The sequence below is a fragment of the Oratosquilla oratoria genome, chromosome 3 (genome assembly GCF_046742065.1).
Source record: "Oratosquilla oratoria isolate Oo_2021 chromosome 3, ASM4674206v1, whole genome shotgun sequence".
Taxonomy (NCBI): Eukaryota; Metazoa; Arthropoda; class Malacostraca; order Stomatopoda; family Squillidae; genus Oratosquilla; species Oratosquilla oratoria.
Window position 1 is genome coordinate 31,478,693 of NC_134779.1, and position 135,000 is coordinate 31,613,692.

The 135,000-nt window shown below is 40.6% G+C and overlaps 7 protein-coding genes across 18 annotated transcripts in view; 2 read left to right on the top strand and 5 right to left on the bottom strand.

Moving 5' to 3' along the window:
• LOC143021185 (glutamate receptor ionotropic, kainate 2-like) overlaps positions 1–3,028 on the top strand; it is a 97,518-nt gene extending 94,490 nt beyond the window's left edge. For 2 of the 7 annotated variants that reach the window (XM_076178497.1, XM_076178488.1), the window contains exons 17-18: positions 884–1,078; positions 2,893–3,028. In XM_076178497.1, the coding sequence (XP_076034612.1) occupies positions 884–1,069 (186 nt within the window). In that variant the 3' untranslated portion in view covers positions 1,070–1,078; positions 2,893–3,028. Of the gene's footprint in view, positions 1–883; positions 1,079–2,892 lie in introns of those variants that run through there. The other 5 variants (XM_076178517.1, XM_076178508.1, XM_076178527.1 and 2 more) reach the window with 4 other exon arrangements.
• A 22,786-nt stretch (positions 3,029–25,814) lies between these two features.
• Dbp80 (putative ATP-dependent RNA helicase Dbp80) lies at positions 25,815–49,582 on the top strand. 3 transcript variants are annotated; one of them, XR_012965975.1, is made up of 11 exons: positions 25,815–26,057; positions 29,484–30,046; positions 31,835–31,937; positions 33,398–33,512; positions 35,224–35,375; positions 36,516–36,680; positions 38,838–39,000; positions 39,278–39,387; positions 42,058–42,154; positions 43,743–43,914; positions 46,027–49,582. XR_012965975.1 is itself a non-coding variant. In XM_076178564.1 (11 exons), the coding sequence occupies exons 1-10, from the start codon at positions 25,998–26,000 to the stop codon at positions 46,089–46,091; spliced, it is 1,668 nt and encodes a 555-aa protein (XP_076034679.1). In that variant the 5' UTR covers positions 25,815–25,997; the 3' UTR covers positions 46,092–46,131; positions 47,432–49,582. The 3 variants fall into 3 exon arrangements, 2 of the variants coding, with proteins under 2 accessions (XP_076034679.1, XP_076034670.1); XM_076178564.1 differs by lacking the exon at positions 42,058–42,154 and having other exon boundaries at positions 46,027–46,131; positions 47,432–49,582; XM_076178555.1 differs by lacking the exon at positions 42,058–42,154.
• A 4,502-nt stretch (positions 49,583–54,084) lies between these two features.
• Prp38 (pre-mRNA processing factor 38) lies at positions 54,085–72,874 on the bottom strand. Its single transcript, XM_076178578.1, has 8 exons — positions 72,671–72,874; positions 71,712–71,871; positions 69,836–70,048; positions 69,435–69,575; positions 67,497–67,598; positions 66,026–66,111; positions 58,424–58,465; positions 54,085–57,454 (listed from the first exon to the last, which is right to left on the bottom strand). Exons 1-8 carry the CDS (start codon positions 72,798–72,800, stop codon positions 57,000–57,002), a joined length of 1,329 nt encoding a protein of 442 aa, XP_076034693.1. The 5' UTR covers positions 72,801–72,874; the 3' UTR covers positions 54,085–56,999.
• A 6,791-nt stretch (positions 72,875–79,665) lies between these two features.
• On the bottom strand, positions 79,666–86,314 carry LOC143017579 (uncharacterized). The gene is made up of 3 exons (XM_076172369.1): positions 86,283–86,314; positions 81,546–81,599; positions 79,666–80,070 (listed from the first exon to the last, which is right to left on the bottom strand). Exons 1-3 carry the CDS (start codon positions 86,312–86,314, stop codon positions 79,674–79,676), a joined length of 483 nt encoding a protein of 160 aa, XP_076028484.1. The 3' UTR covers positions 79,666–79,673.
• Positions 86,315–87,163: 849 nt separating this feature from the next.
• Positions 87,164–94,943, bottom strand: LOC143021230 (meprin A subunit beta-like). Its single transcript, XM_076178602.1, has 5 exons — positions 94,724–94,943; positions 92,574–92,688; positions 91,320–91,513; positions 89,065–89,198; positions 87,164–87,991 (listed from the first exon to the last, which is right to left on the bottom strand). Exons 1-5 carry the CDS (start codon positions 94,938–94,940, stop codon positions 87,902–87,904), a joined length of 750 nt encoding a protein of 249 aa, XP_076034717.1. The 5' UTR covers positions 94,941–94,943; the 3' UTR covers positions 87,164–87,901.
• A 13,820-nt stretch (positions 94,944–108,763) lies between these two features.
• Positions 108,764–110,934, bottom strand: LOC143021223 (uncharacterized). Its single transcript, XM_076178590.1, has 2 exons — positions 109,708–110,934; positions 108,764–109,677 (listed from the first exon to the last, which is right to left on the bottom strand). The coding sequence occupies exon 1, from the start codon at positions 110,857–110,859 to the stop codon at positions 110,368–110,370; it is 492 nt and encodes a 163-aa protein (XP_076034705.1). The 5' UTR covers positions 110,860–110,934; the 3' UTR covers positions 108,764–109,677; positions 109,708–110,367.
• Positions 110,935–119,609: 8,675 nt separating this feature from the next.
• The window catches only part of LOC143021236 (uncharacterized), a 110,253-nt gene continuing 94,862 nt past the window's right edge, over positions 119,610–135,000 (bottom strand). For 3 of the 4 annotated variants that reach the window (XM_076178636.1, XM_076178616.1, XM_076178644.1), the window contains exons 5-11: positions 134,263–134,408; positions 132,885–132,986; positions 131,866–132,062; positions 129,140–129,337; positions 127,774–127,941; positions 126,130–126,303; positions 119,610–122,287 (exon numbers count right to left, since the gene is read on the bottom strand). In XM_076178636.1, the coding sequence (XP_076034751.1) occupies positions 121,552–122,287; positions 126,130–126,303; positions 127,774–127,941; positions 129,140–129,337; positions 131,866–132,062; positions 132,885–132,986; positions 134,263–134,408 (1,721 nt within the window). In that variant the 3' untranslated portion in view covers positions 119,610–121,551. The remainder of the gene's footprint in view (positions 122,288–126,129; positions 126,304–127,773; positions 127,942–129,139; positions 129,338–131,865; positions 132,063–132,884; positions 132,987–134,262; positions 134,409–135,000) is intronic. The other variant, XM_076178626.1, reaches the window with a different exon arrangement.

Consider the following 135,000-nt stretch of genomic DNA (forward strand, 5'->3'; position numbering starts at 1 on the left):
TACCCACTCCTCCCTCCCTTTAATTTCTCTTCCTGTTCCCCTTTCCTTTTCTGTTCCTTTTCAACGTCCATTTTTTTCTCTTCTTTACCGCTCCTGCCCGTTCCAACCCTTCTCCTTACAATTGTATTCTCCCTTCCCATTTTCTCTCCTTTTCCATCCCGTTCCTGTTCCAACCCTTCTCCTTACAATCGTATTTTCCCTTCCCATTTTCTCTCCTTTTCCATCCCGTTCCCGTTCCAACCCTTCTCCTTACAATTGTATTCTCCCTTCCTATTTTCTCTCCTTTTCCATCCCGTTCCTGTTCCAACCCTTCTCCTTACAATTGTATTCTCCCTTCCCATTTTCTCTCCTTTTCCATCCCGTTCCCGTTCCAACCCTTCTCCTTACAATTGTATTCTCCTTTCCCATTTTCTCTCCTTTTCCATCCCGTTCCTGTTCCAACCCTTCTCCTTACAATCGTATTCTCCCTTCCCATTTTCTCTCCTTTTCCATCCCGTTCCCGTTCCAACCCTTCTCCTTACAATTGTATTCTCCCTTCCCATTTTCTCTCCTTTTCCATCCCGTTCCTGTTCCAACCCTTCTCCTTACAATTGTATTCTCCCTTCCCATTTTCTCTCCTTTTCCATCCCGTTCCTGTTCCAACCCTTCTCCTTACAATTGTATTCTCCCTTCCCATTTTCTCTCCTTTTCCATCCCGTTCCCGTTCCAACCCTTCTCCTTACAATTGTATTCTCCCTTCTCATTTTCTCTCCTTTCCCATCCCATTCCTGTTCCAACCCTTCTTACAATTCTATTTTCCTTTCCCATTTTCTCTGCTCCTTTTCCATTCCGCTCCCCTTTCCCCCACGCCCCTTGGACCACCCTTCCCTCAAAACTCCCTTAGGCTTCCGTTTGGGCTGAGATGGGCAAGGAGATCCGCTTCGCTCTTGCATGCAGCGACTCGAACAAGCCGGTGCGCAAGAAATCCCTGGACCATGAGAACGGACCCAGCTACCTCTCCATGAACACTTACGGCTCCACCTTCACCGCCTCCCAGTACTCGTTCGCCTCCAAGGATCCCCTCTCATGACAACTACAGGTGAAGAAGGTTCCACCCGTGCCGGAGGCGTCCAGACCCCTTTTCGAGGCCACAACGGGAGCTCGCCGCGGAGAGCGATCCCGCTAATCCGAGGCGATTTCGCCCGGATTAAGGACTCGTTGCTGACCTGGCCAAGGGGGCTGGATGTCCTCTGTTAGGATTATCTCAGTTAACCCCTTTGGTTATGATGTGAAAGAGAGACAGAAAGACAGAGACAGAGAGAGACAGAAAGGCTGAGAAAAACAGAGACAGACAGAGACAGAGAGATAGAGACAGACACAGGTAAAAATGGATAAAAGAATGTCAAAATTCCTTTTTCAACAGCATCAACACGCTGCCAAGGCTTCCTGCAGAAGAAGTGCAGATTTTCAGACCCAGTCTACTTCCAGTTCCAGCTTGCAAGAGGGTTATATGGAATTACTTGAACAGCAACAGACCTAATGGTCCTTACATGGCTGTTTCGGTACCTAACCTATCTTTCCTTCCCCTCCCTAATCTATTTAGAAGTAATTCTAGTCGGGGATTTGTAACTAAGTAAATGTCGAGACATTTTTTGAATATCTCTACAGCGGAACAATCGATGACGTTGGATGGTAGACCATTCCATATACTGACAACGCGATTGAAGAAAGTATTTTGCCATGTTTGTATGAAATCGTTTTCCTACAATTTTGCATCCATTACTCCTAGTTGTGTTGCAGGTGTCAATAAAAAAAAAATCCATATTTCCAATTCCTTTGACAATTTTGAAGACCTCAATTAGATCTCCTCTCATTCTCCGTTTCGAAAGACTAAACAATTTTAGTTCACTTAAGCGCTCTTCATACGGCTTGTTCCGCAACCAAGGAATGACCTTTGTTACTCTACGTTGCACTCTTTCTAATTTCTCTATATCCTTTTTGTAATATGGAAACCAGCACTATACACAATATTCTAGGTTAGGCCTAACTACGGAATTATAAAAATTAAGAATAATTTCTTCAGTTCTAAAATCAAAAGCTCTACCTATAATTCATTTATAGTTCTAACGACCTCCGAGCACTGTCTGCTTGGTTTGAAACCATTAGAGAACACAAAATAAAAGTCTTCCTCTTGTTCTACACTTACTAACTGTACGCCATTCGTCTTGTAGTTGGTTTGGACATTAATATTACCAATATGATGTATATTCGCATGAAGTGGGGATATCATCTCATATTTGCAACTTTGGTATTATTTGCAAATTTGATCATTTACATTTCATATTTTCATCCTCATCACTAATATACTCGTATATCAGAAAAAATACAGGACCTAGGATTGAGCCCTGAGGCACTCCACTTGATATACAACCCCATTCTGAAGATTTTCTATTCAGAACAACACGTTGCTTACGATCGGACAGTCATTCAGAAATTCACCGGTGAATATGTCCTACTATACCATGGGCTTCTAGTTTGCTAAGTAACCTACTATAAGGGACTTTATAGAACACTTTTTGAAAGTCATGAAATATAACGTCAACTGCCCTCCCTTCTTTATGCATTCCATAGATATCATGCAAAAAGTCAAGAAGGTTTGTCAGACAGGAGCGCATATTACGGAAACCATGTTATGAATCTTAAATAATATTGTTTTCTGATGTTGGGTGATACCTTTGTCTTGTAGTGGGCCAATATCAGCAGGAGTTTTGATATTTTCCCCTCTCCTCAGACAGTATCTGTTCCCGAGCGAAGGCAGGCACCTCGAACTCGAGGGTTCTTCGATCATTCGGTAAGATTTCCTTTCTACACTATAATGACTTGTTTCTCCTCTTCCCGCGCCTCCTGCCCCAGCGCCCTTACACCCACGAAGGCTCCTCCGGCAAAGGCAGCGGAGGCTTCGACACGGACGAAATCCCAACGCCGCCCATCGCCGCCCTCCGAAGCGCCCCTTCGGCTGAAGTCGTCCTTCCCCGCCCGCACCCGACCCCCGGGGTCATGGCCGCCTCCCTGGAGTGCCTCCCTCCACCTGCACATCCTTCCGAGTCCACCCAAGTGGGAGTAGCACCAGCAGCAGTGGCGGTCGCAGGAGTCGGAGGAGAAACAACTATGGTTCCTCCCCCCTGTGCAGGTGCCACCGCCCCACCCGGAGCCGGTGTCGTTGTAGGCGCAGGTGTTGGTGTGGGTGTTGGTGTCGGAGTTGGTGTTACTGTTGGTGGTGATGGTGGAGTTCAGTCCTCCTCCGACCTGCCGTACCAACTGATCTCCACCGTATGACACTAGGAGAGCCTCGGACGCCTTCGGACCTGCACGCCCTCCCCCTACCTCAGCAGGAGAAGCGCGACAGATGCGCCCTCCTCTTCCTCCCCCTCCGCCGCCGGGACCCCCGGCAGGAGCCGCAGCTATACCACCCTCGTTCACCTGGGACGGAGTCAGCTCTGAGGCGTCTTGCGGCTGCCCCCCTATCGCATGTGCTCGTGTTATAGGACGCAGATCAGTGGACAGTAGGTCACCCGCACTGTGTTCGTGTTATATGGCGCAGGTCAGGGGACACTTGGTCACCTGCACTGTGTTCGTAATATAAGACGCAAGTCAATGGACAGTAGGTCACCTGCACTGTGTTCGTGTTATAAGGCGCAGGTCAGGGGACATTTGGTCACCTGCACTGTGCTCGTGTTATAAGACAGCAGGTCACCTGCACTGTGTTTGTGTTATAAGACGCAGGTCAATGGACAGTAGGTCACCCGCACTGTGTTCGTGTTATAAGACGCAGGTCAGGGGACATTTGGTCACCTGCACTGTGCTTGTGTTATAAGGCAGTAGGTCACCTGAATTGTGTTCGTGTCATGAGGTGCAGAGCAGGGGACTTAGGGTCACCTTCACTGTGCTTGTGTTATAAGATAGCAGGCCACCTGCACTGTGTTTGTGTTATAAGACACAGGTTGGTGGACATAAGGTCACCCGCACTGGGGAGACTGAACTATAGGGTGTTCCCGTATTATAAGACGCCAAACGTGAGCACCCAGGACGTTCCTTCGTTCGTTAGGTGTGTTAAGGTCACCCTGAGGCGTTTCTGAACTCAAAGACAAATGTTGTAGTGCGCCATATCCTATAACGTTATTTCCGCCTTCGAGGAAAAAAGAGAAAAAAAATCTCCGGGAGAAAAACGTTAAAGAAACGTTATAGAATGTTCTAGTTTTATAATCATCGGAGTCCTCAAATGCCTCAGGACGATCTTATCAGACCGAATTAGCGTCCCTAAGCCTATGGTCTGTTTGGACCCAGACCATGATGTGATGATCATTCATCTCTCCCGATGACAGGTATAAAAGTAAGACAATGAGAACAGACCCTGTGGTCTATAGAAAAAAACTCAGATTGCTTATGAACATACAGACTCTATACGTGTTCAAGTAAGAACACAATTTCGGCGTATGTTGCACATACATGAACAACAACCATAACGATATAGTGCAATCCGTATACAATCCTTCGAGTGTAACGCAAATGCAGTAAACATAATCCCAGGAAACATTATGGTGATTACTTCTGTTTTGTTGTAGTGACCACCAACTGATTTTATCATGACGACCATACGTGGTCTAGTCCCTAGACTAAGTTGTGGTGAACAAGCAGCTTCTTTACTATAGTGTGGTGAAAAATTTAGCCCAAAACTGTGATGTGGTGAAAGCCTAAAATTTGTGTTCTGGAAAAGAAAAACACAACCTCCAAGTTGTGCTGTGGTAAATCTACGACCTTCAGGTTGTGGTTTGGTTAATTTACGACCTTCGGGTTGTGTTCAAGTAAACATACCTCCTTCTGGTTGTGTTCTGACGCAAATGAAACCTTTAGATTTCTATTGACAAATCCTCTGTTTCTCCAAGGTTAACACACCACGACAGCAACGGCCCGGCGACATTTTTCTTCATTTGTACAAAAATTGTCTACTAATTACAACTGTGTACCCATCTCACCCCGTGATTTGTTCCTGCCAGCCCCCTTTGTATTGTCTTTCTATTCATGGCAGAGTCGAAGTCGAAGCCGGAGCTGAGGAGTGGCAAAGCAAACGAACTCGCGCTCATTCTTTGCTGAATTTTGGTCTTCAAGTCATTAAAGAAGAGACACGTGTCCGATTACTTGGCCAATGCCTATGGTTTCGACCTCTTTACAAGATAGAAATAATAAATTGCGACTAAGTCCTTTCCTTTTGTTCTCATCGACATTCACTTGTTTTGCTTCCCATTTTCTTCATCTATTCATATGTATTTATACTTCATTACTTCCAAAATGTTTATATAATCTCTATTGATGCACAGCTTTTCTCAAAAGCCCTGTCCTCGGCTTTGAATTCATGCAAGCAAAATTTCCCTTGACTAAACACACAATACATTTTCCTACGAATTAGTTCTCTTACAACGAAAAGTATATTCAATCACGAAACTCCATCACTGCGACAAAATTTGGAGGTTAAGTTCAGGATCGGTGACAGGAGTCTGAGGACAAGTGCACGGCTGGACTCAAATGTCCATCGACACTGGTCGCAGTTTCAGGTGCTGAAGTCCCGTCCACTCGAACATCCTGTAGTGTCTGCTGACACGAAGGAGAATATTGTTCTTGGTGACGAATGACTCTCCGCCTTGGTCTACAGAAAACAAACCAGTAAAATATTGTTCTTGTCTCTCCTTCTATCTGCTTGTCTGGAGGTGAGTCCATCACCAGACAATATTCTCGTTTGTCTACAAACACTATGATGCTCGTGCGGACACAGTTCAATGGACGATTCCAGAGGATGTTGTTATGATTTGGGCAACATTTCAACTATTTTCTTTATGTTTGCAACATAGTAAAGTGATGGCGAATAATGCACCATCTACCAGCTGACAGGAATAACACAAATTTGTTGTCAAGCTTTGGATTCTGGCTGTGCTTCAAGTTCTGCCACTTCCGCGCCACAAAATTCTGCTCCCATCACCTCCACACCCACAAGTACCTAAGTTCAAAGTTCATCGGCGTTTATACAGAACTGATACACTCCCAGCTGCACCACGAAAGGCTGTATCACCATATGCAGCTGCACCACAACCATCTGAACAGCGTTCAGTGCAACACAGCTGTGTCCGGAGAGACCTTCGCGTCTCTTCGAGCGACGGCGTTAAAATGGACAATCATTGGGCAAGTAATCATCCCACCAACTCCTCAACACTCCTACTCTTACTCCTCAATATCCTCATTAACTCATCAATACTCCTACCCCATCTCCTTAATCCCCTACTCTCACTCACCAACCCCCCTTTCACTCCTCAATCCCCTAATCTCACTCCTCAATTACTCATTCCCATTCCTCAACCCCCTACTCTCACTCTTGAACTGACTATTCATTCCTCAATCCCCTGCTTTCACCCCTCAACCCCCGTACTCTCACTCAGCTTCCTTACTCTAACACTACAAACTCCCCACTTGCACTCCTAAACCTCCCTACTCTTACTTCTCAACCCAATTCTGTCACTCCTCAACTTCCCTACTCTCACTTCTTAACCTCCTTGCTACCGCTCCTCGACCTCCCTACTCTCCCTCTCTCACCCCAGCTACTTTAATTCCTCCTCTCCTCTCCTCCCCTCATCCCACGTTATCCTCGTTTCCCACCAGCCTTCCTTCTTCATTTCCTCACTTTCCTTTCCTTCCATTCCCGATTCAGTTCCCTACCTTCTAATCTGTCTTTCCTTTCCCGTCTCGGTCTGTCCTTTCCTCTCTTCCCTTCCGCCTTTACATTCTCGCCCCTTTTCCTTTCCCTTTCTTAATACGCAAAGTGCAGGTAAGCGGTAAGAGCCACCAAACGAAATAAAGCAAATCTTTACGTTGATATGAATATATAACCTGCCCTTTAGTTAAGGGAATTTTGTAAACTAACCTATTTTGTTTTAGTAGCAACGCGAATTCTTTGAAACGACTTCATGCGTGTAACGTAAATTTGGTCAATTTTTCGCGCATCGCCGAAATGTCAAAAAAGATATTATATATATATATATATGTGTGTGTGTGTGTGTGTGTGTGTGTGTGTGTGTGTGTGTGTGTGTGTGTGTGTGTGTGTGTATTATATATAATATATGTATTATATATATATATATATATATATATATACATAGATTTCATACATATATTGATGCATATATGATATATAAATATAAATATAAATATAGATACAGATAGAGATATAAGATACTGATATACATGTATATCAACATACAGATGTAGATATAGATGTAGACAGAGATAGGGACATAGACATAAATATAGACACATAAACATATAGATATAGAATGAGATACAGGTATAGATACAGATGCAGCTATATACATATAGATACAAATATAGATATATATATAGGTACAGTATATACATAGATTTGTAGATATATAGATACATAAATTTAGATATACAGACATATAGATATGCAGATGTGTATATGTATATATATATATATATATGTGTGTGTGTGTGTGTGTGTGTGTGTGTGTGTGTGTGTGTGTGTGTGTGTGTGTGTGTGTGTGTGTGTGTGCATTTGTATGTGCGTATTTATATATATATATATATATATATATATATATGTGTGTGTGTGTGTGTGTGTGTGTAGATAGCATTATTTTGGCTAACGCTAGGCGATTTTATTCATTACTAATTTTGTTTATTTATCTATTTATCTATTTATTTATTTACTTATATATTTGTTTTGGGGCATTTTTGTAGTAGAGGTTTAACTGGAATGTCGGTCAAGCTTTTGCATAAATTCGTCTGTTTACATTCATTTGTTTCCGTGTTTAGATCAATCTAGAAACAGTTCGCGAATATCATTTTCAATTAGAAAATTCTAGAATTAAAAAATTCTCCAAAATAAGAATCATTTTTTTTTATTCCAAATAATGAAAAAAATTTATTCTCATAAGAATTCTATAAAAGAGAGAAAGAGGGGACTCGGTGATAACTGCTTATAGAGATCGAGCGCGAGGGTTCGAACACTGATCACGGCGGCGCAGAGATTAGGATCCAGGGCATCATCCTCTCTGAGCAATGGTCCTTTCCTAAGGCGCCGTTCTCGTGACCTTGAACAAGAAAGTTCACGATGTTGAACCGAATCGATCCATTAAAGAGATCTGTATACTAACCCGGTCTGAAGGTCATATACGCCTTAGCCCTCTTACAAGATTCCACTTAACATCCATCACAACTGAATAAACGTTCTTATACAAACGTGGCTCTAAGGACTCTACCAGCACGAACCGCAGATAAGTCAAATGAATATCTGAATAAAGACATTTTGCGTATTCGTAGATCTCCCTCTCCCTCTCCTCTTCTGTCCTCCGCCCTCTTTCCTTCCCCGTTTCCGAGCAGCAGATCCCGCGCAACAACACAAACAAGAAGAACGAGACGATCCGTTATCGCAAGAATGCTCCAACACGCCACTGCGATCTGCCCTTGTGTGAAGGAATGCCCCCATCTTGTGTAGAACGAAAGTGAAAGCGTGTATGTGTGTCTGTCGTTTGACCCTCTTGACGGGGTCACACCGCCTCGGGCGAGTCCACCCAAGGTGCCAGCAGGTGACAGTTTGAGCCAAGGGTGCACCGGGAGCGTCGTCCCCCCTCCCTACACAGGCACAGAACTCGGGTCATATCCCAGCACATCCATCCCCGGGGCCTTTGGCCACAACATGTCACCTCCCGGCCGCTTTGTGGCCGCGGACTCGGAGTGCGGGGGGGATGCAACACAAAAGATTCCGCATCCTCGTCTCAAGAGACTAGTTTTTCATTCATTCACATTAGTTACTATAACTTAAGTGTCTTTCATATAGATGTAGTAATCATAGGAGAAGGTGTGATCTGGATCATTCATCAGTGTACTACTTAAGGTGATTTTTTTACACAAAAAGACCGTCTTGTATACCATTGTTATATATCTTGAATCAGATGAGGTTAGATGTGTACGCTAGAATGTATTCAATAGATTAGATGAACATTGTTATGGAGTGTGCACACGCTGTTTTGAGTGGCGCTTGATGTCGATAAAGATTGTAAGACGTACATTATACACCGAGGGAAGATCTCTCAAGCCATACTCGAGAGTGCTTGTTCGTTCTTGCTACTGATTTGTATATTAGAAAGAAAAAAAAAACAATCAAACTTGTTGGAAAACCTAACCAAAGCGACTCGATGGTTCTCCACGGTAACTGAGTCAACAACATGATTAAAAATCAAAGATCAAAACAAAACCCACCATCAACTTCACCATATCGTCAACCTACAATTTGCCATTCACACTGCCAGACGTACAATGTCACTCAATTGGTCGTATTCGTGGAACTCCCACGGCAGAGTTTGGTTAGTTGATTACTGGAAGAAATGTCCATGCCTGGTGTGAGAGACAGCTGTTATACTGCCAGCTGCCTAGTATAGGTGGCATCCAAAATCACACCCTATTCACGATTGTCAATCATTAGGCATGTGTAGAGAGTCACTGCAGTACTTAGGATGACGTCAAACCAATTTCACGATGTTGCACAAGTAAGCCTAAAGATAAATCAAAAAACACATCCGAAAAGACTAAGAAGGACACAACTGCCACAAACTTAGTCATTAGTACAGATTTCAATCCACAGACACTTTGAAACATCTGTTATCTTGCACGAACAAGGGAAATGACATTTCAAAAGCACAACGACAAAAATCACTATTTTCTAAAATGACAGGTATCGTAAGATTGACAACCAGTCTATATCGAATGCTACATCAGCACCCCAGCCCCTGACTTAATGTTCGTTAATGACAGGGATTCTTCGTGTCCCGTGCTTTATTCAAAAAAGAAAAAATATAAAAAGAATTCCATGAAACCTGAGATATCTAACCTCAAATTTAAATGGAAGGAATATATTAAAAAACAAGGATAATTGGTTGTTAACACTAGAAATCTGTTAAGAGGAGCAGACTTTCACTGTTTTGACACTGTTTACCGAGAGATCTTAAGTTCATCAGTCTTGTTTAAACGAATAGAAATCCCACTTTTTATTTTATTCGTGACATACGAGCACATTAGTATAAAGGTCAGTAGTTCTTGAAACTTAGCCCCAATCTGCTATCATACTATTTCATAACATTTTTACATTTGATCTACTCAATGACATAACTCCCACCGTCACAGTGAAATGGAGAAGAATCTCACAGAGCCTGTGGTGGGGTTCCTATACATTACAATAAATCTTCAAAAAACCCAAACCCGCACCGGGTATGGACTGTTTCCTTCCCTGACACAAACTGAAATAATAATAATAATAATTATTCCTTTACAAGGAATGAATGGTTTGTGTTTATTGTAGTTCTGTGTGTGAAGTGTGGATTCAACTTAAAACTGACACTGTACGTCCAAGTGAAAATTTCACAAATGTATGCAATTCATACAATACCAACCAAACTGGCATTGATAGGTCTAACTCAGACATGAGCACAAAATCATGTGTGTTCGCCGACAAAAACGTTGGAGTGACCATTGAGTAGCAAGAGAATATGTACCGTTGCTTTGCAACTCAAAGCCCGTAACAGTGTAAAGATGGCGATGTAGAAGTCATTAAAGATGACGAAAAACCTACTTATGATTAGTTCATGTTTTCGAAAACGAATGTGATGACTGGACTTCACCGTCTTGCCAAAGTCCCTGCCGCTCTGTCAGGCCAAGGGACGATGCAGAAGCTGTTGAACGTACCAGTGTTGTACAACCTATGTACTGTGTTTTGTTTTCTGTTATCAAATAAAATCAGATGTTACGTTTATGTTGTCAGCTAAAAAAGAAATACAAAACGACAGGTGGCTAGAGATGAATGTTTCACATAAAAACATTATCTCAACGAGCCACCTGTTCGAAATGTAGAGTTCATTGTTTAAGAAACCGTATCTGTATTACGAGGAAGATTTCTGTTCGGAGAGCGAGTCTTTGAATTCGCCTTTTTTCTTGTGTAGCTAGTCCGACGACGTTGGGAGACAGCGAATTCCATCCCATTGAAGGTGGTCTGTTATGAGATCAAGTTCGCACTAGAATAAATAACATCACCTGTTTACTAACACGCTCTTTCAATTCATCCATTTCCATCGAGGCATCTCAAGGAGCTTCCCTGCCTGATCCTGTCGTGTACAGCAACAACTACAGTTCATCTATGCTAAACAACTAATCTTATAAAAAAAAAATATATGGCAATGCCATTTCCATCGAGGCATCTCAAGGAGCTTCCCTGCCTGATCCTGTCGTGTACAGCAACAACTACAGTTCATCTATGCTAAACAACTAATCTTATAAAAAAAAAATATATGGCAATGCTGAGGTCTTATTTTTGGTTTAACTTTTGTTTTTCCTATCTGGCCAAATCATAGACCAAATACTCTACTACCGGAACGAGTTCCCATTGTAGTTTACTGGACTTCACAAAGGCGTTTGACTACATACGGTACGAGCAGCGACCAAAAGGTAAGAGACTTTTCCCCCGACGACCTGACGATCACCGGAATGCATTTTTCTTTACCCATTTACTAAAGAATAAGCTTACAGGAACGGGCTAGCCTCATACTATCCACCATTTTCCCATTCAACCCAAACTCAAGCCATATTTACTTTATTGGTCACAATATCATATCGAAGAATAAATATCCAAACAGGGCAGCAGAACGGATGGTTAATTGGAGTTCAAAGTGATCAGCTATCTTTCTTTTCTTTTTTCTTTTTTAGGGAGGGAGAGGGAGAATAGTTTTTATTAATAAAAGAATGGTGAGTTAAAGTCCCTAAAATGTTGACTGTTAAAACGTGCATTCAATACCCTTTACGTACATACGCATAGGAGTATGTACACTGTGCATAAATATAGTGTGATGCATAGTATATAGGTTATAGCAGGCACATATATATTATATTATATATATATATATATATATATATATATATATATATATTTAGAAGCTCCGCCATGGGATACGAACCCTGACCCGTGCGTCGAAAATCACGAGGGCAAGACGTTAGCGACCATGCTACCTGTGATGGTTCAAAAGGACTGTACTAGTCCCCGACCACGCTTCACGTAACATTGGAAGATCTAATCTCAATTTCATCTAATCCCGTATATATGTATATATGTATATATATATAAAGGAGCACGCCTGATTGTATATAAGCACTCAATACCAGACACAGAAGCCAAAATGGATTCCAAGCCAAATTGTCATCAGACACCTTCGACTGATTCTACTTGTTCACAGTGGTGGATCCAAGATGAAAATTTGTGGGGAGGGGCTAGCCTGAATTATGTACATGTGGATGACGCTTTGTATGGATGACGTTTTTAAACAGATGTACTCTGTAGCAAGAATACGAGGATTTTTATTATAAATTGAAGTACATGTACTCACTTTGATTTAGTTTCTTACAAAATACTGGGCAAAAGTAATACTTAATCTTACACTTTTTTTTTAAGATTTACCCCCAATAATGTGTTAAATATCCATCCAATTATTCTCACTCAAGTGTTTTATCAAATGCTGAGGAAAAGTTCTGCCACATTATCACTGCTTTCTGCCACGTACCGGTGTACTCGAGGTAGGTTTCTCGACCTCTGCAATGATTTAATGAATGAAACAAATTTGGAAGGTCTTCAGCCCCCTCAGACCCCCCCCCCTCCTGGATCCGCCACTGTTTGTTCAAAATTCTTGCGCCCTAACTTCAAACCTAACAACAGCTGACCAAATACATTAGCAGACATACAATTACCTCTAGTTGTCCTTAACTGTATTCATACACGTGAGGGAATAAGAATTATCTTCTTACAGGATCCGGACCTCATATTGTTATGTATTTCAAAAAGCCTCAGGTAATCCAACATGTTTGTCATAACGTTCTCTGAATATCAAAATACTCCCATACATGACAACCCAAAACGATGTCACTTGTCTGCTTAGAATTCCCACGAGAGACTTGGTTACCACGTGCTTATAGAAACACGATACTAAAATCAAAACGAATAACAATCTCAAGCGATGTCATATACCCATAAACACAAATTAGAGAAGAAAAAACCGCTTTATCCCTCTCATTAATATGGTCACAGTCTCATCATCTCTCCCCGGTCACTCCAGGGTCACAAGTTATGATGTCGTTCACCATGATTATGTGTGTGGATTGAGTAAATAAGAGTCGAGGTTGGAAGAGGCAACTCTGTATGCCCGGGCACAGACACCAAGGCTAATCTAGGGTCAGTACGAAGGAGAAGTTGCTTGCGTTGGTTGAATGTAACTTAATAATACCAAATACGATGTAACTTCGACTTTCATTTACTTTATCCACACGCGTAATCATGGTGAACGAAATCGCAGCAACATCAATAATTAAACTTCTAAATCAAATGTATTAATCGGAAATCACGACCATTTTTCTATCGTTACCATTATACTGTATATGTAAAAAATTTCACACAAAAAATACAAACTGCTTATTGTATATAAGTCTAATGCACATATAACTTAAGCAACTTACAAAAATCGGTGTGATTGTGATGTACGAAGAGTACATATATGTTATCAATTACTGCACTACTCATAATTTAGTACATTAGTATAATTTTCATTTCATCGTTGCTTACGTTAATTGTTAACTATTATTGATTCATAGATTCGAGGTTTCCTTTAAGTAATGGTGCTTGATACCCCACAACATGCAAGCACTCTATTTTGTGCCTCCCCCACCCCCAACACGAAATGGACTCGACCAACGCCACTGGATGCAAGGCGAGCGAGTGTATCCTATATATAAAATCCTGCATATACCAAATGAGCCGCTAAACTTATATAAAGAAAAAAATATAAGTCAAAGTATTTTCTAATTCAATAGTTCTCTATAGGTTGTCAATATACAAGGTTTTTTTCAAGAGGAACACAAATAATTTACGAGGGCAACCGCTGAAACAACGCTCAAAGGAAATTAGTTTGCCGTCCGGATTATTGACAATTGGGATGAGAGCGCCGACAATCGCCACATTCAAGGACCGTTGCGATAGACTTGCCAATATTTTAAGACCTTAATGTACTGGCTGACAAGTCTTTAGAGTTGAGGATCAATAAAAAGTTCCTTCTTCTTTCCCTACCACTTGTTCAAAGGTGAGCAGTTCATACTACATCGCCTATGTCATGCCATTTTGCTATGAGAAAACTATTCACCTATGTCATAAGTGACAAGTTTTCTCATAGCAAAATGACATGATCCGAATCCTAAGTATTTGCAAGATAAGCCGACAGCATTTGAGCTATGAATAAATATTCTAAAGGCATGGACCACGTGAATTTCTAATATTCCAACCACGTTCATTAAAAAAATATAAGGTTTGAACGACAAGTCGTCGAAAACGAACAATAAATGGCGCTATCAAACTTTAAAAGTTAATCGAAATGATTAATTTACTTTTGAACCTCACTCGCGCATGCATTACTTGAAAATTTTGTCCCCCAAAAATTACATACAGCATTTACTTATAAAATTAAATACAAAATTTTCATTGTATAGCATGCTTACATTTGATTAAAAGTATGAAAATGGAACATTCTAAAAGATTAAAGACCGCTTAATTCTGACAGGTGCTGTGAACTACGTCAAAGACAGGAATGCTGTCAGAAATTGTAATGAATAAACAATTAAAGGCTTACCAGAAAAAAGATAAATACACTGAGTGAAAAATACACTTTGTTAAAATTATTAGAATTAATCAACGCTATCTTATGCCATGACCCATGTCACAAAATGTTAAATTATATATTATATGGGACTGTATATACTTTACCAATGCACATTGAATATAGGTTATACATTATTTCAAATTATATAATCATATATAGAATATTATTTTTGTTGACTACTGCTACTATTTTCTTCCTATACAACATAAAATAAATTTGTCTACTAACCACTTGTTGATTCTTCGGTACCCAGTAGCTTCAACTCACATAATTTGTTCTTTAAACACTAATATTTCTAAGCTATACAGTTTTTCACTTCTTTTCAAGTCAAATATTTCACACACACGTCATATTTCAATCTACAATTTTCAGAACCGGTACGTTAACACTTATTCTCACTTTTGATTTCACAAGAAAATTAACAACACTACTGCTCGACATTTCACTCAAGAATAAGGTGGTCATGCCTTGACGAAGGCATTACGTCATTGATACTTACATTTTCTTTGATGTTCACAGTTATTGAAAATGTTCCACAGCAGAGGAAAAACTATTCCATAAATATAATTTATATGACCCTTATATAAGTAATAAGATATTTTCTGTTTTATTATTTCAAGTACAATTTCATTCTCATGAATCCCATTTTGCTCATATTATACAATTATTTATATTTATAACTACGAATTCTGCTAAATATTCCATGACCATTTCATCACGTACTACATGGACTTTGTTCGAAGTAGGTAGAAATAAAAGGAATTTTCAATTGGTATGAATAATTAGGTAAGAATAACGAGATATAAGTATTTTTTTTTTGACGTAGAACTGTACACTAGCGCCATCACACCACTGAACTATCAAACTTATTTATTTTTATTTTGGGATTTCTGATTACGGTGCTAATCTTTATATACTAAATGTTATCAAATATCTATATATTTATAATAACATTAGAAACACTTGTATTTCAATAAAACAACTAACCTGTCGTCATCCACTATAAATTTTATGTACATTCACTCGACGAGTTCTCTCTCAATCATCGACAGTGGTTCTCAATCTTTTCCACTCCTCCCCTCTCTTCCCTTTCATCTTCAGGAATTCTTACAATTCGTATGACTTCCCTTCATTTCTCTCCCAAATCCCACCCTGTCAATAAACGAATAAACAAATAAAATAAAAGATACATCAAAATTTGATGAAGAGAAACCCTATGCTTTATTATAAAGCTGACAATCATGCTTATCTTACATTTCCAGGATAGCATCTTGTAGCTAGGTTGAAATTTCCTCCTGGATCGTCTTCTGCCACTGGTAGCAACTACTTATGGACTTTCTTTCGCAGGTCCTACCAAACCTGAGTTTGGTGCTGTGCCCTCCGATACCACATCCTTCTTTTTGTGATGAGTTTGGTGATTTGCCCCCCTGGACTTTCCAGAAGCAGATCACTATATAGCGCTTTCTGCGGTGAAAGCTTGAGGATTTTCAACCTCTCCCAGTAACTCAAGGATCGAGTCCCCGGCCAACCTCGTAGCGAATACCTTCAACTGGACCTGTTCTACCTCTTGTAACTCCTTGACTTTGTCTGGAGGCCATGGCGACTACAGTATAAATACTCCAGTTTTGACATTACCAGGGTCTTCCACAGAGATAGCAAGTGCTTGGGCTTCCTAGTCTAAAGGTTCGGAGAATCCATCCACTCATTTTACGAGCAACACTAGTGTTGTGGGTCATGTGTGCTTTGAAACCACAGTCATCACACATCCACACCCGTAGGTCCCTCAGCGTTTCCTCTCTCTCTCTCTCTCTCTCTGCACCCGCTGTGTTCAGGTATTTTTAGATTTTTGTTTGTTTCTTAATAATTCAAATGTCTTGTTGTCGAACGCCATCTTGTTTCACTTGACCACCTTGCATCCAGATCTTTTCGTAATCTTTCGGAATCCTCTCTGGTTGCGATGTCTCAAGAGATCCTCAGCGGACGAGGACACTTTGGAGGACCTAATCTCCCTGGTCTATGTCACTTTTCATGACCAAGAGCAGCAGTGGGCCGATTACTGAGCCCTGTGGCTCTCCACTAATAAATTGTTACCACTGAGCTTTTCGACTGGTCTCCATCCATTATTACTCTCTGAATAAAGCCCCACAATCTAGCCTAAAGTTTCATTGCCACCTCACCTCTGTATATGTGTGTATGTGTATATATATATATATATATATATATATATATATATATATGTGTGTGTGTGTGTGTGTGTGTGTGTCAAAACAAAAGGAAAAGTGATACCTGGAAAGGAAGGTTGACGACAATGATGAAAGTCAACTCCAATTACTCCACACACACACACACACACACACACACACACACACACACACACATATATATATATATATATATATATATATATATATATATATATATATATATATATATATATATATAAAAATATAATATATATATCTGTGTGTGTGTGCGCGCGTGTGTCCGCATAATAAACATATAAGATCAGTCATTTAAAGGAAAGAACTAATTTGAAAAGCACATACTTCTGGGATAGGGAGAGTTGGAAGCCCACGCATACGTAAAGATATGTCTTAGCTTGACCAAAAATGGTTATCACACAGACGTTACCCCAACCCACAAGTATTCTTGAAATAGGGATTGAAAAGTTATTCCCCAAAGGAATATATAGAACACATTACTCGAAATATTATGACAGATAAACAAACACATCCCGACATGGCAGCTGCGACGTCTTGCTGACTCAGAGAGCGGGAGGTCACGTGACTAACCGTGGGGAGACTGCCGACAGTCACAATGGCTGGAACGTATAAACCATGACAAAGGATACAGTTGATTAGAAAATTAATTATGTTAACTGTGAATCCGTCAATAAAGAATATATATATGTAAACATATAAATACCCTTGTTCGACAACCGGCCACCATTTGATTTGGTACAAAGATAATATAAAACAGAATGAACGGAAATAGCAAAATATAATAAGAACACAGGTAAGTAACTTAATGTTTTAATTATCTTTTATTAACATCAACAATGTTGTAATTGTTTTATTACATTTTTTTATTTTAAGGCGATTAATCAAAGTAGGCATATAATGTCGACAAAATATAACATTTTTATAAATATACAATTATTCTTATTTTTCTTATCTCCTATGTTTCGTGAAAGTCTAACGACTAAAACTGGCAATACTTCGAAGTTTTCAAGGCGTCGTAATGACCTGTTCAGTTTATATTCACACAAATTTGTGTTTTGGAAAATTATATAATTTAAAAAATATATATATATGATGTTTTTTGGGCAAGCAGATTTGAATTAACGGAATTGGATTAGTCCGATATTGTGCTTAATCTGAAAAGATACATCGATCAAGGAAAAATCAGTTTCGATCAACCATCAACGGAAAGTTTAGAGCCTATGTAGGGGATTTTGGCCCGGTGATTTCGGCCCAGCGAAAATAACCTTTAAAGCTTGAAGGCTTGGTGCCCTGGCTTGGTGCACTGTATAATTTCAATTTAGATAATTTGTTTCATAAATTTCATTTCGTTTTCACACAGTACGTGCAAAAAAAATATTGTTACTTGAAATGATATATAAGTAATTTTCTAAAATTATTTTAATAATATATTTTCTTTCCATAATAAGTAAATAATAATAGCAACATTTGGACGACTGGCCGAAACGTCCTACCCTGCAGAGTTCTGGCCGAAACGTCCTACATTCGATGCGCTCTCCTCCTGCATGCTCACTTATGATGTTGAACTTCTGGGCTAGGTTGTTCAAAACAAACTTTTGCACTATCTTGGCGTTAAATCTATCTTGACATTAAACATTATGGTAACACAGAGCGTTACCATGACATTTAACATCAAGATAAACTAATGCCAGAATTAGTTTTTTGAACAACCCAACCCTAGACTCCTTGTTAATATGTTATCAATGTTAGGCAACTTTTTGTGCTACAATAACACCATTTACCTTAATACACACATGAAAGTTGTATAATTTCAATTTAGATAATTGTTTCATAAATTTAATTTCATTTTCACACATACATACATATACCAAGGCTTTTTCCTCCTTACAAGGGAGGTAGCCAAAAAGAAAAAGGCATAAAATCATTCCCACCCATTTCATCCCTAGATTTACTCCACTCCCCTCCACCCTCCCTCTCATCTTAGCACCTCCTGGATGACGGGTCATCCCTGCACCTTGTCCACTGCCCTAGGTCAGAGGCAGTGTCGCAAGGCACAGCACATCCACAGCAAGACCGCTTCATTAAACCGACGACCCCCCCCCCTCTCCGTCCCCCCATGCATAAAAGGAGAAGACGGGGAGAAATCCCTTCGGGCTGCGTCAAATTTTGCTCACACACACTACCTCACCCCCCATTCCCCCACCCATTCCACCTCGTGCATCATAACATCATCCATATACAACCATTCTCCATTCACCCCTGTCTTCTGTCCTCTACCGTCCTTCTTTAACAGACATTCCCCTCTTTCCCAAAGCCCCCTTCACCCCATCCATCCACCTCATCCTAGGACGTCCCCTCATGTTCACTCACTCCACATCTGCCTTCCATACCTCCTTTACTAGTCTTTCTTCACTCATTCTTTCCATGTGTCCAAACCATCCTAATACTCTTTCATCAACCCTATCTCCCAACTCCCTTTCCACCCCTGTTCTCCTCTTCACCTCATTTCTCACTCTATCTAGCCTAGTAACCCCCATCATACTTCTCAGACACCTCATCTCGAACACATTCAAACTCCTTCTCTCTTATGTTCCATGTTTCTTCCCCATACAGTGCTGTTGGCACAATAACTCCTTCATACAGTCTTCTCTTAGCATCCATTCCCAAATGTCTATTCCTCATTACATTTTTTAATCCACCGAGGCAATTACTCGCTTCTCTCAATCTACATTCTACCTCCTCCTCCACTCCACCTTTTCCTGCCACATTTGCACCCAAGTATCTAAAACTATCCACCTCCTTCAGTCGCCCTACCTTAATGCTCACTTCCAGTCTACTGCCACTTTCACCCCTTGTACATCTCATCACTTTATATTTACCCACATTTATCTTCAGCTTTCTTCTTTCACACACTCTCCCAAAACTCTGTCACCAACTCCCTCTCTTAATTCCTTTCCAAAACATATTTTCATTACTTTCAAAATTTTCTGCCATACTCTTACCCCATTTCACATCTGCTCTCCTTTTTGCCTCCTTTACCTTGTGCTTTACTTCTCTTTTCTTTGTACCTCTCATATGACTCCATCGTCCTATCTTCACACAGTATGTGCAAAAGATATTGTTACTTGAAATGATATATAAGTATATTTTTTAAATTCTTTTAATAACATATTTTCTTTCAATAATAAGTAAATAATGATAGCAACATTTGGAGGACTGGCCGAAACGTCCTACCCTGCAGAGTTCTGGTGATTTCGGCCCGGTGATTTCGGCCCAGAAAAACCCTGGACCGAAATCACCCGAAACCCCCATGTAGTGCACACATGTACCCCAACAGGTATGCTTGTAGATGCAAATTTATGCACACGAGTTGTGTGGTAGTTTGACCTGATTCGACGTTCGAAGGATGGGTCAACCCAATTAGGTCGTGATTGTACCTAGCCCTTGACAGACCAATTCTGTGCCAGTCCCCGGGCCTAAGCCAGCTGACATGTCCCACTAACAACTACTACCATCAGAGGACACAGAATGCCGCTGTCGAGTTCATCACGGGTTCGCGATGGAGCGATTCCAGAACCTCTGAGTTACTACACCGAGTTTCCAACATCCGTCCACTCAACCAACACAAACACAAACTTCACACGAACCTAGAAAAAACTGCACGACAGACACAAACACCTAATACAACACATTACACCTAGACCACACCGTACAGACTATCTGTCAGCTGCGCCCCTCCCACGTGCGGTGTACACGATAAGTCATGTATAGCCGCGCTTACCAATAATTCATCCCTTCACCAGCTTTGACTGGTGATAAGAACAATAATAATTATAGTAATGATGATAATCTAATAATAATAATAATGATAATAATAGTAATAATAATAATAATAATAATAATAATAATAATAATAATAATAATAGTAGTAGTAGTAGTAGTAGTAGTAGTAGTAGTAATAATGATAATAATAATAATAATAATAATAATAATAATAATAATAATAATAATAATAATAATAATAATAATAATAATAATAATAATAATTAAAATAGAAATAATAATAAAAATTAAAATAGAAATAATAATAATAATGTATATAGCCCATTAATTGTCAGGCAATAAGCATATACGTTGGAGGCATCAACCCTGTATGTGTAGAATACACACACAACCGATATGCAGACAAAACTAGCACAACTACATACAAACAACTACGCAAACTTTTTCTTCTACTGAAATTATTTTAACTTCTAACTTTCTCTCCTACTACATCTTCTCATTTTAGTTTACCTACCACTAGAATTATTTCCAATTTCTCTATCTTTCCCTAAGACTAAGCCTCCTACTTGTTTTCTAACTTTGTTGGATGAGGATAAGAAGAATAGATATTCCTACGTAACCTAACGGTTACACTAATCCCAATCTCCAACCCCAAGTCTCCTGCCCATACCTCCAAAGCCACGACACCACGAAATGAATATCCTTAATCGCCCGGTAGCAAAAGCCCTCTTTTATACACTACTATCTTTTTCATTTTCTCACAGACATTCTTCCCCTCCCACAAAAACCGATTCCGCGCGTCTGGTCAAGGCGAGATCGGCCCTGCATGGGTATATACCAGCGTTTCTCAACCTTTTTACCTTTGCGTAACCTTTAAAATAAATTGCATGTCTCAAGGAACCCTTGCGCAAAAAATAAAGACATATACCAGATCTTTCTCATTTTATTTTCATCGTAATAATAGGTTAGATAGGATGATGTCTGTATTACGTCATTACAATAACCAACAATATGTCGTGCGTGTTTAATTATATTACGTATATGAAATTAGATAACAAAAAAATCAAAATTGCATTAGCTTATCTCACTTGTTCTCGCGGAAACTTTAGGGACCTTTAGCGGAACCTTAGGGTTCCGGGGAGCCCTGGTTGAGAAACGCTGGTATATACCATATACCAAGGTCCATACAGATACTATATGGACCTTGCCGTATACCACCTGCACCGAGCGGGCAGGCTAGTCATCCAGATTCCCACACTGTATCATAGGCGGATGTAACATTACGTGAATGTTACTTGCGCTTAGGTGCCGAGGGAGTGAAGGAGACTCTGGTGAGTTTGGTTGCTTTATTCTGGTTAGCACAAGTGTCGACCTAGGCTGGGTCGACGCGGGCAGGGCACGGAGCCCTGCCCTAAACCACAAAAGTGACCGCGAGCCTCGGTCGGGCAGTGCTGGTGACAAGTACAGAAAGGAACTGAACGGGGACACCAAAACCTGGCATCCTTATATAGGCCTCATGCGTACGTTAAAGTAGCACACGACCCATCCTGACCGAAACATGGCTCGGCAGGGCTTAGGTTGTGCTTTCAAGAGGATACAAATGCATGTAGTACAGGCGTACTATGGACTTAACCTACACATAAGTAATATAAGGCCGAAGGCCAGCTACTTCTACACAAACTGTCCATTCCTGGTCCATCCCATTTCTGCGGCGGCGATGCTATAAGCCAAAATACCGCGTCGAAGCACATGTGGGGGGGCTTGTCCACCACACGGACAGTTGGGGCATACATACACTCTGTACGCGCATTGCTAGACCTTCGCGGTCGGTCCCCCGCGGAGGGGAACGCCATTTCAGTCCTTATGCCGACGCACGAGTATCCATCAGAATAAAGAGCATAAGCCAAACCGGGTGTCACTTTCTCCCCACGTCACCTAGTCCAGTAACACACACCCGTATGTTACACCCATTTTTGCAGTTCCCAGCCGAAAAATATTAGTGAACGTTTTCCCAGTTTTTCTTTCACTCCGAAGAAGATTCTTAAGGAACAACTTGCAATTAAGTTTAGCAAGAGGATTACATTTTTGTTATCGAAATATGTAAATAGTTTCTAGGGAAGTGCATATGCTTCAAAAGTGTTTGTTCAACTATATATGAATTTTATTTTCATTCATATAAATGTTTTACAAACCGTAAAACCTTTTTGTTTTTGTTTCAATTTTTGTTTATTCGACAATTGAAGAAATATAGCCTACTTCAAGTAATGTTTCATGAAGCAATTTACACAGACGTATATGTTACACGGTTAAAAGGGTGATTAGATGCCAGGGCCCACAATACTATATAAGAAGCTTTTGAATTTCCACATTGGCCCTGAATTTCCTATGGCATGTACTTCATGATGAATTGGTCACGGTTAAAATATACACTTGATTTCCTTCCTTACCCAATTACACAATTTTATGATTGATTGACAATAATACTCCACTCATAGACATCTAATCCAGCTCAAGAAACCCTAGTCACAGCATGCAGAGCATGTAGAGGGGGTTTTGATTACAATCCTGCCCAGAGTACCGTGTAATTTTTTGCAACCTAAGTGGAATAGCAGCTCGGTGAAGTGATAATAATAGACTTTTTTTTTATCAGGATCAAAACAGCATGGTATGCCTCCCATGTTCAGATGTTCGTGAATGATCATCATCTGAGTTTATTTTCTGAGACCCCACCCCCTCGTCAACATGTTGAGTCCCTCCTCAGACCCCAACAAAAAATCCTAGCAGAGCTCCCGTCAGGGCGGTGCCCCTGGACCCCACCAAGGACCAGGGTTGCCAGGTGGTTCAAACATTTTGTGGCATTAATTTGTGTGAATTTTTGCATTTTTTGGCAACACTAATGCCCAATTTGGCAAGCATTGTGGCGAAAAAAAATATATATATATATATATATAAAGAGAGAGAGAGAGAGTGGAGTAGTTACTTGAAAATGGAAGAATATTCTTCTACTTCATCTCTATGAAAACCAAGAATTTTTATCAATGTAGAATCAATAAATTGGAAATAAGTAACTACATACCAGTAATTAAAAATAAGGGATAAAGTCTAGACATGTGTCCAGACACATTTTTTGAAAATTATTAAGTCATAGGGAGGAGGAAATACAGAAACAGGTACAAAACTAAACAAGTTTTTTTGTATTCCAGGAATTAGGCAATTTCTCCATCAATATGAAACCTCTTACCATCTTCATCCACATCAAAACTAGGTTAATCATACATATACTAACATAAAAAATCTGTATAAATAAAGTTTGATTCCTTCCATTATCCAGCAAAATTTAAATTTATCAAAGACATATTATCTCAAAAGACAATGGAACAAAAATTGACCCATACTATTTGGTATTTTAACTAAAATATATTTATAATAGAAAATGAAAGTTTGATTCCTTCTATTATCCAGCAAAATTTATCAAGACATTTCATAAGACACTTACTAAAATTGACTCATGTATTGTATCTAGGTATATTATAGAAAATAAAGCTTGATTCCTTCCATTATCCAGCAAAATTTATAAGAATTTTTTTTTTTTGCATAAGACACTGGAACAAAAATTGACTCATACTATTTGGTATTTTACAAAAATATATTATATAAAATAAATAAAGTTTGATTCCTTCCATTATGTAGCAAAGTTTATCAAAACATTTCATAAGACACTGAACTAAAATGTATTATAGAAATAGCCTCTTTGTCTGCTTTACATACTCAGTCACCTTTAGAGCATAAAATTATCATCATCCATATCAAGATGGTCAAGTATTCCTTCTACCTGTTCTTCTTGTGTTTGATCTTGTGGCTTATTATACATACTTACATTGAAGTTTTGTAGCATGTCGTCTGTCACTGTGAAAATTCTCAAAATCTGGCATGTTTATGGCAAAACTACAAAAGTGTCATAAGAATTTGGCAGTTTTTTTAAGAGATAGCCATTTTATGGCACATTTTGCCAAATTTGGCACCACCTGGCAACTCTGCCAAGGACCCTAGGCCGGCCCCTTTGACCCCATGGCGGATGTTGGACTACGCGGAAATTATAGTACTATAAGCCACCCCAAAAATTTGCTCAGCCCCCCCTTAGCCTCCCCAACTAAAAATTCCTGGCGCCGCCTCTGCTGCAAACGCCCATGGATTCATTAACAATACATAATGAACATCTCATGAACGACCCCTAGATTGGGAACTCCTGTTTTTTCGGCCAATCGTTTGTGTCGACACATTATGAAACAATTGTATGATCTTATTCTTCGCTCATCTGAGCTTGTTCAAATATGAATGTATACTTTAGTTAATGCAGTGAGTTTGGATATGCAATTGTCGTCATCAAGACAAATTATAAATTACACTTCACCAGAATTTGAGAGATCATATCCCAGGTGTTTACTCCCTTCCATGTAAAGATTGCAACCTTTCATACATAGGCCAGACGGACAAGACTGAATGAACACAATAGATCGATTAAGTATGACCAAGAAAATTCAGCCGTGTTTCAACACGTAAGTAAATTTAATCACCGGTTGGACTGGGAGAAATCAGACCTTATTTTTAAATCAGGCTGTGGATTCAGAAGGAAAATGGTGGAATCCACATTAATTGAATATCTACCCACGATGAATATTTCCAAGAGTCAATGGACCCCAGACGTTATATCAGGACTATCCATCACCAAATATATTGTCAACAAGCTTCCTCCCCCTCCCCCTGACCTGACCTCATGTCATCCTCAGGTTACATAGTGTTGGGTAGTGACGGTTATTATTTTCCATGTTCCCTTTCTTTTGTAAGAGGTTGCTATTTAAGAGAGCATCCTCCTTCCACTTTGTACTACTGAAGAGGATTGCAGTTACGCAACTCTGTCTTTCGTCCGACTGTGGTTTTATTTGTGATTTACTAATGTGTTACTACATTTTTCACTAGCGATTCACTCTATAAATGAAGGGGAGGTATTTCCGTGTCCTTTAAAGTAACCGCCATAATTGGACAAATCGGAAGAGAATTTCTTCCTTCGTATAAACACTTCAGCCAATCGATATTTACAGCATCTCTGTACAGTACGTGCTTTGGTATCTCGTAGAGGAAGCCCTGTTGGTGCAGCGCATATAAATACGATATTAATTAGATACACAAGTGACAATTGAAATTTTAAAATATGTCGGACGACTGGGCTAAAGCCTCAGAAGCTCAAGAAGCGAATGAGTTGGCAAAAAAGGTAAGGCTGTAAATGATATTATGATGTTGAATTTGTACCTCCAAAGAACTGCTGCGTATGTCATATTTCTTGCAGCGACAGTGGAATTGACGACTTATTTTGTAGTGACAACAGCTTTGTGTAGTACAACATTATGAAAACTTTTCTCAAATTAATATATTAATCCACTGTGTGCTCTGGCATCCTTATATTTACGAGTAGAATAGTGGTATTCCACGAATGTACTGGGATCTGATATCACCAAAAATCACATGCAATTTTACAAAAGAATGTCATGATCATATGATGTCTTGGTTCATTGACCTAGAAGTGTCAAACTTATATATTATAGTAATGAATTCTGATAAAGAAAATCTTGCTGTACCGCAAACTTCTGCATTTAATTTCCCTAATTCCAAGTAAGAGCATTTTAATTACCCAAGTTAAATTAAAGTCAGGAAAAATTAATTTTCTCACATTTTTGCAAGAATTGATTGTAATTGCATAGTACATTTGACCAGCATTTGTGAGAGCAAAATAAAAGTTGTTTATGTAACATAAATGTTCAGTTTACATTTCACTTCATTTCTAGTGTAGTGAATTGTTCTTGTGCACAAAGGGAAGTGATGAGACAAATTGAAGAATGAAGGATCAGCTCATATTTTAGAATATATATTTAAAGGAGTGGTTATTGTGTAGTATTATGTGTCCTGATGTAAAATTATACTTTGGTTTAAATGCCAGAAGGTAAAAATGTGCCATAACAGTGTGAACTAGTATTTATATCATGAGAAGATCTACAGGTCATATAGGTAACTTTATTTCATGATTACATGCCATTTCTAGACAAGGAAATCGTTAATCTGCTCATAGACAAACAAAAGTGACCCACCACTAAAGAAAATGGCATTTTGTTGTCGAATTTGGTCAGTTTTAAAAATGTTCCTTTGAATAGAGGATTTTTATGACCATTCTGATTCTCTGTGAAAATTTGGTGTCCTTACAATAATTTCTATCCCTTGTACTATAATTAATTTTGAATTTCAAGTCTGACATTCCTCAATAGAAATCCGCTTTCAATTCAGGGTTCATGATTCACTGTTTCTCCAATGATATTTTCATTTGTTTTATGCAAAATATATCATCATACAGTTGGCAGCACACAGGAAGTGTGTATGGATGATCTACTCTGCTTCTAGTGTGATTGAATTGTTTATTGGACAAGGCTATCTATTGCATTCACTTGTACTAATCTCCCCCATTGTTGTTTGTTTTCTTTTGCATTGTCATTTCTTAGCCAACATAATCTACCATGAGGTTATTACAGAGAAGTAGTTTCTCCAAAAAATTTGAATCGGGGTACAGTGATACTTGAGTCCCTTTCATACCCTCCCCTGAATTTTTTAAATTATTAAACTTTGTGGTTTTGTGATTTTGAGCGGCAATAGGACAACTTACTAAAAAACTGAAAGTGCCAAATACAGTTCTGGGTTTCATGAGTACCTTGTCCATCCACCTCAGTCGTGAACTTCCCCTGAAGTTCGCTCTATCCTCCTCTGCCTCTCATACTTGTTGCCAGTGTTTCCTTCCTGTGCTCGTACTATCGCAATATTCTTTGTTCAACCAAGTTACCTAGTTCTTCCACCTCAGCTGTCTGCCTTACCTTCACATTACTCATTATTCATCCTTGTAGTCTCTACCAAACACTCACTCGCATATTGAGTCATTCCCCTTCTCCTATAAGTTCTAAGTCTTTGCTCCTATAGCATCATGTACATAATCACCCATGTAGCTTTCTCTTTGCATTCATCCCCAGATTCCCCCCCCCCCCCACACACACATTTACTCATTTTCAATACTTGGTGATCTACCTCCACCCCAACTCCATTCCATGCTACATGTGACCCAAAATACATGAAGCTCACCACTTCCTCTAGCTTTTCTCCATTTAAACTTGCTGCTAATTCACTGCCATCCTCTCCCCTGGGACATCTCTTACCAACTCCAAACTTCTGCCCATCATCCTCTCATTTAATTCCAGCACTACCCCATCCATGTCAAAATTGAATCACTATGAGTGTATCCTTTTAATTGTGGAAGTGGTGGGTCCTCTCAATGAATATCATAAAAGGTAATATAAAACTTGGTCAATATCTAGTAAAGTTAAGGTTATAAGTTGAAGAATTGGGAAAGCACCATTGAAAAAACCTTATCTTCCTTACCGGAATGAATTAAATTGAGGATCTGGTGATATTTCAAATTCAAAGTTTAGAGAATTGATTCTTATATGGCAATATATGTAACAAATAAATATGTATACTATCTTAACTGCAAAAAGATAAGGTGTGTAATCGTGTTAAATTTCAACACCTTTGCCTACCAGCCAATAACAGCTATTATGGGAAGGACAATGAGCATATTAAAGCATTTTGTATTTCAAACTGCACTTGTCTTTGGAGACTATATTGTCATAGAGGAGATGGAGGGTAGTTGTCAGCAGTAATGTAAAGTTGTGAGCAAAAGTTTTGACCCAGGTTATAGTTTTCACAATGTCAGTATCATTTTTTGGATTAGCTGTAGAAATTCCACTCTACACTCAATTGTAGAATCCCCCCCCCCAACTAGAAAATAATAAAAATTACACACACTGACCCACTGTAGGATCTCCACCCTAGCGACACTCAGTTGTAGTCTAAACCTAACCTAACCCAAAACAAGAGGGGTACCGCTAATTATTCAGAAATGTCAATATTATCTTCATTTCATAACCAGATGAAACTGGTTTCAACCAGTTTTAACTTCCTAATTACATGTAAAAAGTTCTCACAGAAAACAGGAACAATCTATTTGAAAAGTATCACAAGTCATGATCCAGTGTAGAATGCCCACCCCAGGAACACTCAGCCATACAATTTCCCCACACTTTTTTTTCTTTCTAACATATAGTTAAGTAATTTTCTTGAATAGACAGACAAAAAAAAAGTATATATCGGACTAAGATTTTGAATTTTGTATCCTGAGAAATCCTTGGTGCATCAAAACTTGCTTGTGATTGCACAATATCTATTACAGTACTTTCTTAAAGAGAGCTGACAGCAGATAGCTGCCCCTCAACTCCTCCAGTTACCTAGTAACATAGAAACATCCCCACACTTGGATGACACAGATAAAATGCCGTCTTTCATCGAAATCTTTAAGAGTACCTTATTTTTTTTATTTATTTTTTTATTTATTTATTTATTTTTTTTTTGAGAGAGAGATTGAGAGAGAGAGAGAGAGAGAGACATTAGTTGGTTGATATAATGGCCTCAAGTTGTGTACAGTGATTGTATTAGTTGATCATGTTTTTCGTTTTCTTTGTAGTACAATTTATTTAATGTTTACTGCTTCAGATTGTTATTACCATCATACAGCTCCAATATTCTTAATATTTTCTTCAAATTTCAGGTAGAGTCTGTGACCATCAAGGAGGAGCCTACAACAAATGGAGCGGCTGAGCCCTCAACCTCCACACCAACCTCAACCCCTACCTCAACTCCAACGACCACCCCTACTGCTACTACTGCAGCAGCAGACCCCACATCGGCTACAACTACAACTCCAGATGGAGTTGCGACCACAGTATCTGAGCCAGCTGCAACCCCTTCCACAGATTCTGCAACAGCACAAGCCCCTGAGGAAGCCACAGCAAATGCGACCCCTGATGCTACCACAGCACCAGCTGTGGCAGGGGCTGAAGCAAACGGAAAAGAACAACCGACGCCAGAAGAAGAAAAGGCCTTGAGTGCTGCAGATCTGTCACTTATGCGCAAGGCTGTCAGGAAGGGCATTGTTGAGTCAAAGAACAATGTGGAGGTCATGCGTAAAGACCCCAACTCGCCCTTGTATTCAGTCAAAACCTTTGAAGAGTTGAAGTTACGCAAAGAACTTCTGCAAGGCATTTATGATATGGGATTTACATTGCCCTCCAAGATCCAGGAAACTGCTCTCCCTACTTTGCTTGCTGATCCGTAAGTTTGTAGGCTTTGATTGTTACGTACCCAGTACCCCACAATATTTCTTTAGAAAAACATACACTCAGATCACAGACCATCATAAATGTACCAAAAGGCCTTCTCCCCCTTGTAAAGGAAATGGCTGTGTCAAAGCATACATGTACCATATACACCCAAGCCAAATGCATCCCAAAACCCATTCCTTGTCTCCAGTTTCTTCATTATAAAGAAATTCCATATAAGAGTTGTGACAACTGTATATAGATTTTATACAGTCAGAATTGAAGGAACTGTAGGAACACCCATAAGGATTGGACACATTATTCTTATATGATCTCCATTCATGGAAGAAAGCTTCTCACTTTTGATTCTGCTGTCATTCATTTCTGCTACTTTTCTTAAATATTTATTTTCCCATGGGTTATTACTGACATAACAGTGAGGTTTATAATTATAATAGAAAAATTTATGCACCCCCACCTCTCCAGATGTTAACCCTGGATGGTGTTGAGGCATTGGTGTTTTTATCAAGGGCTTGGATTAAGACCATATGTACTAGCATCTGTTACGCTTTTTGCTTTCAGGTGCCAGTGCTCTAGTTCTCTTAATCGTGCTTTCCAAATGCATACATATAAACATACCAAAGATCTTTTTTTTTTTTTTGGAAGAATGAGTGAAGAAAGACTAGTAAAAGAGGTATGGAAGGCAGATGTGGAGGGAGTGAACATGAGGGGACGTCCTAGGATGAGGTGGATGGATGGTGTGAAGGGGGCTTTGGGGAAGAGGGGAATGTCTGTTGAGGAAGGAAGGGAGAGGACGGAAGACAGAGGTGAGTGGAGAATGGTTGTATATGGATGATGTTGTGACTGCATGAGGAGGAATGGGCGGGGGGGTGGGGGGTGGGGTAGTATGTGTGAGTAAATTTTGACGCAGCCCGAAGGGATTTCTCCCCGTCCTCTCCTTATATGCAAAGGGGGACGGAGAGGGGGGGTCGCCGATTAAATGAAGCGGCCTTGCTGTGGATGTACTGTGTCTTGCGACACTGCTTCTGACCCAGGGCGGTGGGCGGTGGGCAGGGTGCAGGGATGACCCGTCATCCAGGAGGTGCTCAGATGAGAGGAAGGGTGGGAGGGGTGTGGAGTGTATTTAGGGATGAAATGGGTGGGAGTGTTTTTATGCCTTTCCCTTTTTGGCTACCTCCCTTGGAAGGGGGAAAAAGCCTTGGTATATGTATGTATGTAAAGATCTTTTTTCTCCGTATAAGTAGGATAGTCAAGTTATGGTGTGCATGTACCCAACACCCCTGTACCAATTCATTGCCCCCACCCATTTTAGCACCTTGTGGATAAAGGATCATCCTTTTCCTCTGCTATACTACTTTGGTTAGAGGCAGTGCAGCGAGACACAATTTTTTTTATTTCTCTTCTTTCTTCCCCTCTTTTCCTACTTCCTTTGCCATCTTTGCATCCTTCCTTTCCTTTATTACTCCCTCCCACTTATCCTTCCTTCTTTCCTTTTTTTTTTTTTTTTTTTTTTCTCTTTCCTCTCTTCCCTTGTGCCTCATGCCCTATGTCCATACCTCCTATCTCTGCTATTAACTGTTCTCTCCCTTCCCCATCTCTCCCTTTGCTCCATCTTCCTTCCCTCCTACTCTCTTTCTCCCTCGAGTATTGGATACATCAGATCACTTTCCTTTACAGTTAAAGATAAATGTAATCATAATGTAATACTAATGTAATTAGAGTTGATATGGCTATTCTTAGGCAAAGATGATTGTTCCTTATGCAGATGATGTTTCTCTAGCCCACAGAACATGATTGCACAGTCACAGTCAGGCACAGGAAAGACAGCTGCATTCTCCCTTGCCATGCTCAGCCGCATCGACCCAAACAAGCATTGCACGCAGGTTGGTACTCAAAGAACCTCTTTGACCACAAGTTTCCTGCCAGTTTAAATCACGTGAGGGTTGTCAAAGTAGAATTTTAAAGAAACATAAGCTCCATTCCAGTATTGCTCAAATAGCTTTTTCACTTATTATTTTTGCATTTGAAAAGTTTTTTTTTTTTTCCACTGAATGGTTATGTTAGATTAAGTTATGTTAGGTTAGGCCATTGAATAACATTTGTGTTGATTCTGGAATTTTACTGAAACATTGATCCAGTTGAAAGATATGTCTCAAAATTTAAAGAATTGGTGGCAGAAGGGAAAATATTGTCAGTGTTATATTGAAAATTTGAATATTGACCCTATTAATTATTGTGTAGGTTTTTCTCTCATGTGTAAAGCAATAGCTTTGTACAATTGATGTGGAGGGATTCAAATTAATGTCTTTCAAAGACAGGTAGGACTGATGAAAGAATATTTGGATGGTTTGGGCACATGGGAAGAATGCACGAGGAAAGATTAACAAAGAGTATGGAAGGCAAGAGGTGAAGAGAATGCACGAGGAAAGATTAACAAAGAGTATGGAAGGCAAGAGGTGAAGAGAATGCACGAGGAAAGATTAACAAAGAGTATGGAAGGCAGAAGTGGATGGAGTGAACTTAAGGGAGAATCATTCACAGTTGGCCTGACCACTTCATCTACATAGCGACCCTCCCTCCATTTGTATCCTCACATGAAAATAAGAGTAGATGAAGAGAAATCACTTCAAGCCACATCAATTTATAGTCCATTCACATTCTACCCCTTGACAAAAGGTGAATGCCTGTTGAGAGGGGAAGGGAGAAGGCAGGAGATTGGTGTGAGTGGAGAATATGAATGGACTATGAATTGATGTTGCTTGAAGTGATTTTTCTTCATCTACTCTTGTTTTCATGTGAGGATACGAATGGAGGGAGGGTCACTATGTAGATAAAGTGGCTGAGCCAATTGTGAATGTGCTGTTGGTGGTGGTGGATGCATACCTTAGCTGACCTCCCTTATGAAGGGGAAGAAGACTTAACCACTTCCATATGGTGCCGCCTACGTAGGCGGCATGGGGAGCAAGTAGGTACTCGCTGATGCCGAAGTCGCCATGTTGATTATATTTATTGTAGTTGTACCTACGTAATTTTCATTCTCTCTAAACTGGCTTCATCAGTTTTCTATGGTTATCAAAATACACGGGTGAAAGAGAACGGACAATTTAGCACTGACTTTATTATTTATAATGCGATTATTATGATGAGACATCGCACATCGGGCAGCTAATGCTGCCAGACGTGCGATGTGCCCCGGAGGGAAGAGGTTAAGTATATAGATAGATTAGTTGTGGCAAAAAGTATGATATGATTTAGCCATCCTCTCTATATGGGGAAGGATGTATGTGGTGTTGTTTCTTTCCGTTTCCATCTCGAAATTATTTTCTATAAATTTATTTTTCAGGCCCTGTGTTTGTCACCAACCTTTGAGTTAGCTTTGCAAACATTGGAAACTGTAAAGAATCTTGGGAAGAAATGTACTGACATCACAATCCGTTGTGCTGTCAAAGGAGAAACAAGTAAGTAGCAGGTCCAACTCTTCTATTCCTTGTTCTTTCTTCCTTCTTATAATTCCCTGATAATTGTATTTGATTGAGGATCATCAGTGGGAACCAGTGCATTTGTGTTCCTGTGAGATGGATATCAAGAGAATTGCCTCCTCGCTGTTCATCCTCAGATTCCATCAATAGGAACCAGTGATGGGTACCTGTCGGTGGTGGTCCTACCATATACCATTTACCAAAGCCTTTTTCTCCCTTACAAGGGAGGTAGCCAAAAAGAAAAAGGCATAAAAACCATTTCCACCCATTCCATCCCTAAATACACTCCACTTCCCTCCACCCTCTACCCTCCCTCTTATCTTGGCACCTCCTGGATGACGGGTCATCCCTTCATCTTGTACACTGCCCTGGGTCAGAGGCAGTGTCGCAAGATACAGCACATCCACAGCAAGGCCGCTTCATTAAATTGGTGACCCCAACTCTCCGTCCCCTCATGCAGAAAAGGAGAAGACAGGGAGAAATCCCTTCGGGCTGCGTCAATATAAAAACAAAGAGATTATCATCTTCATGTTGCCCATTTTTGAAATTCTTTAACCCTTCTCATCTCATTCTGGAAGTGCATCCCAGAGAGAGGGGATGGCATTCTGTCTGTGGCCCACGATCTCAATCAAATTCACCTGTATTTCTTCACCTCTCACAAATGATGAGTTGACAACTAGCAACTCTTCCCTTCTTACTATTTTCTGCTAGTGACACATTTTTACATTAATACAGGATGCACAACAGCCCTAAGTATCTTCTCAAGGTACATACATTTACCAAAGGGTTTTTCCAATGGGTGGGAGTGGTTTTTATGCCTTTGTTTTTTGGCTACCTCCCTTATAAAAGGGGGGAAAAAGCCTTTGGTATTTGTATGTTTGTATAAGGGAGGTAGCCAAAAATAAACAAAGGCATAGAAACCACACCCACCCATTCCATTCTTCTCAAGGTGATTGTGGGAAAATGATAGATATGCTGTCCCATGGATGATAGATTTGCAGGACCCAAAGGGATTTCCCCTTCTTTTCTCTGTTTACTTGTGAGTGGACAGAGAGGGAGGGTCACCATGTAAATGAAGCTGTGGAGGTAACCAGTTTCTGCTATTGGTTCCTGCTAAGGAGGTGATGTATTGCTTCTAAGGGTCAGGGAGCAAGTATGGCCCTTCACCTTCATTGTGAGGTCCTACATGTGAGGAATGAGGTTTATATGTTTGTCATGTTGGACCTATTTTATGGTTTTGTTCCAGTAAAATGTGACCAACGGATGCATTTTTTTATATTTGTGGTAGTTAAGGTTTGCAACTAGGAATTTTTGAGGGAATGTTCATAATCTCTTAAATTATAATTGTAGTTCTTTGGGAATTTTTGGCTGCTAACTTAGTTGTGGTGGTGAACCATTGTTATTAAATCATTTGCATAATGAAGTGTGATCAAAGGTATTTTTATTTTCCCTGTCTTTTGGCTTACCCTTTTTGTTATGGCATCCTTCCTTCTACCTCATTTTCTCATACTTCTTACTGTCTCTTCATTCTCTCCCTCCCTCTTTCCCTCTCTCCTTCTCTCTCCTTCCCTCTCTCCCTCTCTACTTCTCTCTCCTTCCTTCTGGCTTCCTTCCTTCTCTCTTTCTCATATATGTAATTTTGTGTTATTGGTTTTCAGTATGATGATACAAATACATCTTGCTCTTTCAGTATCACGGGGTAACCAGATCACAGACCACATAGTCATTGGAACCCCAGGCAAGGTAGTTGACTGGTGCAAGTTTCGCATTCTTGACCTAAGACAGTGCAAAGTCTTCGTTTTGGATGAGGCAGATGTCATGATTGCCACGCAGGGACATCAGGTAAATATTCAAAAGAAAGGGTTTTGTTGTGTATATGTATATGCTACAGTCAAGGGAGGAATACCCAATTATTAGTACTTAAAGTATTTAAAGTATTTAAAATTATTAGTATTTAAAGAGGGGAAGCTAGAGACATGTATACACTTTATCAATATGACATCCTTTCATAAATTGTCATTACGTTGAACCTTCTGTAGTATGATATTCTTTACAAATATGACTTGTATACGTGTTGATATAGTGTGTCCTCCTGGATCTAATATTTTCATAAAAAGCTGAACATGCTTGGAGCAGTTACTGACACAGGGTAACTTACATGCGTAACAAATAGCCTCTTCCCACTCATAAGAGGAGTGGGCAAGTCAAAGCATATGTCCAGCCTCACACTCCTACTACACCCAATCCCCACCACACTTCTTGGGTCAGAGGTAATGCTGCGAGACACAAACACTACAGCCTAGCAGCCAGAACTGGTTACCCCCCCCCCCCCCCACTTCATAGTATGTTGACATTCCCCCTCCCACCTCCTTGTCGTCCATTAACAATTAATCAGTTTTACACCTGATCTTGCTTGCAGAAGATCCACTTAAAATTTTTACCAAACAGAGAAGGACCTTTGGGCTATGTCTGTATGTCTGTTTCTGCCTATTTCTCTCAGAAAGGAAGCAGTGAAGGTTAACTAATGTCTTAATACATTTCCTCTAACCTAAGCAGTGTGGGAGGGTACAAGAATTACATTTTATCCGCAAAGAGCTAAGGTGAAAGGGACAGCAGGGAAGCTACCCATCTTGAAAGACCATTCACACCATCACCTCCATCAGGAAATGCAGCCCTGAGACCTCACACTTGGTCTATAGACAGGAACTATGATCTCCCCCTGTCAACTTCAATTGTATTTCTTATACATTTCAAACCCCTTTAAGCCAGTGACATAGAAACATTTATACACTAATTCAACACTGGTTCAAAGTCTTCCTAAAGAGGTCTGTAGGAGGGTTAGGTTAGTTGTCTGCTTATACATCTATATATCATTAAAACACTAGTTTGAGCAAGGGTGTAGTGGAAGAACACTGGCCTACTTTTCCAGGGATAAATCGTTTAAAGTGTGTTTATTGATTTAAATTTTCTTCACCCATCCAGGACCAATCTGTCCGAATCCACAAACAGCTACCCAAGACTTGCCAGATGATGTTGTTCTCTGCTACGTACGAAGATGATGTCATGAACTTTGCAGAAGCCATCATTCCTAATCCAGTCATCATTCGATTGCGGAGAGAAGAAGAAACCCTGGACAACATCAGACAGGTAAATGATAATACATACATATACCAAAGGCTTCATGGGGGGTTAGCCAAAAAGAAAAAGGCATAGAAACCACTCCCATCCATTCCATTTCCTATATATTCTACTCCCTTCCACCCTCCTCCCTCCCTCTTATCTTGGCACCTTCTGGATGACTGGTCATCCCTGCTTCCTGTCCACTGCCCTGGGTCAGAAGCAGTGTTGCAAGACACAGCACATCCACAGCAAGGCCGCTTCTTAAATTCAGTGACCCTCCTCTCCATCCCCTCATGCAGAAAAGGAGAAGACTGGGAGAAATCCCTTCGGGCTGCATCAACTTTTTTTCTCATACATACTTCCTCACCCCCCCATCTCCCACCCACTTCCCCTCATGTCTTGCTACATAGCTTCTGACCCAGGGCAGTGGGTGAGATGTAGGGATGACCCATCATCCAGGAGGAGCCAAGAAAAGAGGGAAGGAGGGGTGGTGAATAGGAGTGGAGTGTGTGGGGATGAAATGGGTGGGAGTAGATTTATGCCATTGACTTTGGCTACCCCTCTTGTAAGGGGGGAAATGCTGTTGGTATATGTACATGCTTGGTTATGTAGTTTTTATTAAGGGTTGCCAAGCTATGTGTGAAGATGATGTCACGAGAAAGAGAGAGAGACAGCCAAATTAAAAGTGATTACCATCAATACATACAAGTTCTCTGGTTATGTTGGTTCTATTTACATGTTTTCAGTTCAGTACATTCCAATTTTTATGACAGTCTATTCCAAATATGCAAGTACTCACATTCAGCTTTCAAGCAGCCTGCCCTGCTACCTCTCATGACATTTTATTACAAGTTACCTTTAATATCATGTCAAAATTCAATGTAGTATTGTAACTATAAATCTTAAAAGTAGAATTTTGTTTGGCAGAGGCATTAGCAAATGCCAGTGAGAGCCTGTCCCAACTGATTCTTTTTGCTGTGACTTGGGAATTTTTACAGCAGCAACTGGCAGTTGTCCTTGGGCTTCTCATAGAACTGTTTAGGAAGAAAATATACTGGTATCTGCATTGTATTAGTGTGGAACCTTATTGTCATTGGTACAAAGTAGCTTACAGTAGTAGGAGGTAGTTGATGTTTATCAACTATTCTTTTGTGAAAAGGTGGTGGCAGTATAGTCCGAGTGCTTTTATATTACCATGGCTTACAACAGGAAAAATTTAACTTCTGCATCCACTTTAGTAGGTCCCTGTATCATTAGAATGCACTGAGGCACGGTCATAATTAAATGTAGCATTTTTACTCTAGTCTATGGCACTTGGCAGTAGAAGCAAAATGCTTCATTCCTTCTCCCAAGTAATCAGATGCCCTCAGACACCCCTGGTTTTAGGGAGAGTCTATGTGGTCACTTTTGAGTTGTGGGAGTAGTAGTGGTTACACAGTTTGAGCCACAGGCAGGCTCCATCCCAAAGACATTATCATTTTGATTTGAGTAGGAGTTAGGAATTGAGACTTGCGAGTCTTACCAAGTTTCTGTGGGGAAGTTTGTCATCTCTGCCCCAGGAATTGTGCAGTAGTTGTAATAAACTTGTACAGTCATGTAGGTGGAGTTGTGTTGATTTTATTTATTTGTATATTTACATCCAGAAGGAGCTAAGATGCAGGGTGGTGGGTAGGAGTGGGTGCATGCCTTTCAATAAGCTACCTACCTTATGAGGGGGAAGCCCTCAGTATATAAGTAAATAGCTTTACATATTTTGAAGCCTATGGTATACAGGTGGTATATAATTCTCTCTGTCTCTCTCAGTCTCTCTCCCTCCCTCCCTCCCTCTCTCCATTGGAGAATAAGGGATCTTCATCCTTAGAGAGGATATGCTAAGAACTCCCATATGGTTGGGGAAATAGATAAGCAGAGGAGAGTGTGGATGGGGTTTGTGGTGGTGGGATATGGTGTTTATGGGATACCTTGATCAGTGCATTTGTGGAGGCTCCTTTGGCCATGCTATAGGACCACTGCTTTTAGTCATACTACATTAGTCGCTGAGTGATCCAGAGGCTGACGTGGTGGCTGTGGCCAGATTTTGTAGAGCTGTGGGTCTTCAGCAAGTGAGATCCAAGGCAACAAATTGATCACTTGACTGAAAAGAGAAAATCTTCAAATAAATAACTTGATTCCTACAACTTTCAGATGTTTGTCGAGTGCCGCAACCAAGAAGAAAAGTACATGGCCATTTCCAACATCTACTCTATTCCCATTGGACAGTCCATGTTCTTCTGTCGCACGAAAGCCACTGCTAACTGGCTGGCCCAGCGCATGCAGAAGGATGGTCACCATGTTGCCCTATTAACCGGTCAGTAGTCAGATATGGTGGTGTATGTTTCATCAGGGTAATGGGGAAAACATTTTGTTGAATGGGGTGGTTTTACAAAGGATTTCAAAGGCGGAGCATGTTGACCTGAGACCTTGTGGTCCATAACTAGGATGCAAAATATATATAATAATGTAAATAATAAATAAGATAAATAAATGCATAGGTATAGTTAAGTAACAAACAAGGAGGTAGGTGTTCTTCTTTTTGTATCACCTACATCAACTGCTGCTTTATTTATCTGCATTTTATTTATCAGGTGACCTGGCAGCAGCTGATCGCCTCAGCATCTTGAATCGATACCGGGAAGGCAAAGAACGAGTTCTCATCTGCACAAATGTGTTAGCTCGTGGTATTGATGTGGAGCAGGTAAGAAGAAAAAATTAGGGCTGCTTTATTTTTGAAGATTAAACAAAACCAGGCTCATCAAATTTAATCTATTTGCATGCATGATTGTGTATAATGCAGTCTTCCATTATGTGTTGTATGGTATGGGGTGAAGTGTTACATCCTGGGCAGCTGTTCACAAACAACACAACATACACTATAAAGGATTTGTGGGGAAACCCAGTTTTGGCTGTGGCATTCCTTGGGGAGACGGGACTGCTCGGACAGACAGTCTAGGGAATGACAACAACAACAACTTTGATCTATTTGGACAGTTTATTCTGCATACGTAACAAAAGACCTTTTCCTCTCTGATAAGGGTGTGACCAAGTCACTACACATATATACATACACACACAAAAGTCCTTAATAGGGAAGACTTATTAATTGAGATATGAGAAATACAAGACATGGAAAGAAACTCAAAAAGGACAGTTATAGAAGGGACCTGAAAAAGAACAATTTCCCCCACAGAGTGGTGGATGTATGGAACAAATTGGACAAAATGATAGTGTGTGCAAAAACCATACATGAATTTAAGAACAATTTAGATACTGCGAGATACAAAGACAGGACACCATGAGCATAGCTCCCTTTAAGAACAATTTAGATACTGTGAGATACAAAGACAGGACACCACGAGCACTCCCTTTCCCGTAAGATACAACTAGGTAAATACACAAACCAAGAACTTCTCCCTCGTAAAGGAGATAACCACGTCAAAGACATGCACCCACTCCCACCCATTCCACTCCTACCTGGCACCCTTACCCTCTTAGCTCCTCATGGATGTAGGGTCATCCCTGTCCCCTGACCCCAGTCCAGGTCGAAAGCAATGCAGCAAGACACAGCACACCCTCAGTAAGGCTGCTTCACTTACACCATGACACCCCCTTACCCATCCACTCATACAGATAATAGAAAAATTGGAGAGAAATTCCTTCTGGCTTCAACAAAACATTCATACACAACCATCCTCCACTTGCCCCTGTCGCCTTTTCCCTTCCTTTCGTGCTCTCATTCTTCCTGTGGATGTATATTGACTGCATGTTTTGTGCAGTTAATTGCATAGTAACATGCAGTCAGTGCCTGAAGGACTGGTTTGGGGCACCGCTACAGACTAGATCCACACATCATTTTATCTAAGTTAGAGAAAAATCTATTCTCCAGAAGGAATGATGCTACTACATACATACATATACCAAAGGCTTTTTCCCCCATACAAGGGAGGTAGCCAAAAAACAGTCATAAAAAAACACTCCCACCCTTTCATCCCCTACATACTCTACTCCCCTCTACCCTCTTCCCTCCCTCTTATCTTGGCACCTACTGGATAACAGGTCATCCCTGCATCTTGTCCACTGCTCTGGGTCAGAAGCAGTGTCGCAAGACACAGCACATCCACAGCAAGACCATTTCTTTAATCGGCAACCCCCCCCCCTCTTGTACTACAATTTTTATCTATGTTAGAGAAAAATCTACCTTTGTACCACAACTGTCCCTCCGTTACTATGTTCCCTCTTAAATCAGCCAAGTGCTTCATCTTTGGGTATCCTTTTTCTTTTTGCCTGACCCCTGTGGTGATATGATGATGATGATATGGTTTAATGTCACACACTCCCCCCTATCGGGAGGCTAGGATGGTGCCCCTCGCAGAGGGCTTTGTAGCGTGGAATTTAATGAACCATGCCCTTGGTTTAACTTTGTCGGTGTCAGGATTCGAACCATCCTCACCTCGACCTTCGCCGCAAGTAACAACGCACTAACCCGCTCAGCCAGCGAGCTTCCATTGCCCCCTGTGGTAGAAGGAGGAAAGGATTTTGCCACTATGTTTCCCATGGGTGGAATAAGTGGGAATGGATACATTCCTTTTGACTTGGCTACCTCCCTAAGGGGGGGAAAAAACCTTGTAGAAGCTCACTCACTGAGCGGGTTATGACATCGTTACCTGGCAAAGGTCAAGGCAGTTCGAATCTTGCCACCGGCAAAGTTGAACCAAGGGCATGGTTCATTAAATTCCACACTACAAAGTCCTGTGTGAGGGGCACCATCCTAGCCTTCTGATGGGGGGAGTTTGTGACGTTAAACCATATGACATATAGATAGATACGTGTATTTTGGCAGGTAAGACTACACTTTAATAATCATTAAAAAAAGGGGGGGGTGGTTCATCCTATATGCCAAATACAAAAAATGTGACCGTAAAATTCTAGTCAGAATACCACCCTATAACCTACTACCACTACATATGACATTTACCTTATTTTATGCCTGACTGATAACACATAATTAAAACAATTTACAGGTAATACTGTACTTTGTAATTGGTAATACTTTCAAGGCATTTGAATAATTAATTTCACACCAGAAAGCCTCCCAGTAATGGGGCACCATGCTAGCCATTAGGTAGGGGGAGTTTCATGATGTTAAACTAAATCATCAATTGAACTGTATCATTTGGTTTGTTGCACAGTGGTATGGTGCTCATCTGCCTAAACTTCACCACTGGTGGTTTGGGAATTCAGTGAAAACCATGAAAGTCAGACTGAAATTTAGGGATCATCTTATCAGAAAATCTCCTTATCTGCTGAAATATACAATATATATGTATAATTCTCCCAGACCCTCTTATGCCTTTACTTTTTCGTTTAGGAATGTTCCCCTGTGGGGCTACAAGGAGAAGGATGCCTAGTCCCAATCCCCGTCCCTTTCTTCTCGCCTCTTACGATCCAAGTGAAAATACTTGGTGGCAAGTATTCTTTTCCCCCACCACAGGGAATTCCCCCACCACAGAAAATGAATACTCAGAGAAATGGTACAGGACAGCAGCAAGGGGTTGGGGGACAGCATAACGGAGGGACTGTCATAGTATAAAAGTGGACAAGGTGCAGGGATGACCCGTCATCCAGGAGGTGCTGAGATAAGAGGGAGGGTGGAGGGGTGTGGAGTGTATTCAGGGATGGAATGGGTGGGAATGATTTTATGCCTTTTCCTTTTTGGCTACCTCCCTTGTAAGGGGGAAAAAGCCTTGGTATATGTATGTATGTATAATTCTCTGTCAAACTCCTACCCTACCTCTTGTCCACTCTCCTTTTGGCCTTCCTTTTCTAATAATGGTACGTACATATAGCAAGGGCTTTTTTCCCCTGACAAGGGAAATAGCCAAAGGGATAAATCCACTCCCACTCATTTCCTCCCCACATACACCACTCCCATTTACCACCCTCCCTCTTTTCTTGGCTCCTCCTGGATGACAAGGGAAATAGCCAAAGGGATAAATCCACTCCCACTCATTTCTTCCCCACATACACCACTCCCATTTACCACCCTCCCTCTTTTCTTGGCTCCTCCTGGATGACAGGTCATCCCTACATCTCACCCACTGCCCTGGGTCAGAAGCAATGCAGCAAGACACAGCACATCCAAAGCAAGGCCGCTTCATTTAATCACCCCCCAGCGTGCACACATCCATCCCCTCATGCAGAAAAAGAGAAGATGGGGAGAAATCCCTTTGGGCTGTGTCTAAATATCATTCACACATACCCATCACCCACTCCTTTTCATGCAACACGATGAAAATAATACTTGTAACTGTAAGTTACATACATATACCAAAGGCTTTTTCCCCCTACACGGGGGGTAGCCTAAAAGAAAAAGGCATAGAAGATCGTAAGTTACACTGATTGGAAACCTGTAGTCCCCACATTGGGTGGCAAGCCCTAAAGCCCTCCCATAGTCTCAGTGAAGAATTTTTATTATTGTTGTCTGTGTTGCATTAGTGAAAGACAGTTTCTGTATCACTGGTTATCAGCACTTTACGTAAAATTGTAGAGGAAATACAGTAAAAAATCTTAGGCTCTGTCTGGAAACCAAGTCTCCACTTGGAGCTGCACCTCCAGATATAAGTAAGAGTTGATGGATTTTGAAGTGGGCAGCAGGGAGATGTCTCTCTGATGGCCATCATGCAGGACCACAGCATCAGCAATTGAAACATGAAATTGAGAGATGGTACTCACCCAGGTGACCAAGGTCTCCTGGGGATAGGTGCCACCTGGGTAGTGCCAGTGGCCAGGGTTGTTTGCCACTGTTTGGCCACCAACTCTTCGGGTTGGGGGGTGGTCCCACAATGAAGATGCTACGGCACCATGTAACATACACTATAAAGGATTTGTGGGAAAACCACGTTTCAGCCGTGGCATTCCTTGGTAATACTGCTCAGACAGACAGTCTAGGGAACAACAACATGAACTTGATAAATTCGTAGATGGGTGCATGACTTTTAACATATGATGAACCACATATTTTTAAATAGTCAAGGTCTAACCTCTTTGTTTCAGGTCACTTTAGTTGTGAATTATGACCTTCCCTCACTACATGGACGAGCTGATTGTGAGACATACCTTCACCGAATTGGCCGAACAGGACGCTTTGGCAAAACTGGGAATGCAATCAACATTGTCGATGGGCCTGAAAGTGTGCGTCTCATGAAAGACATTGAGAGGCATTTTAGTAAGTTGAGTTGGATGTTTGAATATACATAATTACACACATGGTAATCTTTTCCTACCTGAAGTGCCATTATCTGAACTATGTCAACATCTAAACAAAAATTTTCCACATGTATTCATGCCCCTCAGGTCTTTACCTTGTGTCCCAATTAATTCAGACATAGGAGGCTTTAATGTACTTGCTGGTCGGGTTCTTTGCGTGGTTATTGTTATTATTCATTATGACATGATTTATGTGTATTTCGGGTCATCCGTGCAAGATGCAGAGATGACCTGTCATCCTGGAGGAGCAAAGAAAGAGAGGGAGGGGTGGTGAATGGGAGTGGAGTGGGTGGGGATAAAATGGTTGGGAGTGGAATTATGCCTTCTGACCTTGGCTACCCCCCTTATAAGGGGGAAAAGGCCCTTGGTGTATGTTTGTATATATTTTGTATTGCTTGTTCCTTCAGAATTTGGAATTCAGCCCTGGAGTAGCAGAGTGGAGGATGGGGGGTAAGGGGATAGTTTTACCTCTTGTATCATGGTTCCACTTACATACAAGGGAAAAGGGGACAAGTGTGAGTGTAGTAGTTTCAGAGGGATCAGTTTGTTGAGTGTAGTTGGGTAGGTTTATGGGAGGGTTTTGAGAGGATTAGGAGAGGAACAGAGGGAGTAATTGGTGAGGAACAGAGTGGGTTTGGGACAGGTAGGGGTTCCGTGGATCAGATTTTTGTGGTAAGGCAGATACGTGAGAAAGCTTTCAGAAAAGGTAACAATGTTGTTGTTGGGTTTTTTTTGGGGGGGGAGCTTTATGGATTTGGAAAAGGCTTATGACAGGGTAGACAGGAAGGCACTGTGGGAGGTGTTGCAGATATATGGGACAGGAGGAAAGCTGTTAAGAGCAGTCAAGAGTTTTTATGAGAGTAGTAGAGCATGTGTTAGAATTAGAAATGGAGAGAGTGGTTTGAGGTAAAGGTGGGTCTTCTCTGTGTTATGTTGCCTTGATTGTTCGGTTTATACATGGATGGGGTGGTATGAGATGTAAACACAAGGGTAATGGGCCAGGGATTGGAGATGGTTAAAGAAACTGGAGAAAAATGGGAGATAAGCCAGTTGTTGTTTGCTGACAACAATGTGCTTGTAGCAGGATCAGAGGAGGGGATAAGGAAGTTAGTGACAGTTTGGGAAGGTGTGTGAAAGAAGGAAGCTGAAGATAAATGGGTAAAAGTAAGGTGATGGGATGTACAAGGGGAGAGGATGGCAGCAAATTGGAAGTGAGTAGTAAGGGAGAGACTGGAGGAAGTGGATGTTGCAGGAAAGGGAGGAATGGAGTTGGAGGTAGAATGTAGATTGAGAGAAGCAAGTAAGCCTTGGGGGATTAAAAAGTGCAATGAGAAACAGACACGTGAATGGGTGCTAAGAGAAGATTGTATGAAGGAGTGATTGTGCCAACAGCTCTGTATGGGGCAGAAACATGAAACGGAAGAAAGGAAGTGTGTGAGACGAAATACCTGAGATGTATGGCAGGGGTTTCTAGATAGAGTGATAAATGGAGGAGAGCGGGGATGGAAAGGGAGTTGAGAGATAGGGTTGATGAAAGAGTATTGGGATGGTTTGGACACCTGGAAAGAATGAGTGAAGAAAGATTAATAAAAGAGGTGTGAAAGGCAGAGGTAGAAGGAATGAACATGAGGGTCTGACCAAGGATGAGATGGATGGATGGGGTCATGAGGTTAGGATGATGCCCCTTACAGAGAACTTGTAGCATGGAATTTAATGAACTGTGCCCTTGGTTCAACTCAATGGTGGCAATATATACATACACACCTACTATGAGAGGGGGAGTTCTTTATGTTAAATGTAATCAAATTATAGATGTGTCCTAGCCTCCAGGTAGGGGAAGTTCATGACATTAATTCAAATCATCATAATCATCATTGCAATTTACATTGTGACTCGTGCATGGTAATGGGAGGTGGGGACAATAAGTTGGGTTTTGGATGGATGTGAGATGTATCTTGGGTGGATGGATGATTTGACTTCATAGGAAAGGGCCCATGATAATATGGAGTGCAGAAGTGTATGTTTGTGGCTTCACAGGACTGAGTAATTTACACACTTCCTTTCTTTACAGATATCAAGATAGAGAAGCTGGACTACACCAACTTTGATGAAATTGATAAGCTAGCAGATGATTAAGATTTATACTGCAACACTGAAGTGAGGAAAAGAGACGAAGGTGCATATGCTCTATACTGTACTCATTTCATGCCGTATATACACAAAACGGACACATGACAAGTGAAAAAGTACTACATGCCTATCGTCATGATGCATGTCTCGCTCCTCCTTCATCACTTCTTCCAGTCATTATCATAGGAAAGACATGATATTAATATGTTATGAAGATAATATAAATTTGTTTACTTCTCAGATATGAAGCTTGACGTATAATTTTTTTTAATAAAATTAGAAATATTATTGTGCAGGACTTTGAAAGAAGAAAAAAAACCTTAGGGTAATTGGCAATATATTGCTAACCTTATAAAATTACTATTATCCTTGTCGGAAGTTTTAAACCAAGTGTTAAGGGCTCTTCATTCTTAGAAATGAAAGACAAGAATTTTGTTCAGCAGATTTTTAACTGCAAACAAGAGGATTATCATCCTGGAATTGGCAAACAGTGATACATGAATGAATTGTAAGGTGAGGTTTCATCAAACCTTGCACACAAAAAATGTGACAGGCTTCGTGATTTTCCATAGGATTTTCTGGAAAAATAATGATCGTAAACAGTCACACTTGGCAGAATAAGTCAAGACCACTAGCTTTGCCTCAGCACCAAAGAGAATAACTATAACTTTTATAGGCGAGCGTATTAGCCTTTTTTTTTTTCCTCTCTTATTATATGGAAAGACCAAGATTCTTTCTGTGCCGTTTCCTATAAAGTATCTTAATGTTAGGTGTACCAAGATGTTTTCGATATGTTCGTAATTGGGAACCAATAAGTAATAAACTTAGGTAACATCCACTGATTATGGAATCAATAGTATTAAAGGATGACTGTGGTAACTTTTCTGTATACATACAAGTCTTCAAGGTATGACATTTCACCTTAACTTGTACTGTTTTATGGAATCATCAAGTCACAAGTCATATATACACAGATATCATAAATAAGGAATCCCTCCATCAATGTTGAGCACCTCATAGAGGCTGCATGTAAATCACTACCTCTGTGAAGCAATTATATACTACTATTAGGTTAATGGATTGTATGGCGTGCAAAAGATCAGTCATTATATATTTAGTATGGACTTTGCATGGTCAAACTGAAGGAAGTATGTGTGTTCATAAGAAAAGAACATTTTTAAACGTATGTACTGATTGAAGTTTGAAATGGTTATAATAAACAGTTTATTTTGAATAATGCTTGGGAGTAAAGTAATTAAATAATGGAAGTAGAAGTCCACAAAGATTTAAGAAACCGAATTTTTTGCATGTACAAAGAATAATCAAGATGTTTCTTTATGTCACAGCAACACTGAAGAATACGTGAATTGGAAAGATTATAGTGGCTCCAGGTGGAACTGTGCTTGGGTTGTGAAGGCAGAAAACAGATGCAGGTGCGGATTTGAGGTGTTTGCATAGATGCATGAAAGAAGTGACTTCTTTTCAATGAACCTAATGCTCCTAGGACTCTATGATCAAGTTATATGCACCTATAATTAAAAAACACTGATAAAAGACTTGATGGTAGTGATATTTTGGTGAATGCTCCTAGGACCTTTACTGATGAAGTATATGCACCTATAATCTCTAAAAAAGACTAATTCAAGACTTAATGATAGTGATATTGGTGAACTTCATATGTGCATCATTGAATTTTTGAAGAAGGATGAAATACTCCACAATGTTTCATATGTAAGGAAAGTGCTCAAGTGCCCTTGAAATAGCCCTTTTAATAAGATGGAAATATATGGTTAGCAGAACAACTTTAATGAAAAAAAAAATGCCATGTATTTTTATTTTTTTTTATTTATTTATTTTTTTATTGTCACTTCTCCCCAAGAAAAGACTTCAGACCAATAGCGTTCAAGTGTTATGTACCATGTACTTATGTTTTAAAAATTGCCTTGAATTTGATCAATCATCCAACCAACCCTGTCCCTCCCCCTTTTTTTTTTCCATTTTTTATTTTTATCTATTTTTTTTCTGTTTAACAGGTTATTGTAGGAATTAGTGAAATAGAAATAAATGTTGACGCTGAAGTGAGATATTGTGTAATGTACGTACAATATAAATAGTAAGATGTTGAGTAAGTAAATTGCCATGTACAATAAAGAAACAAACTGTGATAAACTTACTGTCAAAGCGACATATTTGTTTACAGAAAAGCATTAGGTGCAGAAAAGTTCTAAAAAATGTTAGATGAATAAACAAATGGACATTTTGTGGGAGCTATATTAGGAAACACAAACGAAAACCCTCCAGAACATGAGAAATCATGAAGTTTTGTAGGTTCTTGTGTTTAAAGATTTTTTTTATATTTCTTTTTGAGTTTTTTCCTTTATATTTTCTATATTACAAAAAGTTGCTAAGGTGGGATATAGACATTAAGGACAATGATGCTTGGGTATTGTAGTCAGGAAAGCTGTATTAATAGTAGAATTCAGAAGATTGTCACAAGTGACAGTGCATATTCATAGTAATTTATTCCAATTCATCTTAAAAAAATTGTAAATTCCTCCTACCTTATTATGCCATTCTGGTATGTATTTGCCTTGTAATATCATTGTAAAATATACAATATTTTAGTGTACCATGCTCTTGTTATGTAGGTTTGCAGTCATTTTTATATTTTATATTTTGTAAATCGGTGGCAACAAAATGTTCCCAAATATTCCCCTACCATTGTTCTCTGGCTTTCTTTTTAAGGAGGTGTAGGGTGGCACAGCCATAATATTTGCCTTATGATAATTACAAACGAGAAGTACGGATAGGACGTTGGAATCATGATTGAGGGTTTGTTAACAATAATACGTACTTAGGAGAAAACTTTAATCAAAGTTATTACGGTTAATATAGGTACAGTGTGAAGATGCATATTAATGCAAGATATACTCTGACAACATGCATGCCCAAAGATGGATGCATACACAAGTTATTAATATATGAAAATGTGGATGTTATGAAACCATACACTTGGCAAAGAATATATATTATCTTGAGAGGTATACTGGTCATCATGCAAAATAAACAGTGTTATACCAGGAACATTTGTGCAAATATTCTAGAAGACTGCCTGATGTATGCTTTAATGCCATTTTAATATAGCAATGCTATCTCAGAAGCTTCAATAAGCAATAGTGATTTCCAGGCAGAAGTATGGATTCTGATGTAACCATTTTTAAAGCAAATCAAAGTTGGGGCATTTTCATTGTGATTGTACAGTGATTAGTGTATATTGAAAAATTCATTATAATTGCTTGAATGCCAAAAGGCAATTATAACTTAAAGATTTTCTTTGTCTGATATGGAAAATTATATTGGAGAAAAAATGAACTGCCAAAATTTCATTGGTGTATTAATGCAGCTAATTAAGAATGGGGATGTGAAAGATGTAATTCTTGCTGTAGTATCATTCTTACCTGTCTTTAACGGATTTGACAAATAAATACTATGAAGTACTCCTATTTTATTTCTTACTGCATTGACTGCAGTGGGGTGGGGTTGGGGGGGGGGGGATGACCCATCATCCATGATGTGCTGTGATGGAAGGAACAAATGAGTTTTCGCGTGTATGAAGTGGGCATGAGTACCTGAAAAGCTATACAATATAACTCTCCCCACCCAAGCAAAATGAGGTACAGTATTCCTCATTTCTGGCATCTCTTCCCCAACACTTGTATGCCACACCAGAACCAGTGACAGGAATCAGCATATTGTTTTCCTACAAGATGGACGGGAGAGCTGCCCATTTTCAAAACCAAACAGCCCCTTCACCTCCGTAAGTAGGAGCAGCCCTGAGAAGCTGATGCTCTTGGGTCCATACTGGGCCCAACATCTATTAATTTCAACTACATTCCTTACCCCCATCTGGGGTATTGGCTGTATGTTATTCTGAGGTAAAAATCTGCTCAGTAGCATGCAGCTTTATACTTTTGGGTCTATATGGGTGCCCCTATGGACTAGTGCTTCACATCATTTTGTATGTGATAGAGGAAATATCTTCATAGAGAAATGATGCTACTTTATTGTACTACAACTCTGTTATGCGGTCTCCCCCCCCCTCACTTGTAATACTGTCCAGTATCACTTCTCTGAGTACAGTACTACCTCTCATTAACGGATGTTAATTAGCTGTGCTATCGGTGTTTTTGGTGCTGTTGTTTAGTGCTGTGCAATCACTATGCCACCCAAAAACCACTCCAAATCAACGGATTATTCACATGAACGGACACCGTTAACCCCCTTTTAGTCTGTTAATGAGAGGTAGTACTGTACAGACGCTCCTCTACTTACGTTCATTCTTGAGTTTAGCACGCTCTCCGTAGTACAAGATGTTCAAACGATACGCATGATGCTGCGTCCATTGTTTACATGGCACAAACGACAGACTGAATGTGCCTTGCCTCCTCCTCCTCCCCCTCCTCCACCATCTCACTTTATGTTGCTTGAATTTAATTTATTTGAAATTAATATTATTATTTTACAATGTCATGTTTATAATAAATGATTTAGGGATGTTTTATAAGATATAGTAATAGAATTTATGGATGTATAGTACAGTGTGAACGGTCTTACATTACTGGAACGTAGAGTAACAACTTACGTTCATTTTCACGTTACGTTCAGCCGTTCGGAACATAACTAAAACGTAAGTTGAGGAGCGTCTGTATACATTTCCATTTTCACCAAACCCTGTGGTAAGGGAGATAGAATACTGCCACGAGTGTTCCCATTAGGGTTTTAAATGGTGACTAAAACTTGATAGGGATTAGGATTAGGCATCCTACTCTGTAGCCCTAAAAGGAAATCCTTAAAAGAAGTCAAGGCTTAAGAGGGTCTGGGAAGAGTTTTCCAACCAGAACTCTAAAGTTTGGGTCTTTTAATGTGTGTGGGTATGGTACAGATAAGAGCAAAAAGGAAAAGATAGGCAGTATGTTTGTGAGAAGAAAGATGTATCGGCACAGAGTGAAAGTTGAAAGGGAGGGGTAAGTTTGAGTTTGGAGTGAGGAGAGAACAAGGGAGTGAAGAAGTGGCTATACTAGTAAGTGAGGAGTGTGGTGGAGTGGAAGGAGGTCTCTTCAAGGTTAACCCCTTCAATAAGAGTCAAATTCTCACAGGCTGCCTGATGTATGATGATGCACTACAGTACTTGCATTATGAAATATAAAGTTACACCTACTTTACTCATTTTCCTTCACTCTGAATATTAATACATATACCAATGGTTTCCCCCCTTACAATAGAGGTAGCTAAAAAATGTAAATCCACTCCCACCCTTTCCATCATATACTCCATTCCCACCCAACTCCCACTTATCTTGGCTCCTGGATGATGGGGCATCCCTGCATCTTGCCCACAGCCCTGGGTCAGAAGTAGTGTTGCAAGACACAGCACATCCACAACAAGGCCACTTCATGCAAAAATGGAGAAATCTCTTCAGGCTGCATCAATTTATTTTTCACACATACTCCCTCACCCCCTATCCCCCACCCACTCCCTTTCAAGCATCACAGCGTCATCCATACACAACCATTCTCCATTCACTATATCTTCTGTCTTCTCCCATCCTTCCTTAACAGACATTCCCCTCTTTCCCAATGCCCCATTTACCCCATCCATCCACCTCATCCTTGGTCGGCCCCTCATGTTTACTCCTACCTCTGCCTTCCACACCTCTTTTACTAATCTTCACTCGTTCTTTCCATGTGTCCAAACCCTCCCAATACTCTTTCATCAACCCTATCACCCAACTTCCTTTTCACCCCCGTCCTCATTTCTCACACTATCCAGCCTAGTAACCCCTATCATACTTCTCAGGCACCTCTTCCCAAACACATTCAAACTACTCCTCTCTTATGTTCCATGTTTGTGCCCCATACAGTGCTGTTGGCACAATCACTCCTTCATACAATCTCCCCTAAGCATACATTCACAAATGTCTATTTCTCATTACACTTTTTAATCCCCCCAAGGCATTTACTCACTTCTCTCAATCTACATTCTACCTCCACTCCTCCCTTTCCTGCCACATTCGCACCCAAGTATTTAAAACTATCCACTTCCTCCAGCCTCTCTCCCTTAGTACTCCCAGTCTGCTGTCACTTTCTCCCCTTTTACATCTCATCACCTTTTACAGAAAATATGATCAAGCCAGTTCACAGAATATGGGAGTCATTCAGCTAAAACTACAAAATAAATCTAATCAAGATGCCAATGCTGGCATCTTCATATATCCACTTGCACCTCATGACAACTACATAGGCGTCATTGTATGGAAGGGGTTAATGTGGATGATGAAACTGGGAAGGGAGATGTGGGTCTTTGTAAGTGCACACGGATCTGGTAGTGAAAAGAGTGTAGAGGAAAGGGAGGCTTTTTGCACAGATTTAAATGAGTCCATAGAGGGTTTAGGGAGAAATGTCAGTGCAGTATTATTAGACCTCAATGCTAGAGTAGGAGATGAACCAACAGACGGAGTGGTAGGGAAGTGTGGAGTACCAGGAAAAAATAATAGTGGAGAGTTGATGATAGCTAACACAGTGTTTAGGAAGAAAGTCATGCTTAAGTACACATGGGAGAGGGTGGTAGATAGGGCTTTAATAGCCTATATAGTGGTGCCCAGGAGAAGATTAGGAAGAGTTTTGGATGTAAGTATTCTTAGGGGAGTTTTTGGTGAAAGGTGAGCTGAGAGTGGAGGATAGATGGAGAAAGAGGAAAAGAACAGAAGGTAGGAGAGTAAACTGCTTAAATGAGAAGTAGTACAATAAGGAAGTTCAGGGAAGAGTGGAGGGGAATGAAGGATAAAGTAGAACTAGGAGTGGGGGAGGAATGGGGATGTTTCAAGGATGTGCAAAAATGGTGTGTGGAAAAAGGAAGCTGGGAGGACATAGGAGGAAGGGTAATGAGTGGTGAGATGATGAAGCAAAGAAGGTTGGTGGGAAAATTAGAGCAAGTGACCAATTTGGCTCAAACTTAGCCCAGAGGGAGAGAGTTGGCCATAGTGGACAGCGAGATAGACGCTAGGAGCCTGAGCCCAAGGGCGTGACGATGGTGCCCTTCTACATTTGGGGGGAGGGGGGCTTTTCTCCCGTTTTTTGCTTTTGGGCCTCTGGTACCCATACTGTTGGCCTGAGCAGATTTTTGGGAGTAACTTTGGTCACCTGCTCCAATTTACCCATAGGTCGAGGGAGTCCAGAGTTCCTGTGGGGTCCACTTGGGCACCGCTCAGGACAACAGTACAAGCGCCAGACCCAAAAGCTTAAAACGGGAGAAACCTCCCAACTTTGGATGGTGCCACCGCCACGTCCTCGGGCCCAGGCTCCTTGTGTCTTCCTCGTCATCCACCGTGGCAGACTCTCTCCCTCTTGGCTAAGTTTGAGCCAAATCGGTCACCTGTCGATTTTGGCCAAAATCCACAGATTTTGGGGGAGTCATTTTGGTCACCTGCTCCGATTTACCCATCATCTCACTCACAGGTCGAGGGGGGCCAGAGCTCCTGTGGGGTCCACTTGGGCACCACTCAGGCCAACAGTACAGGTGCCAGAGGCCCAAAAGTGAAAAAACTGGAGAAAATCCCCCCTCCCCCCAAGTTTGGAGGGGCGCAACCACGACACCCTTAGGCCCAGGCTCTTCGCGTCTCCCTCGCCATCCACTGTGGCTGACTCTTTCCCTCTGGGCTAAATTTGGGCCAAATCGGTCACTTGCCGATTTTGGCCAAAATCCATAGGGGTCATTTTGGTCACCTACTCTGATTTACCCACCATCTCACCTACAGGCCGAGGGGGGTCAGGGCTCCTGTGGGGTCCACTTGGACACTGCTCAGGCCAACAGTACGGGTGCCAGAGGCCCAAAAGCTAAAAACGGGAGAAAAGCCCCCCTTCCCCCAAATTTGGAGGGGCGCCACTGCCACGCCCTTGGGCCAAGGCTCCTTGGGTCTACCTCACTGTCCGCTGTGGCTGACTCTCTCCCTCAGGTCTAAATTTGACCAAATTGGTTACCTGCCAATTTTGGGGATCATTTTGGTCACCTGCTCCGATTTACCCACAGGTCGAGGGGGTCCAGGACTCTTGTGGGATCCACTTAGACACAGCTCAGCTCAACAGTACAGTCGCCAGAGGCCCAAAAGCTAAAAACGGGAGAAAAGCCCCCTTCCCCCAACTTTGGAGGGGCGTCACCGCCACGTCCTTGGGCCCAGGCTCCTCGCGCCTTCCTCGTCGTCCACTGTGGCCGACTCTCTCCCTCTGGGCTAAGTTTGAGCCATATCGGTTACCTGCCGATTTTGGCCAAAATCCATGGGTTCCCCTTATTTGGGGGGTCATTTTGGTCACCTGCTCCGATTTAACCATCATCTCACCCACAGGCTGAGGGAGTCCAGGGCTCCTATAGGGTCCCCTTGGACACTGCTCAGGTCAACAGTATTGGTGCCAGAGGCCCAAAAAGCTAAAAATGGGAGAAAGGCCCCCCCTTCCCCCCAAATTCGGAGGAGTGCCACTGCCATGTCCTTAGGCCCAGCCTCCTTGCATCTTCCTCGTCATCCACTGTGACCTACTCCCTCCCTCTGGGCTGAGTTTGAGCCAAATCGGTCACCTGCCGATTTTGGCCAAAATCCATGCAGATATTTGGGGGTCATTTTGGTCACTTGCTCCAATTTAACCATTATCTCACCCACAGGTCGAGGGGGTCCAGGGCTCCTATAGGGTCCCCTTGGACACTGCTCAGGCCAACAGTACAGGTATCAGAGACCCAAAAGCGAAAAACAGGAGAATAGCCCCCACCAAATTTGGAGGGGCGCCACCGCCATGCCCTTGGGCCCAGGCTCATTACTGTCCACTGTAGCTGACTCATTCCCTCTGAACTAAGTTTGGGCCAAATCAGTGACCTGCAGATATTTGGAGGTCATTTTTGCTACCTGCTACAATGTACACACCATCTCACCCACAGGTTGCGGGGGTTCATTTGGTCACTGCTCAGGCCAACAGCACAGGCACCAGAGGCCCAAAAGCAAAAAAACGGGAGAAAAGTGCACCCCGCCTCTCTAAATTTGGAGGGGTGCCACCACCACACCCTTGGGCTCAGACTCCTTGTGTTTATCTTGCCGTCCACTGTGGCCAACTCTCTCTGGGATAAGTTTGGGCCAAATCAGTCATCTGCATATTTTTGGGGGTCATTTTGGTCACCTGCTCCAATTTACCCCCATCTCACCCAGGCAACCAAGCCTTGTGAGGATTACATTCAGACACCACTCGACAAAATTACTTGCACCAGAGGCATTAAAGTGAAAAATTGGAAAAAAGGCTCAACTTTGGCTGCCACCAGCATGCCCTTGGGTTCAGGTTCCTCACCTCTACCATCCCATGGAGTTGTTGTTGTTGTTGTTGTCGTTCCCTAGACTGTCTGTCCGAGCAGTCCTGTCTCCCCAAGGAATGCCACAGCCGAAACTGGGTTGCGTGCATGATTGTGTATAATGCAGTCTTCCATTATGTATTGTATGGTATGGGGTGAAGTGTTACATCCTGGGCACCTGTTCACAATGTGGTCATCTAGCCTCTTCTGGTAGCTTAGAAGTGCTGGGTGGTGGCCGCACCGCAGTCTGGCCAGGTGGACTCTGTCCCCCAAGAGTTGGGGGCCAAACGGCGGCAACCAGCCCTGGCCACCGGCTCTACGCAGGTGGCACCGATCCCCAAAAGGAGCTACGACTGCCTTGGGGAGTACCACAATCCCATGGAGTTCCTTCTGTTCCCACGCAACTTTCACACCATCATGGCCCCCCTTTAACATCCTTCTTCTACTTCATTACACTCCATACCTCTATAATGTTTACCTAGTATTCATTGCACTTCCCTTCTCAAATTGATTTTTCAACAATTCTCTGCCTCCCTCCCCTTTTTTTTCCCCCCTAAAATCCACTCTCAGTTTCACTTCCACCAGAAAATGATAAATTGGTCAATTGCTCTATTCCCTAAATATATTCATATCCAGAAACTATTCTCATCATCCTCATGGATACCATTGTATAGTTCAATGATGCCCTTTCAACTACCCTTCCCCCAACCACCATACATACATACATATACTAAGGGTTTTTCCCCCTTACAAGGGAGGTAGCCAAAAAGGAAAAGGCATAAAATTATTCCCACCCATTCCATCCCTGAATACACTCCACACCCCTCCACCCTCCCTCTTATCTTAGCACCTCCCAACCACCATGATCTATGTATACTTATAGGTAGAAAGACTAAATAAAATATCAGCACAAATTTTTGTCTTTAATAATTGCAACTTCCACAACTACTTTACAAATCCTTGTACAATCACACTTTCTTTATGTTTATCTAAATGTACGAAAACCATATAAACCTTTTACTGGGCATTGGCACTTAATCATTTTATTCTAAATCTTCCAGAAAAAAATAATTCAGCAGTGGCAGCGTCCATGGCCCGAAAAGGTAAAATATATTTCAACATATTCCCTTAATAGGCTGTGGCACTTCACCGAGTTGTTCATGTTGCCATAATATTACATCCATATTTGTGTATGTGTGAAGGGTACTTTCAGTCCATTAAAGGGATAAATAATAAGCTGGGGCACTGGCTCTATGCCACCTCTCAGCTACAGCATTTTTATTCACAACTGGGGTTCCCTCTACCATTTGTCACTGCTACATAACTCCTAAACCAAAAGAAAGAGAAGAATTGGGCTTTTTTTTTTTTTTTACCCTTTGTATATAAATTGACTCCATTCTTCCTCTCTTTTTGGTTTGACAGTTAACTAATCTGTCAGTGATCAAGGGCTGGAAAACCCTATTATTCATGAAAAAAAAAAAAAAAAAAAAAATAATAATAATAATAATAATATAATAATAATAATCTGGTAGCCTATGGTTTCAGAGGAGGAAGACCAAGCTGAGCACGGAGACTGTTGGCCTCTGCAATTTCCAAATCCTCCTTGCTCATACCATTGGCTTCTCTTCTATCCTTCTTCTCACTGCGATGCTTTTCTTTCCTGCTCTCCTTTTCACTCTTCCTTTCTCTGTGTTCTCGGTTTCCTTCTCTCTCCCTCTCCCTCTCCCTTCCCCTTTCCCGTCCATAGTGGTCTCTCTCTCTCATTGCTCGCTCAGGTCGTTCTAGTCGTTCTAGCCGTTCCATTCGTTCTGGTCGTTCCATTCGTTCTGGTCGTTCCCGTTCTCTTACCCTGCCTCGCTCAACTTCACCTCTATTACGATGAGAGTCTCTCTGAGGTCGTTCTTCTCTGTGGTCCCTGCGATACAGTGGGTTGCGCATGGGTTCTCTTTCTCGTTCAGACTCTCGGTGGTGGTGGTTGTAAGCATGCCCTGATAAAGAACATTATGTTAAACTACGCTCAAGAAAACAAAAGTCCCTAAATTGGAATTGCATGAGCAAAGAATGTACCAATGACCTTTCGTTAAGAACTAAGTATAAAACCTATAAAATATGAATGTGTTATGCAAATAACAACTAGATGAAATCCCTGAGAATTTTAAATAATTCCTAATCTGCAAGAAGTTACACATTGAATGAAAAGTCCTCAATGTAAATTTGTTTCTGATCCTTAATACCCAAGCCTGACAATTTTAGTACAAGAACCCAAACAATGATGCCATTATGCTGACAACTCACCCCAACCCCATAAGAATATGGTAAATATATAAATGAAAAATTCAGAACCAACTTATGGCAATAATTTCAAGTATTATGAATAGTTTCAGGTGCCAATGGTGAAATAAAAAAATTGCTACATTAATGATATTACAGCTATACACAATTCATAAGCCTACACAGGGGGACTAAGGAAAACAACAACTAATGATAAAATTAATAAATTAATGAATAACGAAAAATCTGGTTGGTAAAGACATTTACATTCAACAGTGGTAACATTATTTCTGCACTGAGGTAACTACTTTCCAAGAAATTTGTTAACATGCCTACGCTGTTTATATACCTGCTTTTGGGCATCATGCCACTATCCTACAAATCAGAAAAATAAATAAATAAAATAAAAATTAAATAAATTAACATAAACAATATACATATACGAAACAAAATACATATTAAATTCTATTACAAAGACTGAAAGGGATTGGTTTTACTGTCATTGAATACACACTCTAGTAATATCTTAATGCATGGATTTTCTTATGAGACAAACCATTGGTTCACCAATAATTGTTCACTAGAGCACCTTAAGAAACATTATCTATTGAATAACATAAATAATAACATCAGAGTATTACAAAATAACAGTATTCCCAAAACTGTATAAAAATAAAAATGCTTGCCTCTTGGGAAAGAACCATGCATCTCTATCTTCTTTATGGCCACTGAAAAATAAGGCATTTTTAATATAAAGGAATTTTATCCTTAGTGTCCATCCAACAAAGATAAAAATTTCAGGTGTAACTTGAATATAAGTTCACATTTTTCCTTAAGGTTAAATCTAAAAAATGTGCACACAACTTTCAGTATTCATGATTCCCCCATTTAACTCAAGAAGAAATTAAAATATTTATATCTGACATGATTCCCCTATTTATAGTAATTCATTAAACAATACATGTAATGAACAATATATGCAATATATTGCACTAAACATTATAAGTACGCTATATATGAATTTTTTGATAGGTGTAGAGCTCAAAAAAAAAAAAAAAAAAAAAAAAGAAAACAAAAAAAAAAAAAAAAAAAAAAAAAAAAAAAACGGAGGGAGGAGGGTGGAGGGGAGTGGAATATATAGGAAATGGAATGGGTGGGAGTGGTTTTTATGCCTTTTTCTTTTTGGCTACCCCCCTGTGTAAGGGGGAAAGCCTATGGTATATGTATGTTTGTATGTATGAATGGGGTGGTGTTATAGGGGTATGGAGTTAGTAAGAGTGAAGGAAAGTGTAAGGCAAGCCAGTTGTTGTTTGTGGACAACACTGTATCAGAGCTAAATTAGAGGACAGACCGAGGCAGTTAGTGGCAGTTTCGGAAGGAAGGTGAGAGTAGAAAGCTGAAAGTAAATGTAAGGACAACCAAGGTGATGAGATGTACAAGGAGTGAGGGTTACAGTGGGTAGAAGGTAAGTTTAAAAGGTGAGAAGTTGGAGGAGGTGAAGAAGTATTTGGCATCCTATGTAACAAGGAATGAGTGAGGGTAAAGGCGAATTACAGAGTAAGGGGAGAGATGTACAAGGAGTGAGGGTTACAGTGGGTAGAAGGTAAGTTTAAAAGGTGAGAGGTTGGAGGAGGTGAAGAAGTATTTGGCATCCTATGTAACAAGGAATGAGTGAGGGTATAGGCAAATTACAGAGTAAGGGGAGCAAGTAAATGTCTGCATGAATGAAAAGTGTTATGAGAAATAAATATCTGGGGATGAACACAAAGAAAAGACTGTATGAGAGAGTGACCATCCATAGCATTGTATGGAGCACACTTGGAATTTGAAGGAAGCAGAAATGAAGAGCCTAAAAATGTTTGATATGTATGAAGTGTGGTGGGGGGTTATAAGGATGATAGAATGAGAAATGTGGACATGAAAAGAAAGCAGGTAGATAACTTTGATCAAAGAAAGTTGAGACATTTTGAGCATATAGAAAGAATAGATGCAGAGATTAAAAAAATATATATATATATATATATGTATATGGAAAACAGAAGTGGATGGAAGGAACCGGTGGGGGGGGGGGGGAGAGAGAGAGAGAGAGAGAGAGAGAGAGAGAGAGAGAGAGAGAGAGAGAGAGAGAGAGAGAGAGAGAGAGAGAGAGAGAGAGAGAGAGAGAGGATCACCATATAATGAAGTGGTGGATGTATATCTGAACCAGTTGTTGGGCCCAGCTGTTAAGATGCTGTTTTACTGCATTGCCTTTGACACAAGCAGTGTGACATCAGAACTGAGAGGAACCAATTAATGGGTTTTGGGTTTTTGGATGGGTGTAGGGTGGATGTTGATTTACCATGGTCACCTCTCTTATATGGGAAAAAGTTTGCTTTGTATATGTAAGTGCCCTCACCAAAACAGCAATGCAACATCATGAATAAATACTTCTCCAAATCAAGGTTCAAAACCACAACTCCAGTTTCTGAACCTAGAGATACAAAAAATTAAATTTGACACCGAGGTCACTCCAATTTTCTCCAAAGAAGAACTTGGAAAACTCCGATGCTGAAGGCCCAGATAAGATTTCAACCATCCACTTAACCACTTCCATACGGTGACGCCTACGTAGGCGGCATGAGGGGCAAGGGGGTACTCGATGATGCCGACGTTGCCATCTTGATTATATTTATTGTAGTCGTACCTACGTAATTTTGATTCTCTCTAAACTGGCTTCATCAATTTTCTATGGTTATCAAAATACACGGGTGAAAGAGAACGAACGATTGAGCACTGATTTTATTTTTTACAATGCGATTATTATGACGCAACATTGTAAGTCGGGCAGCTAATGCTGCCAGACGTGCGATGTGCCCCGGAGTGAAGAGGTTAAACCACCTTGGTTCAAACACAATAAAGGCCTTGACTGATATTTTCAACCACTCATGGCTGTACAACAAATTCCCATCAATCTGGGAAAGAGCCTATGAAATACATATATCAAAACTAAACAAACCTCTATAAAACTTATCATCTCACAGACCAATCTTTTGAATACCCACCATATCCAAATTAATGAAAAGAGCAATACAGTACTACCTCTCATTAACAGACTATAAGGGGGGTAACAGTGTCCGTTGATGTGAATAATCCGTTGATTTGGAGTGGTTTTTGGGTGGCATTGTGATTGCACAGCACTAAACAACAGCACCAAAAACACAGCGAAAACACCACAAACACAGCTGATTAACGTCCGTTAATGAGAGATAGTACTGTGATAGAAATCTATCTTATATGGGAGATACCTAGTCAAGGTATGCACCCACTCCCACCCATTCCACTCCCATCCACCACCCTTGTTTCCCTCTCATCTTAGCTCCTCATGGATGAGGGGTCATCCCTGTCTCCTGCCCACTACCTAAGTCAGAACCAATGCAGCAAAAAAAAGTACATCCGCACCAGGGGTACATCACTTATACAGTAGCCCTCTCTACCTCATCCCCTCATGTAGAAAATAGAAAAGACTGGGAGAAATCCCTTCATACACAACCATTCTCCACTTTTCCCTATCCCCTGCCTTCACCCTTCCCTCCTCAACTGACATTCCCCTCTTGCTTTGAGCTCCTTTAACCTCTTCACTCCGGGGCACATCGCACATCTGGCAGCATTAGCTGCCCGACGTGCAATGTTGCGTCATAATAATCGCATTATAAAAAATAAAGTCAGTGCTCAATCGTTTGTTCTCTTTCACCTGTATATTTTGATAACCATAGAAAATATGATGAAGCCAGTTTAGAGAGAATGGAGGTTACATAGGTACAACTACAATAAATATAATCAAGATGCCGACGTCGGCATCATCAAGTACCCACTTGCTCCTCATGCCGCCTACGTAGGCATCACCGTATGGAAGTGGTTAACCCCATCCATTTATCTCATCCTTGGTTGTTCCCTCAAGTTCACCCCATTCACCTCTGCTTTCCACACTCCTTGCTATTCTTTTTCACTCATTCTTTCCATGTGCCCAAACCATTCCAATAATCTTCAGCTCTATTTGCCATCTCTTTTTCCACTCCCACTCTCCTCTTCACCTCCTTATTTCTCACTCTATCTAACCTTGTAACCCCTACCACTTCTCAGACATTTCACCTCAAACACACTTAAACTTCTCCTTTCTGCATCTCTTACATTTCAAATTTCTAACCCTATGTTGTAGGCACAATCACCCCTTCATATGATTCTCTTTGCATCCATTCCCAGATACCTGTTTCTTATGACACTTTTCAATCCACCAAGACATTTACTTACTTCTCTCAATCTACAATTTACCTCCACCCCCACTCCTCCCTTTCCTGCCACATGTGACCCCAAATACTTAAAACTATCCATTTCCTCCAGCCTCTATCCTTTAACCACTTCCATACGGTGACGCCTACGTAGGTGTCATGAGGAGCAAGTGGGTACTCGATGATGCCGACATTGGCATCTTGATTATATTTATTGTAGTCGTACCTACGTAACTTCCATTCTCTCTAAACTGGCTTCATCATATTTCCTACGGTTATCAAAATACACAGGTGAAAGAGAATGAACGATTGAGCACTGACTTTATTTTTTATAATGTGATTGGAGAATGGTTGTATATGGATGATATTGTGATTGCGTGAGGCGGAATGGGCAGGGGGGTGGGGTAGTATGTGTGAGTAAATTTTGACGCAGCCCGAAGGGATTTCTCCCCGTCCTCTCCTTACATGCAAGGGGGGACGGAGAGGGGGGGTCGCCGATTAAATGAAGCGGCCTTGCTGTGGATGTGCTGTGTCTTGCGACACTGCTTCTGACCCAGGGCGGTGGGCAGGGTGCAGGGATGACCCGTCATCCAGGAGGTGCTCAGATGAGAGGGAGGGTGGGAGGGGTGTGGAGTGTATTTAGGGATGAAATGGGTGGGAGTGTTTTTATGCCTTTCCCTTTTTGGCTACCTCCCTTGGAAGGGGGAAAAAAGCCTTGGTATATGTATGTATGTGATTATTATGACGCAACATCGCACGTCGGGCAGCTAATGCTGCCAGACGTGCGATGTGCCCCGGAGTGAAGAGGTTAAGACTTACTTTCAACTCACTGCTACCTTCTCCCTTTGTACATCTCATAGCCTTACCTCTCCTACAGTTAACTTTAACTTTCTCCTATCACATACTTTCCCAAACTGTCACTGCCTTAACATATACGAGTCAAGTATTTGTGTGCATATCAAGTTGTCTGATGTACGATGATACATCAATACATGCATTACAAAATATTAAGCTACTGCTGTTATATTTGTTTTCTTTAACCCTGAATAAATATAACATCACAGAAAACGTGATCAAGCCTGTTCACAGAATATGTCCGTCACTCAACTACTACAAAATAAATATAATTAGGAAGATGACGCCAGCATCCTCGTACACCCCACTCATGGCTCATAACGCATACATGGGCATCATTGTATTCAAGAGGTTAATCCGGGGGTCGGCAACCCGCGGCTCTTTAGCGCTGCCCTAGTGGCTCCCTGGAGCTTTTTCAAAAATGTTTGAAAATGGAAAAAGATGGGGGAGGGAAATATATTTTTTGTTTTAATATGGTTTTAATATGACACAAACATTCTTAACGTTTTCCAATGCTGTAAAAATGTGTAGAATAAATATTAAATTTCAACATTTCTGTCAACGAAGATTTGCGTCATAGCCTTATATAAGGCTTTTAATTTTTTGCGGCTCCAGACAAATTTGTTTTTTGTTTTTTTGGTCCAATGTGGCTCTTTCAACATTTTGGGTTGCCGATCCCTGGGTTAATCCCTTCTCTGACCCCACCACAAATGCAGCATTGTCCACAAACAACAACTGGCTCACCCCCCACTTTCCTCCATATCTCTAACCATCTCTAAACCCATGCCCATCACCCTCGTATTTACCTCTTGTTTCACCCCATCTTTGTACACACTGAACAGCCATGGCGACATGACACATCCCTGACACAGCCCCACCTTTATCTCAAACTACTCACTCTCTCCACTTCTAATTCTAAAACAGGCTTTATTACCCCTGTAAAAACTCATCTGCCCTTAACCCCTTCACTCTGGACCAAAATCTCGCGGGCAGCATTAGCTGCCAGACATGCGATGTTGCGTCATAATACTCGCATTATAAAAACTAAAGTCACCGTTGTATTGCTCGTTCTCTCTTTCACCCGTGAATTTTGATAACCATAGAAAATATGAAGCCAGTTTACAGAGTACGAGGGTCACGCAGGTACAACTACAAAAAATATAATCAAGACGCCGACATCGGCATCCTCGCGTATCCACTTGCTCCTCATGATGCCTACGTAGGCGTCATCGTAATGAAGGGGTTAACAGCTTTCCCCCCAATCCCATATATCTACAAAACCTCCCACAGTGGCTTCCTGTTTAGCCTGTCATAAGAATTTTCTAAATCCATAAAAGGCCCAAAAAAGCATCATTACCTTTTGCTAAAGGTTTCTCATATATATGTGATCCATCATCGTACATCAGGCAGCCTAATGTGCACACGAGTATTCGCCTCGCACTGAAGAGGTTAACCCCTTCCATACGGTGCCGCACACGTAGGCGTCATGGGGAGCGAGTGTATTCGCGAGGCTGCCATATCGGCGTCTTGATTATATTTATTGTAGTCGCCCCTCCATAATGACATTCTTTCTAACTCTTTTGTAATCGCATTTTCTATGGTTATCAAAATTCACGGGTGAAGAGAGAACGATCGATATAAGCGGTGACTATATTTTATGATGCGAGTATTATTACGACACGTCGTACGGCTGGCATTGGCTGCTGCCACCGAGATCTAAGTCCATGACGCCTACGTGTGCGGCACCGTATGGAAGGGGTTAAGATACCCTACCCTAGCCATACTCAAACAACAAAATATTCCTTTCAGTGATTTATGGGCTAACCTGGTGTCCTGGGAGCTATGGGTCTCCTACATGAGACTTGGGGCAATGAACTGATTGAGTGTATATGTTACATAATAATCGCTACTACCGAAAGCACAGAACTATTGGCTACCAAAACATTATTTGTACTACAAGATAATTTTTTTTTCTTCTCTTTCTTCATCAAATACTAGTACGTTTCCATTCTGCACTCAGGACATCATCTGTCATTAAGACAGTATCAACACAGAATAGGCCTGGCCACAGATTCTAATTGCCCCAGATGCAACAATCACACAAAAGATTCTGAACACTTTATACTACTAAGCCCTACACTTACAATCCCCAGACAACAAAACTATTTTGTCTCCAAGTAACTTATAGTCCCAACTGTAGTGTTGCTGCCAGTTTCCTGGAGGTCTACTAAGAAGGAAATAGGCAAGAATTGCTCTACCAACAGAATGGTTAATGAATGGAATAAACTTAGTAACCATGTAGTAAGCACTGAAACTATTATTCTGAGAGAAATCTTTATGGATGAGGATGATAAATGGTAATAGACATGAAACTGCCTAGTGCAGGCCTTATGGTCTCTTGCAGTCTTCTTCATTCTTATGTTCTCATGTTCTACAAGAGTGACTAGGAGCAACAGATTGACCGACTGATCTTTTCATCCAATCACATATTACCTGTAAAACAAGATGGCTAGACATAAGAAAGGAACATATTCACCCCTTTCACTCCTATCATACACATCCTTTTCACCCTTTCTTGCTCAAGATCAATGTTTGGTTTTTGTAAATAGTTGCCCTGAAGACAGACATCAGGGAGAATCATCTTTCAGCATCCTCTCTTCAAAAAGCTGTCAATATCCTCACCCAGGCAGTGGGCAGGAGACAGGGACAACCCTTCATCCATGAAGAGCCAAGATAAAAGTGAAACAGGTAGGTGACAAATGGAACAGATGGATGAGTACAGATGGATGTCTTAGTTGACAACCTTTTTTTCTTAGGAGGAGGAAGCCTTTGGTATACACATGGACTCATCATGTGCACACCCTCACTTCTGCAGCTGTTCTGGTTACTGCCATATAACTATTAGTTGAACACTCTCTCTCACTCAATGGGTTAATCCCAGCCATTTCTTTGTCCTTGCCCAGTCTATTAATTTTTTCTTAACACCAAGCACTCAAACAGGCCTCATTTTCACTCGTATACCAAATTCCTATACTTCAATGTATATACTTATGCTATAAACACCTTGAATTTTTTGGATGCAGACATTACTTTTTTTCCTTTAACGCTTCTCCCTGCCTATGGGGTCGTTAATCCAACCTCACCAAAATCAAATTATCAAGAACTCACCTGGCGATCTATGTCTTCTTTCTCTAGATCTGCTACGATGTCTCTTAGTCCTCTCTCTCTCTCTTGAGCGACTCCTACTTCGATGCCTTCAAAATTAATGAGAGAAATCATATACATATAAAATGCTAAATGTATAAAGTGTAGTTCTATGGCCCCGTTCCATGGTCAAATCTGACAAAATTCTTTTCCTTTCCTTTTCACAATAACATTTTAATCAACTTTTACCACAGGAGTCCCCTCACAAGAAAGTTTCTTCAACCCCCTGAGATGGAGGAAGAAAAGAACCAATGACCTACTCTATACTGGTATCTATCTTCTGAGTCAAAAGCTGGCTTCTAAAATCTCAGTGACTGACATTCTGGTTAGAAATTCTTCCAGAGCTCAAGCAAAAATCATAACTAATTAATCAAATCTAAAGTATTTCCTGGGCAGGCATGAATCCACACTGATCTCATTTCAAATTCTGAAGGAAATTCTCTACTACCATACTAATGGCAGCACAATATAATGTCACCCTCGTAAAGAAATTGCCTAAGTCATTTTTCATTAATTTCTGGATTTTATTATTATTTTTTAAAATTAATTTTTCATTGCTCCTTGTGGTACAATTCCCAATGTTTTATTTAGTGTCTGAGTAGGTTAAAACTACATTAGGAGGAACATTACGTACATTTATAAAATAGATTTTTTTTTTTTTTTTTAATTTACTGATAAGGGAGGGACTGAACATGAGGGGATGTCCTAGGATGAGATGGATGGATGGGGTGAAGGGGGCTTTGGTGAAGAGGGGAATGTCTGTTGAGGAAGGACAGGAGAGGACAGAAGACGGGTGAGTGGAGAATGGTTGCATATGGATGATGTTGTGATGCATGAGGTGGAATGGGTGGGGATGGGGGGTGAGGTAGTATGTGTGAGCAAGATTTGACGCAGCCCGAAGGGATTTCTCCCCGTCTTCTCCTTTTATGCATAGGGGGATGGAGAGGGGGGGTCGCCGATTTAAGGAAGTGGCCTTGCTGTGGATGTGCTGTGACTTGCGACAATGCCTCTGACCCAGGGCAGTGGATAAGGTGCAGGGATGACCCATCATCCAGAAGGTGTTAAGATGGGAGGGAAGGTGGAGGGGCGTGGAGTGTATTTAGGGATGGAATGGGTGGGAATGATTTTATGCCTTTTTCTTTTTAGCTACCTCCCTTGTAAGGGGGAAAAAGCCTTGGTCTATGTATGTATGTATGTACTGATAAGTTGGACAAATGACTTAGGCACTTTCTTTATGAGGCTGACGATAACTAGGAGCAGAAAATTTGGTACACCAAGATATAATAAATTACCTTGAGCTTATCTCAATTAATGTTCTTTTTACCTGATGAACATTAATTCAGACATTTTAGGTTAAAATTTTTCCCTAAACCTAAGTATCTTTTATTTTCTAATGTGCTCAATTGGATGAAATTTATGAATGGAAGTCAATTACCTTTTCTCACGTTCTCTCTCACGATCCCTTTCGTTGCGCATGATTTCTCTGCCCGGAGACCTTCTGGAAGGTGAATGTGCTCCTCGACTATGTTTCTCTTCCCTGATAAAATAATTAATTTCTTTTCAATGAAAATACTCTGCATGGGGTACTGACAGTAAAGTTTTCTGTAAATATCTGAAGAAACTAAAATGACATCCCTATAGACCAGTCTAACAGCATTCTAAAAATATTTTTTGATTGTACTATACAGTAAAGTTTTCTGTAAATATCTGAAAAGACTAAAATGGCATCCCTATAGACCAGTCTAACAGCATTCTAAAAATACTTTTTGATTGTACTATTCAGTAAAGTTTTTTGTAAATATCTGAAGACTAAAATGACATCCCTATAGACCAGTCTAACAGCATTCTAAAAATATTTTTTGATTGTACTATACAGTAAATCTCCTATATACTAAAGGGATACATATTTTCAAACACTTTCACATGTTGATAATTCATATACTGAAGTAAGACTATTGCTGCAGTTGCATGTTATGTTGTAAACTTGGTCCTGCCTGAATACTATACAACAGATTGAAGGTATATTCAGAGGGTGTAATAGATTATCAGTGTGGATTTTTAAGTAGAAAGTTGATTGATTGACCATATTTTCACTAGCCGGTTTACAACAGTATATATATATATATATAATATATATATATATATATTATATATATATATATATATATATATACACACATAGTACATGGATCATACTAAAGAAATCTGGAATACCTAACAAGATAATATGTTTAATAGAAATCTGTCTTATTAACACAAAATCAATAGTAAAGGTTGATGGAAGATATTTGGAATGTTTCACAATCAAGAATGGTTTGAGGCAAGGCTGTTTCATCTTGTATGCTGCATAACTTGGTTTTGGAAGACAAGAGGATAGAAGAGGTAGTTTCAGATACCTGGGTACAACAGTAACAAATAGAAATGAGATGAGGACAAAAATAAATATATGAATTGCTTCAGCAAACAGATGTTATTTTTGCCTTATACCAATATTAAAGAAGGGAAGCATAGAAATACTAAATTAAGAGTCTACAATTCTACTACCTACAGTTTTATATGCCAGTGAGTCAGAGCTTAACAAAACAAATGGAACAAAGACTATTGGTTATTGAGAATACAATATAGAGATGAATTATTGGACCAGTTTTTGGTGAAAATGAGAATAGGCAGAGAAGACGGCACAATTATGAGCTGAAAGAAATAACTAAACAAGAGAAAATAACAGATGTTATAAAAAGAACAAAGCTGAGATGAGTTGGATATGTGGCGCACATGGAAGATCATAGAATTCCAAAACAAGTTATGATGGGTAGAATGCCTGGAAGAAGACCCAGAGGGAGACCTTGAATGAGATGGATGGACAATGAGGATGTGGAGTTTGACAAAAAAAGAATAGATAAAACAACCTGGATGGAAGCAGCACAGGATGGATGGTTATGGGGAGGATTACTATTAAAGGATCAGAATCTTCCGGAGGTTCAAGATCTAACAGAGTAGTAGTAATAGAGGAGTAGAGTGTATGTATGTATGTATGTATGTGTGTGTGTGTATGTATATATATATATATATTGTATTCATCCTTTTATTTCCTTATCAAAAATATTGAATTTGCATTAAAGTTTGTTTAATGCCTGTGAGCAATCAATATCACAAAATTATTACCAAAGAGATTACTGTACACACCATTATTACCAAACAAATTACTGTACTGGTTTCATTTGCAAAGTTAACATAATCATTATTAATAATAAATATATATATACTCATCTGTTAAAAGTTCCATTTGTTTATAATATCTTAGTTCCTGTGGCTTAACACCACATCCACACGAACTTTAGGGCCCAAATATGCATGATACACAAGTAAAAGTTACCTTGGTGCAGGTCGAACTGGCTCAGGCTTTGGTGGTGGTGGAGGGATTTCCTCATCTTCACTCTCACTCTCCAAATCTTCCAAGTCATCATCTAGCAGTGAAACCCTTCCTTCCAACTCATTGCATTCTTCATGAACCCATCTAAAATAGTAAACCAGAGCAGAATAAAATAGATATTATCTGTTGTGCTGCAACTGTTGACTGACAAAAAAGCATAAAGACATGGAAAAATAATATCTCAAAAATAAAACATCCTAAACAATAAATATACTAGTGTAACATAGATGAAAGATGGGTTGTGAATGAGCTTAATTCTAAAAACTAAAATTCATTAAATCTCTATTCTCAATACTTTCTGATAATGGATGAGAATAACATTTACACTGAAACAAAATCTTTACCTTTTTTGAATTCGTGGAAGAATGACATCACAGTATCTCTCCTCCCGAAGAAGATCGTCAATGAACTCGTCCATTGATGTGAGGCTGTACTGACCACCACGATCAAGAGACCGTAATTTCCGGTAGTCATTGAGAAGAGGTTCCAGGTACTTGTAGCAATCCAAAGAACTGTACACTAAGCGAAGATAAAATGCTCCCAGGGCACGAACATATCTAAGGAAGAAATTTAATCGCCATGATCCAATATGTAGTAATAGTTCTAAGATTAGTGACAAGTTTCAGATACAGAGATATACATGTAGGTATATGACAACACTATATTCATTCAAAATGTACATACACACATAAACAAAGGCATTAATCTCCCTTATAAAGTGGATGGGAAGTCAAAGCATACTTTTTTTGCTCTGATTGTGTGAGAAAGAAACACAAGAAGAGGCGATCCCTAGTCCCCTTATTCTGTCCTATCTAGTCACCTTTTTACAATGTGCTAAGACATATAGTAGTAATATTCTTATTCCTCACCACAGGGTGCTTATCAAAAATGAAGAGGTGGAGTCATATGGATGGAAGAGAGGTTTAAAGAGGACATCAGAAATGAGGGATAATATAGGTAGCTAACTGTGAGTGAAAGGAAATTTGTCTCCAACCATAAAGGAATGCTGCATGACTAGTATGTAGGAACTTCACAAAAACACCTAAAATAATGATCACATTAAACTTATGTAGCCAATACCCCATATGCCATATGGGGACACTTAAAAAGTACATAAAGTAATATATTCATCTTTCTATTTAAGACAAAAAATGGGAACATCAGTCTGATAATTATAACAAACACATTCACTATGATTTAATATCAGACTTACCATGGAATGTGAAGATGGGTTCTTGATATACTATAATCAGAAATTTATCTGCACTGGATTTTGATTGTTGCCTCCAAATGTCATTAACCACTTCGGTATGATAACACCTACATAGGCATCATGTGGCATGAGGATGCCGATCTTGCCATCGGCATCTTGATTATATATATATTTTTGTAGTTGTACATGAGTTACCCCTGGATTCTGTGAACTGGTTTGATCATGTTTTCTGTGTTTATTATTATTCACAGTAAAAGATAACAAATAATGCAGCAGTGACTTTATATCTTATAATGTAAGTAGTGTGATGCAGTGTACATATGGCAACTGATACTGTGGGCAAGAATTTGACTTGTACTGAAGTGGTTAAATATCTGCTAATTGAGGCCTGAGTGTCAAAGGCCCTCTCCTCTTATGAGAAATGGGGAATCCCTAATTCTCTTAGTCCAAACCATTTAGTCGCTTTTTAGGACATGTAAAAGAACAATAGCAAAATTCTTGTCTCCTGCTACAGGGTGTTAGGACAAAATTAAGAGGTGAATTCATAGAGATGATATAAGAGATCTAAGAATGATAACAGACAGGAGAAAGAACAGAAGTTGAAAATTACAGCATTCCTTTGTGAGAGGATATTAGTTTCCAATTATCCAAGAATGATAGATGACTTTAGTCTGTAGGGGTAAGATGAAAAAGTGAGAGGACACCAGGTGCAGAGCTGCAGGCAAAGCTGTCACCTTTGCCTTATGCACTTGGACTACTGTAGCAGGTAATTGTCATTGCTGGGAACTGAGAAGGACTAAAACCCATGACTAAGATGCATGACCCAAACATTTCCGATTTCACCACCAGTCAATACCCTATACAGGATAACCATACTTTTGGCTATCATATTCTGACTGACACGAGGCTATTCCACTCGGTTGTAAGAATGTAGGCAACCCTTTGTATGCAAGTATTTAAGAACCTTTGTCATTCATTATAAATTACTAACAAGTTGGAGTACTTACTTGAATTCATCTTGCTTGATGAACTCAATTATAATGTCCTTCTCTGGTTGAATCTGTAGCATCTTCAGTATAAGACAGATAAACGGCGTTGGTTTGATGTTTCCGCCAAATACTCCCCCTACAGCACGTAACTCCATGGCTTTGTCCACCAGAAGTTCCGCTAAAATATAATGGCAAAATATAGTTTATTTCCATATCTTTCATCATAACCAATGCATGTCTATATTTTCCTGTTTCAAATGAAACTAAACTGTATCTGTTTCTCTGTAATCAATTAGTTGGAAGACAGCAGTTGCCATGGAGCATTAGTTTAACAGCAGCTTGACTAAAAGTATATGGGCCTGTGGTAAACCTCCATTCATGTGGATCGTGTCTTCGGTTATCTAGAAGCCTGCCAGCCAGCTCGGCCCATCGCCAACTCAACCTATCGGATGCTAAAAACGCCATTTTTGTTTTCATAGATGAAGAGGTTGAAGAAATTAAATTATGATAAGTTCGTCTACTCTAACCTGTGGTGGGCCTACTTGGTCAAGAATGACTTAGGTAGATGGGCCAAGTTGGTGATGGGCCGAGTTGACCCTACATTGTGATTGTCCAACAATCCAGAAAACCCCTTGTTCTTCCCCTAGTTGATATCTCAATGGTCACTTTGTTCATTCAAACTATGCAACCATTTTGTCACTTTTTGAACAATCTTACAAAGGCCACCTTATTTGTCACTACGTGACAGCGAATTCCATGAAATCAGACCTCTGCATTTCAAATCATTCAACCCTTTCCTAGATGAAGTGGCCCGAATAATGAAGTTTCTTTAGGTTTGAATTCTATCCCCGATATCAATTCCTCAAAATAAGTACATACAATTACTCTTGTGCAAATCAGTGGCATTGATGAAAATAGTACCTGAATCAGTAAGAACTAGTTATGAACCTAAATAAAGTTTATGATGTATCCCTTACCTGTAAGTGCAAAACATTCTTCCTTCCAATATTTTGAGTCATATATTCTTGTACGTATGATTTTCTCCACAAGGTACTGTGGATTTGTACCGTGAATCGAAGTTGCATCTTTCACCGTGCGATTTGCCATCTTTACCACCCGAGAAACGTAAGTTTGTAAACAAACACTACAGCAAACACGGCGTTAAGTAACGCATGGAACAAAGATTTTCTGAAATACTATTCTTACTTCTCTTCAACTTGTTACCCAAAACCAGTAACCGTTTACATTTGTAGGTGACACGGATATAAATAACATAACATAACAAAAACCAGAACAACTGGCTGAGTAACCCCCGACGACACAGTAAGGAAGGTATTAATTGAGTTGGTTTGATTTATTTAACATTCTGCCAACATTTTTTTTATGATTCTACAATGAGGTAATCTATATTCATAATTTTTTTTTGGCCGAGGTAATAAAATTATCCGTTTAAATATATCATATTTCTATGCGCAATTCTGTGGCAAGCACATTTTTCTGCTCATGTACGCTTGTATTGTTTTTGGGTGAGTGTAACTTTTTCATTAGGCATGTAGATAGATTTATCATTTTATGTATTGTTTATAAAGTTCATACTTCCATAATTTTCGACAGCAGTGTATAGGGAACTACGATGTGTCCTATATGTCATACCACGCTGTAGATATTCTCTTACATCAGTGGTTCTCATTTTTTCTGATTTTTACCCAATTTAACGTACATGCCACATTAATTTTGTTACCCCTTTCAAAAAATGTTGTCAACATTGATATATATGTTTAGATTAAATCACTGGAGATATTTTCGTTTATTTATCGTATTTCAACATTGTGCATCTCTAATGACTATTGCCAAAGATGACAAGAATATCAGTGGGATGGATGGAGTGCCCTGATGTTGGCGGTTTGCGACTTACGACCTGCGGGGGATCGGTTTTTGTGGGAGGGGAAAAATGTCTGTAAGAAAATAAAAAGATAGTAGTGTATGAAAGAGGGCTTTTGCCAACGGGCGATTGCATGAGCGAGCGATTAGGGGCGGTTGGTGGTCGTGGCTCAGGAGGAATGGGCTGGGAACTCGGACGGCGGCGCCGACGGCCGGGATTAGAATCACCAAAAGTTGAGAAAATGGTAGGAAGCGTAGTAGTAGAGAAAGGTGGATAAACGGAAAATCTTTAGTGGGAGGTAAACTGAAATGAGAAAATGGCGGTTTGTCTGGTATTGTGCTCAGTCACTTGCCAAGTCTTCTTTTGAAGCTTTTCCAATCCAGTCCATCATTGGAAAATAAATTGTCGATGATAGTGAATTTTTCATGGCATTCTAGGTAGAACTAGAAGAGCTTATTTAGTATAGGAATAATGTAACAGTGAGTAAATACTAACTATACTGCACAGTGCAATACACATACAAACCAGCTTATGTCTACCTCGGGTGATACTCACAGAGAAACTGGTAGTGTGAAATATATGCAGGCTCAGGCAGTGAGTGACGTGTACTGGACTCGTCGTCATACCCTCAGTAATAACCGACGCCGTCGGTATAATCTCAACTCCAGACATCTAGGAAGACTCCACACCAGACACGAACACCTATGTGTTGGCATGGTGTGTAGTATAACATATCATACATTGTACTGGTGTGTTGCTTATTTGGGGAATTATATGTTTCCCCCTCTTTATAAAATTGTCATGTGTTGTGTTGTTGTTTTATTATTTATTGTAATTATGTGTACACTATGTATAATTGTAATATTACTAGATATCGCAAATGCGATGTACGTCTTTCCCGCGCAAACTGGAGCTTGGCGTCAGTAAAAAGCCAGCATTTGTTGTGCACACACTCATACGTTGTCAGTGGCACAAGAGAATATATTGTAATTATCCTATAAGAATTGTTTTTATTAGCCAACCAAAACACCTAATTCGGCACATAACATGCAATGGTGGCATAGAATATTCCTTGTGTGTTGTGCATACGTACTTGTAATATTGTTTATTTATTATTGTATATTTAATGCAGTATTGTGAGAACCAAGTGTTCATACTGTATAGCGTGTATGTTTTCCCGCCAAGTCTGAGCTTCGTGGCGTGGCTTGGCGTCAGAGTCAGTTTCCATTACGCTTCGAGAGCGTATGCACGCTTGTTTCTGTAGTGCTAAATCAAACACACACACACACACACACACACACACACACACACACACACACACACACACACACACACACACACACACACACACACACACACATTTACTATCATATGAAGAGAGACTAGCAAAACTTGAACTACAGACATTAGAGCAAAGAAGAGAGAGAGGAGATTTGATAGCTATTTACAGAATCATGAAAGGCATAGAAGTTATTGATAGAGAGCATCTGATAAAATGGGATGATGGAAACACAAGAGGACACGGAAGGAAAATCAAGAAGGACAGCTATAGAAGAGATCTGAAAAAGAACAGCTTTCCTCACAGAGTAATAGACAGTTGGAACAAGTTGGATGAAAAAATAGTGTGTGCAAGAACAATACATGAATTTAAAAATAGTTTAGATAAAATGAGATATGGAGACGGGACCCCACGAGCGTAGCTCTCCTTCCCGTGAAATACAACTAGGTAAATACAACTAGGTCAATACACACACACACACACACACACACACACACACGTCCGTAGGATGGACGGTGGAGATTGACGTCCTGAAGAAAAAGTGAAATTCTCGTGGATCTCAACGCAAAGGAAGTACCTATTGTATTTACAGGGGGGGGGATTGCTCGTGGTGTAGTGGGAAAGTGAGGAAAAAGGAGAAGGGGAGGGATAACAGGGAAATGAGGAAGGAGAGGACTTGGTCCAGGCAGACAGACGCCATGTAAACAAAAGAGGGCCGGACCAATTTAGTGATGACGAAAGGTCTAACAAAAATGTAAAGATTAGAAACATAGATATGAGTAGCACAATAGAAGGTGAGGATAATAATTTCCATGGATTCAATGAGGGGGGGGGGCGGATACCAACCTCCCCCAACTGGCAAGACTCGAAGAAAAACTTGAACAAATGACCAAACATTGGGAGAGTAGGTTCGGTAGAATGTCAAAAATGGCGGAAAGGGTTGAAAGATTGGAAGCACTAGAGAAGGTAAACGAAAACTTAACTAAGGAAATAGAAGAACTAAAAAGACAGCTAAGAGAAGTAAAAGAGGAGAATGAAGAATTAAAGAGGAATAGTAAAGACAACAAAGAGGGTTGGAAAAAAAATCCAAGAAAACAGTCAAGTTGCATTTACTGACATAATCAAACAACAAATGTAAGAACAAACTGAAGACTCAGTTATTAAAGTGATGAGACAGAAGGAGAATATAGTAAGAGACAGCAGATAAAAAGAAATGTATAATTATATTAGGAATGGAAGAGAAACATAACCCAGATAGAACCACAAGAATCAAAGAGGAAAATGAAAAAGTAAGCAGTTTACTAGAATTAGTTCAGGAAGATGAACCAGAAATAATTAAACAAATCGAAGAGAAGTTTAGGCTAGGAAAGTTTAGTACAGATAAGACCAGACCAATTAAGATTAAATTCAGGTCACAAACGACGGCAGAGAATATCTTATCCAAAACAGGGAACTAGCAACAAGTGAACAATATAAAAAGGTATGGATAAAAAGGGAAATGAATAAAGAGGAAAGAGAGGAGGAAAAAAGAAAAGACTTGAAGCTAAGGAAAAAAACGAGATCAGAACAGAGTCAGAAAAAGAGAGATTCTATTGGAGAGTAGTGAATATGAAAGTAAGGAAATTCGACACACTAGAGAAACACAAAAGGGAAACAGAGAACACAATGGAAGTGGCAGAAAACTAAGAGTATCTAAAGGCCTGTCTACACGAGCGGGCCTGATCGGCGGGCTTGCCCGTTAACGGGCATATTTGACGGGCAAACGATCAAATTGCCCGAAAGGCCGCCGAGCGAAATCACTGAGCTGGTGCCCGGTAGCTGGAGTTTCTACCCTGCCAGACGCAAGATAATATCGTGAACCATATCCTTTTCTTCTTTTTCTTCTTGAGACACACAGCTATTATCATAGAGTACAAAATATTTTTCTTGACAATGCTAGGCACCATGGTTCTCGTACAGCACTCCACCCGCTACTGGCAACATCGTCGGGCAGGCCCAGCTGTTCATCACTTCGGTCGTGTGGACAACATTCACGGGCAGGCCCGCGAGAATTTGCCCGTTAACGGGCAAACCCGCCGATCAGGCCCGCTCGTGTAGACAGGCCTTTACACAAATATAGATGGATTAATAACAGGATTGAATGATTATCTGAAGGAAAAAGAACCAGACATAATGGGAATTGTAGAAACAAAATACTTCTTTGTCGCGGCTAGTGCCGCTTAAATTGTTTTTATCGGCTTAAGAAACCTGCACAGCGAAGCTATAGCGGTAATCCCCTACCACACTCCTGGCCAAATGGCCACTTCCGGAAGGGAGTGTGTGGTTGGACATTCCGCATAAATCATCGGAAATTTAAAATTCCCGGCTCTGTGCAGGTGGCGCAAGCGTCTACAACCCCACCTCCCCCTCCCTATCCCCTCCCTTCTTACTCGGCTGCACGGATTGAGCCGTCACTTCAATGAGAAATGAAGGCTTCGCCTGTGGGAGGAGGGAGGGACCCTAAATCTGTGCAGGTTTCTTAAGCCGATAAAAACAATTTAAGCGGCACTAGCCGCGACAAAGAAGTATTATCGGCTGAGAAGAAACCTGCACAGCGAAGCTATGCATGAGACGAGGATAGGTGGGAGGAGGTGAAGCCCAAATTGTAGTCGAGGACAGGGCTCAAGCCGTTATTACGCGTGTCTCGTATGGGAGACTATTCATCTTATTCAGTAGAGGGGAGACAAAAAGCATCAAGTACTTATATCGATATCAATATCAATATCAATATCTATATATATATATATATTCATTTATTTATTTATTTTTTATAAAAATAATATTGTACAATTTACATAGTGCATAAATTCTATGTAGAATATTGTATCTTGCTCAGCGGTTCCTGGGCCTTCCCCAACCCCTCGGTCGCCCTTTGCCCCCCTTTTACGAAGAGAGGGGTGGAGCCGTTCCCATGGCGACACATGGGACAGGGGTGATCGAGTGGTAGAGATACCGTGTCCTGAAGGAAGTTGCTGATGCCCAGCCCCCGAGGTCCTGCACCCGTTCCACAGAGTGGGTGCGGAGAAACGCCAGCGATGCCGCGAGGCCTCTGATGTTGTGGGCGTGGGGGGGCATGGCCCGGGTCGGCCTTCTCTATAACGCGGCAAAGTAGACGCGCCAGGGACCTCGGGGTTAGGGGGTTCCGAGATTTCGAATTGTAGAAGAGATGATCCTCGGACACCCCTTCCGTGCGTTCCACGTAGTCTTTAAACGCACGGGCCGGGCACAGCGGGTGTGGGTTTCCTTCCTCCAGGAAGGATGGTATTCTGAGCTGGCCAGTAGGGTAGATTTGTCCCAGTTTACTTTGAAGCCCATCTTCGTCAAGATTCTTAGAGCCACCGAGACATTGGTTGATGCACCCTCCTCGGTGGGCGAATGTATCAACCAGTCGTCCAGGTACACGAGTGTGGAGACGCCTGCCTCCGCCAAGCGTGCGCCTACCACTCTTGCTAGCTTTGTGAAGACCCTCGGGGCAAGCGAGAGTCCGAAAGGGAGTCTGGTAAATTGATACGTCTCCCTCCCGACCTGGAACGCCAGGAACCGGCGAAATCGGGGGTGGATGGGGACATGCCAATATGCGTCCTGAAGGTCCAGGGACGCTAACCAGTCTCCCTCCCGGAGCACTGACCTAACCTGAGCCACCGACACCATCTTGAATCGCAGGGGTTTCAAAAATTTGTTCAGTGCGCTCAGGTCCATAACCAGTCTCGTTTTCCCTGGGTCTTTCTTTGGTACGGTAAAAAGACGGGACAGAAAGACCCGACCTGTCGCTGGTTCCACTATTCCTTTTTCCTTCATGTCTCTCACGTGGGGCAGCACTGAAGAGGACACCTTGGATGACGCGGGAGTGTGGCGTAGTGGCTGTGGGAGGAAAGAATAAGGAATCAGCCTATCGGTAGTAATGTGTATACCCCCCCCCCCCAAGCCTGAAGGGCTGGGACAAGTTACTATCCATACTATGTAAGAGTATCACCACAGTTCCCTCAGAGGATATAGGTAAGGAGACCCACCGGGAGAGAGACCCAAGGCCAGGTGAGTCCCTGGCGGATGACCCTGGAGGCCCATCCGTACGCAGGCCACGCGTGGTGCCAGCCCAGGAGACACCCCACTTGGGGACCTTCAGAAGTGCTTGAACTTTTGCTGTTGTTGCTGCTGATGTTTTCGTTGGTTGGTGGTCCTCTGGGGTTGGGAGGAGGTGATGTTCATGCTGAAGCAGAGTGGATCAGCGAGGGCTGCGTAGTGAGCCGAGATCGTCGCTGTAAGCAGGTAAGGGCCGAGGTCTCGGTTGGGAGGGTTGTTGGATCTGGATGACGGTCGGGACCGTAGCGAAGACGCGGTCTGTCGCTTCCTGGTCGAACAGACCACGGGAAAGGGGAGCTGCTCTCACCACGCCCCGGCGAGCTATCTCCGGGGCCGACCGCGCTGCAGACTGACGAGCTGCCAGACGAGCCGCGGTGAAGGCCCTCGCTGCTGGGGGTAGGGCTGATGACGCCATGTTGGCTGTACCCTCTGCCACGGTAGAGAGTGCCGCCAGGGTGTCTCTGCATACAAAAAACACGCGAATCAAATTAGTAGGGCGAGAAGGATCCCGATCCCCGGAGGGTGTAATAAAGTCACATCGCTCAATTATAGAACGTATAACATATGCGAGGCCGAGGTCGTTTCCGAACGACCTCGTCCTCGGGCGCTAGTCAAGAGGCTCCGTCCTGGGTGAAGACGCTACCTGAGCGTCTCTCGCCAGGACAGGTCTGGACCCTCTGTATAGATTGAAATATCCCACTCACCTCAATTCTTCCCGCGGGAAGTCCTCAAAGCTCGTGGCGAGCGTCGTCAGCCAGTTCCTCATCATCGCGATTGCCGTGACGGTCGAGATGGTAGAGGCAAGGTCTTGTCTGGTCGAGGCCTCCGTCGTCAGCAACTTAGCCTCCGGTTCACTAAGTTGATGGGGGAGGGCGGGGTCCCTGCCCGAGTGCCATAAGCAATCGCGCAGGCCCTCCGGCGCGAAGGGTGGTGGCAGGACGACGGGGAATGATGAAGGGATATGCCGTCGAGGAGGAACCGTCTTGGGTTGGTCTTGGGCCCGCTCGAAGAGAGCAGGGATGTCTAAGGCCTTCTCCCCTTTCTCCTGCGGGAACCAGGCGTTTGGGGAGAGTGCTACCGCCGGTGAGTCCCCCGACCTGTCGACAAACATATGCCCATCAGGGTTTAAATGAGGGTTCTCCAGGAGAGCACCTAATGCGTCCATAGTGTTAGAGGTGGAAATCCTGGAGGGCGTGAAGGCCGGGGCGGAGAGGGGTCGAATCTTACATAGAACCTTAGCCCCCTCCGCGTCGTCGGCCCACTTTAGGATAACGTCATCTCTCCACCTCCAGCTCTCCGGTAGCGAGTAGTCGGGAGACCAGGCCACTAGCTTGTGATCTTCTCCAAACGAGTACTCCCAGGACCGGGGAAGGTCACACCATGAGAAGGGGCGGAACTCAAAAGAGTCCGTCATGGTAGGAGGATAAGGTAAAGAAGAACTGTAGTGGTCCTCCACCCCGTCCAACCCGACGGACGTCTGATTGGGGGGTTCCTCCTGAGAGGGGCCTTCTAGTCCTATACCTGTCGCCGGCACGGAGGGGCGGAGGGAAGGACCCGGAGGGAGAGTGGGAGGGGGGGCTAGAGCCGTAGGTTCAATAGGAGGTTGCTCTGGAGAGGGGTGCGTTATGCTTTGCGCGGCCTGAAAGGCCGGATAATGTGATAGGGCCGATTCAAGGACGGGGCCTATCAGGGACGGAAGGAGGGCAGCCACTTGGGCAGCCAGAGTTTCCCTCTCCCCTCGTTTCGTCCTCCGGCTCCCTGCCCTTGTGGGATTTACGGCGAGGAAAAGGAGAGCGAGGAAGGGAGGGTGAGTTGGGGGGAGAGGCTGTGGAGAGTGGGGACAAGCTGAGCGTCCTGGACCTCGGTGAGGCAGACCTCTTTTTCGAGCGAGATTTCCTGCCGGGTTCACGTGAGTGAACTAGGGAGGAAGACGAGTTCGTGTGGGTGCTTGACAAAGCAAGCCGTAAGGGTTTTAAGGACCCTTGTTGGTCGGATGTATGGGGCTGCCGAGAGGCCTGAGGACGCTCGGGGACACCATACTCCGCAACATCAGACTCGTCCCCTTGTACTCCGAGAGGCCCAGGTTGTCCACCAACGGAAGTCTCGGAGACATAGGGAGACGGATGGCGAGGGCAAACGAGGCCCAATTCCACGCCTAACACCGGATCCGCCCACACCTGGGGGGGGGGGGTTGTCAGCGGATTTCAATTTCCGAGCTCTGCGCCATGCCTCCCGAAGGAGTTCGAGGGCGGCTAGCTTGGAACGGGTTTTGGGAGGAGCAGCACGAATCTCCTCAACCCGCGCTTTGCACACAACGCAGGCTAGGGGGTTAAAGCCACCTTGTGAGAAACAAGGGGCATGGCGGGAGCAGAGGTCGTGGTGGCCGTCTGACGAGATCCTGGCTGTGCAGCCGGATTCCACACACAAGCGTTTGGTCTGAAAATAGAATAATGATAATCATAGAAGGGGTGTCCCAAAGGTGTCTGGACACAACACCGAAGGGGAAAAACTGCAGGAGAACAGGTAGAGCTCCCTACGAGAACACAAGAGCACGAGCAGGAACCAGACTTACCGGCATGAAAAGAAGGTGGGTTGTGGAGTGACCGACTCGTCTGGTTCCGCGATGCTAAGTGACGGCTCAATCCGTGCAGCCGAGTAAGAAGGGAGGGGATAGGGAGGGGGAGGTGGGGTTGTAGACGCTTGCGCCACCTGCACAGAGCCGGGAATTTTAAATTTCCGATGATTTATGCGGAATGTCCAACCACACACTCCCTTCCGGAAGTGGCCATTTGGCCAGGAGTGTGGTAGGGGATTACCGCTATAGCTTCGCTGTGCAGGTTTCTTCTCAGCCGATAATTAAAAGGTTCACTACCACCCAACAGTGTAGGACATGATACATATAATTATTGGATTAGAAACAGAGAGACAAAGCAAGGGGGTGGAGTTATGTTCCTGACTAAGAAGGATATAAACGTGAGGTGTGTCACATATGGAAAGAATACAGTAGAGATGATTATGATCGAAGTGAAAGACAGAGATAAGAAGAGCAGAAAGTTTGTGATAAATTATGTGCCTCCGAAAACAGCCTCGTGGGAAGAGAGTGAACATAAAAGTATGTTAGAGGACACAAAGATAACATTAAATAAGATAATGGAAGATGGAGGAAGAATAGTTATGATGGGCGACTTTAATTGCAAAGAAATCTGCTGGGAAGAGATGACAGTAAAGGGTGGAGACGGCTCATGGGGAAACGCTCTACTTGAGATGATTACTGACCATACAATGACACAGTGGATACAGGAGAACACTAGGTATAGAAATGAAGAAGAACCATCGAGACTAGACCTAATAATTACATCTGAACCTAGAATAGTGGAAAAGATTGAATATAAAACACCAATAAGTAAAAGTGGCCACATATTGATTGAACTGGAACTAAATGAGGAAAAATACATGAAAAGAAATGAACAATATAGAAAAGGAAGAATGATGTATGAAAAAACAAACTTTGATAAAATAGGAGAATTCTTTCAAAAAGAAAACTGGGAAGGAATATACAAAGAAGAAACAACAGTGGAAGAGAAATGGAATATTTTGACAAAAAAAAAAAAAAAAAAAAAAAAAAAAAAAAAAAAAAAAAAAGGTGTGGAAAAGTATGTCCCAAGACAAAAACAAGAAAAAGAATATGTAAAATGCTGGTACAACAAAAGTTGTAGGGAGTTAAAAGACAAAAGAGACAAAGCTTGGACCAAATTGAAAAATACAAAAGGCCTGAAAAATGGAAATATATATACTTGTTATAGAAATGAATATGTACAAACGTGCAGAGAGGAAAAGAGAAAATAGGAAAAAGATGTCATAGAAAAGTGTAAAGATCAACCAAAACTATTTTACAGATTTGTAAACAACAAACTGAAAAACAAACAAGATTTGGAGAAATTAAGACAAGGAGGAGTTGAATACACAGAGGAAATTGAAATGGCGGAAATTATGAACAAACATTTTAAATCAGTGTTTACAAGGGAGAACATACAACCTGAAGAGAACGAATGGAAAGAGAAAGTCCCCCCTATGAAAGAAATAGAAGTAACAAAGAATGAAATATTGAAACACTTGAGTAATCTTGATGTTAGAAAATCGCATGGACCAGATGAAATAGCAAACTGGATTTTGAAAGAATGCAGGAATGAACTGGCAGACAAAATACATAGCATAATGAACAGTTCCTTGAAAGAAGGAAAAGTTCCAGAAGATTGGAAAAAAGCAAATATAGTACCTATATATAAAGAAGGAAATTAAGAAGACCCTACCAACTATAGACCAGTCTCTCTAACAAGTACAATAGCAAAAATTTGTGAAAGAATTGTCAAAAGTAGATGGGTAAAATATTTAGAAAAAACAACAACAACGTGCTAAATCCAAGGCAATTTGGATTCAGACAAGGACGATCATGCGTCACCAATTTAATATGTTTCTATTCAAGGCTAATAGATATAATACAAGAAAGAGATGGATGGGCTGATTGTGCATTTCTAGACCTAAAAAAAGCTTTTGACAAAGTACCACATAAGAAGTTGCTTAAGAAATTAGAAACTGAAGGAGGAATACAGGGCAAACTGCTTAATTGGATGGAAGACTTTTTGCAAGAAAGAAAAATGAGAGTAGTGATAAGAGACAAACACTCAAAATGGGATGAAGTAATAAGCGGTGTTCCACAAGGAACAGTTCTGGCCCCAATAATGTTTGCTATATATACTAATGATATGGATGAAGGAATTGAAAGCTATATGAGCTTCTTTGCAGATGATGCAAAACTATTGAAAAAAGTGAACACGGAAGAAGATTGTGAATCACTACAGTGATCTAAATAAAGTACAGGAATGGAGTAGGAAGTGGGAGATGGAGTTCAATACAAAAAAGTGTAGTATAATGGAATTTGGAAAAAGCAAAAACAGAATAACAGGATCATATAAATTGGGAGAAGAAGGAATAAAAAAAGTAGAAAATGAGAAGGACCTGGGAGTCATTGTTATGAATAATATGTCACCTGAGAAACATATAAATAAGATTTTTGGAGAAACTTATAATTTAATAAGAACAATCAAAGTTGCATTTACATACCTGGATGAAGAAATGGTGAAGAAAATTCTAATCACCCTGGTAAGACCAAGACTGGAATATGCAGCAACGATATGGTCACCAAGTACAAAAAAATGTATAAAAAAAACTTGAAAGAATACAAAGCGCAATTACAAAATTGGCACCAACACTCTCAAAAATATCATATGAAGAGAGACTAGCAAAACTTGAACTACAGACACTAGAGCAAAGAAGAGAGAGATGAGATTTGATAGCTATTTACAGAATCATGAAAGGCATAGAAATTACTGATAGAGAGAATCTGATAAAATGGGATGATAGAAATACAAGAGGGCACGGAAAGAAAATAAAAAAAGACAGCTATAGAAGAGATCTGAAAAAGAAAAGCTTTCCTCACAGAGTAATAGACAGTTGGAACAAGTTAGATGAGAAAATGGTGTGTGCAAAAACAATACATGAATTTAAAAATAGTTTAGATAAAATGAAATATGAAGACGGGACACCACGAGCATAGCTCCCCTTCCCGTAAAATACAACTAGGTAAATACAACTAGGTAAATACACACATACACACACACACACACACACACACACACACACACACACACACACACACACACACACACACACACACACACACACACACACACACACACACACACATATATATATATATATATATATATATATATATATATATATATATATACATATACTGTATATATATATATTTCAATTTTGTTTCATTAGCCACCCGATACAAACACCCATACCTCACTGTACAGACTGCTTGTCGTCTGCGCCTCTCCCCCGAGTGGTATACACGAGAAATTGTGTCTAACCATATGAATATTGCCCAACATAATATTCACTGTTGCACGCGGAGAGTGAAGCCGACTCTTTGTAGTAAATCTACACACACTTCGCAGCAACAACGACACATCCACAAGCAGTATACGCACATAGTATTTCTTCTACTAAACTTCACTTAATTTCCATCTTTCTCTTAGAATTTATCTACTCATTTCAGTTTTCCTCTCACTATTTTTTCCCCGTCTTTCTGTCGGTCTCTACGACTATGTCTCTGACCCTTTTCCCCGCTTTCGTTGGTTGATTTAGTAGTGAGTCCTGATCCTCCGGCCTCCTGCTAGATGTTTCCTGAGCCGCGAAATAAAATTCAACTACGTATCCCCAAACACGCTTACTAGCAATTTAAGCACAACTATCGTCTAATCATCCCACAGACTTCTCTTCTCCTAAAATAAAAGGAAAAAGAAAAATAAAGAGGGAGGAGAAGAAGAGGAGGAGGAGGAAGAAGAAGATTAAGAGGAAGACTATTAGAAAGAAGAAGATCCCTAGATTGGTAGACGTCGCGCAAGATGGCGATTTCGGTGGGCATGTATCCAAATGGATACACAGAATAAAAAATAAAAATAAAATATATACATGTGTTTTTTGTCCATTTAAAGGTATAGTAATATAAATATAGGGTTCGTAGAGTCCTGCTAATACAAAATTAACGTAATTCCAATATCAAAAATGACAACTATGAACAATTGAAAAAAACTTTGACAGAAAATCAAAGTATGATTATGTGTTCCTGAGCCTAATATAAGAGGAACTTGGTAAAAAAAAAAACATTATGAAAATGACCTACATATGTCAATTCATTTCACACCAAACCTATAAAACCTCAATTGTACAAAAAAAAAAAACAACAACAACTTTGTCCTGACTAAATGAAAATGGGTGATTTTGGAAATGCATTTTTATGTATAATGTGTAAAAATGATGCATGTAATTATTTTTCTTTTATGAAATTGTGTTTCTATGTGAAAAATATATTCTTTGTATGAAATTGCACTTACATAGAGACGGAAGTGGAGTGTGAGAGGGGGAGGCGGGCACTGTGCGTAGGCCTATGCACTGAGGGAGAGGAGGTAACCGGATGTGGAGTGTGAGAGGGGGAGGGGAAGGCAGGATGTAATGACAGCACTCAGATCCCCATGAGGACCTTCTGAGCATTCAATAAATGTCTCTGGCGACGCCAAAACTATAGATAGGTGGTGATGCGAGCACTGTGCCACCTTGGCACTCTCTCCTAGAACCCTCATCCACAGTCACGATGGTTAGATTACTTTCATTTATTGTCTCCACCGTATCATCACAACCACGTTGAAACTCATCAGAGTTTACAAGCTGTGCTAACTCATCTTTGGTGTAGTATATAGTACGTTTCATTTTTAGTTACGACAACCTAAAATGAAATTGAAAAAAATATATAATGACAATTCCTTCTCTATCATAGAGTCGTGTATACAATCATAGTGTTTTTTATACCTAAATAATACACAATTTTTGTTTCTAAACTACCATGTGCAGAAATATAATTATTTCACTTTCCCTATCCGATGTCAACAATCGTAACGTAAACGGGAAAGGTGTGCCAATTGGATACACACCACCTTAGCGGGGCTGTATTATATATGCAGATGGGGGTAAAAACATCATTAAAAGAAAAAATATAATCAGTACTGATAACTCAAACAATAAAAGTTACCACATAGGCATTATTATAGGACACAAAAGCCCGCGAAAATAAATGCGAAGAGTGTGTATCCAATTGGCACACCTCTACCAATCTAGGGATTAGAAGGAGAAGAAGAGATAATGATAACGATCTCGTGAGAGTGGATGGTTTGCTCTGGATGGTCCATGACTAACCACCTCCTACGCTCAACCGGACACTCCTGAAGGAAGAGGGATTCAAATATAAACCCCCTTCATCAAGGCTCGATGGTATGATGGTACTGCGCTCGACCGCTGATTCAGCGATCCAATTTCGAGTCTCACACAGGGCTGAATATTTCAGTATCTCTATCCTGCGAGGCAGCACTCCATCTTTGGTGGGCAAGGAGCTTGCGTGTGTGTGTGTGTGTGTGTGTGTGTGTAAGGTCAGAGCATTACTTATAGATCGGGCCATATATTGAGCTCAGCTCTCATCCAGGAGGGTAATTGCTACCAACCACAAGATCAGCATGTGATCAAAGACAATAGTGGTGAATCACATAAAATTGTATAAACTATATATAGGGACAGAAGTATTTATTTGGGATCTCGAGTGATACATAATAAGGTTACTATAACGCATAACTTTATTATAACAAATATAAAAGGAGGTACAAGCTGAGACATTCAGGGGACGTATATACACTATAGTCCCTCGTTGAGGGATCGATTACCCTCTACACATCGAATGGCACAGCCGAATTCCAAAGTTCGCCTATAGTTTCAAAGTATATTTTTCAATAAATTAAATCCTAGGACATTTTCTTTATTTGCATTATTCAAATATGCATTTGCATTATTCAAATATATTATTATCTATCAAGAATGCAGAGATCAAGGTGCCATCTGCTAGATATGGGTGTCGTCGAGGAATGGAATATGGCTGTTCCAGTGATGAAAGTAGTAGGGATGGGGATGGCATATACCTACTTCTTAATTTCTTATTCCTGTACTTATCTATTCATTCATTTATCTTTATCTATTGTGTGTTTAATTTATTTATCTATTTATCCATTCATTCATTTTTGTATGTTCAAAGTGTGAATAAATTGAGAGGTTGAACATGGTTTTTGAGAGAAAATCCTGGATAGAGACTTAACGTTTACCTAGTTCCTAACCCATTTTCACCACAGGGGTTGCATCTACAGAGCAGGTAGAAAACTGTATAACAGTAAAACATAACATCACAGAAAATCATTAGGTTCTTATGCAAGTAAAATGTCTGCATACTATATCTAACTTTCTTGTGTAATTTTCATATTAAGCTTCTGGGCAGTTGTACATCACCATGAGCTTTTTTATGTCGATTTCACTTATATGGCTGCGCTGACCAATTACAGCGTCAGGGTCCTGCAAATAAGCAAAGAATAAATAAATAAACAAATAAATAAATACATGAATAAATAAATAAATGACAAAGACATGTAAACAAATAAATAGACAATAAATATGCAGATGAATAAATACAGTCAGCGCAGTTCGAAATGAGAATTACTAAATTATACTGAAGCACTGAATCATATTGAAACACTATCCACGGACAACAATGTCAAACTAATTGTATTTCTTCCTTAAGGCAAAAGCGTGGATGGTTGAATGAAAGTTGTAGATTAGTAAATTCCTCCCACGTGATTATTTTGATACTGGTCCTTTGAAACGCGGTATAATTTAGAAATTCTAATTTCGAACCGCGCTGACTGTAGATAAAGGAACAAATAAGTAAATGAATGTATGTAGATAAAATCAACAAACAAATTGAAATTAACTAGTAAGTAAATTTATCAACAGCCCATAACACGACGTAGTTCAATTGATCTGTTTCTGTTCCTTCTATGCACAAACCTGGAGTCGACTCGAGACAACAGTGAAAATTCCCAATCAGAAGTCCCCGAGACTCACAATTGTTTCTATGCCAATTGATCGTACCGTTTTGCTGCAGTGATTTTACACAAAGTAAATCGGCCCAATTCCAATGTCGTAGTATGGGTTGCAAACACTAAGGGTAAGGCAAGTACTGAGACTCAAAACGTACTAGTGTTCCTCTCCACTAGCCCAGTATTGAAATCCAAACATCTGAACACATGTACTGTACTTCAAAAGTAATGTATAAGGGGGATGGCGTCTTTTCCCAGTGACCCTACCGACGCTACGTCACTGCCAAATACAGGACCTTGGGACAAGGCAACGCCAACAACAGTACATACATACATATACCAAAGGCTTTTTCCCCCTACACGGTGGGTAGCCAAAAAGAAAAAGGCATAGAAACCACTCCCACCCATTCCATTTCCTATATATTCCACTCCACCCTCCTCCCTCCCTCTTATCTTGGCACCTCCTGGATGACGGGTCATCCCTGCATCCTGTCCACTGCCCTGGGTCAGAAGCAGTGTCGCAATAGCAGTGACGACAGAAGAACTTGCCTTGGGAACAATGGTGGGGTTTCCGTTTAATGAGAAGCTCTTGCGGGAGTAGTGCATAACGGAACCATAGTCGTACTTCTGGCCGAATCCACTTACGACGGTATCGGAGTACTTGTTGAAGTTGTGCCGGTGCCCTGTTTCGGAAGGAAAGAGCGTTCAGAAGAAGAATAAGAAGAAACTGAATCTCATGAAGACGAGGAAACTGGCCCCGTCCTTTCCTTTGACAAATTAGAGCTGGACAAATCCTACTACTATTGGCAGTTGAGATGACGACCCTCTTCATTTGGAAACGCTGTTGAAGATGTGTGTGTATGTGTATACACGCACACATACGTATATATATATATGTATATATATATATATATGTATATATATATATGTATATATATATATATATATATATATATATATATATATATATATATATATATATACAACACACTGGCGAGGGAGAATAAAAATTACTCACACTTTCGCCATAACATATCTTTATTATTGTTACGTTGCGTTCTGCGCAAGCATGCTTATACTTGGTACTGTTGTGATCACGTGATCGAAGTTTGAGCCTGATCGAGCCATTTTACTCTCGATCTTTACAGTGTAATCATGGCTACTCCACTAGCAGTATGCACCAAAGAAGAACAAAGAGAAGTGACCCGATTTCTTTGGCCAGAAGGATTATTAGGGGATGAAATTCATTGGAGGCTTTTAGCACAATACGGGGACAGTACACTGCCACGTAGAAGTGTGTAGGAGTGGGTCGAAAAATTAAAAAATGTCCGGACAAGCGTGGTACTAGAAGAGGGAGCAGGACGTCCGTCAACCTCCATTTCGCTTGTCCGGCCACTTATAAACTTCTCGATCCACTATTGTATTGCATTGCATGCTAGTGTAGGAAAAATAGATTAGCCACGCACTCAGAAACATGGGTACCAGAGATAACAAATGTGTTAAGAAACGAGTCACATCAGAACCGATGACAGGTTAAGCTAATCACTCAGCATGTAGAAGAAACAAATACGGAAGATGCAGAACTCGGAATGTCAAAATAAGAAGTTAGAATAGAATTAAGTTTTAAAGTATACCAACGGTCAGATAAACTAACCGGGAATAAAATTTCACACTTCATATTATGATAAAGACATTGGTGACAAAATAGAATGTACAAAGTCAGTTAGGAATGAGAAAGAATAGAAGAATATATAGCAATGGGTAACTCAGTGAATCTATTTAATCGTAGGTCAGACCAGAGAGAGGAAGAGAAACCGGGACAGAGACAGAGAAAGAGTTTGAGAGGATGTTGACCTCGGGTTTTCGAACTAATTTATGTTGGTGTTTTGGTGTGGTTAAAGTTGTGTAAGAACATATATGTGATTACTACAAAGTATTTGAAAAAATAATGTTGGAAATATATAGAAAAACTAAACCAAACATTTCATTAGCCACGCTACCATCCAACACCAGACACACTTCTACGCTGTAGTCCCCCGTATTGTGCTGAAAACCTCCAATGAATTTCAGCCCCGACACAACTTCCGACAAGAGAGATCGAGTCACTGCTCTATGATATTTCTTGGTGCATACTGCTAGTGGAACGGCCTTGTTTACACTGTAAAGACAGAAAACAAAATGACGCGATCAGACTCAGACTTCGGCCACGTGGCCACAACATTACGAACTGTAAGTATACGTGCGCATAACGCTGTGTGATAATGTTAATGATATGTTATGGTGAAAGTGCGGATAATTACTGACTTGCCCTCGTGTATATATGTATATATATATATGTATATATATATATATATATATATATATATATATGTATATAATATGTATACATATATATATGTGTGTGTGCGTATGTGTGTGCGTGTATGTATGCGTACGTGTGTGCACGATTGCGTTCATGTGTGCGTGCATGTGTGTGTTTATCCGAGTTGTTTACCTAGTTGTAGTATAGGAAAGGAGCAATGCTTGGGGATGCTGTCTCGTCCTCTTTAATTTATCATACTTAGTACACACACACAGACACACACACACACACACACACACACACACACACACACACACACACACACACACACACACACACACACACACACACACACACACACACACACACACACATATATATATATATATATATATATATATATATATATATATATATATATATATATATATATGTGTGTGTGTGTGTATATATAGATAGATAGATATATAGATATAGATATAGATATTAGGTTCCTCCTCACCTTCGGAGATGTTCTCCCACATGATGGTAACGTAGTCGTCCCGGTCGGGCCTGGACTGCTCGTGGTGGAATCCGAGCGTGTGCAGGAGTTCATGTTCGACGATGCCCACCTTCCGGAGGCACCCTGGGCTTTCGATGTTGCTCGTCTGTTTCCCGCCACGTCGCCCCACAGCGCTGTGGCACCCGGAGTCGTTACTGTCGCCAAGGGGGAGACATAGATGGGATGGATGTTGAAATACGTTTTGCAGTACTTGTCCGGGAGATGGTTGGGACCTTTCCTGTTATTGCCCCACCACTATTTTTTTTTCTGCTGTCTTTGATTTTGTTTATCTTAGGTTAGGATAGGTTAGGATAGGTTAGGTGGGGCAATAACCTAACCTATCCTAACCTAACCTAAGATAAACAAAATCAAAGACAACAGGAAAAAAAAAAAAAAAAATAGTGGTGCGGCAATAACAGGAAAGTTCCGATAGTTGGACCGAGAGAGAATTAATCATGTTTTAAACCTTTATTCCAGACTCACACACATACACCGCCTTGTTTTTTAATCCCCTCGTCCCACACCCTCATCAAGCTCTCTACTTTTGGGATTCTCTTGTCCCCTTCAGCATAGATCAGATATCCCAATGGCTCTTTCAAGATGGAAGAATCAAGCTTTTTCGAATTGACAACTTACCAACTTATCATTTCACTGTCATATATCGATTCATCTATTTCTGGTTCTGACACCTACAATTTTTTTTCTTAAGATCCTTGTAACCCTAAAAATAACAATGGAAAAGAAAAAATAACAATAATAACAATAATAATAATAATAATAATAATAATAATAATGATAATAATAATAATAATAATAATAATAATAATAATAATAATAATAATAATAATAATAATAATAATAATAACAATAATAACAATAATAATAACAATGATAATGATAATAATAATAATGATAATAATAATAATAGTAATAATAATAATAATAATAATAATAATAATAATAATAATAATAATAATAATAATAATAATAGTAATAATAATAATAATAATAATGATAATAATAATAATAATAATAATAATAATAATAATAATAATAATAATAATAATAATAATAATAATAATAATAATAATAATAATAATAATAATAATAATAATAATAATAATAATAATAATGATGATAATAATAATAATAATAGTAATAATAATAATAATTATAATAATAATAGTAATAATAACAACAACGAGCGGAACTGACTTAGTGATTTTGAAATAATCCGTCTCGCCTCTCCACTCGACAAATTTGATGCAGCCTTTGGTGAGATCGAAGAAATTCTGGAAAGCCTTAAGGATGACCTCCTCCTTGTCCGGAGCTGCAATAGAGGCGCAAATTACTGGTTTTTAAGAGGTGTAATGTCACTAATAATCATTATAATTTCGTAAATATCCAGACTTAGACGTTAGAGAAGACGGCACTGTACATAGAGATTAACAGTAATAAGTTACATGAAATTAGCACTACACAACTTGAACTCAGTCCCAAATTATCCTTGTACAAGTGTATATCATCATGTCAGTGGGACTGTTACTGCTCACAGTTAAGTCAACAATTTTGCAGGGTTAAGGTCAGCGTCATTTAGTCATTACCATCCACAATTTCTTCACTAAGCTCAACCGGGCCAAATTAATTTTAAAAGTCAATGTTCATCTTTATAGATACGAATTGCTCGAATTTCTCAGAAGATAACGCACCCAATCAATGTCAACACTAGCATACTCAGCCATGTGGCATTTTTGCAAACATAACTAAGTTTGCAACACAAACTGTAAGGAAGTTACCCTCATTTCTAGGTCTCACTCCTCGTTCCTCATCTATCCTCCATCCTCATCTCTCCTCCGGTCCGTCCCACCACCTTGCCGACCTGCAAGAAGTCCATGGGGACAGGCTTGCGCCACCAGGCTGTGTGAGTCGACCAAAGCTTCCTTGAAGCACACGGGTGGGACAAAACCTCCTTGAGGAAACGCACGTGCAGATCACCAGCCTATGACGGACGCTGTCGGTTCCAAACGATGACTAACCAGAGCTTTGACCAACCGCGTGACCCAGACAAAGCCTCCTTGAGGAACACACGTGCAGTACCAACATCAGCCAACTATGACTAACCTGCACCTCGGCCAGCCATGTGAGGCAGGTGAAAATGGACAATAAATTCGTCGAGGAACGCACGCTCCAATACCTAGTGAGAACTTTTTGCGTCCGACTTCCCATGTATCACACCTTGACCTCACGCCAATTAGGAGCACGGGTCATAATCTGTCTGTGTATATAAAGACCGGACAAACGCTAAAGATTCAGATTGCCTCGAAGCATCATACTGTGAACCTGGCTCTCTCTCTCTTTGCTTTCTCACCTCCTTTCCCCTCCCCCTCAGGCAGACCAAGTTGGGACACGACTTGTTACACACAGTCGTCATCTCCCTCACCGTCTCCCCCCTTTTTCTCGCACTTGAAACGAAGTATCATTATTTGGCGCCCAACTTTAATCTCTAAATAAACAAATATTCTCTCCATCAGAGTTTGCCTTCAAACCAGCCTAACACGAACCCACAAGCGTTTTTAACTTTGTCACTAATTTCATTTCACAAACGAAAGCATATTCTCGCATTTTCGGAAGTGCCCAACTCTGCATGTAACTAAGCAATTAGTATCCCATGACATCATTACAATTATAATTATTCTTTAACATCTACAACAGTGGTTCTCAAACTTTTTTTGGCCATTATGCCCCACCTAATCACCTTTAAAAGCCTGATGGCTCTCATGTGGTGATATACAATTTTTGTCACTTGAAAAATAAACTCCCCTTCAGCTGAAAAAGCACAAGACCTTGGTTTAAAACCACTAGAACAAGGCATCAATAAAAAATAAAAAAACAAAACACACTGAATAAAAAAAAAAAATTGACCCAGACTTCTTCAATTGCCCTCAATTGCGCTCCTTAAAAATCATATTACCCACCTGAAAAACTGAATTGCCACCTGAAAAACCGAATTGCCCACCTGTGGGGCGTACGCCCCCCACGTTGAGAAACACTGAATTCTACATTTTGAACGATCGTATAGGTTAAAGTTACATTAGAAATTAAAATATATAATTGCAAGGTTTCAGCTATTCATAAATGTGCTGTACAAAGGGTAGGAGGAAGTCGTTAGGGTCAAGCGGGTTGCTTTGCCCGAAAAGAACAAAAGAACAAAAGAACAAAGTACAAATTCTAATAATAAGGATACAATTGAAAAAAAAAAATGAATGCAAAAAATAATGATGATGGAGTTATTATTAGTGTTTTATTGCGAATGAGGGGGTTGGGATGAAAATTGATTATATGACTGCCCCCCTTTGCTGCCTCACCGAAGGTTTCCGAGATGACGTAAGGGACAACGCCGTCCTTCCAGCGGTATTTTTCGTCGATCAATCCGTTTTTGTAGGTCGGTAAGGGACCCACGATGTCCCCCTCGAAGTAGTCCCCCATTTCGTCCGCGTTCACGGAGGAGTCCGGGGTCCAATTGTTCAAGGGAGATCCTGCCACGAGGGCCACGAGGGACAGAGGAAGCACAAAAACTCTCATAGTGGCTGGAAAAAAAGTTGTATTGGATGGAGTTGAGATGGAAGGGATGGAAAGGGTGGAGGAGGGGAGTGAAATGGGGGGGGGGGGGATAGGTACGTGAATCTGACTTAGTACCTCCCTTGTAGGGAGGGGAAAGCTCTTTGTATGTAGATAGATTATTTTTTCATTATTATTATTGTTATTATTATTGTTATTATTATCATTGTTATTGTTGTTGTTGTTGTTGCTGTTGTTATTATTATTGTTATTATTATTATTATTATTATTATTATTATTATTATTATTATTATTATTATTATTATTATTATTATTATTATTATTATTATTGTGGATAGGAGGTATGAGACGTACAAAGAAAAGAAAAGAGAAGTAAAGCAAAAGGTAAAGGAGGCAAAGAGGAGAGCAGATGTGAAATGGGATAGGAGTATGACAGAAAATTTTGAAAGTAATAAAAAGATGTTTTGGAAAGAAATTAAGAGAGGAAGAGGAGGCGAATCAAGTAGGGAAGAAAAGGTAAAAGGTACAGATGGAGAGATGATAATGGAAGAGATGGCAGTAAGGGGAAGATGGGCAGAATATTTTAGGGAGTTGCTAAATGTGAAGGAGGATAGGGAAGGAAAGATAGTTGCAGTGGGAAATGCGAAGAAAATGAGAGTGATGAGTGAGGAGAATGGAGGAGAAATAGGGAAGGATGAGGTGAAGGCAGTTGTAAAGATGATGAAAGCAGGTAAGGCACCTGGTCTGGATGGATGCCATGCAGAATGTCTGAAAAAGGGAGGTTCAGTGATGGTGGACTGGTTGGTGAGGTTATTTAATGTTTGCTGGAGAGAGGGTAGTACCGGAGGACTGGAGAAGTGCCTGTATAGTTCCTCTTTACAAGGGAAAAGGGGACAAGTGTGAATGTAGTAGTTTCAGAGGGATTAGCCTGTTAAGTGTAGTAGGGAAGGCTTATGGGAGGATCTTAATTGAGAGGATTAGGAGAGGAACAGGAGTAATTGGTGAGGAACAGTGTGGATTTAGGACAGGTAGAGGTTGTGTAGATCAGATCTTTGTGGTAAGACAGATATGTGAGAAAGCTATAGGAAAGGGGAAGGATGTTTTTTTGGGCTTTTATGGATCTGGAAAAGGCTTATGATAGGGTAGACAGAAAGGCACTGTGGGAGGTTATGCAGATTTATGGGATAGGAGGAAAGCTTTTGGGAGATGTCAAGAGTTTTTATGAGAGTAGTAGAGCATGTGTCAGGATTAGAAATGGAGAGAGTGAGTGGTTTGAAGTAAAGGTGGGACTTCGTCAAGGATGCGTTATGTCGCCCTGGCTGTTCAACTTATACATGGATGGGGTGGTGCGAGAGGTGAATGCTAGGGTAGTGGGTCAGGGATTGGAGATGGTTAAAGAAAATGGAGAAAAGTGGGAGGTGAGCCAGCTGTTGTTTGCGGACGACACTGCGCTTGTGGCAGGATCGGAGGAGGGATTGAGGAAGCTGGTGGCAGAGTTTGGGAGAGTATGTGATAGAAGAAAGCTAAAGATAAATGTGGGTAAAAGTAAGGTGATGAGATGTACAAGGGGTGAAAGTGGCAGTAGACTGGAAGTGAACATTAAGGGAGAGCGACTGGAGGAAGTGGATAGTTTTAGATACTTGGGTGCAAGTGTAGCAGGAAAAGGTGGAGTGAAGGTGGAGGTAGAATGTAGATTGAGAGAAGCGAGTAAATGCCTTGGTGGTTTAAAGAGTGTAATGAGGAATAGACATTTGGGTATGGATGCGAAGAGGAGACTGTATGAAGGAGTGATTGTGCCAACAGCACTGTATGGGGCAGAAACGTGGAATATAAGAGAAGAAGAGAGAAGGAGTTTGAATGTGTTTGAGATGAGGTGTCTGAGAAGTATGGTGGGGGTTACTAGGCTGGATAGAGTGAGAAATGAGGAGGTGAGGAGGAGAACAGGGGTGAAAAAGGATTTGGGAGATAGGGTTGATGAAAGAATATTAGGATGGTTTGGACACATGGAAAGAATGAGTGAAGAAAGACTAGTAAAAGAGGTATGGAAGGCAGATGTGGAGGGAGTGAACATGAGGGGACGTCCTAGGATGAGGTGGATGGATGGGGTGAAGGGGGCTTTGGGGAAGAGGGGAATGTCTGTTGAGGAAGGAAGGGAGAGGACGGAAGACAGAGGTGAGTGGAGAATGGTTGTATATGGATGATGTTGTGACTGCATGAGGAGGAATAGGCGGGGGGGGTGGGGGGTGGGGTAGTATGTGTGAGTAAATTTTGACGCAGCCCGAAGGGATTTCTCCCCGTCCTCGCCTTATATGCAAAGGGGGACGGAGAGGGGGGGGGTCGCCGATTAAATGAAGCGGCCTTGCTGTGGATGTACTGTGTCTTGCGACACTGCTTCTGACCCAGGGCGGTGGGCAGGGTGCAGGGATGACCCGTCATCCAGGAGGTGCTCAGATGAGAGGGAGGGTGGGAGGGGTGTGGAGTGTTTTTATGGATGAAATGGGTGGGAGTGTTTTTATGCCTTTCCCTTTTTGGCTACCTCCCTTGGAAGGGGAAAAAAGCCTTGGTATATGTAAATAGAGCAAACTACTACCTTACCTGTTTGATGGACGATGATGGAGCAGATGATGCAGTCGCCGAATTTCATGTGTTTATATTATGGAGTCGGTTTCCCGTGGGAATGAGGGCGATACGGTGACCTTGAGAACGAAAGAGCGTTCGAGCTCTATGTCCGGCTTGCTTCCTTATCTTTTCCTCTTTTTTTCAACTACAAACACACACACACACACACACACACACACACACACACACACACACACACACACACACACACACACACACACACACACACACACACACACACACACACACACACACACACACACACACACACACACACACACAGAGAGAGAAAAACAGACCAGTAGAATTGTTGGTCTATAAAGTACAATCAAAACTCTATAGCCGCAGGCGCACACACACACACAGGCACACACACACACACACACACACACACACACACACACACACACACACACACACACACACACACACACACACACACACACACACACACACACACACACACACACACACACACACACACACACACACACACACAGAGAGAGAGAGAGAGAGAGAGAGAAATAACAGACCAGTAGAGTTGTTGATCTATAACCTACAATCAAGACTCAATAGCCGCAGGCGCACACACACACAGACGCGCACACACACACACAGACACACACACACACACACACACACACACACACACACACACACACACACACACACACACACACACACACACACACACACACACACACACACACACACACACACATGTACGTGCACAAGCACTGGTGTAGTGGGTAGCGTCTTGATATCTCACGCGGGAAGTCCGAGTATGATGGATTATTCGACTTTTGTGATAAAACGGGAAAATTTATGTAAAGTGTTGAATTTATTGGTTTGGGGGTTTGAGGGGAAGGGTTGTCCCATGATGGCCGTGGTTAGGTCAACCCTTTCGAATGTCCTAGGAACGACGGAACCTTCACGACCTGTCCTTCCGGGCTCCTCTGGTCGACGCGGCAACAGACCCGACTGGGAGCAAAGAAGAGGCCGACAAGAGAAGGTGAAAACATAGAGGGTCGGCTGGAAAAAAAAAAAAAAAAAAAACCTGTCTGCCGGCTGGGATAAAGCGAAAGGGAAGAATGAAACGGAGGACAAGAGCTGGCTGGGATCTAATGATATGAACAAAAGTTGGCTCGCCGGGAGAGAACGACAGGAAAGGACAATAATGGAGGTCGGCCGGCTATGGACAAGAAAGAAGAAGAAGAAGAAGAAAAAAAGATGGGAATAGATGAATTGGATGGAGGATGGCCGGTCGGACGGTAAGGGGTGTTGTGTGTGTGTGTGTGTGTGTGTGTGTGTGTGTGTGTGTGTGTGTGTGTGTGTGTGTGTGTGTGTGTGTGTGTGTGTGTGTGTGTGTGTGTGTGTGTGCGTGTGTGTGTGTGTGTGTGTGTGTGTGTGTTTCACCATGGTCTTGGATCATGTGTTGGACAACTATTTCCATAATTCCCCTCCCGAGAGAGAGCTCAGAGCTCATATATGACAAATATACGGGTAATGCACACACACACACACCCAACTCCCCGCCCACGAGAGTTGGAGTAACGACTCGCAGCGCAGCGATACTGAAATTATTTCAGCCCTGGACAGGATTCGAACCCGGGCCGCCGTAGTGGTGGCCGGGAACTTTACCACTGCGCCATCGAGTGGTGTGTGTGTGTCACCTTGGTCTTTGGATCCCGTGTTGAACACGTGATCGACAGCTATTTCCCTCCCGGAAGAGAGCTCAGAGCTCGTATGACCGATCTATGGGTAATGCTTTGATCTTACACGCACACACCCCACCAACTCCCCACCCACGAGAGTTGGAGTAACGACTCGAAGTGCAGTGATACTGAAATTATTTTCAGCCCTGGACAGGATTGGAATCCGGACCGCCGTAGTGACAGTCCGGGACTCTACCAACCGCGCCACCGAGTCTCGTGTGTGTGTGTGTGTGTGTGTGTGTGTGTGTGTGTGTGTGTGTGTGTGTGTGTGTGTGTGTGTGTGTGTGTGTGTGTGACCATGGTCCTGGATCACGTGCTGGACACGTAACCGACGGCTAATACCCTTTCGAATGAGAGGTCAGAGCTCGTTTGGTCCGATTTTAGGCGGTTTTGATATAGACCGACGTTTCTGATAGACAGACAGAATACGACGCAGGGAGGTCCTGAAGATCCTTAGGGAACCTGACAGTCTGACGGAATCCGACGTAGGGCAATCCTAAAAGACGGATGGATCTGAACGGAAGGACGGATCTGACAGACAAGCTGAATCCATCGTGGGGCGATCTTTTCAGGTAGACGGAACTCGGTGGAATGACGGAATCCATAAGACGGACGGACGGAAACTGCCAGCCGAACGAAATCCTTCAGACGAACGAAACCCTTCAGTTTTGGCTATTTCTTTTTGACGTGGTATGCTCAAATATTGTAGATATCCAGTCTGGATCCTCTGGCATTGTTAGATCTGTTTCCAATCAATGAATAAGAATGATTTAGTTCATAGAATTAAGAAATTAGCTAAATATCTAAGTGTAGTGATAAAAGAGGAATGAAAGAAAAAAATGCAATTAACAAGCTCATACAGCGTCTTGTAACCAAGTTATTCTTATTGATTCGTCGAAATAATAGTATGCTATATATAGAAATAATTATCTATCAATATAGAAAACTAGAGGGACAACAGTTAGATTATTATTTTAAGCCGCATAACCAATATTAAATGATTATATTAATATAGCTAACTGATTTATCAAAGACGCACTATCAGCTGTGTGCCATGACTGATTCAGAGTAAGTTCATATTAATGGCAAACAAACCTGAAATAAAATGTTCCCCTCAGATGAAAGCATTTGATAGCTGGTCTTCACTCCACGTCTTACAATCTTTCAATTGCTCTTATCCAATTCTGGCCTTCTCGATCGGTGTTGATCCTTCCAACATCTTGCAAAATGTCAACTCCTTCTTTTCCCCAGTTTTCCTGTTCATGTTAGCAACTGCGCAACACGCTCGAGGCATATTTGAAGCATTAGTATCGTATAATTTGCGAAAATAAGTCTTCAATATTTGTGTGTGAGCTGTGTAAAAGAACACGCGACGCAAGCAGAAACTGGCTACGTAATTGTTTACATGTGTGGCCAGAAAAGTTTCACACACTACGAGAGAATTCTTGCGCCTGGAATTTGAGACTTATGCAAGCAAGCACACGTTGCAAGATAAGGTTGAAACGGACGGAATATAAGACGAAAAAGAAAATCGGAACAGCCGCGATATTCCCACACCATTGTTGACAGTCACGCGTCTCTCACGACACCACGTGTGATCTTCACATGAGCTGGTTATTATCATTACCACTGCAGGTGTACAACCGCATCCAAAAGTCTTTCAATCATCTAATCCTATTCACTAAACAAGTGTAATGTTTGTTGAGTTTTCTATGTAACAATGTGAGGCGGCGGATGATTTCTTTCGCCGTCGGACGATATTTCTCCACCATGACAGACCACAGAAGCCTCTCAGCCAAGCGCGGACCGCGAGAGGAGACCTAAGCCCATATATCTGCCAGCAGTTTCTAAACAACTCGAAGTCGCCCCAAGTACAGGGTCAAAGGTCATCGCAACGATTGTCACCATCAAACCTTGCACATTGGCAACCTAAGAGTGACAACCTTCTCATTGGGTACTCCCTCGTAGGCCACGCCCATTTTAACGTATTTTTCCACCATGTATAATTTTAGCTAGGAAGATCTGGCACCTCCAGAGTTTTCTTGGGAGCAGCCAGCTTCGATTTGTATCAGATTAGGTTCAGAAATTAACGGGAAAACCAATCCGCGTTTTGACCAACCCCACACCTAACAACAATCACTCAGAAGACTTGGAACGCTATACACCAGGGGTGCCCAACCTTTGTGATCTACTCTATCTACAGTTATCCTGATACGATCTACCAGCCTAACACAGGAATAATCTGTCTTTATAAATAATTGTATGTTGTTCAGACATGTCCATTATAAATACAAATATAACTTATTCCTAGAAAAAAGAGAAATACAATAATCCAAGCATCGTGAGTACTTGGATATGCTATTGCAGCTATTTGCACGACAACTTCTGAAAGACGAATTAATTATTAACAGGTACAGTAATGTGATCGACTTATACAGGCTTGTGATCGATGATTACCAGTTCACAAGACTATAAAAATAACCGAATAAGTGGGTGTGCCCCACATCTATCATAACTCTAACTTCCTTCCATTTCATTCTTTCCTTACACTAAACCCCCAAATCCCCTCCTCCCTCTCTCCCATCTTATCTATCCTGCTCTCTAACTAAACTTGTGATCGACTGGTTGGCCAACCTTGCTTTATACTACTCGATCACCCCCGGACAGTTCTACAAAATCTTTTTACCAAGTAATCTGTGACTGTAGTCACCTTTCTTATGTCTGAAGGACTGCTGCAAAAGAATCAAGGGAATGTATCAATTGATTTATTTGGTAAGCGTTTTGTCATAAATGAAAATACCTGACTGTGTATAGGACATGTAAGTGAAAGTACTCTGTAACATTGTCTTTAAAAAACAGTGGGGAATCCAGTGGGGTGAGCTAAAGCCCCCCAAATTTGTTCCTTTATCGAGAAAGCCTACCTCGTGTACAAAGGGCAGTGACATAGTGCCATTTTTTCTCCAGCATTTAATATAACACTTCAATGAGAATAAATGGAAGGATATTCAACACACGATTGAGGGCAAATCTTTGAAAATATAAGTTAATTATTTTTGCCCTCAATAATGTAAGATTAAATACTACTTTTATGGCAAAATTAATGTGTTGAATATCCTCCCAATTATTCCCACTGAAGTGTTTTATTAAATGCTGGAAAAAATCTGCTACCACAAGACTACTTTTTGAGACGTACTGATGTACACGAGATAGGTGTCTCGACCTCTGGAATGAGGTAATAAAAAAAAAAAAAAAAAAAGAATGGTGAGGGTCCACTAGATCCGCCACTGAACTAAATTGATACTATGTTAACTACGTCATACGTAATAAGTCACTTTATTCTGAGAGGATATTGATTTTTTAACGCAAAAACTCCTATAAAGTTTAATCAATTTAATTATATTCGAAATATTGTATTGGAAGAGCATAAATATTTCTTAGAGCTAGTATATTACTTGTATACAAATTTACATTTATATTACGGGGTAACTTTAAATATTGATTGCTTGTGACCCTACTATAACATGGGCTGTACGTATACAGTATATCTAAACAGAGCACAGAAAATCAAATTACACTTTCCTTTGCCTCACTAACTTCTGACATTTAGCTTGTTTGGAGGATCAAAGATCAAGCTCATTTAAGAATGCTTTGCCAACCAAAGCATCCTGATACTTGACTGCCATGGCTTCAAATCTTGGCAGCTGTATGCTTTTCACACAGTTAATGGCAAGCGTATAAGGCAAAACCTCAGGCACAACATATAATCAGTTTGTGTCCTTTGCCGTAAGTGTATTTAGTTACGTAACAATTTGTGTTCACATTACATTCGGCTCAGAATTTTATTTCACCATCCCTTGATATTAATTTCCGCAAGAAACGTTACCAAGAACAGTTGTTGGATTTGTCGTAATATGGATGCAAAACATACAAACTGCTGTGCGAACGGGCGAGACAAAACTTCACACATTCGTAGACAGGAAGGAGCACAAACCCATGCACCACAATAATCAAATATTTGACCCCAATGCACTATCGCTACAACCAGTATATATTGCATGTATCAGACCAACATAATTACCTATGGAAATTGCAATTGGAAAAATAAGTACAAACGAAAAAAAAACACACACACACACGTATATATATATATATATATATATATATATATATATATATATATATATATATATATATATATATATATATATATATATATATATCATGTAGACATGTTAGATTGAAAACCAGAGCTAATTCTGTGTCTGTAGTAATTCCTCTTTTTACTTAAATATTGTATATATTTATTGTATACGTAACTCTCCTTTATTGTATATGTAATATTCCTTTATTATACATGTAGTACTTAGTCTCAACATATATATATATATATATATATATATATATATATATATATATACACTGTATATATATATATAAATGTAAGCGGAGTAGGAAACACACGAGTCTTAGTCTTGAGTTTATTCCTGACTAGTTTCGCAGGTATGCTTTTTCAGGAATAAACTCAAGACTAAGACCCCTGTGTTTCCTATTCCGCTTACATCAACCTGTCAGAATGTCTCAACAAATATATATATACATATATATATATTTATATATATATATATGTATATACATATATATATATATATATATATATATATATACGTGTGTGTTTTTTCGCTTTTACTTATTTTTCCAATTGCATTACATTATATAAGTGCCTTATGTACAATTATATAACCGTCTATGTGCGTCATTACATGTCGCTAGGCATACGCTCCGAGCGTAAGCGCTGTTGTCACTTTTATATGTCATAGCATTAAGGTATTTAGTATAACGTTACCCTTAACCGTTTTGCACGCATATTCCTCATTATATGTAATTGTTCTCTTGTTTCTGTATGTTCTTATGTACACATCTATATGTTTGTCTGTATTGTTCTACCTACAAGTTCCACCTGGCAGCAGGGTACCAGGAAAGTATGTCAGAGAGTACCGATACCCCAAGGCAACGTCTACAGGGTAGATTCCTACTTACCGTGCTTGTGTGTAGATCTACATAAATAAACTCCCGAAATAAAACCAGTATTTACATTTAACCACATGTCCACTGCCTTCTTAGTGATTTTCTCGATTTTCCGAATGGATTGTTTATACCTCGAAGGGAGGTTAAATACAAGGCTACCGAATTCCATAGTGTTATTCAATAGAAGAACATTACACAAAGATATCAAATACAAGAATTCGGTTGACTCGTACAATCATCATGTAAGTAAGAATGAACATATAGATCAGTATTTACATGTTGCTGGTGAGATATTTCTCTGGTCTCACCTTATTCATTAGATTTGGTGCTCAATGGTCCACGCCCTCATTATGACGGTACCCCATATATCTTTGAGGAATTTCCCTATTCGCCATCAGGGACGTGCCAGTTAGCAGTGGGTCCTGCGACTGTGCGTGTGAGCTGCTCTTTGTCTAATCTTTCTTACAAAACCTGTTCGATATGGGTGACCTCGCAGAGATTTTCTCTCTATCGACCCAAAAAAGCTCGCCAAGTTCGATCCAAGGTCAAGGTGATGCTGACAGTTTTCTTCGATGCTAAGGCTGTTGTTCGCCACGAGTACCTCCCCGAAGGCTCCACAGTGAACCAGACTTACTACACTGAAGTTCTGAAACGTCTGAAGAACGCCATCCGTCGCAAAAGGCCAGAAAAGTGGAGAAGTGGCGACTGGTTTTTCCATCACGACAACGCTCCAGCCTATTCAGCCCTCAGGTCTCTTGAGTTCTTGGCCAAACACTTGATCACTGTTCTTCCCCACCCCACACTCCTACTCACCCTGACCTTGCTCCTTGCAATTTTTTCTTGTTCCCCAGACTCAAAAGACCCTTGAAAGGAAGAAGATTTGAGACGATTCCTGAGATTAAGGCAAATGCGACCAAGGAGCTGAAGGACATTACAAAAGAAGCGTACCAGGACTGTTTCAACAAGTGGAAACACCGTTGGGATAAGTGCGTGCGTTGGGAAGGAGAGCACTTTGAAGGGGACCCAGATCTGTAACTTCTAGATAAAGAATATTTTGCTTTATGACGTCAGTCCGCGTATTTCTTTTTAACAGACCTCGTAAATAGTAATGCAGTACCTGTGATTCTGGAGGTCATCAGGTTCGTCGTAGTCGCTTTCGACCTCCGAATCTGTTTATTATCTATCATTATTAATTAATTCTATTAATTTATCTACTTCTTTATTTATCTATTTCCGCATCCGACCCTATTGTGGACCAAAAGGTCTCTTACCGCATGCTCCTCCTTTGTAATCTCGAAACTCATCGAGGTATGATTTGTAGTTAATGTACCACTTTTAGAAAATATTTTCTTTTATCGATTTTCGCCAATAAAAATGTTACGTTGATGCATTACGATATACAAAATTAATATTTAATTTTCTATTGATAAATCACTTGGTTGTGCACTTCTGCATATTAACTCAAAATGTAGCAACTAATTGCTGACCCAAAATAATGTCATTGGCTGATTTATTTAAATTGATTAATAAGTTATTTTAATTGTATATTCATTCATTTGTTCGTGGTTTGTGGAAGTTTGCTGGTGGTCCTAAATTATTCATACATGAACACAGGAGAGGCTGTGTCGATAGCGTTATTGGTTGATGTCACCTCAAGAAGTCGCTTGCAAACTTCGAAGAGAACGTTTAATCAAAAGGCAATGGCGAAAGTCATACTCTTTTCCATTTATCTGTTCGATTGGTTAATTTAGTTTTTTATATATTTTTTATTTGAACAATTATTACTTTTTCCTCGTCTGATTCAAGGATTTCATTTAAATTTTCCTGTTTTCCATGTGTTTAGGATGACAATGATAATGATAATAATGATCATAATAATAAATATAACAATGGTAATAATAATCATAAGTCAAGATGATAATAATGATAACAAAGATAACGATGATAATGATAATAATGCTGATAATAATAGTAATGTTAATAATAATAGATATAAAAAATAATGATGGTAATGATAATGATAAAAATTATGATAATATTAATGATACTAATAGTGATAGTAATAATAACAATAATGTTACAATAACAATATTAGCAATATAACAATGATAATAGTAATAAATGTGGATTACATAGTGAACCAGACCAATGACGTCACAAGGACTATTTTCAAACTTTCAACCGCCTAGAGATGGTGGCCGATCAGGTATGCTAGGAAGCCACTTACCAAACGAGACTTGAATGTGTCCGTGGTGACAAAGTGCTTTTGTCCTTTGGAAAGAGTCCTCTTTGCCTTGGTCTAAACAAACTTCACCACTAGTCCTGTGTTTGGTACGAATTTCTCAATGATATTCCATATATGTATGACTATGTACCATTCTCGCCATCTTTTTTTTTTTTTTTTTTTTTAGGGAGATGTCTATTTTTCAGTTTTCCCAGCGCTGAGTACCGTTATTGTACTGGTGCAAGTTCTCTGAGGTGCCTCAAACTTGACGTATCATCAAAACACCTGTTTTCCAATAAGCGGCCCAAGCAACTCTCAGCTTTGAAAAAAAAAAAAAAAAAAAAAAATCTATCTCTAGTAGGTTACCCTCAGGCTGCTTACTCGATCGAAAAAATGTAAAAGAATAGTACCAGTTTCAATGGTACTGTTGGATGGTGACAAAAAGAAGCCAAATAACTATAGGCCTATAAGTTTGACTTCAATCGTAGGAAAAATAATGGAAACTATCATCAGAGATGCTATCGAACATCATTTAGAAAGTAACCGTTTGATAAATGATAGCCAGCATGGTTTAAGACGGAAACGTTCTTGCGTGACTAACTTACTCGAATTCTACAACACAGTTATCTCGAATTATGACAAAAGAAACAATATAGATTTAGTATATCTAGACTTTGCAAAAGCTTTTGATACCGTCCCACACGAGAGACTACTTACTAAATTAGCTTTACTGTACACGGAATAAGTGGTAGCCTATTAGGTTGGACTAGTAATTGGTTGAATGGTCGAAAACAGAGAGTTGTTTTAAATGGACAAACTTCTGGATGGAAAAGTGTTGCAAGTGGAGTTCCTCAGGGTTCCGTTCTTGGGCCCCTTCTATTTATAGTATATATAAATGATATAGACTATGGACTAAAATCTACTGTTTCCAAATTTGCTGATGATACAAAACTGTGCGGAGTGGCAAATGATCACTCAAACCAATCAGATATTCAAGAAGATTTAGATAAATTACAGCAATGGTCTGAAAAGTGGCTAATGAAATTTAACACAAGTAAATGCAAGGTAATGCACATAGGTAAAAATAACAGCAAGTACGATTACAAGCTATTTGGAAATTTGTTAACAAAAGTGGATAGTGAAAAAGATCTCGGCGTAATTATCAGTAACAACCTCAAATCATTCAAGCAGTGTATTTCAGCCTCTGAGAAAGCAAATAAGATTCTAGGACTGATTGCGCGATCTTTTGATTTCAAAAGTCCATCACTCATTAACAAGCTATATAAATCGTTAGTTCGTCCACATTTGGAATATGCTGTTTCCGTATGGTCACCGAATCTCATTAAAGACATTGACAGATTGGAAAAAGTACAACGGCGAGCCACAAAACTGATTCCAAATATCAAAAATAAATCATACGAAAATCGACTAAAGCACATGAATCTGTTTTCCCTAAAAAAGCGTAGACTCAGAGGTGACTTGATACAGGTCTTTAAAATTCTAAAGGGAATTGACATCAAAAGTGACCAAATTTTCACATTGAATGAGAATCAGACAAGAAACAATGGTCTCAAACTGTCCGGAAATAGATTCAATTTGGAAGTAGGTAGAAACAACTTTGCCAACCGTGTAGTTAATGAATGGAATAAACTTCCTGCACAGGTAGTGCAATGTAGTTCAGTTCGAAGCTTTAAGAATCATTTAGATAAATACCTAAGTAAGATGCTGTAATGATTATAATTTATTTTATATTATTTGTTTTTGTTTTGTTATCATTTGTCTGTCTGATTCTCATTTATCATTAGTTATATGTCAATTTATTATTATTTACTATTTACCTGTTTGTTTATTATTTAACTATACCTATGCATTTATCTATGTATTTTATTTGTTATTTACATTATCATAGTTTTTATTTATTATTTTATTATTAATATGATTTTTTTTTCGCATCCGACCTAGATATGGATCAAAAGGTCTCCTGTCGGCATGCTCCGCCTTTGTAATCCTTTGTAATTGCAGTATGGCATTTACATCCACTGTGTACATGTCCTGGCCGTCACCAAGCTATTTCATCAGCCATGGAAAACCTTCTTAAGCTATTTTGAAAGGGTTGGTCATTGAACAATATACAACTTGGATTTAAAACATTGGATCACCATCGATGGATAAATATATCCACTCTTGTTGAATTTCTCGGACCATTCCGTTTATCTGGGCAACTTAAACACATTCATCTGTTATATGTATTTTATTTTTGCACTTATCAATTAATTCTTATTAGTATTCTTTTTACTTCAAACATGAGAGGAGTTGGCTGCACATACAGTGATAAAGAGCAATAGAGTTAACCTTACATATTCATAAGACAATTAATCAACCTAACGAAGCAGGCTTTATTAGTAACCTCTACACTTTACAGAATGCATTTCTGTAAACGTACATACATATACCAAGGCTTTTTCCCCCTTTCAAGGGAGGTAGCCAAAAAGAAAAAGGCATAAAAGCATTCCCACCCATTCCATCACTAAATACACTCCACTCCCCTCCACCCTCCCTCCCATCTTAGCACCTCCTGGATGACGGGTCATCCCTGCACCTTGTCCACTGCCCTGGGTCAGAAACAGTGTTGCAAGACACAACACATCCACAGCAAGGCCGCTTCATTAAATCGGCGACCCCTCCTCTCCGTCCCCCCACGCATAAAAGAAGACGGGGAGAAATCCCTTCGGGCTGCTTCAAATTTTGCTCACACATACTACCCCACCCCCCACCCATTCCACCTCATACATCACAACATCATCCATATACAGCCATTCTCCATTCACCCCTGTCTTCTGTCCTCTCCCGTCCTTCCTCAACAGACATTCCCCTCTTCCCCAAAGCCCCCTTCACCCCATCCAGCCATCTCATGTAACCTTTTGGTTTGTGTAGGCTACATAAGGAGGACTTAATGCGGGCGAGACAAACTCCAAAACGGTAGTTTTCTTCTACTTATTAACAATGAAGGCAATCTGGTTAATAAACTACAAATGGGCAAAAATACAATAAGTGCCAGGCCTTGACCTAGGGCACAACTGGCTGGCAGCCTCTCGGCCTGCCTAGCTCTGGCTGGTAGGCTCTTGACCTGCCCAGCTGTGGCCGGTAGGCTCTTGACCTACCCAGCTCTGGCCGGTAGGCTCTTGACCTACCCAGCTCTGGCGCTCGTGACATAGGTGTCGTAGGTTAATGTAGGGGGTTAGTGGGTTGTTGTAAGTAAAGGCGTTAGTCTCACTATTCTATACATTGGGGTCAGTTTTATATATGAGGGTTAGTCGTATAGTTGGTGGGTGTTGTTAGGTATATTATATATATGTTAGTTTATGGGTAATATAATAGGGCAGTTATAATAAAGGATATTTAATGGGTTAGTCTGGTGGTATTTGGCATGTTCGTGGCGATATCCTGTTTTGTCTGAATTCTGCTGCGTCAGATGTATGTGTTCTGGGAAAGCAAGGTTAGCAAGAGGGGAGTCTCGCTATGTTGCGAGCATGTGGATCACGAGCGTGGTAGGTGATGGTTAGTAATGGTTACACTCATCCTAGGACGTCCCTTCATGTTCACTCCCCGCACAACAGCTGGATCACCTCCCACCTTTCTCCATTTTCTTTAACCATCTCCAATCCTTGAACCACCACCTTTGCATTTTACCTCTCGCACCACGTACATAAACGTACATTATATAAATTACGTTCCTTTCCAACAGTCATCGTGTATATTCTATTTTTGTAAAGGATCCCTAAAAATCACAACACAGTCAAAGCAAGTCATTCTTGTTCATTATAAGCAGTGTATGCATCAAGGAAGATTAGAAACAATCGGACGTGTCCACGGGGGTTCCAGGAAAAAAGGCACGGAAGTCGCGCATACACTTAACACAGTCCTCGTGAAGAACGCAACCATTTTTTGTGTCATAGACTTCACACTCGCCAGGGCAATCCCAGGTGTTAACGACAAAGAGACCTCCAATGCTGCCTACTCCTTCGCCATCTAAGTGGTAGTTGACCATGACGAGTAGGCTTTCCGGTATGGTAACAGAACACTGGGTAAACTTGGGCTCGTTGTCTACGGTCCTGCAATCGTTAGGCACTGATCCGACCCTCAAGGAAATGTTGCACCTCAGGGGCACGTCATCCAGTTCTGGAAAGAATAGGTACGGTTGGTTGGGCAGGTCGGGGTTACATTTGCACCCATTACTTTGAGGCGCGGGTGTGCAGGTAACGCGGATTAGACGGGAGTCTTGAGCCAGTACCACCATCCCCGTTGCTAGAACAGCTAACAAGTAATTAAAAGGCTTCATACTGGCACAAATTTGAACCTGCGATGCTACTGCTCCTATCACTGCAAATGTTGTGCGCACACTAGCTGTCTAGGCAGTCTAGCAGTCTTCCCTCCCACCCAAGGCCGAGCCATTTTTGTGCGTGTAACCTTTTTCTTTCCCGCCTATGATTGGCTGTCTGTTTCGTGATAACTTGGCAACACAGATTTTTTTTGTATGGTAGACTAATAAAAATGCAATTCATCTAACCATTTAAGGAATTGTATATGATTTACATTATTTCTACAACAATCGTAGAGCAGTATTGATGTGTAAGTAAACTATGTATGAGACCTGTGAATGATACCAAACATTATACCTATTGGTAACGATTCAAATATATTTACATCAAATAAAAGTTAGTAATGTCGAAATAGTCACGACAAAAATAAAATAATTGCAACAAAAACTTGAGAACCGTTCTCATGGGATAACAATTGACCAAAAAGAAACTGAAACTGAAAATCGTAAGAAACCCGATAGGATGACGTAGTCTCTGTACGACGTTTTGCACATCGTCGATAGAGGCTCCATGCTCAACATTGTCTTTGGATTGACATGGCCCATTTGATAAGACTTGCCGGCAACTGGTAATGTCATTAAATGGAATTGTAAACAAATCAGGTTGAGATTTGGTTATGATACTGTACCAGTCACAGAAAGCTGATGAGGTAAGCTGTATTTGAAAATGGAATTAAATGTCGGAAACAAAATAACCAAAATGCTCGCTCTCTCACTCATTCACTCGTTCTCTCGTTTTCTGTTTTTCTGTCTGTCTCTCTTGCTCTCTTGCACTCTCTTTCTCTCTCTCGCACATTCTCTACCCCCCCTCTCTCTCTCTCGCTCTCTGTCTCTCTCTCTCTCTCTCTCTCTCTCTCTCTCTCTCGCTCTCTGTCTCTCTCTCTCACTCTCTCTCTCTCTCTCTCTCTCTTTTTCTCCTCTTGCTCTCACCTGTGCTAACTTAAACATGTGTGAAATAGATCAAAAGCGAAAGATAGATAGGAAGACCTGGGATATGGAAGGGAGAGGAGGAGTGGAAGGGGAGGAGAGAGCGGAAGGGAAGGGGAAGGGGAGAAGGGAGTGGGAGGGGAGGTGGAAGGAGAAGGGGAGTGGATAGTGGGGGAGGGGGAGGGGGAGGGGGGCTGCCTCCGTTCTTCAACTCCCAGGATGAGGAATCTTGCAGAAAGCGGTTTGGTTACGGGCAAGTGAGTGTATGAGTGTGTGTTGTGTGTGTGTGTTTATTTACCTAGTTGTATTTTACGGGAAGGGAAGCTATGCTCGTGGTGTCCCGTCTTCATATCTCATTTTATCTAAACTATTTTTAAATTCATGTATTGTTTTTGCACACACCACTTTCTTATCTAACTTGTTCCAACTGTCTATTACTCTGTGAGGAAAGCTGTACTTTATCAGATCTCTTCTAAAGCTGTCTTTTTTTATTTTCTTTCCGTGTCCTCTTGTATTTCTATCATCCCATTTTATCAGATTCTCTCTATCAGTAATTTCTATGCCTTTCATGATTCTGTAAATAGCTATCAAATCTCCTCTCTCTCTTCTTTGCTCTAGTGTCTGTAGTTCAAGTTTTGCTATAGTCTCTCTTCATATGATAGTTTTGAGTGTTGGTGCCGATTTTGTAATTGCTCTTTGTATTCTTTCAAGTTTTTTTATACATTTTTTTTTGTACATGGTGACCACATCGTTGCAGCATATTCCAATCTTGGTCTTATCAGAGTGATTAGAATTTTCTTCACCATTTCTTCATCCAGTTATGTGAATGCCACTTTAATTGTTCTTATTAAATTATAAGTTTCTCCAAAAATCTTATTTATATGTTTCTCAGGTGACATATTATTCATAACAATGACTCCCAGGTCCTTCTCATTTTCTACTTTTCTTATTCCTTCTTCTCCCAATTTATATGATCCTGTTATTCTGTTTTTGCTTTTTCCAAATTCCATTATACTACACTTTTTAGTGTTGAACTCCATCTCCCACTTCCTACTCCATTCCCATACTTTATTTAGATCACTCTGTAGTGACTCACAATCTTCTTCCGTGTTCACTTTCTTGAATAGTTTTGCATCACCTTCAAAGAAGCTCATATAACTTTCAATTTCTTCATCCATATAATTAATATATATAGCAAACATTATTGGGACCAGAACTGTTCCTTGTGGAACACCGCTTATTACGTCATCCCATCTTGAGGGCTTGTCTCTTATCACTACTCTCATTTTTCTTTCTAGGAAAAAGTCTTCCATCCATTTAAGCAGTTTGCTCTGTATTCCCCCTTCAGTTTCTAATTTCTTAAGCAACTTCTTATGTGGTACTTTGTCAAAGGCCTTTTTTAGGTCAAGAAATGCACAATCAGCCACCCATCTCTTTCTTGTATTATATCTATTAGCCTTGAATAGAAACATATTAAACTAGTGACGCATGATCGTCTTTGTCTGAATCCAAATTGTCTTGGATTAAGCACGCTGTTTTTTTCTAAATATTTTACCCATTTACTTTTGATAATTCTTTCACAAATTTTTGCTATTGTACTTGTTAGAGAGACTGGTCTATAGTTGGTAGGGTCTTCTTTATTACCTCCTTTATATATAGGTACTATATTTACTTTTTTCCAATCTTCTGGAACTTTTCCTTCTTTCAAGGAACTATTTATCATGCTATGTATTTTGTCTGCCAGTTCATTTCTGCATTCTTTCAAAATCCAGTTTGCTATTTCATCTGATCCATGCGATTTTCTAACATCAAGATTACTCAAGTGTTTCATTATTTCATTCTTTGTTACTTCTATTTCTTTCATAGGGGGGACTTTCTCTTTCCATTCGATCTCTTCCGGTTGTATATTCTCCCTTGTAAACACTGATTTAAAATGCTTGTTCATAATTTCCGCCATTTCTATTTCCTCTGTGCATTCAACTCCTCCTTGTCTTGATTTCTCCAAGTCTTGTTTGTTTTTCAGTTTGTTGTTTACAAATCTGTAAAATAGTTTTGGTTGATCTTTACATTTTACTATGACATCTTTTTCATATTTTCTCTTTTCCTCTCTGCATGCTTGTACATATTGATTTCTATAACAAGTATATATTTTCCATTTTTCAGGTCATTTGTCTTTCTTCCATTTGGTCCAAGCTTTGTCTCTTTTGTCTTTTAACACTATAACTTTTGTTGTACCAGCACTTTACATATTCTTTTTCTTGTTTTTGTCTTGGGACAAACTTTTCCACTCCTTTTTTATAATTTTTTTTGTCAAAATATTCCATTTCTCTTCTACTGTTGTATCTTCTTTGTGTATTCTTTCCCAGTTTTCATTTTGTAAGAATTCTCTTATTTTATCAAAATTTGTTTTTTTCATACATCAATCTTCCTTTTCTATATTGTTCATTTCTTTTCATGTATCTTTTCTCATTTAGATCTAGTTCTATCAATATGTGGTCACTTTTACTTATTGATGCCTGGTATTCTATCTTTTCCACTATTTCAGGTTCTGATGTGATTATTAGGTCTAGTCTCGATGGTTCTTCTTCATTTCTATACCTAGTGTTCTCTTGGATCCATTGTGTCATTGTGTGGTTAATAATCATCTCAAGTAGAACATTTCCCCATGAGTCTTCTCCATCCTTTACGGTCATCTCTTCCCAGCAGATTTCTTTGCAATTAAAGTCGCCCATCATAACTATTCTTCCTCCATCTTCCATTATCTTGTTTAGTGTTATTCTTGTGTCTTCTAACATACTTTTATGTTCACTCTCCTTTGGCGAAGGACGAAGGTCTTGCTCGCTTGCTGGATGGCAAGTTCTTAATATAAAATATAAATGTAAGATGCTGTAATGACTATAATTTATTTTACATTATTTGTATATGTGTTTTGTTATAATTTTCTGTTTTTTTAGTATCATTTGCTTGATTCTCATTTATTATTAGTTATATGTCAATTTATTATTTGCTATTTACCTGTTTGTTTATTATTCAACAATACTTATGCATTTATTTATTATTTACACGATTATAGTTTTTATTTTTTCATTTATTTATTTATCATTATTATGATTTTTCTCGCATCCGACCTACATATGGACCAAAAGGTCTCCTGTCGGCATGCTCCGCCTTTGTAATCCTTTGTGAGGTGATCTAATCCTTACGAACGCAGGGCTTTGCGCATGCGCATCGAGCCCCAGGCGGTGGGGGGGAGTGGGTTGTCCCAACTAGGGGTGGGGGGGGGGAGAAATTCTTGGATTACAAGAATGAGGGAGTTAGGACCACCGACTCAAATACTTGGGACATTAATCTTTCCACACATTGCTATCTTATGGCTTTTGCAGTCCATATAACCCACGTTTGACAACTTGTTTTAGTATCACAGATTAGGTTAAATGTGCATATTTTACCTTTTGTCATAGTCGATCTGTTACGAACTGGGAATGGGAGGTAGCGGGTAGGATGACATTCTTGTATATCTTCTATATGGTAATAAGGATGCAAGGGGCATTAAAGTCTAAGAGCCATTGGTCTAAGCTTGTTTATAAACAAATCCCTCACCCCTCCCACCACCACCGAAGCAATGTTGGCCAGGCTTGACAAAAGCCAACCGACGAAGTGATTGATTGATTATAGAATGGATTGATGAGTTGATTGTACAACATTTCTGGCTTAACTTCAATTGTTTCGGCTCCTTTACCTTTCCTTCTTCTTCCCTTTCTTTCCCCTTTGCCTTTGTTTTTCATTGACTCCCCTTCCCTCCTTACTATTCACCTCCCCCACCACCACACACACACCCGTCCACTGGCCTGATCTTCGACTCTGCGCACAAGCCCACTCCCATCCCCCACCCACCCTCACCCACATTCTGACTACCTAACCTCCCCCCCCCCTACGCACCTAGGATTCCCTCCCTCCTCCCACCCACCCTAAATTAGCTTCACACTTCACACGGAATAAGTGGTGGCCTATTAAATGGTTAGATGAATTGCATTTCTATTAGTCTACAAAAAAAAAAAAAAAAACATGTTGCCAAGTTATTACAAAACAGACAGCCAATCACAAGGCGGGAAAGAAAAAGGTTACACGCACCACAACTAGCTCCACCTTGTACGGGAGGGAACTGGTAAGACCGTTTGACAGCTAGTATTCGCACAATAGTTGCAGTGATAGGAGCAGTAGCATAGCAGGTTCAAATTTGTGCCAGTATGAAGCCTTTTCATTACTTAGCTGTTCTAGCAACGGGGATGGTGGTGCAGGCTCAAAATTCCCGTCTAATCCGCGTTACCTGCACACCCGCGCCTGGATGACGTGCCCCTAAAATGCAACATTTCCTTGAGGGTCGGATCCGTGCCTAACGATTGCAGGACAGTAGACAACGAGCCCAAGTTTACCCAGTGTTCTGTTACCATACCGGAAAGCCTACTCGTCATGGTCAGCTACAGATTATGGGGCGAGGGCGTGCTTTCCTCTCATAGTGGCTTTCAGTCTAACTACTTTGAGTGCTCGGGCGAGTGTAAAGTCTATGACAACAACAATGCCTGCGTTCTTCACGAAGGCTGTGATCTCTGCCTGCGCGACTTTCGTGCCTTTTTTCCTGGAACCCCTGTGGACCCGGCCGATTGTATGTAATCTTCCTTGACGCATGCGCTGATTACAATGAACAAGAATGCCCTGCCTTCACTGTGTTGTGATTATTGTAGATTCTTTGCAAAAATAGAATATACATGATGACTGTTGGACAGGAATGCTATTTACATAATGTACGTTTACAGAAATGCTTCGTTAGGCTAATTAATTGTCTTATGAATACGTAAAGTTAACTCTAAGTATTACTCTCTATCACTGGATGTGCAGACAACTCCTGTTATTTTTGAAGTAAAAAAAAAATAGACAAATACTAATAAGAATTAATTGATAAGTGCAAAAATAAAATACATATAACCGATGAATGTGTTTAACTTGCCCAGATGAATGAAATGGTTTAAGGATTTCAACAAGAGTGGAAATATTCATCCATCGATGATTCAGTGTTTTAAATCCAAGTTGTATTTTGTCCAAAGACCGACCTTTTCAAAATAGCTTAATGAAGAGGTCAATCATAGGAAAGCCGCACTATAACATATATCTTTATTCTTTGATATAAACCAGTTATAATTATATAAGTCTACTCAAGATTGGAGCGTGTGTGTGTTGTATAGGCTTTATAAAATATGTAGGCCATAATCAGTTAATTACAAGAAGAGGAGTCTGAGTCGGAGGTGCCAAAAATAGAGGAGTCGGAGTCAGAGTCGGAGGTCTGTGTTCCAACTACACAGCCTTGGTGGTTTCTATACTTTTTCTTTGAGGCTACCCCACGTGTAAGGGGGAAAAAGCCGTTGGTATATGTATGTACTTATATATAGACTATTAAGGGAGAGTATTTTATAAGCTATTGCTTCTGCTCTCTCCTATTCAACAAATTAATGTTTATATGTATGTGTATAAGGAAAGAGAAGTAAAGCAAAAGGTAAAGGAGGCAAAGAGGAGAGCAGATGTGAAATGGGGTATGTATGTGTATAAGGAAAGAGAAGTAAAGCAAAAGGTAAAGGAGGCAAAGAGGAGAGCAGATGTGAAATGGGGTAAGAGTATGACAAAATTTTGAAAATAATAAAAAGATGTTTTGGAAAGAAATTAAGAGAGGAAGAGGAAGCGAATCAAGTAGAGAAAAAAAGGTAAAAAGTGCAGATGGAGAGATGATAATGGAAGAGAAGGCAGTAAGGGGAAGCTGGGCAGAATATTTTAGGCAGTTGCTAAATGTGAAGGAGGATAGGGAGGAAAAGATAGCTGCAGTGGGAAATGCTAAGAAAATGACCATGATGAGTGAAAAAATGGAGGAGAAATAAGGAAGGATGAAGTGAAGGCAGCAGTTAATATGATGAAAGCAGGTAAGGCACCTGGTCTGGATGGATGCCATGGAGAATGTCTAAAAAAAAGGAGGTACAATGATGGTGGACTGGTTGGTGAGGTTATTTAATGTTTGCTGGAGAGAGGGTAGAGTGCCGGAGGACTGGAGGAGTGCCTGTATAATTCCACCTTACAAGGGAAAAGGGGACAAGTGTGTATGTAGTAGTTTGAGAGGGATTAGCTTGTTGAGTGTAGTTGGGAAGGCTTATGGGAGGATCTTGATTGAGAGGATTAGGAGAGGAACAGAGGGAGTAATTGGTGAGGAACAGTGTGGATTTAGGATGGGTAGAGGTTGTGTAGATCAGATCTTTGTGGTAAGACAGATATGTGAGAAAGCTATAGGAAAGGGGAAGGATGCTTTTTGGGCTTTTATGGATCTGGAAAAGGCTTACGATAGGGTAGACAGAAAGGCACTGTGGGAGGTTATGCAGATATACGGGATAGGAGGAAAGCTTCTAGGAGCTGTCAAGAGTTTTTATGAGAGAAGTAGAGCTTGTGTCAGGATTAGAAATGGAGAGAGTGAGTGGTTCGAGGTAAAGGTGGGACTTTGTCAAGGATGCGTTATGTCGCCCTGGCTGTTCAACTTATACATGGATGGGGTAGTGCGAGAGGTAAATGCAAGGGTAGTGGGTCAGGGATTAGAGATGGTTAAAGAAAATGGAGAAAAATGGGAGGTGAGCCAGCTGTTGTTTGCAGACGACACTGCGTTTGTGGCAGGATCGGAGGAGGGATTGAGGAAGTTGGTAACAGAGTTTGGGAGAGTATGTGATAGAAGAAAGCTGAAGATAAATGTGGGTAAAAGTAAGGTGATGAGATGTACAAGGGGTGAAAGTGGCAGTAGACTGGAAGTGAGCATTAAGGGAGAGTGACTGGAGGAAGTGGATAGTTTTAGATACTTGGGTGCAAATGTGGCAGGAAAAGGTGGAGTGAAGGTGGAGGTAGAATGTGGATTGAGAGAAGCGAGTAAATGCCTTGGTGGATTAAAGGGTGTAATGAGGAATAGACATTTGGGAATGGATGCTAAGAGGAGACTGTATGAAGGAGTGCATGTGCCAACAGCACTGTATGGGGCAGAAACATGGAACATAAGAGAGGAAGAGAGAAGGAGTTTGAATGTGTTTGAGATGAGGTGTCTGAGAAGTATGATGGGGGTTACTAGGCTGGATAGAGTGAGAAATGAGGAGGTGAGGAGAACAGGGGTGGAAAGGGAGTTGGGAGATAGGGTTGATGAGAGAATAGTAGGATGGTTTGGACACATGGAAAGAATGAGTGAAGAAAGACTAGTAAAAGAGGTATGGAAGGCAGATGTGGAGGGAGTGAACATGAGGGGATGTCCTAGGATGAGGTGGATGGATGGGGTGAAGGGGGCTTTGGGGAAGAGGGGAATGTCTGTTGAGGAAGGACGGGAGAGGACAGAAGACAGGAGTGAATGGAGAATGGTCGTATATGGATGATGTTGTGATGCATGAGGTGGAATGGGCACGGGGATGCGGGGTGAGGTAGTATGTGTGAGCAAAATTTGATGCAGCCCGAAGGGATTTCTCTCTGTCTTCTCCTTTTATGCAATGGGGGGACGGAGAGCGGGGGTCGCCAATTTAATGAAGTGGCCTTGCTGTGGATGTGCTGTGTCTTGCGACACTGCTTCTGACTCAGGGCAGTGGACGAGGTGCAAGGATGACCCGTCATCCAGGAGATGCTAAGATAAAAGGGAGAGATAATAGAATTTAAAAATGACACATTACCCCTCGAGTGGGATGCTATGTGACTAGTCCATTTGTAGTCAGTAGAGTAAAAGCAAATTTTAACATTTCTCTTTTATTTCCACAAAATTTACAAGTTCTTAGTAAACTGTTGTTACTGGTTAGTAAAAGGAGATGAGTGGATGAAAAGAATGAAACATAAAATTGTACAAAATGGGTTAAACACGAAGTATATTTCTTATAAAATAAGGTTGAAAAAATAAATATTCAATATATCATCAAATATAGCTTAATATCCTTCCAAGGACACACAACCTTCATAAGCTTGTGTCATCAGGGTTAGCTACATCTATGAAATTAAATATATCAGTATCCAATACAGATCTGCAAATTTTGTCATGAAGACAATTCTGCAAAACAGACCAATTGATAATTTTCTTGTTAGTCAAAAATGTGATGCTGAATATTCTGATATTTGACAAATTCCTACTATCATCACTCACTTCATTTAACAATTCATAACTTATGAACATACTAATATGTCAACGTAAGAATCTATAATAAAAGAAACACAAGATATTTTCAAATGAGATCAACACAATAAGGTATTCTCAACAACATGCACCTATCATTCAGTCATAAATAAATATTCTGTATCTTAATCTCTTTAATCAAGGTAACATCTTCCATAGGTTTCTTTTAGCTTATACTGATGGAGGTGGGACCAACGGCTGATATCTGCAAATGGGAACGAGATGTAAGAATCATCTCCCTGGCACCTGTCTTACCTCTTGAGTACCAGATGTGTGTTTTGTGACACCTGCGTGTCACGGCTGAGTGCACCCACCAGGAACCGAGCGTGCTCCCCGTGACACGCACGTGTCACAGTTATAAGCTTTGTGTATTGAGGGCTCTCGGGGCCTCATTTTCTGGGTTATTTCTACCCACGGGGTGGCAAGTGTCTGTGTTTACAAACATAAGGCTCCAGCCATTCGTGGGATGGTTTGAAATGTTTGTTTACGTAAGGTTGACGGGTCGGTAACGAAGGGGTTAACCTCTTGAATACAATGATGCTTACGTATGTGTCATGAGCCACGAGTGGTGTATACAAAGATGCCAGCGTAAGCTTCCTGATTATATTTATTTTGTAGTTGTAACTGCAGCAAGGCAGTTACAACTAAGCGGCCTTGCTGTGGATGTGCTGTGTCTTGCGACACTGCTTCTGACCCAGGGCAGTGGACAGGATGCAGGGATCACTCATTATCCAGGAGGTGCCAAGATGAGAGGGAGGGAGGAGGGTGGAGGGGAGTGGAACATGTAGGGGATGGAATAGGTTGGAGTGGTTCCTATGCCTTTTTCTTTTTGGCTACCCCCCGTGCAGGGGGAAAAAGCCTTTGGTATATGTATGTAGTTGTAATTGAGTGACCCCATACTCTGTCAAGAGGCTTGATCACATTTTCTGTGATGTTATATTCACTCAGGGTGAAAGAGAACAAGTATGACTTTATATTTTGTAATGCGAGTATTGTGATGCATCATCGTACACCACATAACCTGATGTGCATGCGAATATTTGACTTGTACTGAAGAGGTTAAGACTAATCAACGCAACCACTTCCATTAGGAGGTGGAACCACTAAACCAAATCTATGGTATTTTTTTTCCAGCCTCATTTCCTCCATATTTTCATGCGTGGAAAGCTCACAATTGGCAATGGCTTCCTCCTATTAATGTCAATAGATGATGGAGAGCATCACATGAAAAAAAAATTATTATTCATTTCATATCTTTCAGGTGCATGAAACTTGTCTAATGGAAGCTAAATAAAACCTATAAAATATGCCACCATGGAACAAAAATTAAATTACTAATATGAATTATGATTCTTTCAATTGGAAAGAATTATGATTCTTTCAATTGGAAAATAAAACAGCCGGAAGACCTTACATTCTTAGAACATGTAACAATTCAACTGTTCAGTAATATTCTCAACAAATAGAATACTTATCTGAAAAAAAAGAAGAAAGAAAGAAAGAAAAAATTACGAGTGATACAGATGCCAAGCTGACGTGGGGAATGACAATGGATGTTCACTGGGATGCCGAAATGCCAGTTCTTTCTCCATTTGACTTCTGTGCTCCATGATGTGTGCTCCTTCTTTTCCCAGTCTCATTCCACTTACACCATCGCTGCTCCCTACTAAACTTCCAGCCATAGGATTAGATAAAATGGGGTTCATATGTAAGGAATGTTGAGATGTGATATGGTGAGATGTGCTTGGAGAATTCTGGGAGATAGAAATGATATGACTTGGTAAAGTAGATGATGTTAAACTATGGACTAGTGAAGTATTACATTGAGATGTAGAAGGTGAAGAAGTAGAAACATTAGTTGTACTTGCTGGTGTATTACGAGTACTACTAGAAACGGCTTCCGAGTGACCAGAAACTTCCGGTACAACTAGCACACTTCCACCACAACTGTTTCCATTATTTTGTTTGTCAACATTTTCCTTTGCACTATTGTTTCCAACTTTGTTCTGATTTACTGCGCCTGCAAAAGAATAGTGCATATTTTCAACAGTTCCTTGACTTGTCATTGAGGTATCACTGTTCATCGGATTTGTGCTTTCATTTTCCCCAAAAGACCATTTTTCATGTACACGGATATGTTTTCGTAAATTTCCAGATTCACAGAATCCTCGACCACAATATTTGCATTGGTATGGACGTTCTCCTGTATGCAATCTTTCATGAACTTTCCTCTTGCCTTGATCTCTGTAAAATGGTAAATCACATTTTGATTTCAACAATGACCTTTACAAATAAACAAGAGATGTAAATGTAGATAAAATACAAGTGTCATTAACAAGTACATAAACATGAAATATCAAAACATGGGGTTAAATTAAAAAAAAAAAAGCTGTGGCAACAGGGCACCTCTGAATCCATTAAATGTAGTCAATAAAGTGTATGGGTATTAAATCTCAAACAGGTTTAGGCTCTTTCTATTGCCTTCAAATTCTAATTCCCTGATCCATACAGGGCTGTAGACACAATCACTCCCACATAGTCTTCTCTTTGTGTTTTTGTTTTGTTATTTTTGTTTTTGTTTTGTTCTTCTGTTTTTGTTTTGTTATTTTTGTTTTTGTTTTGTTATTTTGTTTTTGTTTTGTTATTCTGTTTTTGTTTTGTTATTTTTGTTTTTGTTTTGTTATTCTGTTTTTGTTTTGTTATTTTTGTTTTTGTTTTGTTATTTTGTTTTTGTTTTGTTATCATTTGTCTGTCTGATTTTCATTTATTATTAGTTATATGTCAATTTATTATTATTTACTATTTATCTGTTTGTTTGTTATTTAACTATACCTGTGCATTTATTTATGTGTTTTTTTTGTTGTTTACATTATTATAGTTTTTATTTGTTGTTTTATTATTAGTATGATTTTTTTTTTCACATCCGGCCTAGATATGGATCAAAAGGTCTCCTGTCGGCGTGCTCCGCCTTTGTAATCCTCTGGTACTCATGATATTTTTCATTCCCCCTCAAGATATTTAATTACTTCCCTTACTCATAACCCCCACTTTACTTCAAAACTTTATCTCAAATTCATCAGGCTCTTCTTTTCTACTTCCTTCAAATTCCAATCCTCTGCTCCATACAGTATCATAAGCACAATCACTACATTGTAGTCATCTCTTCTTGTTCATCCCCAGATTCCTATTTCTCATTTCACACATTTACTAACTTCATTTATTCATTAATTCATCTCCACCCCCACTCCTCCATTCCCTTCTACTACTAGAGTTTCTTGCTCTTTAAGGTAATTTCCAATTCACTACCAATCTCATCCTTAATACATCTCATCACCTGTACTTTTGTCCTCATTTACTTTCAGCTTTCTACTCTCACATACTCTCCCAAACTGCTTCAGTTTATCCATTGATTCAGCTATAAACAGTGTTATCTGTAAACAACAACTGTTTCACTTTTCACATCCTTCCAATTTCAATTACTATTTCCAAACCCCAACCTAGCACTCCCGTGTTTACCTCCTGCACCACCCCATCTATATACACATAGAGCAACCATGGTGACATTACACAATCCTGGGACAGTCCCACCATCACCTAAAAAACCATAAACTCTCTTCATTTCCTACCCTCACACAAGTTTCACAACTCAAACTTTCAACTACCCTCAACACTCCCTACCCCTACAATTCCATACATCCACTCCATACCCCAATAAATGGTAAACTAAAAAATAAACAGGAAATAGTGAAACTACAACATGGGGGGAAGCTTCCTGGCTGAGTGGGTTAGGGCGTCATTACTTGCGGCGAAGGTCAAGGGGATGGCGGTTCGAATCCTGCCATCAGCGAAGTTGAACCAAGGGCATGGTTCATTAAATTCCATGCTACAAAGCCCTCTGTGAGGGGCACTGTCCTAGCCTTCCGATAGGGGGGAGTGTGTGACGTTAAACCATATCATCATCATCATCACAACATGGGAATATGGAATACACAGAAGATACAGAAATGGCTGAAGTCATGAGTAAACACTTCAAGTCGGTTTTCACTTGAGAGAAAATCTAACACTGGGATGAAAGGTGAGAGGAAATCCACCCCCACAAGGGAAATAATAGTAACACAGAAAGAAATAATGGATCAAATAATGAACTTTGATGTCAGGAAATCACATGGCCAGGATGGAATAGCAAATTGGATATTGAAAGAATGTAAAGAGAAACTAACAGACAAAATATGTAACATAATAAGTTGCTCACTCAAAGAAGGAAAAATACAAGAAGACTGGAAAAATGCTGATATCATACCAATTTATATAGGAGGAAATAAGGAAGACCCAACAAACTACAGACCGGTTTCCCTTACAAGCACGGTAACCAAAATTTGTGAAAAAGTTATAAAAAGTAGATGGACAATACATCTAGAGGAGAACAATATCCTAAATCTGAGGCAATTCAGATTTAGACAGGGAAGATCATGTACCACAAATTTGATCTGTTTTTACTCAAGACTACTAGACATAATACAAGAAAGATGGGCTGATTGTGCATTCCTAGATCTACAAAAAGCTTTTGATACAGTCCCTCACAAAAAAATATTAAGAAAACTGGGTCAGAAGCAGTGTCACTAGACACAGCAAGGCTGCTTCATTAAATCGGCGAGCCCCCCCCCCCCATCTCCTAAGGCTAAAAAAGAGAAGACTTTTTCACAAATACTCCCTCACCCCCCATCCCCCACCCACTCCCCTTCATGCATCACAGCATCATCCATACACATCCTGAGATCCTCCCAACTACATTCACAAACTCAAACTCACCCCTCCCTTTCATTTTAGTTTCACTCAATGCCAACACATCCACCTTTCTTCTCACAAACATACTACCTATCTCTTCCCTTTTACATCTGTACCACATCCATGCACATTAAAAGACCCAAACCTTAGGGTACTGGTTGAACATAAGAACATAAGAATGAAGGAGACTGCAAGAGACCATAAGGCCTACGCTAGGCAGCTCTGTATCCATCACCACCTGTCATCCCCATCCATAAAGTTGTCTAATCGTTTCTTAAAACAACTGATAATTTCAGTGCTTACTACATGGTTACTAAGTTTATTCCATTCGTCAACCACCCTATTAGTAAACCAATTCTTGCCTATTTCCTTCTCAAATCTAAATTTGTCCAGTTTATAACCATTACTGCAAGTCCTGCCCTGTTGTTTTAATATGATGACCTTGTTTGCATCACCCTTGTCAAAGCCTTTGATCCACTTGAACACCTCTATTAGATCACCCCGCACTCTGCGTCTTTCCAGAGAGTGTAAGTTAAGGTGCCTAAGCCTCTCTTCGTAAGGCAAGTTTCTGAGTCCATGTATCATTTTGGTCATTCTTTGAAATGATTCTAGTGAATTTATGTCCATTCTGTAGGACGGAGACCAAAACTGTACCACATAGTCAAGGATGGGTCTAAAATATTGCTAGAGTTTAATAATTACTTCTGCACTTCTATTCATTACCATCCTAGCAATGAAACCTAATGCTCTGTTAGCTTTATTCCTGGTGCTAATGCTATGTTTCCTGGTTTTAAGGTCTGGACTCACTAGAACTCCCAAGTCTCTTTCGCACTCAGTTTGGAAAACTCGTAGACTCTCTTATGCTTTTGCTTTTTTTAGGAATGTCGCCAATGGGGCTACTAGGAAAAGGATGCTTAGTCCTATCCCCATCCTGTTTTTGTTGCCTTTTATGACTCAAGTGGAAATATTTGGTGGCATTATTCTTTTCCCCCACTACAGGGTTTGGCAAAATGAGAAAATGAATATTCAGAGAGGTGGTACAGGACAGTATCAGGAGTGGGGGGACAGCATAACGGAGGGAAATTCGTATTATAATGAAATATCATAATTTCTCTAAGAATAGAGATTTTCCCTACCACAGACAAAATGATGTGTAGTTCTGGTCCATAGGGGCACCCCATATAGTCCCTAAAGTATCAGCTCCATGCTACTGAGCAGCTTTTAACCCTCATACTAACATGAAGCCAATACCCCAGACGGTTATAACTCTTAAAATAACAAAACAATTCTGAATAACTTACCTAAATTTCTTTTCACAAAACTGGCATGCAAATGGACGTGTATCTGTATGAACATTTTCATGTTTCTTAAGGACTTCTTTTCGTAAAAATTCTTTTTCACAAAATCTGCATTTATGCGGCTTTTCCCCTGTGTGCGACTTGCGATGCACGGCCAACTGTCCTTGACGCGAGTAACTGTAAAATTGAGAATTTCCATCAGGACTTCAAGAACCGACACCCAAGTTTGCCCTTCTCTACTCCTGGGTGGGAGGTATGGGCTATCTCTGTCAAACCTCAAGGCAGACATATGATCTCACAGATTCATCTTATGGCAAATATAAATATAGAAGAAGAAGAAGAAGAATGTGAGGAGAGTAAACCTGGGGGTGCCTGCTAAGAATCAAAGGGAAATGCAGTATACATTTTATCTGATTTATTTTTTTTACTACGGACGTACTACGGACATGCCTTGACTTTTTTTAGGAATGTCCCCAGTGGGGCTACAGGGAGAAGGATGCCTGGTCCCAATCCCCGTCCCTTTTTTTCTCGCCTCTTACAATCCAAGAGGAAATATTTAGTGGCAGTATTCTTTGCCCCCACACTGCTTCTGATCCAGGGCAGTGGACAAGGTGCAGGGATGACCTGTCATCCAGGAGGTGCTAAGATAAGAGGGAGGGTGGAGGGGTGTGGAGTGTATTTCAGGGATGGATTGGGTGAGAATGATTTTATGCCTTTCCTTTTTGGCTACCTCCCTTGTAAGGGGGAAAAAAGATTTGGTATATGTATGTATGTACTACGGACATGGGACTTTCTTTTATTATCCAAGGACCTTATAAGAGGTGTGTGTGGTTGAATCAAAGCTTTTTACCCCTTACAAGGGAGGTAGCCAAAAAGGAAAAGGCATAAAATCATTCCCACCCATTCCATTCCTGAAATACACTCCACACCCCTCCACCCTCCTTCTTATCTTAGCACCTCCTGGATGACGGGTCATCCCTGCACCTTGTCCACTGCCCTGGGTCAGAAGCAGTGTCGCAAGACACAGCACATCCACAGCAAGGCTGCTTCATTCAATCAACGATCCCCCTTCTCCGTCCCCCCATGCATAGAAGGAGAAGACGGGGAGAAATCCCTTCGGGCTGTGTCAAAAATTTTGTTCACACATACTACCTCACCTCCCATCCCCCCGCAGAACAGACAAAAAGAAATCCCTTTGGGCCACATTATTTCCTCATCCATTTACAACCACTCTCCATTCATACCTATCTTTGGCCCTCTCCCTTCCCTTCTCTTATCATAGTGGCTCACAAAAATCAAACCAAGGAAATATGGTCAATGTAAATGTTAATTACATTTCAAACTTAGGTTTCCTTGTTAAAATTTGCATGACTTTTTTCTTTTGACATAAGGACAAGAATAAAGGAGACTGCAAGAGACCATAAAGCCTACACTAGGCAGCTCCGTATCCATCACCACCTGTCATCCCCATCCATGAAGTTGTCTAATTGTTTTTTTAAAACAACTGATAGTTTCAGCACTTACTACATGGTTACTAAGTTTATTCCATTCATCGACCACCCTATTAGTAAACCAATTCTTGCCTATTTCCTTCTTAAATCTAAATTTGTCATATACATAACAGCAAATCCTCCTATTGACACATACCTGACACCACATATCTCACAAACAAATGGTTTTTCTCCCGTGTGAATCCGTCGATGTTCTTCCATGTTCCCCTTCTGTGAGAAGCACCGTCCACAGAATTCACAGGCAAATGGTCGATCTCCTGTATGCAATCGAAGATGACTGTCCAAATTGGCCTTCTGGGTAAATCTGTTGATAACTTATCAATTAGTGCATGAAAAGAAAGAAATGCAGGTAACACTATGATATCCAAGAAAATAAACTAACATCTAACTCCTCTATCACATAACAATATCATATTTCACCAATCTTAAAAGCTGATGCTATATCGTTTCATTCAGTTTAGGCAGAAAAGAAAGGAAGGGAAAGGCTTGCCTTCTACAGATTTGAATTACTAGGTATTGTCCAGAACAAAATTTATCAAGTATATTAACTTGATGGGTGAAAAAATTTACACTATACAACTTTTAAATGATGCAATTAAGGCTACCTCCCATGTAAGGGGGAAAAATGCCTTTGGTATATGCATGTATGTATCTTCATGACATTATTACTTAAAAGGAAATATATCTACAAAAGAAAAAGAAATAATTGTATGTATACGAAGAGAATAATGCCTAGAAAGTATTTTTTTTCTTGTTACAAGGTCTCCATATTGGGGTACTGGCTACAAGAGGGAGTTCCATGATGTTAAAATGAATCTGTGACACAACTGTAGATCAGTCACACAGGAGGTGCCAAGATAAGAGAGAGGGAGGAGGGTGGAGGGGAGTGGAATATATAGGAAATGGAATGGGTGGGAGTGGTTTCTATGCCTTTTTCTTGTTGGCTACGAAAAAGCCTTTGGTATATGTATGTAGAGACATTTCTCACATAGTGATGTTGAGGCAGTTCTTAATTCTTACTGTCCCTTGGAATTTAAAAGTGGCAGACAGGAAAAGTTTGAATGCAGCATTTGAGGTGAAATGTCCAAGAAGTATGGTAGGGGTTACTAAGTTGGATAGAGTGAGAAACAAGGAAGTGAGGAGGAAAACAGGAGTTGGAAAAGGAGATGCAAGATAGGGCTGATGAAAGAGTATTGGGAAAACCCCATTCCGGCCGTGGCATTCCATGGGGAGATGGGACTGTTCGGACAGACAGTCTAAGGAGGACCAACAACAACAACTCCTATTACTACAAATAAATCAGTTGAACATCCTGAACTCCCTCCCCCAGAAAGGACAATGCCTTCTTATGCAGGACTTATTGAAGCAGGTAATTAGAAACAGTATGCCCTAATTATGATAGATGTATGAAGAAATATGATACATACTATAGAAGTAAGCATAAGGAAAAAAGGAATGAATACAGAAGAGCGAGACAGAGACAAATGCAAATCATCTCTCACCTTTTGCCACACACCTCACAGCAATGACTGTACCGTTCATCACCAGGCTGGTGTACTTTTCGATGACTATGAAGTTCTGCTTTACTTTTGAACATTTTCCCACATTCTTGGCAAGTGAATGGACGACGATCTGTGTGCACCAGCATGTGCCTCTTCCACAGGTAATGTGCTGGAAATGCCTTAGAACATTTTGGACACCTGGAATGGAGGAAAATTTAATTCACTCTTTTCATTTTATGAGAGATTTGTCATGGAATAAATAATCTTCTGTGCAACTCTTTTCTTGTGGTACTATATTCTATATTGCAAATGCTACTACTGTTCAATAAAGGGTTGGCGTATTGCTTTATTTTGTCTACAAGTCATTTGTCTGGCTTACTAGCACTATCTACAAGTTGTAATTAGCTCTAAGATAATACACCAACCCTTCACATACACAAATTGATTAAGCAAGCATTTATCAAATCCAATTAGTTAAAAGCCAGAGCCATGATTAAATCATTACTGAAACATAATCGGACCCACTAATACCCAGTACCAAGTTGCCATATTTCATTGTGGCTAGTCATTCTTTCATTTTATCCATATACCAAACATATTTCAGCATTCTTTGATCAACCCTATCTTCTATCTTGAAACATATACTATCAAAACCTTTCAAGACTTATATAATTCAATTATGGATCTAGGATTCCTGTTCAAAATCTCATACATACATACATATACAAAAGACTTTCACCCCCTTACAAGGGAAGTTGCCAAAAAACAAAGGCATAAAAACCACTCCCACCCATTCCATCTCCAACATACTCCACTACCCTCTACCTTCTTCCCTCCCTCTTATCTTAGCACCTCGTGGATGATGGACAATCCCTGCATCAGAAGCAGTGTTGCAAGACAGCACATCCACAGTAAGTCCGCTTCATCAAATCAGCAACCCCCTCCTCTATCCCCTCATGCAGAAATGGAGAAGATGGGGAGAAATCCTTTCAGGCTGCTTCAATTTTATTTCTCATACATACTCCCTCACCCACTCTCCCTCATGCATCACAGCATCATCCATACACAACCATTCTCCATTCACCCCTATCTTCTGTCCTCTCCCGTCCTTCCTCAACACACATTCCCCTCCTTCCCAATGCCCCTTTTACCCCATCCATCCATCCATCCCATCCTAGGTTGCCCCCTCATGTTCACTCCTTCCACCTCTGCTTTCCACACCTCTTTTACTAGCCTTTCTTCATTCATTCTTTCCATGTGTCCAAACCATCCCAATACTCTTTCATCAACCTTATCTCTCAACTCCCTTTCCTTTCCACCCCCGTTCTCCTCATTTCTCACTCTAGCCCAGTAATCCCTATCATACTTCTCAGGCACCTCATCTAAAACACATTCAAATTCCTCCTCTCTTATGTTCCATGTTTCTGCCCTGAGCACAATCACTCCTTCATACAATCTCTTCTTAGTATCCATTTCCAAATGTCTATTTCTCATTACACTTTTTAATCCCCCAAGGTATTTACTTGCTTCTCTCAATATACATTCTACCTCCACCAACACTCCTCCCTTTCCTGCCACATTTGCACCCAAGTATCTGAAACTATCCACTTCCTCCAGTCTCTATCCTTTAATATTCACTTCCAGTCTGGTGCCACTTTCTCCCTTTGTACATCTCATCACCTTACTTTTGCCGACATTTATCTTCAGCTTCCTTCTTTCACACACCTTCCCAAACTCTGTCACTGACTTCCTCACTCCCTCCTCTGATCTCGCTACAAGCGCATTGTCATCAGCAAACAACAACTGGCTTATCTCCCACTTTTCTCCATTTTCTTTAACCATCTCCAATCCCTGACCCTTAAATCCTATTGCACCAGCCTATCTATGTATAAATTCAACAGCCAGGGTGACATAACACATCCCTGACGAAGTCTCACCTTTACCTCAAACCACTCACTCTTTCCATTTCTAATCCTAACACATACTTTACTACTCTTGTAAAAACTCTTGACTGCTCTTAAAAGCTTTCATCCTATCCCATATATCTGCAGTACCTTCCACAGTGCCTTCTGGTCTACCCTGTCATAAGCCTTTTCCAGATCCATAAAATCGCAAAATACATCTTTCTCCTCCATTTTCCTCACTCATCATGGTCATTTTCTTAGTGCTTCCTACTGCAACTACCTTTTCCTCCCTATCCTCCTTCACATTTAGCAACTTCCTAAAATACTCTGCCCATCTTCCTCTCACTGCCTTCTCTTCCATTATCATCCCTCCATCTGTCCATTTTACCTTTTCTTTTCTACTTGATTTGCCTCCTCTTCCTCTCTTAATTTCTTTCGAAATTTTTTTTTTATTACTTTCAAAATTTCATGTCATTTCACATCTGCTCTCCTCTTTGCCTCCTTTATCTTATGCTTGACTTCTCTTCTCTTTACTTTGTACCTCTCATATTACCTCGTCCTAATTGGTAACCAATCTATGAAAGCTCGCTTCTTCTCTTCCACACCTTTCTTTGCTTCCTCATCCCACCACTCACTACCCTTCCTTCTATTTCCTCCCATCCTCCTTGTTCCACACACCATCTTTGCACACCTTATGACTCCCTCCTTGAACCATCCCCATTCCTAATTCTACTTTATCCTTCATTCCCTCCCATCAGTAACTGTTTTGTGAACATTTGTTAACTGATACATTGTAACAAAGTCCATGTGCTTCACACTCACTTGACATTTTTTTCTTGATGTTTTCTTCGTCTGTGATGATAAAAAGATGATTTCCTTAAGAATGCTTTAGGGCAAAAGTCACACTGGTATCTGGGCACATCCTGGTGGGTCACTCTACAGTGCGTGGCCAGGGAATCAGGTTTGGGAAAGGACGCATCACAGACATGGCACCGGAATACTAACCCCTTTGTAGTTGCCTATGATAGAAACAAATATAAAATAATTTCAATACAACACATCTAATAATATGAAAACACAAGTTCCTTTGAGAGATAATGCAAGATTGGAGGGACATAACAAACACAAGAGGTGGTCATAGACTTGTAGTACAGTAAGTCCTCGTTATACGCAGTGGCGATTCTAGGACTATGAAAGTGGGAGGGCCAGCTGACAGCTGAAAAACTGGGGGGGGGGGGGCATGTGACGCCGTGACACGGTCGGTACTGCAGTAGTATTTACCAAGCTATATATATACATATATATATAATCTAAAAATAGAATATGCAAAAAAACTGGGGGGCCAACCTGGGGGCCAGCTGAAAAACTGGGGGGCCATGGCCCTCCCAGGCCATCCCCCTAGAATTGCTACTGGTTATACGGTACATATGCGTTCCTGAAAACCTTACCGCAAATTGAAATTACCGTATACCGAACCCATTATAACATGTAATAATAGGATATGGCAGACATATCTTTTTCCTGCTCTTTCCTCTTCAAAATATCTAGCGGATACCGTATCTGTGAATTTTTCTTATCGTAGATAGAATCGAGGGTAGTAATTACCAAATACCGTAAATGTGAATTTACCGGATAAAGAATTACCGTATAAGGAGGACTCACTGTACCGGCTATGATGAGAGGGAGGAAAGGGTGGTGGATGGGAGTGGGAGTAGGTACGCGCCTCTGACTTGGCTACCCCCCTTACAAGGAGGAAAAAGCTCTCGGTATATTGACAGCTTGATTTGCAAAGGCAAAGAAGGTCACCATGCATTAAATAGTGAAAATTATATTGAACTCACTTTTCTTGGCTGAATTTGCTCCTGAGGCAATCCTTGCATCCACATGCCCTTGGAAAAGTCCGCTTCTGATTCAACCTCACCTTCACTGCCCTGGAAGAGATACTGTTTTAGCTGTGCTAAACTATATAGCATCTTTTATAAACACTGACTCCTTCCCTATGGTGCTGTTTCCTAATCTGAGTAAAAGCATCTGCAAGAACAAATTTTAGTACAATAAGTCAAGAATGGAAAGTTGGTGGCTGAGAGGGTTCGGGCGTCGTTACTTGCAGCGAAGGTCAAGGGAGTTGAACTAAGGGCATGGTTCATTCATCTCCAAAATCCTCTCCAAGGGACACCATCCTAGCCTCGCAATTGGGGGTAGTTTGCGACATTAAACCATATCATGTCAAAAATGTACAATCAATAAAGTCTTGTCCTTAAATGGTGTTTACTCTACCAAAACTGGAGGAGGAGGAGGAAGAGGAGGAGGAAGAGAAGGAAGATTAACAATAGGAGGGTGAGAAGGAGGAGGAGGAGAGTGAAGAGAAAGAACAATAGCAACTGGAGGAGGAAAAAATAAAGTTACTATTTACTCCTCCTATGCATACCCCTCCTATCCTCACAGTACATACATATATATACCAAAGGCTTTTTTCCCCTTTACATGGGGGGGTGGGGTGGGGGGTTTGCCAAAAAGAAAAAGGCATTGAAACCACTCCCACCCATTCCATCCCCTACATATTCCACTCCCCTCCACCCTCCCTCTCATCTTGGCACCTCCTGGATGACAGGACATCCCTGCATCCTGTCCACTGCCCTGGGTCAGAAGCAGTGTCGCAAGACACAGCACATCCACAGCAAGGCTGCTTCATTAATATGGTGGCCCCCACTTTCCGTCCCCTCATGCAGAAAAGGAGAAGACGGGGAGAAATTCCTTCGGGCTGCGTCAAATTATTTCTCATACATACTTCCTCACCCCCTATCCCCCACCCACTCCCTCTCATGCATCACAGCATCATCCATACACAACCCTTCTCTATTCCTTCCTCAACAGGCATTCCTCCCCCACCCATTTCATCCCCACATACTCCACTCCCATTCACCACCCCTCCCTCCCTCTTTTCTTGGCTCCTCCAGGATGATAGGCCATCCCTGCATCTCACCCACTGAACCTGGGTCAGGGGCAATGCAGCAAGACACAGCACATCCACAGCAAAGCTGCTTTATCTAACTGGCAACCCCCTATCTAAACACCAAAGGTTTATTCCCCCTTATAAGGAGGGTTGCCAAATCAAAGGCACAGACCCGTTCCACCACCCTTGTTTCCCTTCCCTCATCTCAGCTTTCTGTGGACGAAAACCTTATCTGCCCTTCCCAAAATGCTGCCAGAGGGACCCACCTCTCCTTCTACATCTATCTCATCCTCTTCTTTTATTGCTTCCTTCTTCCCATTCACAGCATCTTCTTTCTCAGCTTCATCTTGTGCAACCCCCACTGATGGAGAGCTGCTTGACTGTAGCAACTTCTTTGTAGCTCGTTTCTTGGCTGAAATACCAACATGAGTATTAAAACCCACATAAAAATCATATACTCTCAAACCTAAACATACATATATATACCAAAGGCTTTTTCCCCCCTTATAAGGGAGGTAGCCAAAAAGAAAAAGACATAAAACCACTCCCACCCATTCCATCTCCAACATACTCCACTCCCCTCCACCCACTTCCCTCCTTCTTATCTTGGCACCTCTTGGATGATGGATCATCCCTGCATCTTGCCCACTGCCCTGGGTCAGAAGCAGTGTCACAAGACACAGCATATCCACAGCAAGGCCGCTTCATTAAATCGGCAACCCTGAGTGAAGAAAGATAAGGATGTGTGAAAAACAGAGGCAGGTGAAGTAAATTTGAGGGGATGACCAAGGATGAGATGGATGGATGGGGTGACAGGGGCTCTGAGCACGAGGGGAATGTCTGCTGAGCAAGGAAGAGAGAAGGCAGGGGACAGGAGCAAGTGGAAGATGGTTGTGTATGGATGATATTTTGACGCAGCCTAAAGGGATTTCTTCCCGTCTTCTTTATTTCTTGCATGAGGGAGGGGGTGTCATTGTGTCAGTGAAGCAGCCCTGTTGTGCTGT

Excerpts from the sequence above, each read along its gene's own strand:
- Prp38 (XM_076178578.1), bottom strand. The coding sequence starts at position 72,800 with ATGGCAAATCGCACGGTGAAAGATGCAACTTCGATTCACGGTACAAAT. Across the intron at positions 58,466-66,025 it reads AAGAAGACATAGATCGCCAG|TGGCCATAAAGAAGATAGAG; the intron begins GTGAGTTCTTGA and ends CTTATTTTTCAG. Across the intron at positions 57,455-58,423 it reads GCATGGTTCTTTCCCAAGAG|GGCATGCTTACAACCACCAC; the intron begins GCAAGCATTTTT and ends GTTCTTTATCAG.
- LOC143021230 (XM_076178602.1), bottom strand. The coding sequence starts at position 94,940 with ATGAGAGTTTTTGTGCTTCCTCTGTCCCTCGTGGCCCTCGTGGCAGGA. Across the intron at positions 92,689-94,723 it reads CGTCATCTCGGAAACCTTCG|CTCCGGACAAGGAGGAGGTC; the intron begins GTGAGGCAGCAA and ends CCTCTATTGCAG. Across the intron at positions 87,992-89,064 it reads ACCCCACCATTGTTCCCAAG|GACCCTGACGCTGTAATTGG; the intron begins GCAAGTTCTTCT and ends GCTTATTTGCAG.
- Dbp80 (XM_076178555.1), top strand. The coding sequence starts at position 25,998 with ATGTCGGACGACTGGGCTAAAGCCTCAGAAGCTCAAGAAGCGAATGAG. Across the intron at positions 26,058-29,483 it reads CGAATGAGTTGGCAAAAAAG|GTAGAGTCTGTGACCATCAA; the intron begins GTAAGGCTGTAA and ends TTCAAATTTCAG. Across the intron at positions 36,681-38,837 it reads CCCTGGACAACATCAGACAG|ATGTTTGTCGAGTGCCGCAA; the intron begins GTAAATGATAAT and ends TACAACTTTCAG.
- LOC143017579 (XM_076172369.1), bottom strand. The coding sequence starts at position 86,314 with ATGAAACGTACTATATACTACACCAAAGATGA. Across the intron at positions 81,600-86,282 it reads ATATACTACACCAAAGATGA|CATCGCGGAACCAGACGAGT; the intron begins GTTAGCACAGCT and ends GCCGTCACTTAG. Across the intron at positions 80,071-81,545 it reads CCCACCTTCTTTTCATGCCG|GTCGGGGGACTCACCGGCGG; the intron begins GTAAGTCTGGTT and ends GTTTGTCGACAG.
- LOC143021223 (XM_076178590.1), bottom strand. The coding sequence starts at position 110,859 with ATGAAGCCTTTTAATTACTTGTTAGCTGTTCTAGCAACGGGGATGGTG.